Here is a 118,092-nt window from a genome sequence, read left to right on the forward strand (position 1 = left end):
CAAAGACATGCTGTTCAGGTTCCCCCCAGTGTGTGTGACACAGTGTGTGTTCCACTGATGTATGGATGAGTGACCCAGTGTAAGTAGTGTATCTAGCAGTGTAAGTCACCATGGTGAATAAGGTGTGTGGGCTGGTAACACTACATGGAGTTTATTGGAAGTTGCTTTGGAGAAAAGCATATGCTAAATAAATAAATGTATATTTGTAGAATGTTAGCAAAGTCCAACCCCAAAATGTGTAGAATGTCCTTTATAAAGTGCATTAGGATGCAGTGTTGTAGCAGGAACATTTTGGGTGATACACTTACAAAATATATGTCCTCTGTAGTGGACAAAATGAATGTATAGTTCTCAGAAGGGTGTGTGTGTGTCTAAATGCATCATTAACAGAAATCATGAGTATTCAAAACTTTATTTTTAATTTATTTTTATTTTTTTAGTCTGTATGTCAAGCAAAAGTTATTTACCAGGATGACCCATATAGAGAAAATGCCACAGGAAGATTAAGCAGCTTAAAGATGTATTAAAAATAGTAAATCTGGATTGATAGGAGTGCACTTTCGGAAGGTCACGTCGAAGAGCCCCATCTATATTGCCTTGTGCACACTTTTATAATGTCACACATCCATGATATAAAAATCTAGTTATGCAATAAAACTAACCCTGTGCTATAACATTTGTAAATGATTTTTGGAAGCTTCTTTACCTTCCAAATATGCATGTTAATATGTGCACCTAAATATATTACACCCATGTCATCATAACAATATTCATAAATTTCAGCACATGTTCTCAGAGATATATATTTACATTTTCAATTATTTTCTTAGCAGAGAGAGGGGTCTGGTGGCACAGCAGGTTGGACCAGGGCCTCTTCTCCAGTGACTCTGGGGTTCAAGTCCCACTGGGGGTGCCTTATGATAGTCTGGCTTTCCCTTGCACCCTGCGTGGCCAGGTTATACTCCTGCCCACTGTGACCCTGCTTGGGATAAGTAGCTTCAGACAGCATGTGTGTGTGAGTGTGTATATTTAGCAGATGCTTTTCTCCAAAGCAACTTCCAATGAACTCGATGTAGTTTCATCAGCTACCAGCCTCTACTCTATGCGGTGTTATCAGCCCACACTGTATGTGTATTAGAGACAGCTGGTAGTGTAGTGGTTAGAGCTACTGCCTTTGGACCCACAGGTTTGATCCCTGCCTCCAACTGTAGTACCTTTGAGTAATGTACTTACCCTAAATTGCTCCAGTAAAACTACTCAGTTGTATACATGGGTAAATGGGTTGTAAGCATGTAAAAATTGTGACCTTAACATTGTAAGTTGCTTTGGAGAAAAGTGTCAGCTAAATGAATAAATGTAAATATATATAAACTGGTCCCTACAATCATAACTTTACATTTTCATGAATATTCTTATAAGATAACTTCAGTATCCGGTCTCCATTTCCATTGGGGATTGTAACCTTAGAGACGCCATTTTTCTGTAAAAGAAAGACAAATTAAGCTATTAAAACCTTTCAACTTTCATTTAACAAAGTACATTTTCATCTTCATTCAGTGGGCCGTCCTTGATAAGGTACACATTGGAAAAATGAGAAAAATCTGTTCTTCCGAAAGAGCCGTGCAAGACCGATCTCCTCGAACGCACAACGAATCATCGCATTGTTTCCCACGTTACTTATGAACCGGTGCCGTGACTCTGTTAAACTGGCACAGCTCGGCAAACTGGACGAGACGTAGCATCATGGAAGATGCTCGGCAACAAGAGATGCGGGAGGGTGGGATGGTACCTCTGGCGATGCCGAAGCACCTCTCGCAGTGCACGTTGCCCCGATACACCCACATGGTGTCTCCGGCCTTCAGGTGTCCCAGAGGCCCGTTGCACACATCACACTGGGGAGAGCAGAGTCCAGTGAATGCAATGTGCCTCACACATTACATACACTCCTCTGCAGAACACACTACTGCTCTACACTCAGTAGGAGGAGTGAATGTATACACAAATTTATATGCATATAAAGATATACAGCGCTGCTTAACAGTGTGTGAAAGCGTATCATTATTCTTGTATCAAGTATTCAAATAAACTGATCAAATCTAAATCTGAAATGAGTAAATGACTGTGATTTACACCCTGATTCTACATACTTTCTTGGTGTAACCAATGCAACTCGGGCTTCACTTTTTTTTACTCCTGCAAATACTTGTGTGTTTCTACTACACACATGATTTTCTCTAAAGCAGCATATGGAACTGGTCTTTACACACCTGTTATGTGACACGAGAAACACTGCACCTCATTAAACAACAATTTCCTGGTGAAACTAAGGGACACAAGGAGTTCACATACTTTCAAGCACCTCTGTCTGACATAAATGATTCATTCATTCATTCACTCACTATTGTTAAAATAAATCGCATATCACTACATTTATTTTCTGTGTATGATTTTTCACATGGGAAAAGAAAGGACCTTACCTTGAAGCAGGAGGCATGGCAGTTTATCTGTATGTCATCCAGGATCACTTTGGGCTCGATGTTCATGGGTTTGCGGCAGTAGCTGCACATGTCCTTCTCCGTTACGCTCCTATAGGGGAGGGTACGTCAGTGCGGGGGTTTCATCACGGTTCTGCAGGGACAATTAAACCGAAACGTCCCTACAACATTCTTTTTAGTCCATATTAGTGTCATCTCACCTGTCCAGGGTTGAGTACAGAGTCTTAGTGGATGTAGAGACAATGCTGTCGGACAGATAGTCCTCTGGTCTGTTAATAGAGAGGAGAAGAGAGGAAAGTTCATAAATTCTGCCAGATTTGTGGCTGGAGATGAACACAGAGCATCACCCTGTAAGACAGGATGATACCATTTCCCTCACTTTACCTAGAGGAGTACTTTTGTGTGTTTTATGTACACATACACAACTATTGACACTGATCAGTGTTAATCCTGCAGTGGACAGAGAACATATTTCACTGAGAGGTGGCGTGGTGGTTAAAGTCGTCACCTCGGAACCGGAAGGCCCAGCGATTGAATCCGCACTCCCGCTGCCATACCCTCAGTCAAGGTACTTACCCTGAACTGACATGGTATTACCCAACTATGTAAATAAGTAAATCATGGTATACACCCAACATCGCAAATCACTCCGGAGAAAGGCGTGAGCAAGTAAAATAAACGGTTCTGTCAGAGATACCGCAAATACAAACTGCCCACCACGTGCATCAATTTATATATTGCACATTTTTATACATTTCGGATGTGACATTAAGACTTGACTCCAGCATCTTGCAAAAATCACGTCAGCCTTCCCAGCCAGTAAAGCAATGCCAGTAAATTCAACCTGGAACTCATTTTCATGAGTTCAAAGAGAACCCCGGTAAAAACTTCAGTTTCATTTGATCTTTAACTGGCCGCTGGAATAAATATTGATTAAATGTTCATTTTTGATGAACATTTCAGAGAGTGGTGTGTGACTGATGACTTATTTGTGTTCATTTCTGACTCAGCACCGACAGACCTGAACCCATGAAGTTGGGTACCTGTTTGACGTGTAGGACGTTTTGCTGTACACAGATGGGCTGGACAAAGTCCTGCTGCGATCGTAACTGCAAAAGATGTAAAAACAGTGTCATTGACCTCATTTGCTGAATGCATATGGTTTAACAAAGTAAATATAAAAACAATATTTAAAAGAATACAATTTGAAAGCACTTATTAATTTAGCCAATGCTTTTCTCCAAAGCTACTTTACAGTGTTAAGGTACTTACAATTATTTATCCGTTTATACAGCTGGGTAATTTTACTGGGTAAGTACCTTGCTCAAAGGTACTTCAGCTGGAGGTGGGATTTAAACTTGCAACCTTTCGGTTCAAAGGCAGCAGCTCTAACCACTACGCTACCAGTTGCATAAATACATATATGAAATACATTATAGAAAAAAAATACATTTTATATAAAAATAACCAATAAAAAAGTGATGACAAAGGTCCCATGTGGTTGAGTGCCAGAAGGATTCATCTCACGTTTCCAATTTCCAAATTTCCCCTCATGCTATAATTCTCCCCAACCTCTTGGGCTGTGTGAAATTTGTTCCTCCCCTGGGCATCACCTTGACGATCAAAATAAACATACGGACCAGCATCCAGTGCTCCTGAATATTTCGTCTCCAGAGAGGTTTACCTCGATTCTCCTGAGTAGCTGCTGAGATTTGTGTACGGCTGTCAACGATTGCTGATGTAGGAGCCAAATCGTTTACATAGCAACGGGAATAACGAGCATCCTTCTGACATTGTTTAGACTCAAACCAAAGCAAGAGTTTGTGCTCGACAACAGTATCTTTGCTGGCTGACCGACCTGGGGTCAGTGCTTGTGGTGCTGTAGGTCGTTGAAGTCATCCTGGTGGAGGGAGTATAGTCGCCGCTGCTGTACGTGCTGTAGCTTCTGAATTCGAAACAGGAGCACAGTTCCACATTTATGACATCACCGCTCGCTTTCGCGCATGACACCTTAGTGTGAAGTGAATCATCTTTACCTGGTCGTCACACTAGACCTGGGACTGTACTCTGTGGAAATAGTCCTGCTGTATTCCCTAAGCATAAAAAAAAGCACACTTAAAACATTGCTTTTTTGTTTATTTCCTTAAAAAACAAGCAACATTCTCAGTTATTTTAAATTGGTTTTAATTTTACAACATTCGAGAATTTTTATGAAATATTTACCATGTTTTTTGGTAATATTTATGTAATAGTGTTCAAAAGTTTTGCATAATATTTTTTATTGAGGTTGTTACTGGGGAATTATTCAGAACTTAACCCATGAGCAAAGGGAGGGATTTCTGTCCTTTTAAGTTCTTATTGACCGTGTAAATGTGACCATGGATTTACAAACAAGTCGAATTACAAACACATTTCCCACACACACCTGTATTCCGTAGGTGAGGAGCGAGTGTATAATCCCACACTGCTGTCACACACTGCTGTCATTCAGATTAAGTGACGGGAATTGTATGAATTATAGGCCCACAATCTTCCGCTAAACTTACCTATCCATGAACTCTTTAGTGGGAGACATGGGGGTCATATCAGTTTTGCTTGTTTTAAAGCTGTACTCAAAAGCGGTCCTTAATTCAAAAGAAAAAAATGATATGTATGGCAGAAAAAAAAAAAAAAAAAAACTTAGTTTGATTGGAAATAAAAGCATAAAACAACATACAGGTAAAAAAAATAATAAATGTCTATGAAAATAAAAAAAATTACAAAATAATTAAAACAATTGCACAGTATAATTAAGCAAGCTGAAATGTTATCATTATTATTACAATTACAAATATAAAACTCACCTGTCAGAAGGTGCCACTGGAGATTTTTCAGTTTTGATTGTTTTAGTGGTGGATACAATGGTTGTTCTGAAATAAAATAAAAAGGAAATTTTATATATATATATATATATATATATATATATATATATATATATATATGAAGGAGTTGCAGTGGTGCAGTGGGTTGGACCAGGGTCCTGCTCTCCAGTGGGTCTGGGGTTTGAGTCCCACTTGGGGTGCCTTGCAATGGACTGGTGTCCCGTCCTGGGTGTGTCCCCTCCCCCTCCGGCTTTACGCCCTGAGTTGCCGGGTAGGCTCCGGTTCCCCGTGACCCCGTATGGGACAAGCGGTTCCGAAAGTGTGTGTGTGTGTATATATATGAATAGATATACATGAATTCAATTGATTAACAGTTCAACAAACAATTATTGGCCCATCAGTATGGTTCTGGCTCCTAACTGGTATCAGACCGACCTGTCAGAAGGTGTCCCTGGGAACTCTTCATTTTTGGTCGTTTTAGTGCTGTACTCAAAAGCGGTCCTTAATTCAAAAGGAAAAAATGATATGTAAGGCAGAAAAAAAAAACTTAGTTTGATTGGAAATAAAAGCATAAAACAACATACAGGTTAAAAAAATAATTAATAAATGTGTATGAAAATAAAAAAACAATTCTTACAAAATAAAACAATTACACAGTGTATAATTAAGCAAACTGAAATGTTATCATTATTATTACAATTACTAATACAAAACTCACCTGTCAGAAGGTGCCACTGGAGATTTTTCAGTTTTGATTGTTTTAGTGGTGGATACAATGGTTGTTCTGAAATAAAATAAAATGGAAATATATATATGAATAGATATACACGAATTCAATGGAGTAACAGTTCAACAAACAATTATTTAAACAATTATTGGCCCATCAGTATGGTTCTGGCTCCTAACTGGTCTCAGACCGACCTGTCAGAAGGTGTCCCTGGGAACTCTTCATTTTTGGTCGTTTTAGTGCTGTACACAACAGTGGTGCTTAACGAAATCGAAAAAAAAGACAATATATGATTACAAACATATCGACTACTGCAATTAATTCCAATATCCTATTAAAAATAGTACAAATGAAATGCTGCAATAGTTCTGGCTCTTAACTCATATCAGGCTCACCTGTCAGAAGGTGTCACTGGGGACACTGCGGTTTTGGCTGTTTTACTGCTCACCACTTTAGTCCTGTTAAAAAATATTGATTCTCATTGGTTGATTAGCTAGATCAATATATGGGACACCAAGGATGTGAAAGGTAAATTAATTTCGCGTTAAATGGAAAGTGTTTGGCAGGTGAACTGGGAGACTGATCGTGTTTAGTCAAGAGCTAGAGCTCCAAGCCCACTCACCAGTCAGCTGAGTCCTTCGAGGGGGTCGATGGGCTCACTTCAGTTTTTGTTTTAGTGGTGGTCACAAGAGTGGTCCTTCATTAAAATGTAAAAGACAAACAACATGGTTGAACCGTTCAACCAAAACGTTAACTTTTCAGAAGCTCGGAGTGTTTAAATTACCCATGTGCAGAGAACCCATGCGGAATTTACACATAAGGAAAGGAAACTGACAGCAGTTCAGTCCCTAATTAAGGTAACATCACCGAATCCCATCTGTCTCACCTGTCTTCAGGACTCTTCTTAGTGGGACTCAGTGGGGTTCCTTCAGTTCTCACTGTTCTGGTGCTCGATACAACAGTGGTTCTTAAAACAAATAAACCCAAATCAGATGTCATATCACCATGTGAGGTCCTTCAAAGTTATATTACAATTTTTCATATTTTTTCTGACATTTACTTGTTTAGCAGACACTTCTCACCAAAGTAACTCCCAATGAACTCTATGTAGTGTTATGAGACCACACACCTTATTCACGGTGGTGACTTACACTGCTAGATACACTACTTACACTGGGTCACTCATCCATGCATCAGTGGAACACACTCTCTCTCTCTCTGTCACACTATGGGGGAACCTGACCAGCATATCTTTGGAGTGTGGGAGGAAACCAGAGCACCCAGAGGAAACCCACGCAGACACGGGGAGAACATGAAAACTCCACACAGACTGAGCAGGGACTGAACCCATCACCCAGAAGCTGTGAGACAGCTGCACTACTCGCTGTGCCATTGTGCCACCCCGTAGTACCGAAATGCACTATAAAGCCTCCGTACGCGTGGTTTTCGCCATCAGCTCCCTGGAAACCCACCTGTCACCTGTATCCTTAGGTGGTGTCACCGAGGCAACTTCTGTTTTTATCGTCTTAGTGCTAGACACAATGGTGGTCCTATATTAAAACGGGAAAAAATAACAAATGTTGTTAAAAATTCACCCTTTGGTTAAATGACTTCACAAAAACATTTACATATCCTAAAAGTTAAAAATTACTTCTTTTCTTAAATCTAAATTCTTATTAATTAATGTTCCACCACTATGGTTTAGAACTTTTATTTCAATCAAACTCACTGGTCAGTGGTTTCCTTTGTGGGGGTCACAGAGGTTACTTCAGTCTTAGTTGTTTTAGAGCTGAACGCTGTGGAACTATTGAAAGATGGAGAGAAAGATTTTGAAATTTAGAGCATTTTTATGAAAGTCTATACGCGGGACTAAACAACACTTTGTACTGCCGTTTTATTCTTAATCGTACCCTTTTGCTGGTGTGGTGACGCCTGAGCTCCAGTCAGTCACAGTCTCAGACTTGAGGGGGCTTTTTAATCCAGAAGTTCTTTATTGCAGAAAAAAAATATATTAATTTGCCATAATCTGCATCGCTAATAACACTAATAAATCATAATAAATATACATCAATTGCTTGTTCAGTATAATTTATATAGAATAAACTGGTGTCTCCAATTAAATACAGTTTTACCTAATGGTCAATATATAATAATATTCAAATAAGCAAAATCTAAAGAAGTGAATTGGACAAATTAATAGGTAACTGAAAGGTGTTTTGTAATTGACATCAGTGTGTTGCGGTGTGTGTCACACACTATCCAGTGCTGTATCAGCCTCAGTGAATCAGTGCAGTGCTCTGTTTCACCTCATTCCCTCACATCACTGTATGTGACCCATGAAGTCACAGTAAAGCATGGTACTAAACTGACTGCGCTGAAATGTAAGCCAGTACCGTACCTGGTTGTAATGACAGTTGTTTCTGTGGTGTTGCCACTGGATGTTGTTTTAGTGCTGATACTGAAATGAAAGACAACAAGCTCAATACTGCACCCATAGCTACTCAAGTTGGTATGATAATTCAAAGTTATTCAGTGTTCCTACGTTGTTTTGGGTACATCTGTTTCCGTCATGAAAGCTGGCCTGCAATTACACAGCAATGTTGCATCAGTGTTAAAAAAGCAACCGTTTGCTGTTCTTGGGAGGGAGGATGGATGGATGGATGGATGGATGGATGGATGGATGGATGGATGGATGGATGGGTGGGTGGATGGGTGGATGGGTGGATGGGTGGATGGATGGATGGGTGGGTGGATGGATGGATGGGTGAGTGCATGGATGGATGGATGGATGGATGGACGGCTGGATGGGTGGGTTGACGGGTCGGTGGACGGGTGGACAGATAGGTGGGTGGACAGGGAGGTGGATGGATGAATAGTCACAAACAATTAATTTTCACTTTTGGATATGAATGCTGAACTTAAAACAAATGTCATCCTTTAAGGATTTATTATAGTAAATTAAAAGTTCACCTTCTGGTAGAGACGGTTGTCTTGTCGGCGCTTGGGGAACCACCGCTGTAGCAAATTAACAGCAATAATAAAGGTGAGGTTACTCGGGTTATTTGTTTTACCAACCTCATTCTAACCAAACCGCTGCTTAAAGGAACAAAAAAAAGGATGTGAAAGTGTCCAATGAACGCTGGAATTACAAGTCCTCACCTGCTCTTGGCAGGTTCATCCTGATTTGTACTAAACCTGGAAATAAAATTGGGAAAATTTTTAATTTTTTAGCAAGGACACCTGCGTCAATTGGGAATCGCCAAAGTAATGTAATATGCATGAAATAAGAGAAAGAATTAAAAACTGTTTTCTCTGTATAGGAGTTTCAACATCCAACCAGATGTGTAACACAGCGCAGCCAGGCTGTCAAATGCCGCACTACCTGCACGCTGCTATTGTAATGAAAACACCAGACCCACATTCAGATGTACCAGAGCATAGTACTGTACCCTATTTCCTATAGCAGTGACGGTGATGGAAAGAAAAGTCCCTCCGTGCTGTAAGGGTTTACCTTCTGGTCAGGGACTGAACGTAGGATCCTTGGCCATCCGTACCGGCTTTCGTCGTTTCTGGAGGCCTGTTTCAACAGAGAACTGCCATGTTATTACACACACTTTTAAATGAAAACCAGTATGGAAAAATGAATTTTATACTCAGTGCAGTGTCATGACACTCAGGGTTTACTTTCGCTGAGCTCAGACACACTTAATAGGCCTCGGAGTTCAATGAGAGTTGAACCTTTAAGTACAACGTTATTACTGCTTTGATGTAGCCCAGGCAGGATGAGAGAAGGAAGGCCGGCTAAGGAAGACGAGATTTTTATAATCGCCTCGTGCCGAGACTTGTCCCACCTGACAGTTAAATCTCATGAGATTCTAGGCAGTGGGGGTCATAGTGGTAAGAACTGTTACCTTGTATTTCACTGTCCTGGGTTCAAATCCCAAATCCTTATGCAGTACTCTTGAATAAGGTACTTAACCTGAACTGCTTCAGTAAAAATTACCCAGGACTATAAATGAGTGAATCAGTGTAAGTCCCTTAGCACACAAAGCTGAAATTGTAAGTTGCCTTGGGTAAATAATAATTAATGATATGCAGAGATGCAAATGCTTCTTTACCTGTCAAGATTTTCCTGGGATTTGAATCGACCCAGAACAACCTTGCCGAAGTTGGTTTCCCGGCTAGGGCAGAAGAGCACGCAGATATCGGTAAGAATACGTAAAGTAGCTTATGTCTAACAGAATCAGTACACTGCATGCCTGTGAACAAAAGGTATGGATATTTTTGAAAATGTGCAGCAGAATGAGTCACACTGAGCACTTTTTGCAGATAACAAACCCAAGACTGGATCAAGTCTACATGTGTTAAAAAGCAAATTTAAAGACTGTCACTGAATGTATTACGCAATAATTATAATCCTCTCGACTTCATATCACGCTGTGCGCAAGGCACTGCAGAGCACATGAATTCGAGAGCGCTTGACTGCTGCACGAGGGACTCACTTGTCGGAGTCTTCTTCCGTCGGGGCCTTTCTGATCCAGCTGTTGTCCTTCAGCAGAGCCGTCTTCCTCCGGCTTTCGTCGAAGACCTGACTCGAGCTGCCGCTCTTTGTTTCTGCAGGACCAGCGCACACCAGATTATGTCAATTCAAGGGTTTATGGTCATTATTTTACCACTAGGGGGCGTGGTGGCGCAGTGGCACAGTGGGTTTGGCCAGGGCCTGTTCTGTGGTGGGTCTGGGGTTCGAGTCCCGCTTGGGGTGCCTTGTGATGGACTGGCGTCCCGTCCTGGGGGTGTCCCCTCAGCCCTGTGAGGCCTGAGCTCGCTGCAACTCTGCTTGGGACAAGCGGTTTCAGACTGTGTGTGTGTGTGTGTGTGTGTGTGTGTGTGTGAGAACGATCTTACTGCTACATTCAGTGAAGAGATATGCCTTAGTCCATTGCAATGTACAAGAAGCAAATGCAGCTCCAAAGAATTTTTATGTGGGAATACAGATCTTATATAGAAAGTGCATTTACATTCTAACACTTACTATCTCATTTATCTTCTTTACTATAAAGTGCTTTGAGAAGCTGCTTTAAAAGGGACTATATCAAATAAAGTTCTTCTTCTTCTTCTTCTTCTTATTATTATTATTATTTGTAGCAGTAGTAAGTGAACCACATATAAATAAGCTATTTGAAAATGTTTTTAATCTGCATTGTTCTACAGCATGCAGTGGCACAGTGGGTTGGACCACAGTCCTGCTGTCCGGTGGGGCTGGGGTTCAAGTCCCGCTTGGGGTGCCTTGCGACGGACTGGCGTCCCGTCCTGGGTGTGTCCCCTCCCCCTCCGGCCTTGCGCCCTGTGTTGCCGGGTAGGCTCCGGTTCCCCGTGACCCCGTATGGGACAAGCAGTTCAGAAAGTGTGTGTGTGTGTTCTACAGCAATATTTTGTTAAAGTACAATAGGAAATGTGGATTAAAAGGTTTTCGAAATCATACACGTTAAAAAATACATATTTACCTGTCTTAGCAGAGTACGGTCTCACGTAAGCATTTGACATTTTTGAACTGCAGGTGGGTCCAGTCTGTGGAAAAAAAAAAGAAAGCAGTGCAGATCCATAAATGTAATTAATTCCGTTCCATGAAAAGAAGGTGGCAGCGCAGTTCCGAAGGGTGTTTAGAAAAGCTGAGAAAGGCTCCCACGGAAGAAAATATGGAAAATATTGGTTTTTAATAGTTTTTCTGGGCTGTCGCTGTTGTTATGCAGTCTTAGGGTCCCTGGTTCAAATTCCCCATCCCACTCCACTACCTTTGATCAAGGGCCTTACTTATAAAACGGTAAATCATCGTAAATCTGTGAAGTTTTAACCACTGTAAATCGTTGTAAACGTAATATTACGTGTCGCCTTAGACAAAGGTGTCAGTGAAAAAGGGAAATAATAACAGCGATTATCCTTCAGTTTCATACACACTACAATGTACGTATTTGACAGATTTGTGTCGGTGTTTTTACACAGCCCAGCTGCTGCTACTGCAGCCTAGTGGTGTTTATGCTTCAAGACACTTTCAGCAGTGTACAAACCGAAGTAAACAGTGTATCTGCCACTTATCGTTCGGCAGGCAGTCCTCTAACCTAGAAGATGGAATCTGTCATACATCAATGGAAGAGACACCATTCAACTTAAATTTTTGCGGAGAAAAATGACAATCAAGGCAAATTTGACACTCAACACTGAACCGCCTGGCTAAATTCTAGAAGGATCCAGAGCAGGAGTACGTGGAGAAGATGGTAATACGGCGCAACACTAAATGTATGATAGGAACGATAAGTCAGGACAAGAAGGGATTTAGGAACCACACATCCTATTTAAAGAGAGCACTTTCGACCGCTCGCTTTCACCGATGGACTGCGCTCGCTCTTTTCCCACTGACTCACTGACTACGCCCTAAAGCTGTCTGTCCTCATTTCATCGGCATCACACCTTCGCCAGCCTGCCGGGAGCATTCTTGAGCACAACCGCGACGGGAATTCCCGTCTGACGCTGGCGCCGAGAGCGCACGCCTGCCAAATCGTCGCCCGGACCCCCGTCGGCCCCCAGAACAGAGCGGACCGCATGTCAAGGGTGAGGTGTGACATCGGAGCTCGCTGGCAGGAGAAGCTTTCGGACTCAACGCTACGATGAGTCCGCTGCTCGCGCTCCTGCACGGCATCCGAATCATTCGTGCTGGACATAGGTGTCAGCTTAATGAAGAATATTAATAGGAATAATACAATAATGCATAGCCCACCACTTCTGGTCCCAGAATAATTTTTCCAACTCTCTTTAAAATTTGGAAAAGAGTAGAGAGGCACACTGGACAAATTGTTTCCGAAACTGATTGATTCATGTGCTTATGTCCTTCGGTGGAATGAAGACCTGGAGACGAGGTGACCTTCCAGGACCGCTGATGTAGACCTCAGGTCAAGAGTGTTTGCTGCAGCTCAGTACCAGCGGTACATGAGCCCATGTAGTCACCTCATATCCCCATTCGATGATTCAGTATTGCATGAATTTAAAGCTGAGATTCTGCAAAAACCAGCACAACCTGTAGACCTGGGGCGATAGCTGCTATTTACGTTAAACTGTAAATAACTCCCCTCCAAAAAGCCACATTTCAATTTTTAAATTAGAAACAATATAATAAGCGTCATATATTAATCTGCTTCATTTTTCCCTGTGCCTATTATGTCTCAGTTCAGAGGTTATACAGCATAAATACAAATCAAATATAAATGATGATTTAATAATAATTTAAACAGCCCAAAGTACACAGATATGACGAATGAGAAATGCAGTTACGTTAACTTGATTACACATCATCTATTATCGTGGCATTTTCATAAAGTGCAAGCTTACACATACAGGCTGAGATGATAATGGGTTTTATCTGCTGATACGGTCGACACACTTGTCCTAATACTTTATGAATAAAGTTCACATCGGACAGCTACAGGTCCTTGGCAAGTGGCCGGATTCCACCATAAGAACATGAGTAGATCTAGAGTCTGGCTGCCCTGTAGACTCAGTCCGGTACGACACATTCCAGTCATGAAGTCACCTTTATGGAATACTTATTACCACATATTGAATATTATAAGAACAAATTCATTGCGCGCAGTGCAGCGGGTTGTGCTGCTTCCTCACAGTGCATGGATTGTTCAGGAATAGGTTTGACCCTGGTTCAATAATTGAGTGTGAATGCCCTCCCCTCGTCTGCTCAGGTTTCCTCTGGGTGCTCTGGTTTCCTCCCCCAGTCCAAAGACAGGTTCAAGTGAACCGGTGATGCGAAATTTCCCGTAGCGTGTAAATAGGTGAGCGAGTGTATGTTTGTGTAGGTACCCTGCGATGGACCGGTGTCCTCCAGCCTTGCAGCCAGTAAAAGTTACAGAGCTGTACGAATGACTAATCATCGTAAGCAACCAAGTGTAACGACCTCAACCTGTGAGTCGCCTCGGAGAAAAGCTCCAGATAAAAATAATTAATAATAAAGGAGTAACTCTATAACTCTACGTTATGTTCTTCAGCGACACTTGCTGTCCCTTGGCAAATGGTCTGGAGGCTCAGAACCCCTGGAATCACAGTTCCTCGCTGAGGTACGAACCCCGAGAAGAAGCTCCACGGTCCACAGGCCAACTTACCGTGAGGCGACTCGAAACGTCCTGGAAGCGCGTGCTACGAAGTGCTGTAACGGGTTCGAAAGGTGCAGGAGATGACGCTCCCACTGTTTTATTTTTCTTATCTACCTGGGAGGAGACAGCAGATCCCACCCAGGGTGTGTCCTGAAACAGAACTCTCGCAAACAGACAGAACCAGAAAAGTCAGTTTCTGACGACCAGCAGAAACCTGGGTGGTTTATAATACAAGCCCATTAAAGCGGCCTGAAACGATGAGGTGGGAGAAATGCAGGTTCTCTTCAGAAAGAAGGCGGCACGGCGTCGTGGTCAGCAGGGGATCGGTCCTCGCCGTCCTCGCTGTCCTCGCCGTCCTCGCAATCACACGCTTACCCGCCACAATCGGTGGATTTCTGCCCCTCGTCCTTATCTTTGATGTTGCAACACTGTGAATTCCGGCACTCCTTAAGGTGACAATCCATGTTCCCGTTCAATTATGAAAAAAAAATTGCATTTATCAACGGATATTACAGCGGCGATTACGGTGTTACAATATTCCGACTGGTAACCCTTGATAGAAATGTGACATTTGGGAAGAATACAGTAGAACAAAAGAAGGTTTGTGCACACTGAGTGAAACGTATAACCCCACTCCACCTCACACAGAAAGCAACCTTTGTCCTTTATACTATCTGTTGAAATCCAGGGTCCAGCGTTCCTTCACACGCCTGACAAGGTACCTTGAAACTAGAGCAATTATTTATTAAAATATGAATGTGATATATCCTTTACGCCCTGTGTTGCCGGGTAGGCTCCGGTTCCCCGCGACCCCGTATGGGACAAGCGGTTCAGAAAATGTGTGTGTGTGTGTGTGTGTGTGTGATATATCCTAGATTGTACAGTATCTTTTAAAAATGTTGGGTTGTTGAAGGTACGTGAATAACTTTCGGCTGAGTGACGAGCCGCTCTGGTGCTTCCATTCCGCAGACATATCTTCACATGTCACCTATACAAACGCGCACACACACACACAGACACACACACACGCACTGTCTGAAGCCGCTTGTCCCAAGCAGGGTCGTGGCAAGCCGGAGCCTAACCCAGGAACACAGGGCACCAGGCTGGAGGGGGAGGGGACACCCCCAGGATGGGATGCCACTCCATCACAAGGCACCCCAAGCGGGACTCGAACCCCAGACCCACGGGAGGGCAGGCCCTGGCCGAACCCGCTGTGCCACCGCATCCCCCTTGTCACCTATATTTTCCATTTAAAAAAAAAAAAAAAATCCATAAAGTGACAGTATTATTAAATTTTGTGTGTACAAGTCATTATTTTTTATTGAATTCCTTGGAGGACAGGGATGTTTCTGTCTATGCAAAGGTGTGAAATAACTGACGGGAAACCAATACACTTCAACTTCAAATTGATTTATTTAGTACAATGCACACAATACAACACACTCAGTCACACACACTTGAACATGCACTAAAGACAGCACGGAGCTACCAGTTCACTTGTGATACATACCAATGGGGTGTGGGAGGAAACCAGAGCACCTGAGGGAAACCCACACAAGCATGGGGTGAACTTGAAAATAAGAAGTATAATGAAACTAAAAATTTGCTGAAAACCGTTTAAGACTGAATCCCATGTTGCCTTTTGTTACTGATTTAAATAATTTCCTTTGAGTCCCGGAGGTCTGCATCATGTTGTATGCAGAACTTCACTATGAAGCTCAGGTGACAGATAAAATGAAGGCCTCCACCGCCACACCCAGGATCGCTACGCACGAGGTGTGCTCTGGCTGTCCCTGAAGACGCTCCTAGTTACCACACCTAGTCGTAGATGTTGCCTAACAAGTTACCTCCCTTGGTTACCAAATACAACCTGATCAATTCCCTTCAAGGTGGGTAACTGGGTGCTATGGTGGCACCGCGAGTAGCGCTGCTGTCTCCCAGCACCTAGGTAGTGCGAGAGGGTCTGGGTTCCATCCTTGCTCAGTCTGTGTGGAGTTTGCATGTTCTCCCTGTGTCTGTGTGGGTTTCTGGTCTGTCTGGGTGCTCTGGTTTCCTCCCACACTCCAAAGACATGCTGTTTGAGTTCCCTCATAGTGTGTGAGTGACAGAGAGAGAGAGTGTGTGTGTTCCACTGACGTATGGATGAGTGACACAGTGTAAGTCACCGCGGTGAATAAGGTGTGCGGGCTGAGAACACTACAAAGTACATTGGAAGTCTCTTTGGAGAAAAGTGTCTGCTAAATAAATTAATGTAAAACATAAATTAAACTAAAAATATTACACTAATTAAATGATGGTGATAATTTAAATATTCCTCTCACCTCATGGATGATACAGATTCAAAATTTTCCAACATTTAAAATGCTTAACAGACTCAGCACGAAGGACCATCTGATGCTCCTGAAGTCCAGTTTCTACAAATGACCCGTTTCAGGACTTTTTTATAAGATCCCAGCATCTTTTTAAAATTCATTGCAACAACGGCAACAGTATGTCGCCGGGACCCAGTGTTTGTCACGCCCCCCCGGGAACGAGTGGAGCGGCAACACCTGCAGCTAACTGAAAACCCCCGTGATACAAGGAGCTCCGAGTCCACACCGCAACGTAGATTCTTGCAAATACCTTCGTGGTTTTGCAGTCTCGGGGCCTTTCCTGGCTTGTTCCTGGTTTTTGACTCTCACCTGTTCTTCCTGACCGCTGACTTCTGATTGCCTCTACTGTGACGTTCGTGCCTTGCAAGATCTTCGCCTGTCCCTGACTTTGTCTGTGTCTTGTCCTCTGAACCTCGTTGAAAAATTACAACCAACCTGCAACTGGGTCCACCACCTTACCTGTCTCCAGCCTGCCTGTTCCAAGCGTGACGAAGTTGCTGTTGCAATAAATAAAAAAAAATATTTTAACAACACAGAGTGACGCCGAAAATGTAACTGCAAATCCAAATCAAGGAAAGCAAATAAAAATGTTCCATAGAAGCAAATTGCATTATTAACATGTGTATTTTCTATGAGCTGTATGTCACTTTGGAGAAAAGCGTCCGCTAAGTGAATTAATGTAAATGTAATTTCAAGAGATCGACAGCCATTATCGAACTGTTATCCGAGGACCTACGAACCCGTGAGCTGCCGTTCGGATTGAGTTATGTCAGGCATGAGAAAATTCATTGCCGAGATCCTCCGCGTATAAAGAGAACCATCAGTATTTCGCATTAAGTATTTTCAACAATTAATTGAATTTACAACCCTAACCTGGGATTGATAGCTGTAGACACGATTCCTTTTGCACCTGCAGTTTCAAACAAGGTAATCTGACAGCGCGGCCCGACAATGCGGGGTGATGTGTGACATCTCAGGGTTAATTCAGACTACAAAGACAAGAGGAGGTGGGGTTACTCTTTGGGGCAAGAGAACATTCCGAGGTAAAATATTAGACCTGATCTGTCACTTTGGAAGAGCACGTATGAAGAAGGTGTGTTTTGGACACGAATGAGATGTGCACAGTGCATAGTGATGGAGGGTGTGGTGCTGGAGCAGATTGTTTGTCTCTTTACAGCCCGGAGCCAAACCACAGGGAATGTCAAATGCTTAGACATGAAAAAGAAGTTATTTGCGTTTAAAACCAAAGGTGTGGAGTGTCTCATATTCTTCATTCTGAGAAGGTAACTCTGTCAGGGAGAAGCTTTGACATGGGGACAGCTGGTGGAGAGGTGGTTGGAGCTGCTGCCTTTGAACCCAAAGGTCAAAGGTTTGAGCCTCACCTCCAGCTGTAGTACCCTTGATCAAGGTACTTACTTTACAATTATTTGGCAGACACTTTTCTCCAAAGCGACTTCCAATGAACTCTATGTAGTGTTACCAGCCCACACCCCTTACTCACCAAGGTGACTTACACTGCTAGATAGACTACTTACACTAGGTCACTCATCCATACATCAGTGGAACACACCCTCTGTGACACTCACCCACTATGGGGAACTTGAACAGTATGTCTTTGGAGTGTGGGAGGAAACCAGAGCACCTGAAGACTTACACTACTTACAATGGGTCACTCATCCATACATCGGTGGAACACACACACTCTCTGTCAGTCACACACTATGGGGGAACCTGAATAGCATGTCTTTGGAGTATGGGAGGAAACCAGAGCACCCAGAGGAAACCCATGCAGACACAGGGAGAACGTGCAAGCTCCACACAGACTGAGCGGGGATCGAACCCATGTCCACTAGCACCACCCACTACCATTAAATCGCTCCAGTAAAATTACCCAGCTGTATAAATGGGTAAATAATAGTAGGTAAATTACAACTGTAAGTTGCTTTGGAGAAAAACATCAGCTAAATGAATTAATGTAAGAAATAGTTTAAGGGATGAAAAGATCATTTTTAGGGAAATTTAAAAATAAATGTGACAAGTTTTACACTAGGTGGTGCAAAAGCAACATTTCTGACAGGTGGTTCCTACAAATCAGAAATGTGCCATTAAAACTGAGAAAAATGTGGCTTCTGACCATTTCGCACCTCATAACACCCCCAAGACTAAATATATCTTTGCCTGGTATAGGTTATGATGGCAGGGTGTTGGGATGTAATCCCTATTGTAGGTTATGATGGGTAACCTCAACTACATGGGAACGATACCCCCGCACCCACACGCAGGGGTTTCATTTCCCCCAACCACCTGAGTCGACACACATGAAGAAGTGATTAATGGCACTCGTCAGTGGACCATCTTGCTTCTCTGAAGACACTGCTTAAGCAGCCTTGGACTTGATCTGTCCAGTCCTCAGGTTCTACCCCAGGATGGATGCATACAAACCACAGAGCTCCTTCCCCAGGAGGGGCACGGTCATGTGACAAGTGGCACTGGTGCCTGTCAGCCTCTGCCCTGTGTGCTTATACAGGAATTTCAATCCAGTTCAGTCTGCATGTAGCCTGAATGCTCTCCCTGTGTTTGCTCTGGTTTCCTCCCACAGTCTAAAGACATGTGTTTCAGGTGGACCACACACACACACACACACACACATTTTCAGAACCGCTTGTCCCATACGGGGTCACGGGGAACCGGAGCCTACCCGGTAACACAGGGCGTAAGGCCAGAGGGGGAGGGGACACACCCAGGACGGGACGCCAGTCCGTCGCAAGGCACCCCAAGCGGGACTCGAACCGCAGACCCACTGAAGAGCAGGACCCGGTCCAACCCACTGCGCCACCACGCCCCCCTCTAGGTTTCATTCAGTTCCAGTAAATGTATTTTTCTCTCCTTCTCTTCCTATCGCTCTTCAGTTTTGTAAAACATCTTGAGCCATTTTCTTCTCCACCCCCCTGTACCCCATGGGCAGATACCAGTACCTGCACAGGCCAGTGCCTCTAAATTGCTCTTAGTGTGTGTATATGACTGACCTGTAAAGGACTGCAATCCACTCCAAGGTGTACCCTGCCTCACTTTCTATGCTTCATCTTCATCTGAGGTTATCAGGAGAGCTGGTAGCACAGTGGTTAGCGCTACTGCTTTTAGACCCAAAAGGTTATAGGTTCAAAATCCCACACTCAGCTGTAGAACCCTTAACCAAGCTACTTCCATTCATTTACTTACCAGATGCTTTTCTCCAAAGCAACTCCCAATGAACTCTATGTAGTGTTATGAGACCACACACTTTATTCACCGCAGTGACTTACACTGCTAAATACATTACTTACACTGGGTCACTCATCCATACATCAGTAAAACACACACTCTCTCTCTGTCACTCACACACTATGGGGGAACCAGAAGAGCATATCTTTGGATTGTGGGAGGAAACCAGAGCACCCAGAGGAAACCCACAGAGGCACAGGGAGAACACACAAACTTCATACAGACTGAGTGGGGATCAAACCCACATCCTCTCGCACCACCCAGGCGCTGTGAGACAGCAGCACTACTGGCCGTGCCACTGTGCTACCCCTCCTTATCCTGTATTGCGCCAGTAAAATGACCCACCTGTACAAATGGGTAAATAATTATAACCTTAACATTGTAATCCGCTTTGCAGAAAAGCATCAGCTAAATGAATAAATGTAAGTCACCTTGTGTCATATTTACCTCCAGCTGCCACATGTGTTGTACTGAGTTCATGACCAGGTGTCACATGAGATGACGATGTGTAATGAACATTATGAGAAGCATTTTGCATGGTTAGGGGGGCGTGATGGTGCGGTGGGTTCAGCCACTGCCTGCTGTGTGGCAGGGCTGGGGGTTGGAGCCTTGCTTGGGGTGCCTTTTGATGGACTGGCATCCCGTCCTGGGTGCCTCCACTCCCCCCTCGGCCTTGCACCCTGTGTTGTCGGGTTAGGCCCCAGTTCGCCGTGACCCCACTCGAGACAAGCAGTTGTTGATAACGGGTGGATTTTGTATGGTTAATGAAAGATGAGTCGATGTGTCAGCTTTTAAAAGGAGCCATATCTAAGGCTCACTTTGGATGATGTCATTATTGTTTTCCAGTTTGATCTGTCTGAACTCAGTTCCACTGTCCTCCAGATGCTACCGGTAGTCCATATCATCTGCAAGCATGGATATAAATGTACAACCATGCAGTAATAAATAAAATCTCCAACACGCAAATATAATAAACTCACCTTTATGTAATGAATACGTCTAAACATACAAACAAAACAAAGAATATCGTGTGTAGCTAACCTGCAACGGACTGCCATCCCATATTGGGTGTACCCCCCCGCCTTGTGGATAGGCTCCAGACCCCTACAATCCTGATCAGGACAAGCAGTTACTGAAAATAGAGGGAATGTCATGTGTGTGCAATGGCGCTCACTCACATAGTGACGTTTACCTATCGATCCATCTCAGAAGAGTTACGATGTGGGTTATGCATGAAATAAATAATACCGTGCATGAAATATGATGGACTGAGCTTGACACACAGAAGACAGATCACACTTGTCTCTCTGCAGACTCCAGGCCACATGTCACCCAGCCCCCTCACGACTCAATGTCATTCTGCACTCTTCCTAAGACAGAAGTTTTTATATCATCGTTAAGGAGCAAATTAAATGGAGATCAGACTTTTTTTTTTCTTTTTTAATTATTGTGCTGCTTGCAGCAGATTTAATGTGCGTTTGCTTTTTGAGCTGTCAAACACACTTGTCATATTGGTGAGTACAAAGTAACATTAAATCACAGTACAGACTGAGAATGGAAGGTAGGAAGGCAGGTTTGGGACTGAAAATGACCTGTTTTACCAATAGATGTGAAAGATTCATATCTGCAGTCACTTCGACTTTCCTTGGGACCTGGAGCATGAGTGATGCTTTCTTTAAATTTTGTGGAAGGTCTTGTACTTTACAATATTTGAGTCAAAACTGAACGCCGATCGACATCAAAGAGCAGCCTTTTTCCGGTATGGACTTCAAACACCTGTCAGATGTAGCCAATGAACCACCTTGATACAAAACAAGTATCGATCATGTGACGTCATTGATAATATGAACGCGCTCATTCCTGTGCAACAATAAAGAATATGATATAAGATTCTTAAAAAAAAAAATCTTTTTTTTCCCCCTTTCACTTATCCTAGAAAGAAAGGTTCGTTAAATACACGTTTTTTGTTCGTGTGTTTGGTTCTTTGGGCCGGAATCCTGTTTACTGACCAGCTGCAGAAACAGGTCACTTTTGAATGATTGATTGCCGCTATAGCAACGTGCGTGTGTGTGTGTTGGGCTTCCCAGCACGCGTGGATGGGCGGGGCTGCGCGAGGTAAGATGGCAGCGCCGTGGGGGCTGCGCTCTGTGGTCCGCTGTCACCGGGAGTCGAGCGGACTGCAGGGATCGCATCTCACTGTCTGATCGGAGCGGGTCAGCGTGTCCCGGCGTCCGTCCGTTCGGGACCTGCACCGATCTGCTCCTGCTTCTCCTGCAGGTTCTCCATAACCTCCCCCCCCCGCCCCCGGACATCGGCCATGTGGGAGACACTGTCACTGTGTGCTCCCCTGCAGTGTCCGGACGGGCGGGTTCGGCGCTCAGACGGCTGCAGCCGCGTGTTCCGACACGCCGCTCCATTGTGACCGTACCGCATAGTGGCTCGTTCACTGACAGTGACACGATCGCGATGGCGACTCCACCCGCGAGCTCGGCTACGGCTGTGGGTTCGAGTCCCGGCGCCGCTCCGGACCCCCAGTGGGAATACGACGGGAGCCCGTATCACCTCCCGTTGTCCGGCAGAACCCTGGCAGAGAGATACCGCCGGATCTACACCGCAGCCTTGAGCGGAAAAGAGCAGGAGATCCCTGCAGGGAGGTGAGCTTTTCGCGTGCAGAAGCGGCATCCTTTTTCACCAGTAAAATATGCGCGTATCCCTTCAAAAACACCTCGATTGAACACATTCGCAATCCCAATAAAATGCGGTCGTCTATGGGGTTGCACGTAATTTTCCCCGCGTTAAGCGGCCGCCGTCGCATCGGAAGTTTGTTTATTATGATAATGAGCTCAATTACCATATCTGGGCTATTTGCATACTCTCGGATAACGTGTCGGTTTGTCCGTGACGGGAAGCGCACGAGCGCCATTTATTGCCAACAGTCTGCAGCGTTTATCGAACCTGTGTTCAAGACTCAAGATTTGCGTGCTGGTCAGAGTCTCTTCGGATAAATTCACGCTCGCGATTGCGGCGGCGACGATCGATATGGGCGTGGCCAGTGACAGACACGCCCCGGCTGCGACGCGCGCTGATTGACATGCGCACGGCGGGTTTGCGACGCGTCTTGATTGATACGCATCGACACGCGTTTGCGCTCCATTTTGCCGTTTTTTCTATGGATATGGACACGCCCAGACTCTGCCTTTGTTCGACTGCTGTGGTTAATTAAGCTACTGTTGGTCGTTTCTGATTAAGTCCAGAGAAGAATATGTTTGAATATTTTTATTGTCCTGCCAGGGCTTTGGAGTGCAGGGTTTAATTGTGTCCAGGTGTTTACATAATTACAGGTATTGTGGGGGGGGGGAAAACAGATTTTCAAGTTAAAATCTGTAACAGGAGTGTGCTGTTTGTACCAGAATTGGGCTGATGATTCTTAACAGAAATACCCAAGTGCTGTCTGGTAAATAACATGTATTGAGTTAGTCCCCCTTTGCATTTTCCAAATAGTCAATTAGACAGCTAATGGGGGTGGGGGTGGGTGTTTTTGGGTTGGCTGGAACTGAGTGGTGTGTGGAAACCCAAGCTGGTCTTCCACTTCCAAAGATGATGTCCACCAGCAAAGGCAAGGGACTCATTCCAGAAGGTGCTTCTGATGAAGGTCAAAGCGAATGAGGTGTTTCATCATCCCTAGGGAGGGACCTGTTTTACCCCACCCAACCGAGAGAACCTCCTTGGTTTTCTCAATAGTGCAAATACAGCCCTGGTTATTGTTATTGCTGTTATTATTACAGTTTTTCCTCATCTCCCAAAGACAGTTGGGACTAGAAGTCTGTTTGTTACTGGGGATTATTCAGCAGCTATAGCACGGTCAATAAAAGCTCAGAAATTCTGCTTATTATCCCATGAATAAATCAAGGGATTTGGTTCTGTCCAAAATACCTGAAAGTTATAATAAATTTACCATTTTCTGTAGTACTATGTTGCTATCAGCTCATACAGTGCAAGGTGTCAGTGTTCCTCTGTACTGGAAACACTGGGAGTGATGATACAACACAGCATACAATGGATGTATGCTCTTTTTTTTTTCCTTGTGCAGAGCAATGACAATCTGAAAGACAATTAAAATAAATGAATATGTATTTTTAATTTAACTCAATCTTCATGACCTCCTGTTCAGTGCATTCTGCTTTATATATGTAATGTAGTGCTGCCTTCCTTCTGCGCATCAAGGGGTACAGGAGAATGAAACAGATGAATTCCAGTATAATTCCATGTGGGGAGAACATGTTAAAAAGCATTTCACCTAAAACTGGGATAGCTGATAGCATAGTGGTTACAGCTCTTGTGATCAGAAGGTTGCTGGTTTGAATCTCACTCACTGCTGTAGTGGCCGGTTTTATTTCAGCTTTCAACAAAAGATGAATTATACTTAATTAAACAGTTATGGGGAAAAAAATCACATCATGTGAAATCTGTAGCAGTTTTGCTATGCTTATAAGTGGCCATTGTCCACTTCTTCTTTCCAAAAATTGGTGGAAATTGCTGGTTGTTTCTAAAGAAGCAGAAGCTGGGAGAAATGCCTGCGTAACCTGAAGATGCAAAGGGCACGAGATGAAGATCGCTGCTGCGAAACCTTGTTTACGGAGATCTTATTTTTGAAACACAAACCACAATTGTTTCTGGAATGTGCCAGTGAGAGCCCTGAGCCGCACTTTCGGTGAAACATGTACCAAATGCTTCAGTATGGACTTGAGTCCATGGTTTCCACTTGCACAGGAGAAAACCACACACACAGACAGAGAACCGCTTGTCCCATAGGGGGTCGCGGGGAGCCAGAGCCTAACCTGACAACACAGGGCGTAAGGCTGGAGGGGGAGGGGACACACCCAGGACAGGATGCCAGTGCACCGCAAGGCACCCCAAGCGGGACTCAAACCCCAGACCCACTGGAGAGCAGGACCTGCTACCCCCCCACCCTGCTACCCCAAGGAGAAAACCCTCGCTGTTAATATGTTCTTGCTGTGTGTTGTTTCGACGTGCTCCTCCCTTGGGCCTTGTGTACTTTTCTCTAAACTTCCCGTGATTAAAATTCTTCCCCTCATTTTATTGTGTTTGTCCTGTGAAACAGCCGCCTTGGTGATATAACTGAGATGTGGCTCAGCCATGTCCCTACCATGGGTCTCATGCATTTCTTCACACTGACATGGTAAGGTTATTTACTGCATGCGTAACACCATCATGTTTGATTTCTGGGACATATAGAATTTTTTTTTTACTTTTTAAGGCCCTGGCTGTTCTCTCAATATTACAAACCTTTGCCTGTTTCTTCCCTCTGTGGCAGACACACTGTCTCAAACCGTATCCGGAAAGACAGAGGTAAATCTGATTTTCCTGCAGGAGGGATGATACGAGGGTGATCTGCGTAGAGAGCATCATACTTCGCATCCGTTACACTTCTGTAGCGTAAAGACGCATTGGTTGCTGTTGCTATATCAACTTGTGGCCTTGTATAGTTCTGAAGAATGGGAGGAGGTGAAGTGCTGTCAGCAGCATGTGCATGACAAACATACATTTTGATTAAATTGCAGGAATTCTTGGTTAAAATGACCACACCAAATTACTGGTAACCGATTGTGTTCAGAAAGTGCAGTGGTGTATTATGATTATGGCACGTCATGATAGCTGGGGACAGAGGTTGATGGCAAACTCCTTTTAGGTGAAACATGAATTGTCAAAGTGCTGCTTTTTTTTCTTTTTTGCACAGACTATAAAGTCACAGCCTGAAAACTGTAAATGTTTTGAAATGGGGTAGCGGATGGCGTAGTGCTTAGTGCTGCAACCTTTATGCCTGGAGTTCACAGGTTTGAATCCCAGCTCCTGCTGTAGTAACTCTGATCAAGGTTCTTACCCTGAATTACTTACCCACCGTAATAATTCCCTTAGAGTAATGCAGAGCAGGCTAATTTGTTAGTAATCATTACATTATTATTTATAGTATTTGACTGGGGGGCTGCGGTGGCGCAGTGGGTTGGACCACATTCCTGCTCTCCGGTGGGTCTGGGGTTCGAGTCCCGCTTGGGGTGCCTTGCGACGGACTGGCGTCCCGTCCTGGGTGTGTTCCCTCCCCCTCCGGCCTTACGCCCTGTGTTACCGGGTTGGCTCCGGTTCCCCCCGACCCCCTATGGGACAGGTGGTTCCGAAAGTGTGTGTGTGTGAGTGAGAGTGAGAATATTTGACTGTTCATGTTGTTCTGGCTGTAATATTATATGAACTGTTTCCCAAAACTGCTTTTTCAGAAAAGAGATTTTAAAATTAGAGCCCTCCTGCACAGATTTAGTAAACTTCTCGCCCCCCCCCCCCTTCTTAAAATGCTCTAATCTTTAAACATGAAGCTTGATTTCTTGTGAAGAGAGCTATATTTATCACGGTATAAATAGAAACCCTGCCAGATTTCAAATATCTACATTATTTATTTATTTTTTTAAATAGCATGGTTGTCCTGACCAGCACAGATCAACTTCAACATGTATCTGAGATCTCGGCATAATTTAAATGTTGCACTAAAGATTCTGAATTGTAAATTGATCTTTGTTTTACATATATATTTTAAAACATTTTATAAAAGCACAATTTTTCATCTCTTTCAGGGGAAGGAAAGCTTTCAGCAAGAGAAAGCTGAAAAGGCAGCAGAAGGTCAAACAAAAAGTCAAAACACGAGCGAAGGTAAACGCAACGTGAGTTATGCGGAAACAGTCGCGTTTCCGTCTGTCTTTCTCCATCTTTAATGTAAATCCTTATGGACACCATCGATCCAGTGGTGGTCCATAGCCACTGGTTGACTTTTGCTCATGTTTGGTCATTGGGAACCCCCCCCACTTGTTTTCTCTCACGGGGGGATGTGTGATCGAGCTGTGCCATCCTCAACAACTTGATCATCCCAAAACGAGAGATGATGACAAATCCTAATGGATTGGATTCCCTCTAATCTGAGTATCAATTTCCAGGAACATGATTAAATAAGATGGGACAGGGCAGTGACCCATTGTCTCCGGTAGATTTCTCTGTTGCCAGGCAACATGTGTTATCTGTCACCCTTGGCAACGCTTAATGTAAAGGATGCCTTAATGCTCGCTGTGTATTTTTTGCAATGGGAAATTGTTCTGTAATAAAAATCTTAAAAGGCTTGAAATTGATTTCTTTGTGTGAAGCACACGGTCTGGTAATACACACCCCTGCTGGGACAGCTTCTCCTGATCTTTGTGGCTATCGCTCTATGACGGGAGTCCAGAAAGACTTGAAAAACTGTACCAGGGAGCGGCAACCACCCCTCGTCCTCCATCGTACTGGCTGTTGATAACCAAGCAAAGCAAGACCAACGTTTTTCAGTTCTTCTGTGCTTCGTGTTACCTTTTCAATAATTTTTCCTTTCCATTGCTTGTTCTTCTGGAAGCAATGTGAGCAGGAGAAGGCCAGTGCTGCATCTCCATCTCTGCAGAAACTGCTGCAATACTGGTGTTGGCACTATTTTCTCTCTGGTATTCAGTTGTGAAGGCATGAGTATTTCTTGCAAGAGTTTGGCAGAAAACCTCAATACCCCATTTACATCTATATACATTTTGTACATGCTTTTGTGCAGTACAGTTATACAAATGGTATAAATTGGGATATGAGAGAAAATTAACCATTTCCATAAATTAAAATCATTCAAATCAAAATTTTAATTAAACATTGATAAGGGCATATTGTTTAAAAAAAAAAAAAAAAAAAACTAACAAAAACCCATCAGAAACTTTGGCATGGAGTTGCTGGAGCGCTTGTACTTGTTATCGAGTGAGCTTGTTGACCCCCCTGCATATTCTTACACCTTTGGCCAAAGAGAGGTGTTGGTGGGGTTGGGGTGAGTTGCCACAAAACTGCATGCAGGAGCACGAAGATTATTGGGTATTTATGCACCTTATCTATACTAGGCAGGGGGGTGTAGGCCTGCGTCGATCCGAATGCTTCTCTCATGAATTGTAATTGTTCGTAAACTTTACAAAACCTTCCTGTGCTGTGGCAGATCAAACCATCACTTACCTGAGCAACAGACTGCTTTACTGCCACACATTTTCAGCCTTAGCAAAGGGAACCACTTAATTAGATGTGTTCAGATTTCGGGTACTTTACTGTCTGAAAGTTACATTAAATGGGAAATTGTCCAAAGATAAAAGAATGCATATCATAGCAAATAGAAAGATTGTATATAGCATATTATTACATTTTATATGTTCCATCCTTCCAAAGAACCCTGCGATGGACTGGAGTCCCATCCAGGGTGTACCTCCCTCAGCTTTGCACCAAGTGTATCTGGGATAGGCTCTGGTTCACCATGACCCTGTCAGGACAATCGGTTGCTGATACTGGATGCATGGATCCTTCCAAAGATGTCCCTTTCCTCACTGCTCTCATGTCACTGTTTTCCTCTAGGCAGACGTTGGGGACGGGGTCCTCGCCGTGCCACACCTCAAGCTTCACAGTAACCCGTCGGCCTTCAGCGTTTACTGCAGCGTTCGGCTCTGCGTGTTGGAATGGGAGCAGCGGGCAGCCTCGCTGGCTCTGGACTCCATGCACAGCGGCGAGTCGGACAGCGAGGACGAGGAGGAGGGCTGGGACCCCCCTGCCAAACTGCCCAAGGTGAGCTGGAGTCGCCCTTAGGAGGAAAGAAGGAAGGCAGGCCTCAGGTTACAGGTCAACTGGACCATCTCCTCCCCTTTCACTGAAGGATGACACTGAACGATGAGGTTTTCCCGCAGGGGAGAAGAGGTCCTTTTTATTATCCATCAACCTACAGGAATTTAAAAGGGCCCAAGAATGGCGGATGCAATGTGTGCATATTGCAAGAGTATATTAATAAATAACGCTTTACAGGTTTTTGTAGAATGAGGCTAAATGGATTCCAGACTGAATAGCTGACATGTGGACTGGTGAGTAAATAAGTGATGAAACTGAGGGAGAAGGAGCTCAACAGATCCGTCCTGCCAGGATGCTACAGGGATGTGGACTCCTTTCCATATCATTGAAATTTTTGTCTTTTCTTTCCTGCGGTTCACCATGTGCAGCGTATCGGTAGTGCAGGACAGTATCTGCAGCTTGTTTCTGTAGATGTTGATTATGGATATAATTTTGCCCTGATTGCTTGGCCTTTCAGATTAAAATATGAGTAACCGCTGAGTAAATGCTCAGTTGCCGTCTGTATTGAGCAGCTCTGTCTGCTCACAGAAGCAGTGATCGGACGGTGGGATTCTTGAAACACACAGCAATGCCCCACTGAGCCTGTCCTCTCGTTGACTCTGGAAGTCGGAGCGCAGCCTTTCGACCGCCAGGTTAATTAAATCTGCAGTAAATATCACAGTATTGGACACCTGCCACAGAGAATCTGGAGAGCATGAAGATTGCCGATGCCCACAATGACAGCTGGTGCCATGAGGCGGCATGGGGATGTGATTAAAAAAAACAAAAGATATCCAGCCATGTATTATATTGATCGTTAATTAGAAACCGGTCACCGTCAGTATTGTGGCTGATGATGTGGTGTTTTTTGTGACGCATTGTGTGGATTGGGTGACACAAGGTGAGAGTGAGCCAATGGCATGGTGCCTTTGGTGGTACAGTGATTGGATTGGGTGACACAAGGTGAGAGTGAGCCAATGGCATGGTGCCTTTGGTGGTACAGTGATTGGATTGGGTGACACAAGGTGAGAGTGAGCCAATGGCATGGTGCCTTTGGTGGTACAGTGATTGGATTGGGTGACACAAGGTGAGAGTGAGCCAATGGCATGGTGCCTTTGGTGGTACAGTGATTGGATTGGGTGACACAAGGTGAGAGTGAGCCAATGACATCCTGTCTGTGGTGGAAGAGTGTGTGGATTGGACAGTACGAGATGACAGAGAACCAATGACGTTGAGCTTGGAGGCAAACTGTTGCAAAGCCAATGTTTATAGGAGACTTGTTTTTTCCCTCCCCTTATAGATCATTGGGATTGGGCTGCGTGGCGTGTTTGAACTCCTCAAAGAGACCCGTTTCTCGCACCCGTCATTGTGTCTGCGTAGCCTGCACGCCCTTCTGGACATTCTACAGGGGCAGCAACCTGAGGCCTTCCAGGCCGAGCCTCCCGATGCACTGGGTTGGTACCACGGTGCTCCAGAAAATCCCCTCATCGTGCCTAGTGCTTCGTGAAGAGCAGCTCTGGACAGATGCTGGATGTTTCCTCAAACACTTATAGCTTATTGTTGTTTAATAAGGTTTCACAATCCAGGTTTCCCACACAGAAATCCACACACACACACACACACACACACACACATACATTTTCGACCTTGCTCTCACTGAAAGAAAGGACTTCTCAAGCACGAAATACCTCCTGCCCGGGTCCTGAGAAGACCCTCATCTGTGGTCTCTTTTTGCCCCAGAGTCTCTGTTCCACCTGCTGCTGGAGATGACGGCACAGAGCACGGGTGCGAGTGACCCTGCCGGCCAGGCGCTGGTGGCGCTTTCCTGCTCATGCCTCTTCAGCCTGGTGGTCTGCTGGGGGGACACAGGGAAGACCCTCAAGGCCGTAGCAGCCATCCTCACCGGCAGCGGCCGCCACGCCTCTCATAGTATCCAGGTGAGGTGGGATGCCAAGTTGAGTGCTGTCATTTCAGGCCGGGGTCTCCCTCAGCAATGAAGTTTTACACACATGTTGACATTTTCCTGCTTGCTGTAACATCCCAGAGGTCTGATCACATGCGCAGTCAGCCATGGTAGAAGGCAGTAACCCGGGAGTGTAAACTAACAGCTCCGTCGAGGTATTTTGCATTAATAATAGGCCGTCTTGTGCTCCCTCCAGGTGCCGACCATCCTGGGGGTGCTGCAGCGGAGCGTGCAAGCTGTTCTGGCCGGCAGGGTTCAGGTCCCGGACTGGTTCAGCAGCGGCGTCAAGCGGACAGCGCTGTTGAGCAAGTGGGTCGTCACGGGTGTGTCTGTGGAAGACGATGAGCGCTGCCTCATTCAGACGGACGGATCCTTCCTCTATCTGCTCTGCAAGGACGGCCTTTACAAAGTGGGCTCGGGATACAGCGGCACCGTTCAGGTACCGACCTCTCCGTCTCCCTCTTCGCCCTTCTGGCTCTATGAAATAAGTCTGTTGCTTTTTTACTTGAGAACAAGTCAATAATGTCACCATGTGCTCCTGGGTCCAGGGCCACGTGTACAATGCCACATCCCGCATCAGGAACCGGGACGGGAAAACATCCTGGCTGGGGTTCGCTCAGGTAACTCGAAGGGATGCTCGCGCTGAGGAGAGATGAGCATCATCAGGCCAGTGACCGGAGAGACACTATGAAGACATCTGCATGGTCAAATGTTTTGCACAAACCGTTAAGCTGCCATCACTAGACCTAGGAAAGGGTGTAAGACCTGACCTATAATCCACTTGATCTGGGGCAGAGTGTAGCGTTCTGGTAAGCACCATCCCCTTCTGCTTGAAGGACTCGGGTTTGAATCCCACCTCTTGCTGTAGTACCCTTGGGTTGGAGTGGCACGGTGGCACAGTGAGTAGCGCTGCTGTCTCACAGGGCCTGGGTAGCGCGAGAGGAGATGGGTTCGATCCCCGCTTAGTCTGTGTGGAGTTTGCATGTTCTCCCTGTGTCTGCTCTGGTTTCCTCCCGCAGTCCAAAGACATGCTGTTCAGGTTCACCCATAGTGTGTGAGTGACAGAGAGAGTGTGTTCACTGTGCAAGGCTGGAGGGGGAAGGGACACACTCAGGATGGGATGCCAGTCCATCGCAAGGCACCCCAAGCAGGACTCGAACCCTAGACCCACCACAGAGCAGGACCCTGCCAAACCTGCTGCGCCACCGCCCCCCCCACTTAAAGTATTAATCTACCTACAATTATTTACACGTTTACCCAGCTGGTAATTTTAGTGGAGCAGTTTGGGGTAAGTACCTTACTCAAGGTTACTACAGCAGTAGGTGATGTCCAAACCAGCAACCTTCCGATTCAAAGGCAGCAGCTCAATCCACTACTCTACTTTTGCCCTTATAAATGAGTACATTAGAACAACTTTATGTGAAGCGCAATAATATATTTATAAAACATCTGAGTATCGCTAGTGTGCTGGGAGTTAGAACGTAACATATAAGTGTAAATTCTTCTATGTACTGGAAGCAGTCAACATAATTTCTTCTTTAAATATCATCTTGTTTTGCATTTATAAACACGTATTGGCTGGTATGTTTTTTTTTTTTTTGGGGGGATTATAATTATGATCTGCGAAATAACCATTTAATGAGTGATAAATCAGAAATGATTGTACTCTGAAAGTAGTTGGAGCATTAGTGCTGTCACAGCTCATGCTGTGGTGGTGGTGGTTGTGGTTGTGGTTGAGATGGCTCTGCTGGTCAAGGGGCGGGGGGGCTATTGGTGTAACACCAACACACCCAGCTGTGTTTGTCTCCAGGGCAGCCTGTTCTATAGAGAACTGAAGAGCCAAAGTGTGCCCGCCGTGAGGATCAACCCAGAGACGCTGGATGTGGAGGGAAATGTCGTGTTGCCTGGTACAAACCCTTCTCACCTTGAGCCAGAACAGCTCAGAGCCTTTTATATTAATGGTGACCAAGTTGGAAGAAATAATTTACAGTTATTATTATCACCTTAACCTGCTTTTACCCTTTTCAAGGTGCTCAAGATGACAGTATTTTATTCACCGATGGCAAATGCATCAATCAAATCGCAGCATGCCGAGATGTGAGTCAGAATGCATCCCCTTTTTATTATCATCCGCTTCTGCATTTCTGTTATATGTGCTGTAAATGTGTACTTTTTTACATCTACATTTACATTTATTCATTTAGCAGATGCTTTTGTCTAAAGCGACAAACATCTCACCGAAAATACTAATTTGTGCAACACATTAAGAGAAAGAGACGGGCGCAAACATGTGATTCTTAAGTAAACCTAGTTTGTTACTTTCCACTTGAGCCGATGTTCATCGCTCGAGTAGGTGCATAAAACACAGGATAGACAAATCCTGATACTCTCCTACCAATTTTTTTTTTTTAACTATTTTATAAGACACACAATCAATCACATACAATGCCGGAGTAGCGACTGTATAAAGGCTTATCTGGGCGTGCTCATGAAGTTATGGCGCATGAACATTTACACCATACATGAGCTGGAGAGATCTTGGGCAAAAAGAGTCTGGAAGAGGTGAGTTTTCAGGCCTTTCTTGAATGTAGACAGAGTTTCAGCAGTTCTGAGTGAGAGGGGGAGGTCATTCCGCCGCAACGGAGGCAGAACCGAGAACCTCCGTGCTTTACTTTTCATGTGCGGAACCACCAAGCGAGCAGAAGTAAATGAGCGAAGGGGTCTGGTTGGGGCGTAGCGGTTGATCAAGTCCTATAAATCGCTGGGAGCAGTTCTATTGGTGCATTTGTAGGCAATAACCAGGGTCTTTTTGGCTGTTCCAGGTATGGAAGCTTAGTGTATTAATATTTCAGATTTCTAACAATCAGGTGTAGCTGTTGTGTCATTGGCTCTCGTTTTTGGAGGGCTTTTCCGCTGGTTAACTGTCTCTGGGTGATAAATTGCAAGAAAGGGGGGAAATTCTAATCTGAAATTTGTTCACGTGTCAATTTGCATAATTTCCCCTGCATGATCGTGCTGCATTGCAGGGGAGGTGTGTGAGGCTGAACATAGCTGCTCAGCTTTGAGGTGGGGGGTGTAGAACACAAATGGGTATTGAATCAAAGCCCCTGTTGAACGATCGTGATCTTTACGTCCCTGTTCAGAGCGTTTCTGGATGTTTTGGAGGCAACGCGGCAGGGATCTGATCTTCTCACCGGAGCAGCTCATTACACACAGATTTGCTTCTTCGCTCCTCTTTCTGCTTATGCTCGTCATTCCACGTGTGGCGTCCCAGGGGGGCAGTGATGTCACTGTCGGTCTGTGAAGATGTGGGTTTGCCACTGTTGCCGCGGAAAAAGTACCTGCTTATGTACCTGAAGATACAAAGTACTTCGTAGGCGTAAATTCTTTTTACACCAAAGCACCTTGCGGGAGGAGATGTTGAAGGACGTCCTCCCTGTCTTTCGTGTCCCAGGAAGGTTTTGTGGTGCGGATCTATGGCTCGTGCTCAGACCTGACACCCCAGCAGGAGCTCCAGCTGAAGCTGGCCAGGAAGTGTCTCCACGCATGTGGGATATCGCTTTTCGACCTGGAGAAGGACCTACACGTCATCAGTGAGTTATTAGTGAAATATTATCCATTATTTTTTATTAGCACTGTTTATTCATTTATCTGACATTTTCCTCCATAGGGACTTGGGCTTTGAGGTTTATACACTAAGCTGCTTGCAATGCTTTACATTTACATTTATTTATTTAGCAGACACTTCGTCCAAAGCGACTTCCAATGAACTCTATATAGTGTTATGAGCCCACACAGTGACTTACACTGCTAGATACACTACTTACACTGGGTCACTCATCCATACATCATTGGAACACACCCTCTGTGGCACTCACACACTATGAGGGAACCTGAACAGCATGTCTTTGGAGTGTGGGAGGAAACCAGAGCACCCGGAGGAAACCCACACAGACTCTGCGAGAACATGCAAACTCCACACAGACTGAGCGGGGATCGAACCCGCGTCCTCTCGCACCGCCCAGGTGCTGTGAGACAGCAGGGCTACTTGCTGTGCCGCTGTGCCACCATGCCACCGATTTACCCATTTATACAGCTGGGTTATTTTTACTCTGTAAATGCTGGGTAGCTACCCTTGATCAAGGGTCCTCCAGCAGGAGCAGGTAATCAAACCTGGGTCCTTTGTTTGCGAGGTGGTAGCTCCAAACGCTACGCCACCCGGTGACCCCTTTTGCAAGGTACTTTATGGTTCTTTGTACATGCTGGTGATGTGACACTATGTTAAATAAGGCTTGGTGACAAGTGCTTAGGAGAGACGGAAGGATTGCGGATCGCTAAATTCTGTTTGGAAATAAGAAATTAATTTCATCGAGTGCCAATGACCTGTTCCCCATATGAATTCCATCTCTCCTCTCAGATGTGTTCAGCTCTTTGGTTTTTCTCTAAGCCTGTCTGCGGTTGCATGTGCTCTCTCATTCGGTTCAAGTCCTGATGTAACTTGTCTCTTTGACCCTACGTCTATCCCTCCATCTGCTCAGGCACCGGGTTTGAGGAGGAGGCCACCTTAATCGGAGCAGGCCGGGAGTTTGCCCTAATGAGGACGGCGTCGGGAAAGGTAGGCGTCGGGAAGACCGTGTGTGAGCAGCCGTGTGCCTGCGGGGATCCTGGGTTCAGGCCGGGCCAGAGCAGAAGGAGAACTGTAGAGATCTGGTTACGGGCCAGACGCAGCACAGAGAGCTGCTGGAACTAATCCAGAGTGAATCCCAAACTCACAGCTTTTAGAATATGTTCCGCTTCTCATGGCTCATGTTAAATTATTATTATTTAACTGGGAAGCTGTGCTACAGCGAATTGAATTCTAGCTGGAGCAAAAAAAATGAACCTTTGTGTTTTGCTTGAGGGAAACGCATCATATCAGACCTTGATCCCAGTCGGGGTGGCCTGGAAACCGGCTGTTGCCTTGCCAGGTCCGGAGCTGCAGCGAGCCGCTCCCGGTGAATTACTTGCTTAAATAGCCGGTAGTAACGTGATTATCGTGTCCCCTCTCCGTGGCTTCGCACAATGCCAGAGGAGTTCTGTTTCTGAAAGAAATACGGTGAAAAATCCCATTTGGTCATAAGCAGGAAATAAAACCTTCCCTCCTCATAGCTGGGTTTCCTCTGCTGAATAAGTGATGATCTACCCAGAATTGTGGTCAGTGATACAGAAGGGGTTCGGATGAAGTGGTATATCGATGACTGAACAAAGGTCAGACGCTTGTGATCATTCACCATATTTCTACCACTATATGATCAGATGACAATATATCCTTTCTGTGGGACAAACTGTCGTAATTGATAAAGAGTATTTAGATACTTACACAGTTGACCCTTGAACAACATGGGTTTGAACTGCGCGGGTCCACTTGCACGCTGATTTTTTTTCATTAAATATATTGGGAAAATTTTTTGGGAGATTTGCGACAAATTGAAAAAACTCACAGACGAGCCACAGAGTCTAGAAATATCTAAAAAAAAATTAAAAAGTTAGGTATGTCACAAATGCATAAAATGTAGATATGTAGACACTAGTCTATTATCATTTACTACCATAAAATATACACATAATATGTATAATATCTATAGTGTTTTGTATCATATAACATTTACATACATATACATTTATCAGACACTTTTCTTCAAAGTGACTTCCAATGAACTCTATGTAGTGTTATGAACCCCCACACCTTATTCACCAAGGTGACTTACACTGCTAGATACACTACTTACAGTGGGTTACTCATCCATACGCACACGCACACACGCACAAACATTTTCTGAACCGCTTGTCCTAGACAGGGTCGCAGGGAACCGGAGCCTAACCCGGCAACTCGGGGCGTAAGGCCGGAGGGGGAGGGGACACACCCTGGACGGGACGCCAGTCCGTCACAAGGCACCCCAAGCGGGACTCGAACCCCAGACCCGCTGGAGAGCAGGACTGTGGCCCAACCCGCTGCGCCACCGCGCCCCCCTCTCATCCATACATTATAAGACAATATTGATGTAGGTACTGATAGATAGATGATTCATCTTGTAAACAGATGACATAAACTTACAGTATCAATAAATACAGTACAGTACTGTAAATGTGTTTTCTCTTTTTCAGAGTTTCTTAACATTTTCTTCTCTCTAACTTAGAATACAGTATATAATACATATAACATACAAAATCTGTGTTAGTCAACTATTTATGTTATCGGTAAGGCTTCTGGTCAACGGTAGGCTATTAGCGGTTAAGTTTTTGGGGAGTCAGAAGTTTTTATGGGGATTTTCGGCTGCGCGGGAGGTCTTCACCCCTAACCCCCGCGTTGTTCAAGGGTCAACTCTATATTCAATACACTGAGACCTTTGACATTTGTTTGACATGTATTTTCAATTTAATTAACTTGTTGGGGCTAGAAAACTTCATCGTTACTTCGATGTGTTGATAAGAGTGTTACAAATTTAAACGGCAGCCAGTGATGTTTGTCCCACAGTATTTTATTGTAGCAGTTCAAGGTAAACACTTTGATGAGCAGTAGTGGGGAATGGGACTCGAGCCAACAACCATAAAACGAATCCCTGGTCTTTTCCGCTGCACTACCTGGTGAACTGCTGGCTGTAGGGTCATTGCTGTCAGCGAGAGTTGTAAACGGTAACCTTAACGCCACCGTCTTTCCGCGTCTACTTTCCCAGGTGTACTACACAGGGAAGCATCAAACACTGGGGATCAAGCAGGGTGGCCCGCCGGCAGGAAAGTGGGCGGAGCTTCCTATTCCCAAGTCGCCCAAGATCGTGCAGTTCTCTGTGGGTCACGACGGATCGCACGCCCTGCTGGTGGCCGAGGACGGCGGCATCTTCTTTACGGGCTTGGCCAGCAAGGGCGAAGACGGGGAGTCAAGTAGGCCTCTTCACTTTGTTGCTGAGATGTGGCTGGACTTCGTTATCTGTGGTCACAATTACTGATACAGCAGAACTAAAACCAAAGGCCTCTCAACCCAATCTTTTTTTAAGTTGCAAAGAAAAAATGTTACGTGTACATGTATGTGTGTGCACATTTTTAAACCTCTTTGCTGAGTCTCGCACCCTGTCTTCACAGCAAAGAGCAGGAGGCAGGCAAAGCCATACAAGCCCAAGAAGATGGCCAAGTTGGAGTCGAAGACGGCCGTGCAGAGCGCCTGCAACAACGGCAGCAGCGGCGTGGTCACGGGGGATGGAGAGCTCTACGTGTTCGGGAAAGACGCCGTTTACTGCGACGGAAACTGTACGCGGTGCTCTCCCATCGCAAGCTCACGTGATGAATCGGTCAACATTTGGGACTGAATTTTAATTTAGTTTTAAAGTTAATGTAGCTTGAACTTAGTAAAAACATTAAAAGTCTTACAAAGAATATGTTTGTTGTAGCTACATCCAAGACTTTTACAGGAACTAACCCCAAAAAAATCAAGGGATTTCTGTGTCGTTAATATTTTATTGACTAGCTTAATGATCAAAGTGATTTTGGATTTATGAACGAAACAAAGTAGGAACAGATTTTTGGTCCCAGGTGTCTCTGTAATGTGAGGAGTCAGGGTAGTGTTTCCTGATAATGGAGTTTTTGGTTGCGCAGATTCTGCACTCGGGTGAGAGTGCGAAAAACTCGGTCCGGAAGAAGGGTGGCAAATCAAGGGACGGAAGCACGTGGCTCACGTGACCGGACACAAATGTGGATTGAAACGCACGTTGCGTGCAGTTTAAGAAAGCTGTAACCCTTTTAGGGACAGTGGAGGAAGTTGCACAGGGGGCAATAACAGAACCGTAGGGCAACGTGTAGCATAGTACTGGGAACCACTGCCTTTGGACCTGGAGATGGCAGATTTGAATCCAACCTCCTGGTATAATACCCGTGAAGGTATTTACCCTGATTTGGTCCACTAAATATGACCCTGATGTATAAATAGGTAAATTGCCATAAGTTGCTTTGGAGAAAAACATCAGTTCAGTTAAAACTGTACATACATTCCTTGTTAATTCTCATAGATTCCTCATTCTTTTTGGGTTGCTTTTCTACTGTGGATGTGGCATTGGACTGTATTTATGCTGATGTCTCTCCTGTTTCTCCCCCATTCCCTGTAGGCCAGGTTACAGACCTGAAGGGTCAGTTTGTGACACAGGTAGCCATGGGCAAGGCCCACACCTGTGTGCTGACCAAGAGTGGGGAGGTGTGGACATTTGGGGTGAACAACAAGGGCCAGTGCGGGAGAGATACAGGGGGGCTCACCCAGTCTGGGAAAGGTGAGGACACCCGCTTGAGGAAACCTCAGCACTCTGTGCACCATTAGTACCCCCACAGTGTCCCAGCTGGTATCTGGACATTTGTTTCTAGTCTTCAAATAATGATGTACAATCTCAGGGATAATTCACAGTATAATTCTTGCTGTCCTGGAAGCAGCATCCTAGAGCTTGTCTTGACTTACAACAGGGTTTGGTTCCAGCGACTTTGTCATAAGTTGCAAACCCCCTTATACTATACTATACTATACTATATACACTGCAAGGGTATATAAATAAAACAGAATCACTGATAGACACACTGACTGAGACAGTAAGACATATGGTGCCTTTTGAGAGCAGTTATTAGATGTTATACCCAAACACACACACATTTTCTGAACTGCATGTCCCATACGGGGTCGCGGGGAACCGGAGCCTAACCCGGCAACTCAGGGTGTAAGGCCGGAGGGGGAGGGGACACACCCAGGACGGGACGCCAGTCCATCGCAAGGCACCCCAAGTGGGACTGGAACCCCAGACCCACCAGAGAGCAGGACCCAGTCCAACCCACCGCGCCCCCCTATACCCAAACATCAGGGCTTAATTTGATTAGGTTGATGGGACAGCTTTGTAGGTCCAGGCCGTTGTGAGTGGCGTATGTCCTACGTCAAGGATCACCTGTAGTGATGCGTGTATGTGGATCTGTGATTGTGTCTATGTGTGTGCTATTCCTCCTCCAGCCCAGGCCGTGGACAGTGTGGGCACTGCCATGGAGCAGGACTTGGAGGAGGAGCTGCAGGAGCTGGAGGAGCAGGAGGGGAAGCCCCTCATGTGCCCACTGGGGGCACACGCATGGAGGCTGGAGCAGTGCATGGTGTGCACCGTGTGTGGGGACTGCACAGGGTACGGGGCCGGCTGCGTGAGCAGCGGCCGACCAGGCAGGGTCCCTGGAGGGTGAGAAGCCAACAACCGTGATGCTCCGTCTCACTGCGCCCTTAAAACATAAGTGCTTATGTTACACATGCGACCTGAAAATCAGTTTTCCATATCAATACACACAGGTTTACATATCTCTATATGATGTGTATCAATTTCTGCTGGTGACAACAAGTACATGATCCCTTCGTCCTACTGCTGTGCGCTTGAGCAAGGTACCTGCCCTGAATGGATACAGTAAAAATTACTCCACTGTATAAATGTATAAATCAATGTCAGCAGTTTAATGTACAAAACTCACACTGTTTCGTCATGGTGAACGAAAGTGTTAAATGGCGAACATATAGAGCTCTCTGTCTCAGATGACCAGTTAAATTAATAAATAATACCACCTTTACTGATTCACATTAAATCCAACTTCACCGGTCCTCTTTCACCCCATGATTGAAGACCATCTCCTCATGTTATCCTGTAGTGAGCATTGCTTGTGTGTGTGTGTGTGTGTGTGTGTGTGTAACGGTATGTGCCTCACTGATGTCTGGACCCATGTGACCCATGCAGGATCTGTGGCTGTGGTTCGGGGGAGTCCGGCTGCGCAGCCTGTGGCTGCTGCAAGGCATGTGCGCAGGAGCTGAACGGCCAAGATGCTCAACAGCGTGGAAACTCGGTGAAGGAGATAGTTCCCCTGGACCTGCTCCTGGGTACCGAACCCATTTAGCCTGGATGAAGGCAAAAGCTGTAGCTTCTCATCAGTAGGGCTGCGGGTGGAGTAGCAGTTAGAACCTTTACCATCCATTCAAAGCACCCAGGTTCAATTTCAACCTCCTGCTGCAGTACCCTCAGTCGAGATAATTACCCTGAACTAATACAGTAAAAATGACCCTGCTGTAGAAATGGGTAAATCAATGTAAGTAGCTTAACTTTCTAAGCTGCTTTGGAGGAAAGCTTCAGCGAAATACTTAAATGTAGGAAATGAGCTCACAAAATGTACACTTCGCCCATGCGTGCAGCAGAAGAGTTTTACTTTAGTAGTTCAGGGGTTGAAAAGTCCAACAGCAGGATTTTTTTTTTTGAGATCTTAACCTGCAGCCTTCTGGTTACAAGCCCCCTACCTGTACCTGTGTCCCGCTGTGTGGTCTCTGTGAATGTATTAATGAGCACGGTTTCCAATGACTTACATTGTACCATAACTTGCTGCTCCTCTGCTTCGCGTCCCTCGTCCATCAACCTCTCACCGTAACCGGTGCAGATGGCGATTTATGTTCCGTCGTTCTCCATCAGTCCCTCGTTCCATCATCCATCAGGTCTTTCTTCTTCCCCTCCCCAAAATCCTCCTGCTGGGAATTTACATTTATTCATTTAGCATGCAATTCGTTGCGAGCCTTTGTGTTTCCTCCTCGTGCAGGCGTGAACATCGAAGACCACATCCAGGTCCGGCAGCAGGGGAAGAGGCAGCAGGGAAACCGGCGGCAGCGGCTGGAAGAGGTTCGAGGTACAACCTGAGGGGAGGGGTCTACGAGGAAGGATGGGCCTGCATTTTGGCAGGGGTGTGAGGGGATCAGCGCTCTGTTGGTAGGTACATGTGGCTCATGAACCTGGCTTTCCTTGGCATCAGGGTCCCTTTGCTGAGGTCGGTGAAGATGCGGACATGAAGACCTTGATGCTTCATTAATTTTATTATTAATAACTAGAGATGGCCAGTAGCATAGTGGTTAGAGCCTCTTCTTTTGGACTTGTAAACCCCAGGTTCGAATCCACCCCCTACTATAAATGTCCTTGATCAAGGTACTCGCACCAAAGTACCCAATAGGTAAATCACTCTAAGTTCGTTAATGTAGTAAATTGCTTTGTTGACAAGTTATTAATTGTTTCCATGGATTCAATGTCACCAGGAAGCCTTGGAATCTCACAAACCTCTGTGATGGCATTCTTCATTCCTTTGTAGACGGCAACAGCGACCGAAGCGACAGAGATTCCGGCAAGATCACCACCTACCCTCCCGGCGCTGTGCACTTCAGCTGTGAGCTGCGCGCCGTCCAGGTCAGCTGTGGCTCCCACCACTCAGGTGAGACCTTATGTCTGCATGTCCCTTTTTCCGCCCACTTTACCTGTCCCCCCCCCCCCCCCCGTCACGGTGAATTGTTTGCAAGTTTTTCCTCATGGGTCCCATGTACCTTCCTCACCCAGTTTGTGTCCTCATTTTCCATCAACTATTTTCTCTGATGAAGCTGATCCTTTTCCTCCAAAGCGACTTAGTCTTAAACTACTTACAGTCATTTACCCATTTCACAACTGGGTAATTTTACTGATGCAATTTAGGGTCAGTACCTTGTGCTAGGGTATGACAGCTGGAGGTGAGATTTGAGCCTCAAAAGGCGGTAGCTCTAACCACTCTGCTACCAGCTGCCCACATGAGCTTTGATCTTCTCACTGGAAGCCAACCAGACCAGCCCACATTTAATGGTAACGCTCGGGTATTCAACCCTATCCCACCCACCTCCTCTTCTGCTGCAGTGGTGCTGTTGGAGAACGGCAGTGTCTTCACCTTTGGCTACGGGCAGCATGGTCAGCTGGGCCACGGAGACATTGGCTCCAGGTAACCGACACAGTGACCCGACACGTTCCCCCCAAGTTGAGTCTTTCCATAGTGCATCAGGTTCTCCCATCACTATTCTGTCCCTCGCAGGGGGTCTCCTACTTTGGTGCAGGCCTTACCGGGATGCAGCATTCAGGTGACGGCCGGGAGCAACCACACGGTCGTGCTCCTGATGGATGGCCAGGTCTGCACCTTCGGGAGCTTCTCGGTAAGCTGACACCCGCTGTTTTGGCGTGGTTCCTTCCAGCTTTCCTTATTCTGGTTGCTGTGTTGGCTTTGAACTTCTGAGGACCGTCCTTGGTGGCCTTGCAGAGCGTGGAGTTTACAGATAAGATTCCTATGGCTCAGATTTATTTACTCAGACAACTTTCGTAGGTAGGAAAAAAATCTTAGGTGCTACTGTTTGAATCCCATTGCAGAAAGGACAGCTTGGCAGGCCCATTTTAGACGTACCCTATTGGAATGCCAAGCCCTCCCTTATGCCCAATATCGGTGCCAAGTGCGGGCGCAAAGCCACTTGGGTCGGGGCCAGCGGGGACCAGACCTTCCTCAGGATCGACGAGGCCCTGATCAACTCCCACATCCTTGCCACCTCTGAAATTTTCGCCAACAAGCACATCATCGGTGAGGTCCGACCTACAGCTAACGGCACTTCTATACATACATACACAACAGTGGCAGGTGGGTCTGAGTTCTGTGTGCCCCCCCCATCCCAAGGACTGGTACCCACAGCGGCCTCTGAGCCCCCACCCTTTAAATGCCTGCTCATCAGCAAGATGGACGGCAGCTGTAGGACCTTCGGGGACTCGAAGCAGGAGGACCTGCAGGGGTTCGGGATTTGCCTCGATCCGGAGTATAATGTCATCTGGAGGTAAACCTCCAAATAAAATGTTATGCTAAATGTATGGCACTTCCTTGACTCCCTCCTCCCCCTTGCCCAGGATGATACATGGATTTTGGTTTTTTTATGCCCAAATGAAGAGTTGTGAGAATGCAGGTCTGGAATGTAGACCCTCTCTGTCCGGTCAGTGAGCCCCTTCTCACTGTCACTACACGGTTTAAATAGGCCATTGGGAGTCATGGCAACTAAATGCAGGGGTTGGAATACAGTAACTACACACAAATTTAGGGATTAAGAAGGTGTGTTGCCCCTGTTGGTGCTACAATGTGTGATTCCTGATTGTCTTCATAGGTCTCTTCTGAAATCATAGAAAAAAATCCTCTTTTACATGGATTACAGACAGCATCCTCGGTTACACTCCCAGTGTTATATGAACGATCTTCCTTTTTGGAGTTAGGAATCAGCACAACACTCAAATAAAAACACGTCAAAATGTACAGTTCAGCTTTTTTTTCAGTTAGAATGGCTGTGACTCCGTCGCTTCACCCCGCTCTTTCTCCGCACCGCCTTCCGGAAGGTTCTTGCCGGCATCCAGGGAGGTCTGCTGCTACCATGCTGTGATGGCAGAGATGAGGGCCCCTCCAGCCTTGAGCTTCCGGATGCACTGTAGCATCCTGAGCCCAGAACTGGCTCTACCCTCTGGCTCCCACGCCATCTCCACGTGTTCCCATGGTGCCCTGCACATCCTGGGTAGGATGCCACTATGGTCATACAAAGAACGGGCGACCGCGAGCGCGTTCACTGTGACATCATCATGATGCCATGGACACACATTGTCAGACAGGTTCTGATCACATGTCTCTCCAGGAATGGAGGTGGTCAGACATGTGTTGCATAAAAGCTCGACTCAAAGGTGTGTGTGTGTGTGTGTGTGTGTGTGTGTGTGTGTGTGTGTGTGTCCGTGTCCGTCCACAGGGTGTCTAGACACGCTGGCTGCTACGCAGGAGCTGAAGGCGGGCATCAGCCGCCCCGAGGAGGAGACGCAGGCCTTGGTGAAGGTCTACTCCAAAGAAGACTACAGCATGGTCAACCGCTTTGAGAGTGAGTGTCCCTCCCAGGTGTCGTGGAGTAATGGATGGGTTAAGGGTGTGATGGGCGGAGCCTCACGGTTCTTCGCATTTCCTTGCAGGTCACGGGGGCGGTTGGGGTTACTCTGCCCATTCTGTGGAGGCCATCCGCTTCTGTGCCGACGCCGACATCCTGCTGGGGGGGCTCGGCCTGTTCGGGGGTCGGGGGGAGTACACGGCCAAAATCAAGGTCAGTCGCTCGCATGCGGAGATGCTGCAGGCGCGAATTACCATCAGATGTCAGCGCAGCAGCAGGTTGGTGGGAAAACAATGCAAAGCAGCTTTAGTGAGCAGCTTTTGTTCAGCGTTACAAGTGTGACGTGTGGTGAATTTACCCTAAACGACTCGTTGGTGTTATTATTAACGATTATTTCATGTGTGATATACACCTTTGCCCAGGGCAACCTACACCAGGGACAGGTGGTAGCATAGTAGTTGGAGCTACTGCCTTTGGACCCAAAGGTGGCGGGTTCGACTCTCACCTCTAGCTTAAGTACCCTTCAGCCCGGTACTTACCATCAATTTCTCAAGTAAAACTAACCAGCTGTACGAATGGCTAAATAATTGTAAGTACCCTGATAGTGTAAGTTGCTTTGGAAAAAAGTGTCAGATAAATGTAATGTAAACTGTTAGATTTGTGCACTAAGCTATTTACACAGCTGGGAAAATTTTACATTGTCAGTTCAGGGCAAGTACCTCGATCAAGTGTGCTACAGCAGGATGAGGGGTACGAAGCCAGGTCCTTGGGGTGAGGAGTGATGTCGCTAAACGCTACACCACCCACTGGGGGCCCGTAGTGCACTAACATCCCTGTCTTTTGTAACTGTACATAGTTTATTACAAACAGCTGTCGGCTCTGTCCATGTTTGGATGTCCATCAGGCTGTTAGAGAGCTGGACGGACTTGTTAGTATGAAGGGGACACTGAGAGATATACAGTCGTTTTCGGGTCTTATGCATGGTGGGATCATTACCTGGACTCTATCAGATGTTTTGTGGTGTCTGGCCTCCCGGCGCTGTGCAGCTGTTCGAATTGGGCCCAGATGGGGGCGACCATGAGGCGGACGGGGACCTGCTGGCGGAAACGGATGTTCTGGCCTACGACTGCGCTGCCAGGTACCGGATGTCCTCGTGGAAGTGCGTCTGTGCCCCGCTTCCCAAAGCTCTCCTGTGGGCGCGCCGGAGTGCCGGGACTGGGCGCGGCATCATGTGACCCCGCCCCCTCTGCGCTGCCTCCATAGGGAGAAGTATGCGATGATGTTCGAGGAGCCGGTGCCTCTGCAGCCAGGCTGGTGGTACGTGGCGTGGGCTCGGGTCTCTGGTCCGAGCAGCGACTGCGGCTCCCACGGCCAGTCCACCATCGCCACGGATGACGGGTACCTATTCTTGCCATCATTTGACAAACGCTGCTGGCGACACACCCAAAACGGCCGTTTCGCCGGAGCTCTTTGTATCGTATTTTTCGTCGGTGTGAACGAATGAAAGCCCTTTTACTCCGTTTTCAGGGTAATCTTTCAATTTAAGAGCTCCAAAAAGTCCAACAATGGCACGGATGTAAACGCCGGTCAGATTCCGCAGCTGCTCTACAGGCAAGTCTGGTTGGACCACCTGCGGAGGGGACTGCAGGCATATCAGCTGCTTTAACCTTGGATTACCTCATTTACCTTGCTTACCTGGCTGTGGTTTGTACTTCTCAGGCTACCGACCGAGGATGGCGACGCGGCGAAAGGACAACAGCCACCCGGCGAGCCCGTCCGCTTCCCGAGGCCCTCCTTCGCGCGGGCCGTCTCAGCGGTGCGTATGGGGAAATCCCCCGCCGTCCCGCTTCCCATCATGCACTGCTGCAGGTCTGCCAGCTCAACGGACAGCTGACCCAAGACGCTGCGGCCCTTTTCTTTCACGTGTCCGGAAATTAAAGCACTCCTGCCGTCTGCAAGGTTGCGGTGTCGCCCTCTCCCTCCAGGAGTGCTTCGAGTCGCTGCTAGGGGTGCTGCACTGGAGCTGGAACGCCTTGGTCCAGGGTGCCGAGGAACTGCGCAGCCTCAGGGGTTTCCAGCACAGGGCCGCTCTGCTGGACCTGGAGCGCTTGCACTGCGCCAGCGCCTGCTGTCTGCGGCTGCTGCGCATCTACATTTGTGACATCTTCCCCGTCTCGGGTGCGCCACGGTACCATAGTAAAGCTGGGGGGGCACCTTTACTGTGGAGATGGGGACATAGCACTTTTCAGTAATGTAAATATGTACTCTTTCAGGATTGCAGTGCACAGGCTGGTTTGATGATCATAAAGCAGTCAGATCAAAACAGCTGCAGTAATATGCAGGATTGCTGCAGGTTTTTGCAAAGCGATGTATAAAATATAAGGTTACTAGTTTATTTAATTAGAATGGAATAGATAATCTCAGACTTGCATTACTACCACCCCCTAGTGGAAACTCTGTGTAATTGTATTTTCCACTAGCCAGCACCAAGGTGGTTGTTGAGGAGTCCGGCAAGCTCGCGGAGTGTGTGGGTCAGACGCGCCGCTTGCTAAGGAAGATCCTGTCGGAGGGAGTGGAGAGCCGGCTGACCCGACTGGACAATGACCCTCAGGGTTCGCGGAGCCGCCCGCTGGCTCTGCTGGAGGCTATACTGCAGGAGTGCCACTGCACCTTCACTGCCTGTTTCCATGCTTTCTACCCCACACCGGCCCTGCAGTGGACTTGTCTCTGTGACCTGCTCACCTGTCTGGACCAGGTGAGCTCACCTGGCGGCCTCAGGTTGCGGCACACACCACAGCTGCGTTAGAACCAGGTCCAGGGTTATTCCATGTGGAGTTTGCGTGTCCACTTGAGCCACTCCATTGGATCAAATTTACCGTCTCTTAAAGCTGACTAACCAGCTCTTCCAGCCATGGCTCAGGCCTATCATTGTTCCAAAATGACCAGCAGGTGTCATAGTAGTTAGAGCTGCTGTCATCAGATAATTGAACGACCTTGGTTCAAAATCCCCGCTTCTGCTGTAGTTCCCTCAATCGAGGTACTTATCCAGAAATGCCACAGTAAAAATTACCCAGCTATATAAATGGGTAAATCGCCATAAGAAGATTAAAATTGTAAGCAGCTCTGCAGAAAATCTTCAGGAAAATTAATAAATACTATAATGATAAAGTGATATCCTTTCCTTCACTGGGATGCAGGACATCCAGGATGCCAGCTTTCGTACCTCCGGCACTCGGCTGCTGGCTGCTGTCATGTCAGCGCTGTGTGACACATCGGTGAAGCTCACCTCCATCCTGCCCATTGCCCGTGACAGTGAGGTGACGCCGCGCTCGCTGGACAAGCGGCTGGGGGCAGAGAAGGACTCCATCCTCGCTCAGTGCTTTCCCCTGCTGGTGGCGCACATGGAGAAGCTCAGCCATGTGAGCAGCTGTCAAAGTGTTTTATTATCTGACATACATGTCTGAGTGTGGTTTTCATGTGCCCTTTGACAATGATTTTGCATTTAATGGTTGGAAAAATATTATGCCGCAGTATGTGGATCAGCATCAAAATCATTATATATGTTAAAGACATCTAAGTTTGATCCAGTGACTGGATCTGGGACTGGGTCGCTCACATCTACCTGCTTTTAAGTCACAATACCCGATTTGTGCGATTTTGTTCAATCGAGGGGTGTCTGACATTTAAACGGGATTTTGTAGGGTTCTATCAGGTGACCTTGTGTTCCATTTCCGGCAGAGTGAGGAGAACCTGATGGGTCTTTCGAGCTTCGGCGAAGTCCTTGAGAAGATGCTGCTGATTGTGGCGCTCCCAGTGAGGCGGAGCCTGAGGAAGGAGGCGGAGCTGTTCTCCCCGCACGTGGTGTCCAGCACCTGCAGTCTGCTGGCCAGGATTGTGAGCGAGCTGACCGCCTCTGCATTGAGCTCCGAGGTAGGAGAGACCCCACAGCAGGACCATCACGCGTCCTGCCATCTCCCACATCCATGTGAGTTGTTCAGTATAACTGTAAAAATGTCCATACGGCTAGCCACTCATTCCGTTGGACAGCACTGGTGAATATCACAGCAATTATCCAATAGGGTTCTTCGAGCACCAATTTCCCTCCCCCAGGTCGCCACCCACTCATCCTATTGGATATCGCCATCTAATGTCAGGGTAACTGTCCAATGGGGCTCTTGGAATATTCCCATGGTGGCTTCTGGGAGTAGTGATATGAACAATTTCACACCGCTTTGAACAGCTTGCTTCAAATAATTTATTTATCCTTAAATTAAATGAAAAATACACATTACATGTTCATTCATAACATTTGTTAATGGCACCCACTAACCGGGTGGGCGGGCAACTGTGGCAGCATCCATTTCAGTCATTTATATTCTTGTAAATTTTCTTTCTGCTCCTGTTGAGTGACCTTCTGCCCTGGTGTCCATGTCCCAGGGAGATGCTCCGAGTTTGCTGCACTCGGTCAAAACCACCCCGAATCGCTTCGCGAGGAGCAGCCAGGGTCGCAGCTGGAACACGGGCAACGGCTCCCCTGATGCAATCTGTTTCTCGGTGGACGGGCCAGGGGTGGTCCTGATAGGCCTCCGAGCGTACGGTGGCGGGGGTGTCCATGAGTATGAGGTGGAGGTGCTCTCTGACGACGTAGGTGTCCCTCCCTCATTCAGTCTTCTTGGCTGCTACTTGGTTTACATAGTCCCAGTTGTACCTTGGATGGTCACCATGTGAGTGGCTGACATTAGTTGTACATCTCACCTTAAATAGTTAAGAGAAATAGAAACCTTTATATAAGGGTATAAAGTATAAGGGTCTTAAAACGCATCTCACTTGTCCATGATTTCTTAAGTTCGTGTAAGGTGTAAATGTTCACAATGATGCTCGGATCCTTTGCAGACACTCCTGCAATGTAACATAAATGTTTACATGTATCTCAAAACAAAAAAAAACTACTAGGAAGGTGATCAGGAACCGGCGATATTCTGGTTAAATTTAATGCAGCTGCTTGTGTGATGAACGTCGGTTCATATGGTGAAGGAAACAAACTAGCTGTACTTAAGAATCACACATCTGCAGCCATGTCTCTTTCTCCTAATGTAATGCACACACTGTATTTTCTATGAGATGTACGTCGCTTTGCTTTGGAGAAAAGCGTCTGCTAAATGAATCCATGTAAATGTAAAGTGCTCTTTTGCAAGAGATGGATGGTGAGTTCATCAAACTTCCTCATGGACGAAAGTAAGTTGTGTTGAGCAACAGAGATTCTGTATTTGTTTACACGCTGTGATGTAAGCATGGTGGTACCCATGATATCATTTCTATGAAGGGTTTTAAACGGTTTTTCTGCTCTTTTCAGGCCCAGGTGGAGCACCCTGGGGACGTTTCCCACTCGCAAAGGTGGATGTCCCTGGAGATGGCGAAGGGCACCTACAGCACGGACGACTCGCCCGGCGACATTGCCGAGATCCGCTTCGAGAAAGCCGTGGCTTTGAAGGTTCTGGCCTAATCCAGTCTTTCTCCCTCCTGCCCTCGTACCCCATCCCCCCCCCACCCCATCTAAATGAGAACCTTCTTCCTGACAGGAGAACGTCAAGTACGCCATTCGCCTACGAAACTACGGCAGCCACACGGCCAGCGGGGACGGGGGGGTGAACGCGGTGCGGTGCGCCGATGGGGTCACCTTCACCTTCAGCACCTGCAGCCTCAGCAGCAATGGGACCAACCAGAGTCGTGGGCAGATCCCTCAGCTGCTCTATTACAGGTGAGCTTTAAGAAGGTCAGGTGACCTCAAGAGTCTCTATCATCACAGTTGAGGGATTAAGTGAGGCATTTTTGAGCAGTCTGGTAAAGTCCATAGATCTGGTAAAGTCTGTAGGCCTGAAGAGTTGGAAGAGTTTTGCAGCAATAAGGAAACCTTCTTATTATGTGAATCAGATGCATGATGCTGAGATGTGTCTGTCCTTCAGGGCTGGGTCTGACAGGGACCTGCAGTCCCAGCAGTTGAGCAAGGTCACCGAGGAGGACAACAACTGCCGCCGGGCCCTGTCTGTGGTCAGCGCCGTGGTCCGGGCCTCCAAAGACCTTCTGCACAGGGCATTGGCTGTGGATGGTGAGCCTTGTAGACTTCGCTGCCCTCCACGGTGGTTCTAGAGCCTGGAGCTCTGAGGATCCGAGTGAAAGGCCATGCTTTTGTCTCCAGGTGACGACATCCCAGAGCTGCTCAGTTCATCCAGCCTCTTCTCCATGCTGCTCCCCCACTTACTGGCCTACATTGGCCCTGTGGCGGCATCTGCACCCAAGGTCAGGACATCAACTCGATCCTCAGGCGAGGTTTTTTCCTAGTCCCCCCTGCCCTCTGTGGTACATTTGCTCTGTAATTACGTGTTATAAATTATCCAATATATTTATTCCGCACTACCTGCTTTCATGTGCTTCACTGTATTGACTGGGCGTTGAGGACAGTGGTGATTTTTCTCACCTACCAGGTTGCTGTGGAAGTCTTTGGTTTGGTCCAGGAGCTCCTTCCCACCATCTCAGCCCTAAACCAGAAATACATGCCACCTGCCTTCAACCCCAACCAGTCAACGGACAGCACCATGGGCGTCCCAGCAGAACAGGGACTGTCCACTGGCACCACATCCAGCCACTATGCTGTCGTGGAAAGCGAGCATCCCTACAAGCCATCTGCAGTCACCCACTACAAGGTGCAGGTCCTTCTAAGCTCCGAACACCACTGCTTCTGGGTTCCACACACACACACACACACACACACACACACACACACACACACACACACACACACTGTCTGAAACTGCTTGTCCCATACGGAGTCGCGGGGACCCGGAGCCTAACCCGGCAACACAGGGCGTAAGGCCGGAGGGGGGAGGGGACACACCCAGGACGGGACGCCAGTTCATCGCAAGGCTCCCCAAGCAGGACTCGAACCCCAGACCCACTGGAGAGCAGGACCCGGTCCAACCCACTGCGCCACCGCACCCCCTTAGTCCATACATACAGTACATCAAAATTTCTTTTTCACCCTTTGGTTTAATAACACAATGTAACAAAATTTTTCAAAGTTCTTAGCTATGTCGAGTTTTGCGTTGCTTATGATTAGTTGAAGTTCACGGATTGCAAAAATATGCTAAAGTTAGGAAATTTCAAGAATGTGGAATATTTTTTTCGAAAAACTGTCTTAAAGTACAAACTAGCGCCAAAAGTGTGTTTAACAAAACTGAATGAAAAATGCAAAAAATTAACATAATAAAGTTTTTGTTACATTGTGTGACTGGTAGTGGGGGATGCAGTGGTGCGGCGAGTTTGGCCAGGTCTCCCTCTCTGGCAGGTCTGGGGTTTGAGTCCTGCTTGGGGTGCCTTGTGATGGACTGGTGACCCGTCCTGGGTGTATCCCATCCGGCTTTGCGGCCTGTGTTGCCGGGTCAGGTTCCGGCTTGCCGCGACCCCGCTCAGGACGTGTGTGTGTGTGTGTGTGTGTGTGTGTGTGTGTGTGTGTGTGTGTGTGTGTGTGTGTGTGAGAATATCAGGTGCATTGATCATCATGGTTACCAGTGTTGTTCAGACATTTGCCTCTCTGTCTTAAATTTTTATTTTTTATTATATTTATTCACGTAGTTGACTCTTTTCTCCAAAGCAGCTTACAATGATAAGGTTACGATTATTACAGTTAGAAGCTTACAGTTATTTATCAATTTTATATAGCCGGGTAGTTTTACTGAAGCAATTTTTAGGGTAAATACCTTGCTGAAGGGTATAACAGCTAGAGGTGGAAATTGAACCCGTGACCTTTGAGTCTAAAGGCAGCAGCTCTGGCCACTGCACTACCAGCTGACCTGTAATCCTTCTATACAGGTGACGTTCTCAAATGCTGTGCGCTGGATGACGTTGGAGTTTGACCCGCAGTGTGGCACTGCCCAGCCTGAGGATGTTCTGCACCTGCTCATCCCCAGTCGGTCATTGGTCATCTCCGGTTTGGGGCCTCGTCCTTCAGGCTTCGAAGCCGTTAACGCCTGGACCGAGCTGCGTAAATTCTCTGGGTCGAGCAGCTGGCCCAGCGGTGTGTTGGTGTTTCCAGGTAACTGTGTGGTCCGCCTTGTATGAAGCCGAAATGTCTGTTGGAATGATGGCCGAATTAAAACAGGGCCCTCGCAGCGGTCATCGTGAGCGCCGTCATTGTCCACGGTTCTCCTCATCACATTTTAGCGTTCAGTTCCGGGCAGCACAGTGGTACAGCGAGTAGCGTTGCTGTCTCGCAGTGCCTGGGGGGTACGAGAGGACGTGGGTCCCATCCCCCCCTCAGTCTCTGTGGAGTTTGCATGTTCTCCTCGTGTCTGTGTGGGTTTCCTCCGAGTGCTCTGGTTTCCTCCCACAGTCCAAAGACTTGCTGGTCAGGTTCACCCATAGTGTGTGAGTGACAGAGAGAGAGTGTGTGTGTTCCACTGATGTATGGATGAGTGACCCAGTGTACGTAGTGTATCTAGTAGTGTAAGTCACCACGGTGAATAAGGTGTGTGGGCTCATAACACTACATCGAGTTCAGTGGAAGTCGCTTTGGAGAAAAGCATCTGCTAAATAAATAAATGTAAATGTAATTCCAGGCAACGAGGCGCTTTTCTCCCTGGAGACGACCTCAGATTATATCAAGGATGAAAATTCTTGCTTTTTTGGGTTCAAGTGCATCGTCGTGGGCTATGAATTCAGCCCAGGACCAGACGAGGTAAAAGGGATATGTCTAAAGTACACAACTGCATTTTGACAAACGCTATATGATCGATGATATTTAAAAGCCTGAATTTTTCCCTTGTAACTCATATGTTTATGGTTTATAAAACTTTCATGATACTTTTTTTTATTTTTTAAAAATTGTACAATGACCCATCTTGGTGCGGCCAGTTGAGTAATTTCCATCAGATTCCAAGAAAAGTGACAGTAAATTTGCTTTGGATGTTAAAATATTTTCTTGTATCACGCTCTGTGATTTAACTAAACTAACTAACTAATTAACTATTTGACCAGGGTGTCGTCCACCTCGAGAAGGAGCTGGCCTACCTGGGCAGTGTGTGTGCTGCTGCCCTCATGAAGAAGGACCTGGCCCTGCCCACAGGCAAGAGATCCCCTCACCTCTCCTCATCCCTTTACCTCTTCACTCTCGGGTGTGTGCCCTCAGTGTAGTGTACACGTTTAGGAAATAGGACTTGTTTTTAAAAAAAAAAAAAAAAAAAAAAATTAAAACTTGCATATTATTACATATAATTGCCTACATTGGTTAAACGGGTGGCGTCGTGGTATGAACCGTTATCTTTAAATCGAAGGAACCAGGTTTGAATTCCTCCTCCTGCTAAATTACCTTTAATACCCACGGTACCTTCAGTAATTCCAGTAACAGTTATGGTTTGTAGCATAATATAAAAACCTAATATTGTAGATCACTTTGAAGAAATACATCAGCTAATAATAATCATCATCATCAGTGATAATTATGATTTGTATAACATCTTTGACACAACTGAGATCTGACTGCAGGAAATGAGTTGGAAGAAGACCTTGAGATTCTTGAAGAGGCATCTCTCCAGGTAAAGAAGCTCAATAAAGATCAATTACTCTATAGGATGATTCTGTGTGCACGTTCATGTATTTTATCATCAAAAGCATGATACAGCTACATTATTTATGCTGAATTTGCAGGTTGTGAGTCAGGATGTTACTGCTCTTTCAGGAAAACGTTTCTGTGTGTGTGTGTGTGTGTGTGTGTGTGTGTACCTGTGACAGGTATGCAAGGCCCATGCTGGGCTCCTGGGTAAAGGGCTGTCCCTCTCCCACTCTCCCTCCATCCTGGAGGCCTTGGATGGAAACCTTCCACTGCAGCTGCAGAGCAATGAGCTCTCCTTCCTGGAGGACTTCATCAGCTGTGTCCCCAACTCCAGCGGGGGTCGGCTGGCCAGGTGAACTGCCCTTCCGTGTGTGTGTCGGGAGAAACCCCCCCAAGGACTGCCACTGACTGAGCCCTCCTGCACCGCTCTCTCAGATGGCTGCAGCCAGACTCTTATGCAGACCCCGAGAAGACCTCACTCATCCTGAACAAGGATGATATCTGCTGTGGTTGGCCCACCACCGTGGAGGTGAAGACCAAGGACCAGTATGGAGATGTGGTGCATGTACCCAACATGAAGGTCAGGGCTACTTTTCTAACATCTACTTGCCTAAAACTGTTGATGGTGTATGTGAGGCCCCCTCCTTGTGCTTGCAGGTAGAAGTGAAGGCGGTGCCTCTCTCAAGGATGAAGTCTGTTCAGGAGGATTGTGGGAGGACACTGACAGCCTCACCCTTCTCTGTCTCTAATTTCACCTTTGGGGGTCTGCCTACACCCAAACTGGAGGCAAACTATGAACCTGTGATCATCAAGGAGGCTCGCTATGTCTCCATCACCATGATGAAGGTGATGACTGGCACCGACACCGACAGGTTCTGTAGGCGAACCCTGTAGTCTGTCTGGCTGCTAGTGGTCCTTTTCAACCTCAGTTTTGAAATCTTATGGTTTATATATTAAATAACGTAGGTTTGGAAGACATTTTCACAATGCAGTTGTTCGCCCTTTGCGAAGATCGCGTGCTTATCCGGAAGTTTCAATCTGATTGGTGATTGGTGCATTCTAGATGTGCAGAAATGTTGAAGTAACTCAATATACTTTTTTAAGGCCTATGAAAACTATTCCTTTGAGGAGCTCCGATTTGCATCCCCAACACCAAAGAGGTGAGGAAGACTCTGTCTCTTCAGCCCCCGTGAAAGCTCAATATGTTTGTGCCGAAGCCCCGTGCCTTGTTCTCTGCAGGCCAAGCGAGAGCATGCTGATCCGGGCCAACGTTGACGGCACCTACATCGCCAACTGGACCCCTGGCACCGTGGGCCTCTACGCAATCCGCATTGCCATCGACTGCATTGAAATCGGTACGTTTCTGTCCCTTTAGTGCCCTCTGACCAAACGGGTTTACACATAACTGGCTCGTGTTTTCTACTGAGCTTCCGGGTGATTCTGTTTTTGTTTGTACAGGTTGTGCTCGGCTTATGACACATCTGGCTTATGACAACCTGAATTTACAAAATCCGTTCCATCAACGTAATTATATTATTTTTTGAGTCCCGACATTTGGTGGAAACATCAAATGATGACCACGCCATCTGCTGTGTGATAACATCGACTGGCTGTGCTCCCCAGGGCACTATATTTCTTACTGTCTCAGCATGTGTCTGGAAACAAAGGTGAAAATAACACTAGAAGAGCTTGAAAATATAATGTTGTACAGTACTTTGGGCAGCCCGGTAGCACAGCGAGTAGTGCTGCTGTCTCACAGCGCCTGGGTGGTGCGAGAGAATGTGGGTTCGATCCCTGCTCAGTCTGTGTGGAGTTTGCATGTTCTCCCCGTGTCTGTGTGGGTTTCCTCCGGGTGCTCTGGTTTCCTCCCACAGTCCAAAGACATGCTGTTCAGGTTCACCCATAGTGTGTGAGTGACAGAGAGAGAGAGAGCGTGTGTTCCACTGATGTATGGATGAGTGACTCAGTGTAAGTAGTGTATCTAGCAGTGTAAGTCACCGCGGTGAATAAGGTGTGTGGGCTGATAACACTACATAGAGTTCATTGGAAGTCGCTTTGGAGAAACGCGTCTACTTAATAAATAAATGTAAATGTATTTTATTATTTTTCCTTATTAATATTTTCTAAAAACAAAAAATGTGTGAAATTTGAACACACAAAAAAATAACAAAGCCCTGTTATATAAAGTAGCATTCATGCATATTAATTGTTTATATAGCCGCCTGGGGGGGATGTGGTGGCGGAGTGGGTTTGGCCGGGGCCCGCTGTGTGGCGGGTCCGGGGTTTGAGTCCTGCTTGGGGTGCCTTGTGGGGGACTGGTGTCCTGTCCGGGGTATGTCCCCCTCCTACCTCAGCCTTGCGTCGTATGTTGCAGGATTAGGCTCGGGTTCGCCATGACCCCACTTGGGATGAGCGATTGTAGACATGTGTGTCCATCCGTATTTGCGATTTATGCCTTGTGTTTTTCTTTCCTTGTGTTTTATTTTCCTCATGTCCTTATAATTTATGTCATAGGATTCACAGAGTAAGAATTTCATTGTATGGTGCAACGAACTGTTTACTGTACACATGACAATAAACTCTTAAAAATGGTTTGTATAATGCAGTTTAAGGGGGTTTGTAACCTAATGACAAAGTCAACTGACTGAGGTTGTCGTAACAGGATTCAGTTGTAAGTCGTGGATCACCTGTACAACCATAAAATAAGCTGACAACCTAATGAGTGTTAGTGATTGCAGATCCTCCACACTTGTGTTAGTTTTGTTTTTGGTGTCTAGATGGTCCATATTGCTGTGCAAGGCATCTCAGTGGCTTCCAGTTGTTCATCATGGCTGGAATGTGTTGGGAGGCACGTTATAGCTGCATTCCTTCAGCGCTTGTGGTCTTGTTCTTCAGACACAGGCCTTCAGGTAGAGGTGAAGGAACCCCCTAAAGGTTCAGGTGTGCTGAGCATGCGGTCAGTCAAATCGAAGGCGGAGCCTCAGCTGAGCAAGGTGAGTGTTCATCTCCCAGATCTGGTTCTTTTCTCCCGTTTTGCGCTGACCCCTCTGTCCCAGCTCCCCTCCTGCCTTCCTTTCTTCACTGTGCTCCTCCCAGGTGTGCAGTTTTGTATCCAAGGACAGTGCAGGTCTGCGTGTGCGCAGTCACCCCTCCCTGCAGAGCGAGCAGATAGGAGTAGTGCACGTCCACGGTACAATCGAGTTCACCGATGAGGTAAAGGGGTCTCGACCAGCCATGTGACTGTTAGTGTGTGATTGTTCAAGTCGTGTAGGAAGGGTTTTCAGCTTTTTTTAAGTGTATGCTTTCAGTTTTTTGTTCAAAAAATATTTATATTCCTTTGCTTCATTACTTCTTACATATCCAAAAACTCTCGAGGCTACGGAAGATCAGAGGGATCAAAGGCTATTCCCTGGGAGTGCCCTGAAGTCATGTAGCAACTGCATGCTAAATCCCTCCCTAACCACAAATGTTTACACCTCCTCACTGTCTGTTCATCATCGCAGTTTGAATTTGTGTCCTTGAGCTCACGGACAGTTATTATCACATCTCCTATCACCCTAAACTGCTGTGAAATTGGGGGCAAATGCTTTTTTAGTGAAGGGTGTTTTTTGATTTCATAGTGCCAGTTCTAGTCCTTGCCTGTACTGTTGAGTCACATGACCTCTTGTTACATTTATTCATTTATCTGACAGTTTTCTCGAAAGCAACTTACAATGTCAAGTTATTTACAGGTATTTACCCATTTATACAGCTGGGTAACTTGTTTTTACTGGAGTAATGTAGGCTAAATACTTTGCTCGGAGGTACTACAGCTGGAGATGGGATTTGAACCCACCATTTTTAGGTGTAAAGGCAGCAACTCTAACTACTGTGCTACCAGCTGCCCATGTAGCAGCTACGCTTCAGATGGGTGCACAAACAAAATGGAAATGGGCCATTGGTACCCCTTCTCCCTCAGCCTGTGCATTTCCGAACAGGCCATTTAGTAGTCACAGCAGGTCGTGACTCCACTCTGCTTGTGCTTGTGTCCCGTTCCCATCCCCTGTCCTCTCCAAAGATCCACAACGATGATGGTGTGTGGCTCAGGCTGAGTGAAGAGACCCTGAAGATGTACGTACCCAACGTGAGTGGCTGCACTGAAGCTTGGTGCCTCTCTTATAACCAACGCCTCGGCAGGAGTCTTCTGGTCTTGGATGATGTAAGTAAAGTCGATTCCGATCATGTTGCTGGAATGTGGCAGGACAGCTATGTACCCAGACAAGACTTTGCGGAGACTGAGATGGTTTCAAACTTACATCTGAACCCACTGCCCAGGAACCACCTGCTGGGCCACTGTGTTACCCATTTTGTATGTTATAATACTGTAGTAATTTCATAATTTGAAGAGTCTATAAAAAGAGAGGGACCAGGTGGTCATATTCTTTGCTTCCTTGACTTCATTGCTTTCGCTGCTGTACGCTAACAGTAGAAGCTTCGTGCACCTCAATGCACCACACCATACTCCCCCCCCCCCCCCCCCCCCTCCAGACAGAACTTGTTTCATGGCATCAAAATCTATAACCACTGCCACTAGTTTAAAAAATGTAATGGATTTGTTTGGATGTGAATGCACATACAGTCATGCTGTTGTGGGATGTGTTCTGACTTGGTTTTTTTTATGGTGCCAATATAAAACATGGATTGGTTTAAGCATTTTGTGCACAAACTCCTGTGGTTATTAGTGTTATATTTTCAAAATTGTCAAGGATATGTGGACAATGCATTGATGTAAACTTACACAGAGGTGGGTTCTTCAATAATAATTTGTTGTAATTTTTTATTAATAAGCAGGTACAGTAGTTTCTACAAATTGCCTCTTTTTGCCCTCCTAAAGTAGACCTTGCAAATGGTCCCTGGGTCCATTTGATTGACTGCTTGAAGGTGGACATCCATACCCCACAGATGCGCAGTGAAAAACCTTGTTTGTGCCACAGATTGCCAGTGCAGAAAGGATCCAGGTGCAGGTGGATAACAGTAATTTGATGAAGTTCTGCAAGAAGGACGATGGGGAAGCCTGGTCTTTTGCCCAGAAAGGGAACCAGCATCAGTGGCATGAAGGAGGTATGCCCCATCTCCTTTTGATTTTCAGCATTTGAACAATTCAACCTGTTATTGTTACTTGTCAGTGATACTGGTTTTAGAAAGACTTGACTTGTCTGGTCATTATCCATGTGAGTGTGGACTCATAATATCTCAGGCGCTATTATTTTGCTAACATGGAGAGGTAGTGTTTACCTGGGACAGCTGATAGTGTAGTGGTTGAAGCTGCTGCCTTTGGGTCCAGAGGTTGCTGGTTCAACTTTCACCTACTGCTGTAGTACCCTTGAGCAAGACACATGTCCTGAATTGCTCCAGTAAAAAAAAAAAATCCATCCATCTTTCATCCCACTTGTCCTAATAGGGTTGCGGTAGCAGCAGGGAGAGCAGAGAGGCCCAGCCGCCCCTGTTCATGACCGTAGGTGAGGATAAGGATGTAGATCGACCGGTAAATGGAGAGCTTCGCCTTATGGCTCAGCTCCCCCTTCTCCACTACAGTCCGGTACAGCGACCGCATTACTGCTGCCGCTGCTCCCAGTCTGCGGCCGATCTCACGTTCCCTTCTCCCCTCACTCGTGAACAAGACCCCAAGATACTTGAACTCCTCCACCTGGGGCAAATTCTCTCCCCTTACCTGGAGGGAGCATATCATCCTTTTCCGTGAGAGGACCATGGATTCAGACTTTGAGGTGCTGATCCTCATCCCAACCGCTTCACACTCAGCTGCAAACCGTTCCAGTGCGTGTTGGAGGCAGCTATGTGACGGTGCCAAAAGGACAACATCATCTGCAAAAAGCAGAGACGTCACCTTCCGACTCCCACACAGAATTCCCTCCTGGCCTTGACTGCGCCTTGATATCCTGTCCATAAAAACCACAATCAGGAATGGAGACAAGGCACAACCTTGGCGGAGTCCAACACCCACACTGAACAGGCCTGACTTAATACCGAATATGCGGACACAGCTTTCGCTCCGTACGTACAGAGACCGAATGGCCCGCAGTAGTGGCCCCGGTACCCCATACTCCCTAAGCACCTCCCACAGAATTTCCCGGGGAACACGGTCAAAGGCCTTCTCCAAGTCCACAAAACACATGTAGACTGGATTAGCGAACTCCCATGCCCCTTCAATGATCTGTGAGAGGGTAAAAAACTGGTCCGCTGTTCCACGGCCAGGGCGGAATCCGCATTGTTCCTCTTCAATCTGAGGTTCAACTATTGGCTGGAGGCTGAGAAGTGCGATACCCTGATAGTTGGTACACACTCTCTGGTCCCCTTTCTTAAAAATAGGGACCACAAGCTCAGTTGGCCAGTCTAAAGGCACTGTCCCCGAGGTCCATGCAACATTGCAGAGGCATGTCAATCATGACAGCCCTGCAACATCCAGGGCCTTAAGCAGTTCCGGGCTGATCTCATCCCCCCGGTGCTTTGCCACTGTGGAGCTTACCAACTACCTCAGTGACTTTCACCAGGGAAATGGACTCTGACAGCCTGAAAGCTTCAGGCCCTAACTCCTTTAATGGAGGCATATCACTTGGGTTTAAAAAACCCCCATGAAAAATGGAAACAGAAAAACATTTACCCTGCCCGGAATAGGGTCACTGATACCTACCCCTGGAGCCAGGTCTGGGGGTAGTGTTCCTAGGCGAGTGCCTGGTGGCCGGGCAGCCCACGTAACCCGGCCGGGCTCAGCCCGAAAAGGCATCGTGGGGGGGCCATGTGGGCCCACCACCTGCAAGGTCTATCATGGGGGTCGGGTGCAATGTGTACCAGGTAGTGGGAGGGGGCGGGGTGGTGCAGAAAATTACTGTATTAATGGGTAAATAATTGTAAGTAGATTAACAGTGTAAATTGCTTTGGAAAAAAGCATCAGCTAAATGAAATGTACATCATTAGATGAGGAAATGTTTCAGATCTCATTTTAATTTTCTTTCTTCTTCGCCTGCTTCATTTGGCATTAGATTATTCTTGCATTTATGTATGGTGTTATCCAAACAAGTGTCTCAGAAAGGCATTAGTAGCCTTATCCTTTGGTAATGTGTTTCTTAATTTTATGTTACCATGTGATGTGTAGGTGACAGTGGAACATCTTCAGCAGCTCGTGTCATGTCCGTTACTGGCAACCACCGCCTTGTGAACCAGTCAGCAAAAATGGAGGCTTGCGGTAGCTGGATGTATGATCAAGACAAGACTAAGAGCAACGAGAACATGATGGCCAGAGAAGCAGTGATCTTAAAGTCCGAAACAGCCAAGCTGAGGTCTGATTCCCCAAGCCGCTCCCACTCTCCTAATCACAACACCTTCCAGGCCTTCAAAATGGATGGCCGAACATCAGACCTGAAAGAGGAGTCGCCAACTCCTGGTTTCTGGTCTTCCTCACCCAACCATAAGGGTTTCTCTGGCAAGTCTAGCCTGACCAGTGCAAGTTTCCCGTGCTACTCCTCCCCTAATGACAAAAATTTTCTCCAGGATCTCAGTCCATCTTCAAAGGTCTGCCTTGACCCACTCCGTGAAAGCTCAAAGTCCAACTTGTACAACCTGGATCCTAAGACACTGCAGAAGAAGAAGGTCTCTCCAACAGATCCCTTGCGAGGACAGTCCAGCTCACTCAAGCTAAAAATCCTGTCCAAAGATTGCAAAGAGGGAAAAAACTCAGAAAATCATGTGCCTTCATCCCACATGGTGCAAGAAAACCTTCACAGCAAGGTGGTTGAAGTCTGCACCTCAAATTCCTTGTTGAGTAACAATCAAGGGACTATTGATGAGAACACTAAGGTACTTGGTACTGAACAAGGCTTCTCTAAAGCGCACTTTAGCACTGGAAAGGCTCCAGCCAAGCAGGACCTGGAAACACGCACTTCACCGAAAGTCAATCGCAAAACCTCCAGGCACATCAAGCCCAAAAATGACAAGTCAGGTACACTTTTCAAAGGGGACAATACGCACTTACCAGAGCCTGCAAAGCAAGCGATGTCACCATCTGTTGCAGAGTGTGCTCGGGCTGTATTTGCTGCCTTCCTCTGGCATGAGGGAATTGTCCATGATGCCATGGCTTGCTCATCCTACCTGAAATTCTATCCAGAACTGACTAAGAAGCACAGTCCCACCCATAGCTCCCTCAGCAGCCAGCAGGCCACAGACAAAAAGGAGGGCAAGGCAAAGAACCGGCATTCCCTTGAGATCTCCTCGTCTCTCAACATGTTCAACATCTTGCCCCACGGACCCAATATCTCCAAGATGGGTAGCTTAAACAAGAACAAAGTACTCTCCATGCTGAAGGAGCTGCCCTTGCCAGAGAAATGCGAGGATGGTAAGATGGAATCTGCAGCCAATGAGGTGACTGGCAATTCTACAGTGAGGGGTAATTCCATTTTGCCGCTAACGCTGCAGTACCTGGTGGCCTTCTGGGAGGACATTTCCATGGCCGCCATCAAGGCGGCCACACAGAACATGATCTTCCCCAGCCCTGGATCCAGTGTTATCCTCAAGAAGAAGGAGAATGAAAAGGATGACAGGATGGCCAAGAAGGAAAAGATGAAAAAGGAGAGGGCGGAGCTGCGGCCCAGGGGGAACCTTATCGGGGAGATGGCCCAGCAAGCTGTGGGTGGCCCTGAGAAGGACACCATCTGTGAGCTGTGTGGAGAATCCCATCCATATCCAGTCACCTACCATATGAGACAGGCCCATGCTGGTGAGATATCCTCTGATATCAAGAATGTGTTCCCGTCTCGCCTTTAAAGGCCTGTTATTATAGCATTAACTTAATAGTGACAAAGACTACAATTGTTTTTTGTTGACGGTGACAGTCAACCGGTTCTAGACAGGTTCAGAATGTCCCTCTGTTGTACTCAGGTTGTGGGCGCTATGCTGGAGGTCAGGGCTACAACAGCATCGGGCACTTCTGTGGCGGCTGGGCGGGTAACTGTGGTGACGGAGGGATTGGCGGAAGCACCTGGTACCTGATCTGTGACCAATGCAGAGAGAAATATCTGAAGGAGAAGCAGACTGCTGCCAGGGAGAAGGTATGGTCCTGGCTCATATAAGTTCCCAGAAGGCTTTGTATTTTAAATATGTGACAAAATGGTTGATTTATATTCTGCGTACAACTGATTGTCTCTTTACCTCTTTCTATACCTCTTTTCTTTCAAAAGTCTTTGGTATTCTTTTATTTCAACTCCATGGAAGTACAACTGCAATGTTCATGGAGGTGCATTCCCTGTTTACAAGGGAACTATAGAATGTGGGAAATAAATGTCATGAAGACGGCGGTACAGTATATATATTGCCAGTCAAAAGTTTGAGTACACTGCAGTACTCGTTAGAACATTAATTTGAGTTCTCCTTCATTTACTTCTTTGCCAGATAGTTCTTACCAAACTTTGAACTGCATTTTGGGTTTGTCTTTCGCTGAAGAATGAAAGGCTACCCAACTAGCCGTCATCCTTAAGGAAAGGGGTACCTGTGATGTGTGCAATGACAGCCCTGTCATCAGCTAAGCAGCCCTGGACCATAAAACTGCTCCCTCCATACTGGACAGTGGAAACCACCCAGGCACAACTCATGCGCTCACCTTTTCTGTGCCTTGACAGTTAGACTCAAACATTTGACATTTTTATTCTTCGACTTCCGTTCCTCAAACATCCATTTCGAGTTTTTTTTTTTTTTAAAAAAAACGTGTGGTTTAGTGTACTTAAACTGGTACTATATATTTACATATAGTATTTGTGTACTCGCCTTCCTGCAGGTGAAACAGTCTAAGAAGAAACCCCTGGCGGTGAAGCCCCCACGGGCACTACCCACCATGGAGGCACACCAAGTGATCCGGGCCAATGCTTTGTTCCTGCTCTCGCTAAACAGTGCTGCGAAATGGAACTGTCCATACCCCCACCCCGAGCGGCCCCTCCATGCCCAGCTGGCCGGTCTTAGGGAGGACATGGCTGAGGAACGGACTGGAAAGATAGGTTGCCTCTACCTGCAGGTGTTGGCACGGTATGTTTAATTCTTACGTAGGGCATTGCATTGTACTTCAGAATTACTTTACTTCCTCAGAGGTAAACAATGTCTTTTTAGCCTCGGTGCTTGACTGTTGGTGGACGTCACATTGCGTCACTGCTCTGTGTACTCACGCCAGTCATCTGCTAGTCAGGCAGCACATGGAGACCAATGGAGCATACCAGGATGATGGCCTGTTCCCAGATGATACGCGATACCTGCGGTCCGTGCCGGTCCCATTGTCAAACCTCTCTGTCACCCCTGATGCCTGCCCTGTGTTCGATGAGCCGGAGAGCAACACAAAGTCCACGCTGCCCAGGTGGTTATTATTATTAATATTTTTAATATTCGTTAGTTTAGCTGACACTTATTTGATATCCAGCGGATGTTTCGATGTACACCTGCTGCACTGCCCCTACTCTGCAATCTGGAGTCCAGCCCCAGGATAGACACTGACACCACCAAGCGGACCGGGTTCCACAGATCCTACTCGGTGGTTGCATCAGAGTATGAGAAGCAGCACTCGGCCTCGCCAGCCGACTTTAAAGTCCTGCCCAGGCGCAGGGTCCACAGTGGAGATGCAGGTAAGCCCCCCCATGAAGACCACCTCGCATTGCCAACATGACATCATGACGCACTCGAGACTGCGTAAGTATGTCCCTACATGTAACGACACCCTCCTGCTCCAGATGTGGGTTCCTCGCTGCTCCGCCACCCCTCCCCTGAACTATCCCGCCTCATCTCCACGCGTGGCTCCATGAGCGAGGGCGGGTGCAGCTTCCAGTGGCCTGTGCTCGCCTTTGTCATCCAACACCATGACCTGGAGGGGCTGGAGGTAGCCATGAAGCACGCGCTGCGCAAGTCTGCCTGCCGGGTGTTTGCCATGGAGGTCAGGAGCCACTGGTGGCTGGGAAACTTCCATATGTCTTTAACTAGTTGTTATTCAAATTCCATACAGAAGTTCACTTGTTATTGCTTGGTAATAATGTTTCAATCCATGAAGAAACAATCTCTCTACTTGTTAGGCTTTTAACTGGCTCTTGTGCAATGTGATCCAAATGACCTCACTACATGACGTCATGTGGCACTTTGTGGCGTCCCTGACGCCCTTGCCTTGTGAGCCAGAGGAGGACGAGGAAGAGGATATGCAGGCTGCCAGGGAGAAAGCTGAACAGGTGACGTTAGGACGCTGTGACCTGACCCAAGGTTGCGGGGCAGGGATTGTATCTGTGGTAAGTGCAGTGCCTCATCCGGTTTCTATTCTTTTCCTGTAGGAGCGGGATCTCGGAGTGTGTGTTCATCCGCTCTCTGACATCGCAGTCGCCGGGGAGGCTGCCCAGCCCCTACTTCATACCTTCCACCGCCTACTTCAAACCATCTCGGACCTCATGATGTTCCTGCCCAGTGGCAGCTCCTTACAGCAAATGGCTCTGAGGTATGGTGAAGGGCAGTGGCAGTTCTCTTCTGGGGATCTGAACCTGAAACCTTCTGTATAACAGAGTTTCTGATGCAGAATTATTCCCTACTCTATAAAAACAGAATGATGTATCCAAAGCGCCAGTTGTGCGGGAGGGCCAGGAGCACACACGTGTGATCCTAAATGACCTGTGTATCTTACAGATGGATGTTTTGCTGTACTTGTTAAATTAAGTGCCAGAGCAGAAGGTAGCTGCTTAGACTCGTTGCTTCATAACCACAGGACTCAGGCTCAGAAACCTTTTCCTCCTGTAATACATTTGATCAAGGTACTTCTGAATGGATACTGTAAAAACTACCCAGCTGTATAAATGGGTAAATTACTATAAGCAGCTTAGTTACTTGGTGCCACCTCGTTGGTTCAGGTGCTGGAGTCTGAAGTTCAAGCAGTCGGACCATCAGTTCCTTCACCAGAGCAATGTCTTCCATCACATTAACAACATACTGTCCAAGTCGGACGATGGGGACAGCGAGGAGAGCTTCAGCATCAGCATGCAGTCCACCTATGAAGTCACCAATCAGGTAGAGCAGAAGGTGTCTGGTGGTAGTGTCCTAATATTATTGTCTTCAGTTCTAACTAATTCATGATTTGACACAACACTGCATCCAGATGATTCCCTGCAAGAAAACTACCTTTTAACCTCCTGAGACCCAGAGAAAAATGTTTTTCAATATACTTCTAGGATTTCTAGAAAGTTGTCCAAGCCCAATTCCTGAAACGTGGTGTAATTTAAAATCACATCACCTCCTTTGTCAGGTGCGTTAAGACACAACATTTTCACAAGTAGAGTTTTGGAGACACCCTTAAAACATGTGTCCACTGGAGTGGACAAGTATAATTGGCTGAGTCTCAAGAGACTGAGATGTATTTACAATTGAGTGCACATCTACACATCCAAGCTACAGTCAGTTTCAGACCACAGTGATGCTCTGTGCCATAATCCACTTAGGAAGTCAATTAATTAATATCCAGGATATCAGCCTCTTGCCTCGTATGTCAGGTGAGGACAAATTGAGCCGAGGGAAGGAATGGGCATCGCATTTCACTGCTGCAATCCTCCCAGGAACTGTGTATGGTCACCAGCCTGAAGGATCTGACCAGCGTGGTAGACATCAAGACCTCTAGCCGGCCGGCCATGATCGGCAGCCTGATTGACGGCTCCACCGAGACTTTCTGGGAATCCGGGGATGAGGACAAGAACAAAATTAAGAGCATCTGCATCAACTGCGTGAAGACCATCAATGCATCCATTGTGTCCATCCATGTGGACAACACCCGTGATACTGGAGTAGGTTTGACCAGCATACTTCTCATCTGTTTCCTTCCTTGTGCTCTTTAGGTTGTGAAATTTAGGGTTTATACAAGCATTATATATATGAGGGCACTATAATTAATTCAGTTACTCAAAAATATTCCTTGCTGAGCTCCCTCTGAGCTGTCCTCAGTACATTATCTAATTTTGTGTTGTATATGAAGTCATAAATAATAATCATACCCAACAATACTAACAGCACCTCCTCTAGGTATTATAATGCATAATAACCATTAGTCTTTTCTCTTCCATGTGCAGAATAAAGTCATGTCTGTCACTTTCTTACGTGGGAGGACTGTGGACGATCTGTGCAGAATAAAACAGGTACGAGGTCTTTAAAATGTCAAGATTTTATGTGTGAATAGTTATGTAAAAAGCAAGTTTACATCTCTTATGTTTACCTTGAAAGTTTCGGTTAAGTTTGTTGGTCAAGTTGCAAGGTATTTAATATGCATTGGATAAAAGGGCTAAACAAGGATGGGTTGGGTACGAATGCAGGTGGATCTGGACTCGCGACACACAGGCTGGGTTACCGGTGAGCTGCCCGTTGGGGGCGCCCGCCTCGTCAGGATCGAGCTCAAGGGTCCAGAGAACACGCTGCGGGTGCGTCAGATCAGAGTTCTGGGCTGGAAGGAGGGCGAGAGCATCAAGATCCCCGGGCAGATCTCAGCCAGCGTGGCCCAGCAGAGGAGCTGCGAGGTTGAGACCCTGCGTGTGTTCCGCCTTATTACATCACAGGTGGGTTCACGTGTCCATCAGGACTGCTGATCCTGTGATGCTCTTTTGTAGACCTTCTCATAGTATTGCTTAGCAATGAAAAGTTATGCATTTAAGAATTTATGTATGTTTATGTATAGCATATGAAGGCATGATACACAGTTTATGAAGGTGTTTTTATGCACCTTGCTGGGCTCTGCATTTGAGGTGTATTTTGCTGTTGGGTGGGTCTGGGCAGCATGATGGCACAGTGGGCAGCACTGGTGCCTCACAGCTCCTGGGCTTTGGTTTCGAACCTGGCTCAGTCCGTGTGGAGTTTGCATTCTCTCTCCATGTTTGCACTGGTCTCCTCTGGGTGCTCTGGTTTCCATGCACAGCTTTGGACGAGTAGTCCAATGAATGAAGTCAAGTAGTAAAAAAATAATGAATGAATGAATGAATGAATGGATCTGATCTGTTGAGAGGGTGCAATAAGGTCTCTTTCAAACCCTAGGTGTTTGGGAAGCTTATCTCTGGTGATGCAGAGCCCAACCTGGAACAAGGGGGGAAGAACCTGCTGTCGTCTCCAGAAGGAATGGACAAAGTCAGGCTGAGTGCCGACCCGGGAGTTTAAATTCAGTCACGTTATATTTCAGCCACTTTGACGTACAGTATGTTCGGAGTGCCGAATGTCTTTTGATTCCTGCAAGCAGTGGTCACACTGACAAAAACATATGTCAAATAGTTTGGTAACTACTGAAACCATGTTTAACCCCAGGCATTAAATGTCTGATTGTTAAATAGACGGAAATCGCCTGCTGTCTCTCGCTCACCCCCCTTTCCTGTATTTAATCGCTTCCATCAGGTGCAATCAGATGCAGACTTGAAGGAGCACATGGTGGGGATCATTTTCAGCAGGAGCAAGCTGACCAACCTGCAGAAACAGGTCTGTGCACTCTCTCCTACACACCCGAAGCAAAGGGAAAGTATGCAAACAGGTTCGTGTCACACGCGACTTCAGGTGGACATGCCCACAAGCCACGCTGTCCATACCATGGATTTCTGTGTATTTAAAAGCTTTGCGTCAATTTCAGACAACTCTGACACTCCTGTCTGCTTCCCTGTTGCACTTAGTTGTGTGAGGTGCCCTTCCCATTACTGTGTGTGTGTGTGTGTGTGTGTGTGTGTGTGTGTGTGTGTGTGTGTGTGTGTGTGTTCAGGTGTGCTCCCACATCGTCCAGGCCATCCGCACAGAGGCGGCACGTGTGCGCGAAGAGTGGGAGCATGCCATCTCCTGCAGGGAGAATGCCAACTCTCAGCCCAGCGAGGAGGACACTTCATCAGATATCTACTGCTTCGAGCTGCTTTCCATGGTCCTGGCGCTGAGCGGGTCCAACGTGGGTCGCCGCTACCTGGCGCACCAGCCCACCCTGCTGCAGGACCTCTTCTCCTTGCTGCACACCGCCTCTCCCCGGGTGCAGAGACAGGTCAGCCATGGACGTTCCCCTTGAAGGATATTGATGTAATAGCCACCTGGGGCTGTCGCCCCACTGATCTCTGCACCGACACCTTGCAGGTGACTGCCCTGCTCAGACGAGTGCTCCCCGAGGTGACACCTGCCCGCCTGGCTAACATCATCGGTGTGAAGGTCCTGCCGCCCGCTGACATCAGTGACATCATCCACTCCATGGAGAAGGGAGATTGGACCAGGACAGGCATTGCAGACCTGTTCTTGGGCTGCATTGCTAAAGCACTCACTGTGCAGATCAAGGCCAAGGGTGCTGGCATTGTGGGCGCCGCTGGCACCTCTGCCGGGAAGGGGATCACCACCGTCACCCTTCCCATGGTCTTTGGTTCCAAGTATGTTCACTGGAGAGATGGGGAAGAAGTGTTTGTAAAGCAAAAGTGTATTTTCTTTCACCTTACCAAGTCTTGGAACCATGAATAAAAGAAGATAATATCTATGTGCTTATTTTTCATTCCCATTTTCTCTCTCTCTCTCTCTCTCTCTCTCTCTCTCTCTCTCTCTCTCTCTCTCTCTCTCTCTCTCTCTCTCTCTCTCTCTCTCTCTCTTTCTTCCATTGGCCAGCTACACCCGGCAAGGGGAGAGCGACTGGTGGATGAAGGGCTCCATGCCCCCTCAGATTGCAGAGATCATCATCAAGCTGGTGAAAGACATGGCTGCTGTAAGTACTAAGCTGGACAACACAGCAGCAGGGAGTTCTGGGTAATCAGTGGTTTCCCCCATTTGGCTGAAGACAGCATGGTTAATGAAGATCGTCCACCACAGCGAGGAACAAGTTCACTTGTTGGGGACAAATGTGTGCGAGATGGATGATGGGTACTTTTGCTCAGGGTCACCTGTCAGACGGCTGGTCCCGTGTGACCAAGAACGCCATCGCCGAGACCATAATTGCCCTCACCAAGGTGGAAGAAGAGCACCGCGCCCCAGCACATTGCATTGCCACAACCAGGGTAATGCCACCCACCTGCACATATGATCGTTTCATATGTGATGCAGCATCATTGGTCTTATTTCATTTAATCTAGTACGGTGACCCCTGAACCTCTTTTGGATCCACAGCTGTGGCTGGCACTGGCATCGCTGTGCGTACTGGACCAGGACCATGTGGACCGCCTGTCCTCAGGCCACTGGAATGGCAAGGACGGGCAGCAGAAACAGATGGTACTTTAGCTTGGGCACTGACATGTCCTGCTATCAGAGAGGGTGGAATGCAGGAAAACATCATCCAGGCACATCCTTAACAAACCTAGCTGTGGCAATCGTGGGATTTCAGGTTCCGTTACATCTACAGGTGGTCCTCGATTTATGATCGTTTGACTTATGTTTTTTTCCACTTTACGATGGCGAGCTGGCGATAGACATTCAGTAGAAACTGTACTTCAGATTTTGAATTTAGATTTTTTTCTCAGGCAAGTCATATGCAGAGTTAATACTCTCTTGCGATGCTGGGCAGCGGCAGCGATCTGCATCTCCCAGTCTGTCACGCAGAGGTGTGTATTAAATGCATTTTCGACTTATGATGGATTTCGTGGAACATAACCCCATCATAAATCGGGGACCACCTGTATAAGCATTTGGAATCTCGGCAAGATGGAAGAACTGCTGAAAACTGCTCCTGTATAATGATAAAACGCCATGGATGCTGCTGAGGGCACTGCTGGAACACAGCGCTGTTACCACCATCATTCTTACCATGGTCTTTAAATTTGTTTTCTGGATTGATGGCAAAGGTGGGGATCACCGTGTATTAATAGACACTGTGTCCACAGGTTTTAATTAAAATTTGAACACCACATCAAGTTAGCTCCTATTGGATGCTTATGTTTACTAGGACAATGTTGAGCTAACGTGATGCAAAAAAGCATTTAAGGTAGATAATAAATACTGAAGGCAGGCATTGGGATGCCTTAGACCCCTTTGCCATCCATTCTACAAACAGAACGTTCACCCATGACTGTGGCCTCCCATTTAGCCCCTGTGCGATAACCATGATGATGGGGAGACCAGTGCCATCATTTTATGCAGCGTGTGTGGGAACCTGTGTACAGACTGCGATCGCTTCCTGCACCTGCACCGGCGCACCCGTTCACATCAGAGACAGGTATGACACCCCCGGGGAAATTTTGTGTTCCGTTGGTCCCTGAAGCACCTCTGAGACATACTGTGTTCTGCTGAGTGAAAAAGGAGAACCAGGTGAAGCAGTATCCCTCATGTTGTTGCTGAGTCCACACTTGGGGGCTGGGGGGGGGGGTGGTCTTAAAGGTGTTCAAGGAGGAAGAGGAGGCCATTAAGGTGGACCTTCATGAAGGCTGTGGGAGAATCAAGCTCTTCTGGCTGATGGCTCTGGCTGACTCCAAAACCATGAAGGTCATGGTCGAGTTCCGGGAACACACAGGTAATGTCCCCAGCGTTTTAAAACAATTAATTTACGTATTTTACTGACCTTTTGATTTAATCTCAATATTTCATACTACCCTAATTTGTGCAGCCAACTCCATGTGGAACCATTTATTTGTCTGCATAAGATGACTTGATTGCAGAAACCAATATTAAACCATGTGTCCTTCACCTACTTGGGGGGGGTGCAGTGGCGGGTGGGTTGGACCAGGTCCTGCTCTCCAGTGGGTCTGGGGTTCGAGTCCCGCTTGGGGTGCCTTGCGGCGGACTGGCGTCCCGTCCTGGGTGTGTCCCCTCCCTCTCCGACCTTGCGCCCTGTGTTACCGGGTAGGCTCCGGTTCCCCGCGACCCCGTATGGGACAAGCGGTTCTGAAAGTGTGTGTGTGTGTGTGTGTGTGTGTGTGTCCTTCACCTCTTACACTGTTCTCCAAAGCAATGTTAAGGTACTTGCAGTGATTCTACTCATTTATACAGCTGGGTAGTTTTTACTGTATCCATTAGGGTAAATGCATTCAATACTTTGGCAGGAGGAGAGATTCAAATCAAGCTCCTTTGAGTGGAAGGTGATGTCTAACTACTTTGCAATCTACTGCCTCTTACTTTGTAGGTAAGGTGGCGTCCAGCAGCTCAGAGGCCTGTCGATTCTGCGGCACAAGGAGCAGTGTGGAGCTGTCAGCGGTGGGGAGCGTGTGCTCTGACGCTGACTGTCAGGTACAGATCAGCATTTCTGGGCAAGCATCTTCTGAGAATGTGGCCTGTGAGGTCCTGCTGGATCTACCTATATGTTTAATGTGTTTCCAATCAATGATCAGGCTGCTCAATCAGGGATTGTTCGAACTCCTAGCGGTTCACGTATGTTTTCCACCAAAGATCTTGATTGTTTAAACCATTTGTTCAGTAAAGATATGGCAGTATAAGATGTCATATGCGTTGTTAAAAAAGGCTTACTTTTATGACTTAGATGAAGATCGCGTGACATTTTAGGAACCATTCATGCTGAAATCCAGATAATTCCAAGAGATTCGCAAACTTTTTCTCACAACTATGTATAGAGTTCTTCTGGATTGTTCTGTCCTCCATTTGTGTCCTTAGGCTGTAATGTGTTGTGATCATTGCCGCTGTGATTCAGTCCATCCATCTGGCTGCTGCTCGTCTTTTTGTTTTTTACATTCAGCTTTTCCAAGTGTCACTATATTTTTTGAAACAATAACCATCATCCTCCCATGATAATTAATAAGGTTGTTTCTTTCGGGAGACGGTGGACTCGGGTCCTTATGGATTTTGTTATATAGGTGAATGACAGTAACAGGTAAACATTCTGCATGCCTTACTCCCACAGGAATACGCCAAGCTGGCGTGCAGACGAACTCACCCGTGTGGCCACCCATGCGGCGGAGTGAAGGACGAGTTGAGCTGCCTACCCTGTTTGCATGGCTGTGACAAAAGCACCACCTGTCTGAAGCAGGACGCTGACGACATGTGCATGGTCTGCTTCACAGAGGCGCTATCAGCCGCACCTGCCATCCAGGTCGGGATTCCGTAGTAGAGAACATGTCTCCCTCATGCTTTACTGCAGATGAACGGCAATGCTGATGCTGCTGATGTTAGATCTGCCTTCTGGGATTAGGTTTACATGTCTGCTACAGAGCTCACTACTCTTTATTTACCATAGGCCCTATGGCACAGGGTCAGAATTCCTTGTTTACATGTTTTACAGTTTAAGATTTTCTTGGGCTCTATGCTTTTTGTGTCTTTTTAATGATGGTGCTGTACATAAGGTAACACCCACCCCCAACCTACAGTGAAAGGAGATACCATGAGTCTGAAATAGGCCACTTGGATGCAGCAGTAGCCAGTGAGGGCTCTTTAGACGGGTCAGGCCACAAGTACTAAGGGCCTCATGTTGATAAGCTTCTCTGTTGCCTGTCCTCAGCTGGACTGCACTCACGTGTTCCACCTGCAGTGCACACGGCGGGTTCTGGAGAACCGCTGGCCGGGGCCCAGGATAAGTTTCGGGTTCATGTCCTGTCCCATTTGCAAGGTACCCAATCCCAACCCTCGCGAATTTCCTGCTTTACACAGTCTGGACCAAATGGCTTAAAATCAAAGTAACCCTGTGCATTTATTTCTATAAATGTAACTGTTATAATAATAATGGTAATTATGATAATAGAGAGTGTGTTCCACTGATGTATGGATGATTGACCCATTGAAAGTAGCGTATCTAGCAGTGTAAGTCACCTTGGTGAATAAGGTGTGTGGGCTGATAACACTACATAGAGTTCATTGGAAGTTGCTTTGGACAAAAGCATCTGCTAAATAAATAAATGTAAATGTATCATCATCATCATCATCACCACCACCACCATTAAAAAAATAAGCTTCTAAGCATGCATTCTTTATTTCAGAATAATATGAACCATTCTGTGATACAAGATCTGCTGGAGCCCATAAAAGAGCTGTATGATGACGTGCAGAGAAAAGCTCTGATGAGACTCGAATACGAGGGTCTGCACAAAAGCGAGGCCATCACAGCTCCGGGAACACGCTTCCACAACGACCCTGCCGGCTTCGCCATGACCAGATACGCTTACTACGTCTGCTACAAGTGCAAGAAGGCACGGCAGTGTCAATGCATATATTTTTGAGGATCTGAAAAAAATGCATGTTTTTTTTGTATTCATTGACACTGTAGGATATGTAGAGCTTTGCCCCTTTTCTAAAGGTTTTTAAAGTAATAATGAATATTGAGTGGTATTTTTAAGTAGTAAATAATGAGAATGAATGCACTGAGCTGAGCGTGCAAAGGAAAAGACAAATGGTGATGGTGAAAACGCAGTGAGGGAAGCTTTTAACTATAATTCCAGTCACGACTTAATTTTAAAGGAATAGGGATGAAGGAATCATTGATACAGTTAAAGGTGGTTTAACTCCAAGAGTACCTGATAAGTTAGGCCTGCTTATAGGTAGTTCTGGTGATCTCCTGCTATTCATTGGCCCACGTGTTTGTTTTTGCAGGCTTACTTTGGCGGCGAGGCTCGCTGTGATGTTGATGCAGGACACAAGGACAACTACGATCCTCAGGAGCTGATCTGTGGAGGATGCTCGGACGTCTCGAGGGCGCAGGTCAGCGGTGGGAGCTGGGGGAAATCAGTCGATCCCATCCGACATTAGGCGGCACGAACCAATATAGAAAGCGTGCTGAGACTGCGGTGTATTCTCATGTCAAATGTGACACATTTTCTTCAGGAAGTACATTCCAGCTGTAAGATCAATTGAAAATATATTTAGCGATTTAAATGGAAAATATTTTTTGGCTCCCTTGGTGATCTGCTTGTGGCGTCTTCCCTGTCGTGTAGATGTGCACGAAACACGGCATGGACTTCCTGGAGTACAAGTGCCGCTACTGCTGCTCCGTTGCTGTGTTCTTCTGCTTTGGGACAACACATTTCTGCAACGCCTGCCACGAGGACTTCCAGAGGATAACCAGCATCCCCAAGGAGGAGCTGCCTCACTGCCCGGCAGGTAGATGCCACACGTCCCCCAGCAGTGTTCTTGTGTAGCGTCGTTCATTTCAGCATTCAGCTGTGGAGATCTGCACATCATCGCCGTGATGTGATGAGCATTATTGCTCATGCACCGATCGTGGTTTGAGTGCCATTGTTTTCCCTCTATTTTAAGGCCCCAAAGGAAAGCAACTGGAGGGGAACGAGTGCCCCCTGCACATGGTGCACCCTGCCACTGGGGAGGAGTTTGCCCTGGGCTGTGGGGTGTGTCGGAATACCCACACGTTCTGAACCCAGAGAGGTGATTCATCACTCCTGCAAACCACGGGAAGCAGGTGTTGGCACAGGTGAAGAACACCTGGGTTCTCTGCTCTCGAGAGATGCTGAAAAACAGAGCTCAGTCTGTACGGGCAGGATCCCGAAGAAATGCCAAGGTGCCGTCACGGGAGAGAAGTGAAAACCTGCAATGCGTCTACAACATCCGCAATGCGTTTGCATGGAGATGGTGTCCGTTGGACTTTCTCAGCACGCACTTCCTAATCAGAGAACTACAACTCTGCCTTAAAAGAAACCTGTTCTCAGCAACTGTGGCTCAACATGGGAGAAAAATATGAACAGGTTGTGCTGCAAAAATATAAAGACGCTGCTGATTTGTATGCAGGCTTGGTCATCAGTTACAGCTCGGCTCTCGGCTACATCACGTGTTAAAGATTTGATTCGGCGACTGAGACTAAGCATATTTGTGAGGCATTTAATGTAATTTATTCATTATTGTACTCAACAATGGTGTGCTGATATAAGTGTATAGCCCAGTTTCTTATCTGCCCTTCAGTTTTGTTTGAAGTTAAACTGGATGTACCTCCTATGTTATGGCTGTATATGACACTAAAGCCACTGTTAAATTATTGGCTAGTGAAAAAGTGCGCTCTACTATAATGTACACCAAGAATGTAGAGGAGCCCAAACATCTGCATTGTGTGAAAGTTGTGTATGACAGTGTTTTGTCATCACATTATGTGGTACAAATGGATATTGCTTAAAAATAAATAAGAATGAATTGTGAAAGCAGGGGTCATTATTGACACCTGAAATTAATCATTTGATTTTTAGGTATGATGTTTTGACAGCAAGTATTATTCAGAATCAGTGTGAAATTAAATGATTATTGAGGCTTGGTGTAACACATGGAACAGTATTGTTGAAAGTAAATGTACCGTAACATTTTCCTCAAATGGAGGTGAATTATAATAAAGCAGGCTCTGTTTCAGAAGGTGAATTTCAGTGGGTTCCCATGACTTTCTGCATAATGTTACTCACTAAAACTATTTTGCATTGCATGAATGATTTACAAGATCCACAATTGCTCTGTTTATCAAAACTTTTTTTGTCAGAAAACCATATCATTTTTTTCCTCTGCTTTCCTGTGAAGTGCATTTCAATACCCATAATGCCCTGCTCTTTTGTGAGTAACGCGATAAACTCTGATACCCACAATGCCCTGTTAAAAGCTTTCCAGTGAAGCTCATCTCAATACCCACAATTCCATATTTATTTTGCGTCTAATGACTTTGAGGGACCGAGTACTCCAATACCCACAATGCCTTGTTTCTTGAAACGCGCACACACACACATTTTCAGAACCGCTTGTCCCATACGGGGTCACGGGGAACCCGAGCCTACCCGGCAACACAGGGCGTAAGCCCGGAGGGGGAGGGGACACACCCAGGACGGGACGCCAGTCCGCCGCAAGGCACCCCAAGCGGGACTCGAACCCCAGACCCACCGGAGAGCAGGACTGTGGTCCAACCCACTGCGCTCCCCGTTTCTTGAAACGCTTTGTCAATATTCCGCAGCATTAGTACTCCAACACCCACAACGCACTGCTTTGCTGTGTGAGACGGTTTCAAAGAGAAGTTTACTCTAATACCCACAATCCCTGGTCCTCTGCGCGGCAACAATACGCCGCCATTTTCCTAGAACGGAGTCATCCAGCGAAAACAGCGCGAAAAGCTGAAGGAATTGGGTCACAGAAACCGGCCACAACAAGGAGCTCGGCGTCTGTGGAGAACCGTCAGCCTTGTAGCGACGATTTACCTCAACCGGGAGCCTAATGAATGTCGTCGGTGGGCCTGTTAGAGCTATCTTCTGCAGCGTCGGGCCGGGTTGAGAGCGGTCGCCTTTCGTTCTGCGGGTGGTTGTTACAACCGTTGTAAACACGACTAAAAACAGGTAGGAACCAGAAGCAGAACTGCTCGTAACCAGTCTGCGCGCCCCTGGGCCCTGGTTAGCATCCACGACCCCGTCAATTGTCAGAGACTCGCGGATTTTCACGCAAACGTCCGGCATTATTTCACATGGCGTCAGTGAAGTTTGTTCAGAACGAGCCGAGGGATCTGCGACACTTACTAGACTAGTGACTAGAAGAATCATGGCGTTGTTGCTAACGCTAACTTACTAGCCACAATGCTAACCACAGACTTAAGTGTTTTTTCTTTGTTTCTAATGTCAATCTCTAAAGGTTTATGTACTAATATGATCTAGGTGGGGATATAGTTAGCCAAGTCAAAACGGTCTCGATGTGGAGTGTTTACTGCAGTGCCAGTGGGCGTCAACTTGACTCCTGAGTGTGTGTGATGCGTTACTGGTGAATTTGCCAGTACTGCTGGGATGCTTGTGGATCAGTAAGGTTACTGGTGGATTGTGGGTAATTTACCAGTGTGTTACTGGTGGATTACTAGTGGTTTATTGGTGGATTACTGTGGTGGATTATGGGTTACTAGTGCATTACCAGTGGGTTACTGGTGGGTTAGTGATCCTGACAACTAGTGGTAGGTTAATGCATATTCGCACATTTTAGTCCTCACTGTGTGCCTGCTTTTTGGAAGGAGTCAAATGGCAGCAAGGCTTGTTATTTTAAAGCATATTGTTTAATTTTGTTTTTGCTGTCTTTCTCTAAGGTGACTTATAGCATTATGTTTAATTTGCCCATTTATACAGATGCATAATTTTTTACTCTATCAGTTCAGGACAAGTGCCTTCATCAGAAATACTGCTGCTGGAGATGAGATTCAAACCCAGGTTCTTTGATGGCAAGGTGGTGGCTCCCACCACTGCAGCACCGGCTGCCCTGTATTGTACTTGAGTGTACTATTACTATGCTTTACCTTTTTATTTATCTGACACTTTAAGGTGACAGACAACATTAGGTAATCAGTTTTACAGTGGTTTACCCATTTATAGAAGAATGTAGGGGCAGCTGGTAGCGCAGTGGTTAGAGCTGATGCCTTTGGACCCAAAAGTTGCATGTACAGTCCCACCTCCTGTAGTACCCTTGAGCAAGTACTTACTCTAAATAGCCCCAGTAATATTATCCAGCTGGTATAAATGGGTAAACGCATTGTAAGTTTGTTTGGAGAAAAGCGTTAGCTAAACGAATAAATGTAAATTTATTCCCAGTGTCAGTTCAGAGTAAGTACCTTGATCAAGGGGGCTGCAGTAGGAATGGGATTCGTTCCAGGAACCTTCACATTGTAAGGTAACAGCCCTAAGCACTGTGTTTGAAAATGTCCTGGCAGGATGAAGAGAGTTTTACAAGGAGATGAGGATGACAGCAGTACATCCAGCGAAGGTCCCACCGAGCCCAGGAAGAAAGTGCGGCAGCTGGATGACGAGGCACCGTCCACCTGGGGCCACCTGCCCCAGGAAATCCTGCTCCATGTGTTCCAGCACCTGCCCCTGCTGGACCGGGCGTACGCCTCGCAGGTGTGCCGCAGCTGGAATGAGGCGTTCCACATGCCCGAGCTGTGGCGCTGCTTTGAGTTTGAGCTGAACCAGCCTGCCACCTCCTACCTGAAGGCCACCCACCCAGACCTCATCAAGCAAATCATCAAGAGGCACTCCAACCACTTGCAGTATGTCAGCTTTAAGGTAAAGGGTCCCTTTCTGTTGCCATATTTCCTGTGTCTGCCCTACAGGATTGTTCTCTGAGAACTAGTGGTTTTCATGTGCGCACCCCTGTCATTTGTGCTTCAAAACATTAATTAGTTCATTTTTAATAGCTTCTTGTCTAGTGCAGGGATGTGATGGTTCAGAGGCTAGTCTGGAAACACTGGTGCAGTGTTCACCCTGGACAGGATGTCAGTCTGTCACACAGCAATTGCTTAATCACTCACACATACCCACACTAAGAGCAGTTTAGAGTTGTCAGTTTACCCGAAACATGTTCTTTTGGACTGTGGGTGGAAACTGGAGCACCCCGGTGAAACCTACGCAGACTCCACACAGACTAACTCAAATTCGAACCCATATCCTGAACCACAGCCCAGCAGCTCTGAGCCACTAGTCCTACCTGCTGTGCCACCATGCCGCCCCCCTTTAGAACACACACATCTGAATGCTTCTTTTGAAACCCCAGGGCATATTATTATTATTTGGCGTAATAACGATAGTTGTGTTTTGAAAATGCCTGTGTTTCAGTCCACTGTTACCATTAATCCTGCTGTAATTAATAGATTAGGTGAATTTTATGGTTTTTTTTTTCCCTCTTGTTATGCATGTGAATTCTGGAAGAGCATTCTGAAAACTTAAATTTTTCCATTTGAGCAAACATATTAAAGTCTTGATGATAGCAGCTTATTTTCTGCTCACATTCCTTTGGAGTTAATACAGTGTATTTAAAGGAAATCCCTTGGGTGTTTGTATTTTCCCACTTTTGTTTCTTGTGCTAACATGGGTGTGAGGTAATAACTCAGCCCTCCTTGTCTGTTTTCAGGCAGTCTTACTGCTGTCCCACATTCCTGTTAAAGCCGTGTGTGTGTGTGTCTGTCTCCACTGAAGAAATGCTGTGTTTATGTGTGTGTGTCTGCGCTCAGGTGGACAGCAGCACAGAGTCGGCTGAGGCAGCCTGCGGCATCCTCTCACAGCTGGTGAACTGCTCCCTCAAGACGTTAGGGCTCATTTCTACAGCCAGGCCGAGCTTCATGGAACTGCCAAAGGTTTGCTGACGTCACTCAGGGCGACACTCTTGAGATGTTTTCCCCATTGCATTAAGTGACCCTCAGGTGATTGTTCTTGTCTTCCCTCAGTCTCATTTCATTTCTGCCCTGACGGTGGTGTTTGTCAACTCCAAGTCGCTGTCATCGCTGAAGATTGATGACACGCCTGTGGATGACCCATCCCTCAAGGTGTTGGTGGCCAACAACAGCGACACACTTAAACTGCTCAAGATGAGTAGCTGCCCCCATGTCTCACCTGCAGGTACTGCCCTATGTCTTAGGGAGGACCCCAGATGTCTTTTAATTCCATCACACAGCTGAACATCACAGGTCTTGGTTCAGGAAGTACAGCGCAACAGTTCTGGTGGTTTGAGGTTATTATGAATGCAAGTGATCACTCCTGATTTGAAGATGTGTGAAAATGATTTCTGCATTATCCTGTGAACTAAGCAAACTCTTTTGCTTTAATATATTAAGAGAACATATTACAGGTAGTCCTCAGTTTACAACAGTTTCCTTTCGGTAACCCGGTCATATGTCAAATTGTCTTAAATGAACCATAAGGTTATATAAACAATTAGCATACATGGTAATTCTATGTTCTATAAAAGGGCTTTGCTGTGTTTTTCACTTATTTTACACATTGTTCAAGTGAAAATAGCAATATAATAATATAAATACAGTATTGTCTTTTCATGCTGCACATTTATTTTTGCTTTCCTAAATCAGCCTGGGGTAGCAGGCAGTGTAGTGGTTGAAGCAGGTTTTAATTCCACCTCCTGCTGTAGTATTAACTCTAAGTTGCTCTGTAAAGAATTACTTAACTCTATAAATGCAGCTACTTTGGTTCATATGGTGGAAAGAGCTAACTGTCCTATAGAATCACGCTTCTGCATCTAAGTCTCTCTTTCTGCTGATGTAAAGCACACATTTTATTTTCTGTGAGGTTTAAGTTGCTTTGGGGAAAAGAATCTGCTAAATGAATAAATGTAAATGAGTAAAAAAAAAAAAAAATTGCATATGACTTAACACTGTAAATTGCTTTAGAGAAAAGCTTCTGCTAAATCATTAAATGTAAATGTGTTGTTTTGCCTTTTATTTTCAGCCCCACCAGAATACTCTTGTTGCTTACAGGACATTTTAAATAAAAAGTAATTTGAAGGGAATCACAAACAAAAAATGTGATCACAGTGCAGTTGATGTTGACAGTTGGTTTGTGTAGTGTAGCGGTAAAGGGTGGCAGATTTATAACGTGAAGGTTGGTCTACTTCTACCATGGTTAGGTGTAAGTCAAAAGCCTGTTGTATGACCCACAATATTTGAAGGATTTGTTCTGAGGGGCACTGTGCTTGCATAGCTTCTCCAGCTTCCCCATGTTTTGTGCTCCAGGTATCCTGTGTGTGGCGGACCAGTGCCACGGCCTGCGTGAGCTAGCCCTAAACTACCACCTGCTGAGTGACGAGCTACTGCTAGCCCTGTCCTCGGAGAAGCACGTGCATCTGGAGCACCTGCGCATTGATGTAGTGAGCGAGAACCCGGGCCAGACACAGTTCCACACCATCAAGAAAAGCAGCTGGGATGCCATGGTGCGTCACTCGCCCAAGTTCAACCTGGTCATGTACTTCTTCCTGTACGAGGATGAGTTTGGACCTTTCTTCCGTGACGAGATCCCCGTCACACACCTCTACTTCGGCCGCTCGGTCAGCAAGGACGTGCTGGGCCGGGTGGGTCTCACGTGCCCGCGGCTGGTGGAGCTGGTGGTTTGCGCCAATGGGCTGCGGCCACTCGACGAGGAGTTGATTCGCATCGCCGAGCGCTGCCAACAGCTGTCTGCTATTGGCCTAGGAGAGTGCGAGGTGTCCTGCAGCGCGTTTGTGGAGTTTGTCAAGATGTGCGGCCGTCGGCTTTCACAGCTCTCTATTATGGAGGAAGTTCTGATACCTGACCACAAGTACAGCCTGGACGAGATCCACTGGGAGGTGTCCAAGCACTTGGGCCGTGTTTGGTTCCCTGACATGATGCCTACCTGGTAAAGCCACCATCAGTCCTGTGATGTCCCGTGATCTCTCAGTGACTCCCACGCATCATCAAAGCCCACCGCCCCACTATTGTGGCTGCCTGATCAACATTCACAGAAGATGAGTGTGCATTGATTAATCAAGAATGGAATTGAAGCCCATGTGTTTTTATACTCGTGTAAATGCAGTTGAGGCCTAATTGGTCAGGTGATATTCTTCCCCTTGAGGCATACTCTGATGATCTGTGTATATACTTCATTTTCATCACCTGATGTTTTCCTTTTCTGGAACATAGTCATACACAAAATAAACGTGTTTGTGCGGGACAGGGTTGATACTTGTACGACTTCAGTACAGCCCCATGTGGGATAAAGAGAAGAGGCATTTAGGAATGATTATGCACTTAACTCAGAAATGAAGTCAGCAGTAAGCTTTTACATCGAAATAATTTTTTGAAAAAGTCACTGTTTCAATGCAAAGCACAAATAGTGTAGTTTTTTCTCCCAACTCCTGAAGTAATGCACCAAGCTTCTTGTGTTCCCCATTACGGTGTTGTCGTGCAAATGTGGTATCTTTTTTTCCGCCTGTGCCGATGTGATGAAAGTGTTTGTGTCTCTTTGTGTATAAATGAGGGACAGACACATCGAGGTGAGTTACTGATCTGTGTCACTTACAATGAAACCCTTAAGTAAGGCTCCTCCTGGGTGAAACACGTTTACTCTCTCTGCGTTCTTCACAAAGGTTGGTTTTCCCTCGAGACTCCGTGCGAATGTGACCATGTGGTTTTCAGAAGCTGGGGTGTACAGCGGGGCTCTGGTGTATGTGTGTGTAGTCAGGCTCTGAAATTGGGTGGGATGGACGGACAGGTGAATGTGTGTGTTTTGAAACTATCATTTCAGCTTCATGCTCTGTTTTAGATTAAATTTATAAACTTTTTTTTGATGGCGATGACTTTGAAAATGTGTATTTGGAATTTAGGTAATTAGGGTTTTTTGCATAAGATAAAGCACCTTATACCTATACCAAATTATTTATAGTATTAACAAAGGGATAACTGAAACAACAGCCATTGAAAATGTGATGAGATGGCAATGGGATGTTCAGATGCTCGGCGTGAAACACAGCTGAGGTTTTCTGGTCTTGAGCTGTGCTGCTTTGTGGTTGTGCTCAGGTCTGGATACAACTACAAACCCAAAGCTATTGCATATCACTAACTCCTAGACATAAATGTAAAGCAATAAAACGATTCAGCCTCTGAGGTAAACGCAAGAGCATTCTGAGGGCAATTTTAATATGCTTTAAAATAAGAATGAGAAAAAAATCAACTGTGTATTGTTAAATTCAGTCAAGCAAGCAGTGATTAGATGTACGTTTCACTTGTTTCTGCTCTGTGTCCCCTGTACCCCAGGTCTGTCTCTCGTGGAAAGTTAGACCCCCCCCCCCCCATGCCAATGTCTTGCCCCACTACTTCGTAGGGCTAGGAGAGGGAACATAGGCCAGAGCTCATCTCTTCATTGTCAAACCCAGCTGAGGAGATTTAGCGAATCATCAGTGAAACGCTTAATAAATTTTCCTTTAAGAAGGAAGTCCCATCTCTTTTGTATATAAAATGCTGTGTATTTGAGACTATCGATCCAAATGTAGTTATCTCTCTACTCTGCCCTCTGTCAGGGTTTGAAGTGTGTAACTAATGGCTTGTGTCTTTTATATGAGAAGGTGAGAGTAATCCGTCAATGGATTTTTTTTCCTTTCCCTTGATACCATACTACTTTGTAATTTATTGAGATAATAATACTGCTTTTGTATTAGTTGGTGGTTTATACTCCTATGATTCATTTTGTGTGTAATTGTCAGTTACAGTGTATGAGCAATAGGCCTTGGTGTAAATATAACCGCATCTAATCAAAATGTTACAACAGTTGGTTAAATGGTGTTTGTAGGGTTTTCAGTTGAAGACTTTGTGGCTCTTTCAGTTATCTTTGTATATAGAACTCTTTGACATTTGCATCGCAGTTCTATGTAGTTGGCAATGCTTTTCACACAGTCTCAAGATGACAGCAAAGTTCCCCACTTCTCAGTAGAGCTTAGTCTTCAGAGTGTCTGGAGGATTAGGATCACTGTGTTTTACCGTATTTTGGCAACTCAGCTTTTAAACTGAAACAGTTTTGGACAGCATTTGCAAAGATGCTTGCTTTAATAACAAGAAGGTTCCAAACACACTTTTTCTTGAAGATTAAGGTTTTGAGTGTGTATTGCTGTTGAAAACATATCCTTAGTTATCTTTACACACAATGTTCATTTTTACACAACCGTTATATGTTCTCAGTTCTGTTTGTTAGCCCAAATGTAAAATCGGAAGTAGGAAAACAAACTTGCATTCTTTGCACTTCTAGAAATGAGTTCCATAACCTTGTAGTACTTGTAATAGTTATTTTCAGATAAGAATTGCTGTTTGATTTGCCTCCTCTGAGTTAAAAATGAACCGATAACTGTTTTTCAGGCTTGATTTGCTGTCCTCTTTGTTTTAGTATGACAACTGTTTTATGTATTTTAAAGAGTTGTGATCAGTCCAGAAACAGAATCTAGTGTTTGTGGAAATGCTTTTTTTGGGGAATAAATTTTTGTGAATGTATATATTCATGGATTTCAGTTTCTTTCTTTATTCTTTATTACTCAAAATGTAATTCAGTTATAAGTTGAACAGCTTAATGTTAATCTAGTCAGCTCTGTAGACTGCAAACAAGACAAATTTAAGAGAAAAATATTTTAAAAAGACAAGGGAATATAATTGTTAAAGAAGAAAATATACAGGGAACCGAATTAAAGTTAAAATGTAAAAAAAACTAAAATTAAGATTTAGAGGACAAAAAATGTGTAAGGCATTGAATATACAATATGCAATAATAAAGTACAATGTGCAGCACTGACGAATAACATTATGCTACCGGAGTCCTTAAAGTGTGGGCTGTGTCCATGTTGAGGAGTCTGATGGTCTGAGGGAAGAAGCTCCTCTTGAGCCTCTCACTTCTGGCCATCAGACTACAGTAGCGTCTACCAGATTGCAGCAGGCAGAAAAGTGAATTAGCAGGATGGCTGGGGTCATTAAGAATCTTATCAGCCCTCGCCCTGCATCTCCTGGTGTAGATGTCATGCAGCGGGGGAAGAGCAGTCCTGGAGATGCACTCAACTAAGCGCACTACTCTCTGCAGGGCTTTGCGGTCTTTGGTTGAGCAGTTCCCATACCACACCGAGATGCACTGAGTCAATATACTCTCTATAGCCCCGATATAGTAAGCTTTCAGGATCACTGGGGAGATCCTGAATTTCCTCAGCTGTCTCAGGTGGTACAGCCATTGCCTGGTTTTTTTCACCTGTGCTTGAGTGCGATGAGTCCAGGTCAGATCCTCGGATATGTGCGCTGCAAGGTATTTGAAACTGCTTACTCTCTCTACTGGTGTCCCACTGATCTTGAGTGGGGTGTAGGTCCTCTGCCGCCTGTTGTATGATGGTGGGAATTTCTGTATGAATGGGTAAGTAACTGCACGTAGCTTAACATTGTAAAGTGTATTGCAGAAAAGTGTCACCTAAATGAATAAATAATGACGGCGAACTTAAGACTATTACATCCCTTTTAAAACCTTGTACATATTTACTCCTAGCTGTTCATGTTTGCTATTACAAGTGCACTGCACTTTTTGTGCCGTTGAAAACAGCTAATTCTCCCACACCAGCAAAAAAAAAAAAAAAATTTTTTAGGAGACAAATGAAATTGTATCACTCGGCAGTATGGAACGCTGACCGACTATGGCATCTGGCTGCTCATTTGGAGGTAAGAGCTGAGCGCGGTGCAGTCTGGGATTTTCTCCAAATTATCTACAATGTTGACAATAGCCTCCACAGCTTCTAGGGGCAACACAGCGGCAGCGTTGGCCTTGAACTTCCCCACCAAGTCCTCTTGGCTGAGGGGGTTCCTCCAGTGTCCATAGAAGGTGTTGCACCTGGCAATGTGGTTCTGCCCATCTGCAGTCTCCACCTTGATCTCGCAATACATTTTGTCGAAGCTGGCGACATTGTCCTCTGGGTTCTCCATGTGGGTTCGGAGCAGAAGCTCCTTCAACACCTTCCGCTCCATTTGGTGGCTGTCGAAGGAGTCCACGGACACGTGGCCGTCGAGCAGCGCGGAGCAGCTGATGAACTGGAACGAGTGCCGGGCTTCGTGCTCGGTGGTGGGCACCGGGCAGTTTATGTACCTAGAGCTTGGCACCTTCAGCGTGACCCTTGTGATCTCACGAGCGTTGAGGTTGGGGTTTCCAAGGAGCAGCTTGGCCCTGACCTCAGCTGCTGCATCAGCTGCCCAGTGCATTCCCAGGTGGGCAGGGAAACTCTTGATAGCCACATCCTGATCCTCCAGGACCCACCTGAAGGGAGGGCCGTGAAGTTCTGGTTCCAGCTCCATCGGTGTGTAATCGGTATAGAACACCCCAAAGCCAGACTGGATATCAAGAATGGCCTTGTTGCCTTCCAAGCCGAGCTGCGCGAGCTGGCAGGCCTCCATGCCCCGGCGGGTGGCGTTGCCGATGTGTAGCGGTTTGGTCTGCGTGGCGGCATTTGCCAAGGGGGCACCTGCGTACGATGCCGCGACAGCCAGCGCCTCCGCACACTGCGCCGGGCTGAGGTTCAGGAGCTTAGCGCCAGCTGCTGCACTCCCCATCACACCCACCACCGCTGGGGGGTGGAACCTGGTGGAGGAGCAGAGACAGCCAGGGGCATGATGGGAGACTCGGGACAACAGCACCGCGTGGCTCTCTGTGTCTTACTCGGTGTGTGCGTACGGGGTTGTCGGGGACAACACACCTTTTGGGAATGTGATGCGCCTCTCTGGAGAATCTCATTAGCTGCCCCTGGACTTCGATGCCCACGTTGAAGGCCAGCAGGAGCTCCAGGCCGGAGGGTCTCCGGGGCAGCGTCTCGGCCAGGGCAAGGAGGCCGGGAAGAACGGCCCCAGAAGGGTGAGTGGGTGGATGCCAGGTGTCATCGAAGTCCATGGAATGCACCTGGGGAGGGGAGGGGTAGATCACTTCCATCTGAGTTCACTGCTCTCCACCATTGCCCTCTAGGAACTTTAACACCAGGACCTCATGTCTCACGTTCACAGTTTGGAATTAAACCTCTATCTAAAGCACGTAGGGAAATTTCACATTTGTAAAAAATGACAGAATTACGATAAATAGCTGCTGAATAAAAACATGCAATAAATGCGATTAATTTTCCGAAATATCTGCTCTACGATTTATTAATATGTCACAGTGGAACTGCTCGAGTTGGTATTATTTTTGCCAGCGGGACACTTACTGCAATTCCGTTGACGAAGGCGGCATACTGAGGTGGCAGAGACAGTCCAGGTTGTCCCCAGATGCAGCTCCTTTCCAAGGATCCGTATCTCTATAACGAGACGTCATCACTCTTCACACATTCGTCGTGTTCCAGAATTTAGGTCACGTATTCAAAGATACGGTACACAGGCCAAAATGCAGCGGTTCGACTTCCTATAAAAAGACTAATCGTCCTGAATCGGGCATTTGCATGCCAAACCAAGTTTACAGGCTTAATTTGTGAAATTACCAGTTAACTTTAAAAATTCTTTTTATTTTTACAGTTCACCCCAAAAAAGGCGACAGCATTGACAGGCATTATTTTGGGGTGGCGGGGTGGCGCTGCTGTCTCACAGCACCTGGGTGGTACGAGAGGACATAGGTTCGATCCTTGCTCAGTCTGTGTGGAGTCTGCATGTCCTCCCTGTGTCTGTGTGTGTTTCCTCTGGGTGCTCTGGTTTCCTCCCACATTCCAAAGACATGCTGGTCAGGTCCCCCCATAGTGTGTGAGTGACACAGAGGGTGTGTTCTACTGATGTATGGATGAGTGACCCATTTTAAGTAGTGTATCTAGCAGTGTAAGTCACCGCGGTGAATAAGGTGTGTGGGCTCATAACACTACATAGAGTTCATTGGAAGTTGCTTTGGAGAAAAACATCTGCTAAATAAATAAATATAATATATGTAATTTCCTGCATTTAGTGAGAAGGGTTCCGCATGCGCCAGGAGAACATGTCGGCCGTGTCTGGTGGTGGAGATACGAGGCCGAGAGAGACTCACCCTGCTGTACTGAAGAGCTGTCCTGAACACCGGGGTAGTGGTTCCCAGTAATCCCACCCCCAGGGTGTCCAGGATCATCCGCTTGCTCCTGTGGATGATGCTGTCATTCAGGTGGGCGGGGTTCCAGTTGGAGATTGCTGCTCCAAAGCTTTGTGTGACTGTCTGTGAGATCGATACTCAAATAATTACACCTTTACATCCTCTACCAAAGTGACCTATGAATTTATGTCCTTACAGAGCTGGACATTTTACTGACACAACTGAAGTGAAATTCCTGCCTCAAGGATGTTGTAAAACCTTGTGGGACTTGATCACACAACCAACACGTTATGTCTGTCTGTTAACTACTGTGATAGCTTGTACCTCTGGTTCCTACGATAAGAGGACATGCTCTGGCACTGCATAAATGATAATATGTAGACATTTCACAGTGATTCACTGAACAACACTTCTAAGAGGACAATATTAACTTATGTAGTCATAAATTCCTTTTTTTAATATGAAAATTGATTAATGTATAGTATCATCATAATCACCAGTATTTGGCACATCTAGACTCTACATGTACATTCATTTAACTTGCATCTCATAACTTTCATGAGTGTATATTTTTCTGTAATTTTAAGTCTTTCAAATATTTAGAAAAATGTGCATACTCTAAGGTACTCTTAGTACCTTACTGCGGTATTACAATGAGGAGGGTAAAGGTAGGAAAAAGTAGATGAGATACCTTGCGGAGCATGACGGTCCTTCTCTAGGTTGAGACTAGAGAACTGGGACGTTTGCCTTTCTTATATATACACACCGCCATGGTTTGTTTCAACACTGGGTTTTCCACACACACACACACAAGGATGACTAAATCAGAAACTGCGGCAAACCAGTCTGATTTAAAAACGGACACTTAAGCACTTTCCATAAGCAAAGGATGGTCCTCAAGCGGAGAGTCTGCATTCGTCTACTTGTCTGGTTTTCGCTGTTTTGCACCTGGAACCCCTCGTGCAGCTTGGTTGCGGTCCTACGGCAGGTGTTGCGACCCAAACTGTTCCGGGAGGGGCGTCGCGTAATCGGCCGCTCTTGTTCCAGCCGAGCGTTGTACACGCTGACTCTCATTCCCGACCGAATTTTGCAACGAAGAGGAGTTTCCTCTGTTGAGTCGTTTCCATGCTATTTCTCAATATCGAGAATGCCCGATGTTCGGAGACGCCCGGTTCACCCTGTCCCTCTGCGGCACCGACACCCCATGTGATTCCCAGAAGAATAAAATAAGATCTGAATTAAGTAATCCTCAATCAAGAGGTCTGCCGGTAGTTTTTTAATTGTGCAATTGCACCTTTTTTTCCGGGAAACAACAAAAATGACTCACTGTCAGTTTTTAAACATTTTTTCTGGCCTTTAAATATCGGCGTCTAGTTCAGGGCAAAGAAGGAAATGAAACAAGCTGATATCTTTTAAACTTTCTGCAACGGTTAATCCAAATGGCTAATCTGGGTTACCAGCTGTAGGAAAACTACAGTTGAAGTTTATTGAGCAGGCAAGTTATGATTTCAACAACAAGTACATGGCTGAGAGAGACTTTTGGGTCGCTGGGATATACCAACCAACGTCTACAACCGCTTGTTCCGAGCGGGGTCGCGGCAAGTCGGAGCCTCGCCTGGAAGCGCAGGGCGAGGAGGCACACCCAGGGCGGGACGCCAGTCTGTCACGGGGTACCCCAGGCGGGACTCGAACCCCAGACCCACCACACGGCAGGAACCGGCCAAGCCGGCCACGCCATCACCAGGATATACTGTGTTACAATAAAGACAGTTTCTCTCAACAGTTGTATCTATGACTGTGTCATCTGTGTCACACATCAGAGTTTTGTTGACAAAAATCCGATTTCGGTGGCAATCCCTCTATTAGGGGCACATAATCAGGATATTATGGTGCAGAGGAAGAACTCAGGAGACCGGCAGGGCTTTTCGACACTTTTCGACGGGCGAATCGTTCCGTCTAAGGGCTGGAGGGTACCTTCGGTCTTCCCGCCAAGTGGAGCCGTGGCTTTTTCTGTTTCTGCTTTTCTCAGATGAGCCGAGTCTCTGAGAACGTGCAAAATGCCACTAAAGGAGGAAATGCGAAAGACGCGGCGAACTGTGTGCCGAACGCTCGGTTCCTCTGGTTAGTCGGCTTGTCTGACAACTGCTTGATAAGCGAACTGTTGTGTTGCTTTCCTTTCAAATGGCGCAAGAGGAGATTAGGAAGCAGCACTGTGCCCTCGACTGAGGAAAATAGTATGCGATAATAAAGATCAGCATCCCATGTGATATGTCTGTATACATTCTTGCTGCTTGGAAGCATTATATTTGAGGTCCCTTTTCGAGCGCGGGGCCTCCTATTGTTGGCAATATTACCGATTTGGCTCATTTGCTTTCCTGCTTTAATAATAAAATAGTTTCTTTACTGCAGTCTAGGGAGGTGCGGTGGCGCAGTGGGTTGGACCAGGTCCTGCTCTCTGGTGGGTCTGGGGTTCAGGTCCTGTTTGGGGTGTCTTGCGATGGACTAGCGTCCCGTCCTGGGTGTGTCCCCTCCCCCTTCACCCTCACGCCCTGTGTTGCCGGCTCCAGCTCCCCGCGACCCTCTATGGGACAAGCAGTTCAGACAATGTACTGCAGTCTACAGATTATTCTTCCACAATGCCAGCAATTAAACTTTAAGCGTGTAAAAATTTCTGACCCCGAACATCTATACATACAGTGTCTGAAAAATGTATACACTCTTCAGTGTACAATGTACAAAATGTACAGTGTTCCTCCATTCTGCACATATGTTACTGGAGGTAGATGTTTGGTGGGCAAACAAGGGGTGTGACATGTTGAAGTGTGTGAAATGTTCACTGTGAACATCTGCACAATCTCACAACGAAGTGAATGCATTGTGAGACACTGTGTATATAGTGTGGAGTTGTGGTTCCCAACCTTTTCCCCAAGGGACCCCTTTTGACACGTGACACATTTCACAGACCCCTTGCCCCTATGGCAAGGGAACAACCAATACAAAGACATGTATTTATATATTTCAGATTTTACATAGCAGTTAATAGAATCACAGTTTATGTAAAACAGGTGGAATTTGGTTGAGATCTTTTCACATTGCATACACCATACAAATTAAACCAGAACTGAAATATAAATTATTATATTTCAAATTTAGCTGACACTTTTCACTAAAGCGACTTACAGCGTTCAGCTACTTCGAATTATTGGCCCGTTTATACAGTTGCCCAATTTTAGGGTTAGTACCTTGCTCAGGGGTACTACAACTGGAGGTGGGATTCAACCCTGCAACCTTTGGGTCAAAAGGCAGCAGCCCGCCATTGCAGTATTATAATATGCAAGTAATTATTATGTACTGACATTGTATTTAGTTATTTTTGACCCCTTCTGTAATTGTTTTAGTGATGTATTATGTAACCTTTGTAATCACACAGGGATATACACCTATGTGACATCTCATCTTTAACAGCAGTTGTGGGCCTGCATTTCCCCAGCCGGAGTGCAGTCTTAGTGATTTCTGTGGCTGCCAGACAAGTGTCTTATTGTGCACCTCTAATCTGTTGTGTGCCTTTGTTTTGAGAATCACCGCTGCGCTAAATACTGTCTCGAACACGTGGCTAAGGATACGATTATTTTGGACCATTTTGGTTGTGTCAGCCTGGGAACGTTGGCGGAAGCATTTTACATTACATTTACATTTATTTATTTAGCAGACACTTTTATCCAAAGCCACTTCCAATGGACTCTATGTAGTGTTGTCAGCCTACACACCTTATTCACCGCGGTGACTTACACTGCTAGATACACTACTTACACTGGGTCACTCATCCATACATTAGTGGAAGACACTCTTTCTGTCACTCACACACTATGGGGGAGCCTGAGCAGTATGTCTTTGGACTGTGAGAGGAAACCAGAGCACCCAGAGGAAACCCATGTGGACACAGGGAGAACATACAAACTGCACACAAACTGAGTGGGGATTGAACCCATGCCCTCTCGCACCACCCAGGCACTGTGAGACAGCAGCGCTACTGCTTTGTATCAACGTTCAAAGAAGAATCGCATTTGACAATTTCATTGGATATCCAGGAGCTCATCCTTGGAGCGAAAGTCGCCAGCATCCTCCTCTTTTGCGAGAAATGGGTTCATCATCCGTGCATCCTTTGTAACATAGAGACTGCAGAACTAGGGGGTGGTGGCGCAGCAGGTTTGGCCTGTCCCTGCTCTCTGGTGGGTCTGGAGTCCCACTTGGGGGGTGCCTTACGAAGTGCGTCCCCTCCCCCTTCAGTCTTATGCTCTGTGTTACCAGGTTAGGCTCTGGCTTGCTGCAACCCTGCTTGGGACAGGTGTTTCAGTCAATGTGTGCGTGTGTGTGATGATGTCACCACTGCATGTGCTACTTCCTCTCTCCTAATCCCATAGAGAAGCACTGAGTAACTGCTCCCACACTGTTTCCATGATATTATAAATTGCTGTCCCTCCTCCAGTGTTGTTTTTTTTTTGTTTGGCTTTTCCATGTTAAAGCGTTTGTACAAATGCCTCTGCTCCTTGCAGGCTATTGACTGTGTACTGATTCATCAGCGAGGGGAAAACATCGCAGCCAATAGGAGTATTTCAGTTGCCTTTTGTTGTCTTGAAATGGGGCTGACAGCCAATCAGAGTGCTGCTGATTACTGGCTGTTGTGTTTTCATTGAGGGGAGCGCAGAGGGAATACAGCTACTTCTACTCACGTGTTATTTTGGCTGCGTGTCCACGGAATGACCTCAGGTGCTCGTGTGTGTGTGTTCAGTATACTATTAAGGAAGGCTGCCTCGATCGCGAGAGTCAGGCTGCACTCTGGAGGAAGCAGTACAGAGAAGAACCAAGAGAAGGGTTTGCGAGCGCTCGCTTCCCGTTACTTCCACTAGGGGGCGCTGCTGGGTGACTTTCCGCATTTACTTGTTCACGAGACACTTCGAAAATTGTGGAGTCCGGAATGATCCGGATTCTTCCGCTGCGGAAAGTGAAATAACGAGTTCAGTCTGTGTTCTTCTGTAAGGTCCAGAACAGTGCTGTGTCGCCTTATAATTACTATCATATTAGGGAACGCTAATCACGTCCAACAGCAGCATACGTTTTACCCACTTGTACAGCACAGTGTTTTAATGTGGTACTTCAGGGAGCTTTACTCTAGTACTACAGCAGCGGCAGGGATGCGACCCAAATTTGCAATCTTTAGGTTATAAGAGTGGAATTTTAAATTGCTGGTGATGGACAGACACGTTCGCTAAAGGAATAGAGTCACAACCCGAGATACGCCCACTCGAGTTACGAACTACACCGCGACCTTACTGGGAGTTCCATTGGACACCCCGCTCTTCGTCTTACGAGGATCGAATTCGGGTTCCCCGCGCCCGCCAAGCGGAGCGGCACGAGACATGTGCATGTATTCGTTTAACAGAGACTTTTCTCCAAAGCGAAGTACAATTATTAGCTGATGGATTTATCCAAAGTGACTCAGTGTCACCACCCTGCTTACAGCGCGCGCGCGCGCGCGCACACACACTGCGGGGAATTCAGTCATTTCACGTGAAAAACAAAAGACGCTTTTGGACTGCGTGAGGCATAATCAGGCGAACATGGGGAACACATGCAAAGTCCACAAGTGGGCGCGTGTCGAGCCCACGTCTCGGTGCGCAGCCCAGGCGGGGCGACACGAGCGCGACACGAGCGCGACACGAGACGAGCGCTACCCGCTGCGCCACCGTGCGCTCTTGTCCCGTTCCGCCCCCCCGTGCGCTATTTTCACCTGTTCTTACCTCGGTGTAACAATCCCGTCTGGACTGTCCAAACATGTCATTTTCGCAGTTTCCATAAATCTTCTGTCCTTTGCTCTTCAGTTTGTTCTGTTAACGGCTGAATTGCTGCATTAACACAGAGTATCACATGACACGTATGACTGTTTCGTCTGGGGTTTCTTCAGAGTTCGGTACAAGCAGCTACGAAAGAGCTGAACGGGTAGGCAGAAATGCAGTATAATAATAGAAAAAGGACATTTTACAGGGTCATTAATGAAGAGAAAGCGTTGAGCTGTGTTAACGCCGGTAACTGTTAACTTTTTTAAGTTACTGTGTCCATCTTAACTTAATGGCATTCGCTGATGTTTCAGAATAAACAGCTGTCAGCTTGTTCGGTCGTCAGGAACACACTTTTTCAGTGTTTCTACCACTGAAACTAGAAGGAATGAGGTGTTTGGGGTGATGAGAATTCAACTTACGACGAAGGGTTCTCGGGAACGCGCAACCTTCGTAAGGCGGGCATATTCTAATTCTCAAAACCGAAAAGGTAATTGCTGTGAACGCATTGCAGACTTTCCTTTAACGTTTTTAAGGACGTCAGCAGCGCCTCGCAGCTCACGGACGCAGGACGGCTCGTCCGGCGCGGGAAAAGCGCCGATGTCTCTGGTTGTCAGGCTGCGAGGAAAGAGTTAAAGCGCGCGGCCGTCATTCACATTATCTGTCAGTTAGTTTCCTCCTCCTCCTCCTCCTCCTCCTCGTCCTCCTCCTCCTCCCGCGAGCTGCGCGGGTACATAAGGAGTCCCGCGAGTGGACAGCCCCTACTTCGGACGCTCGCAGCCGCCGTGTCGCGGTGGGGCTGTGATCGAGCGCACGCATGGCACTGCCCGACCCTGCGCGCGGGACGCCCGGCGTCGCGGGCGCGCGGGGCCCCCCGTCCCCGTTCCCCGAGATCGTGGAGCTGAACGTGGGCGGCCAGGTGTACGTGACGCGGCACGCGACCCTCGTGGCCGTGCCGCACTCGCTCCTGTGGACCATGTTCAGCCAGAGCGCGCCGCACGAGCTGGCGCGCGACAGCAAGGGCCGCTTCTTCGTGGACCGGGACGGATTCCTCTTCCGCTACGTGCTGGACTACCTGCGCGACCTGAACCTCGTTCTGCCGGACTACTTCCCGGAGAGGAGCCGCCTGCGGCGCGAGGCGCAGTACTTCCAGCTGCACGACCTGTGCGCGCGCCTCGCGCCGCGCGTGAGCAAGGAGAACTCGATCGGCGAGGACGCGTGCCCGGGGGAGGGGGACGACGGCGCGCTCCAGAGCGCGGCCGCCGGCTCGAGCGCGCGCTCGCCCTCGCTCGAGTCCCGCAAGTCGGGCTACATCACGATCGGATACCGGGGCTCCTACACCATCGGCAGAGACATCCAGACGGACGCCAAGTTCCGCCGCGTGGCGCGCATCACCGTGTGCGGCAAGACGTCGCTCGCCAAGGAGGTGTTCGGGGACACGATCAACGAGAGCCGCGACCCGGACCGGCCGCCCGAGCGCTACACGTCGCGCTACTACCTCAAGTTCAACTTCCTGGAGCAGGCGTTCGACAGACTGAACGAGGTGGGCTTCCGCATGGTGGCGTGCAGCTCCACGGGCACGTGCGCCTACGCCAGCAACGACCCCACGGAGGACAAGGTGTGGACGAGCTACACGGAGTACGTCTTCTGCCGGGACTGACTGAGCGGAGCGGAGCGGAGCGGGGCACCGGTGTACATGCGTAGCCTAGGTCATCACCTATGTGCTGTGCGTGGGGAATGAATGAATGAATAGGGGTTTAAAAAAAAAAAAAAGAAGAAAAAAGTCAAAAGAAAAGAAACATAAATGTTCATATTAAACGTCGTAGTGTCTCGATACTCTTTATATGATTTTATTTTACTGTTTATCGTGTCTTTTTTTTTCTTTTCAATAAAATTATCTCTCTAGATTCCAAGTACAGCCTGAAATCCACACCAACACGTGGCAGCTGCGCAGCACTTCCAAATACTACAGTTCTGAGTCTAGACCCCATCAGGGGTGGAGGCCAAAAATCACATATACCAATAGGCAAGGACACACGCATCTATTACCACACTCCTGTCTCCAGTGGGGTAAATCAGTCATAATTCATTCTTAGGCATTGCACCGGAGACGGCGGTTACATCTTCTGCGTCTGGCAGGCTCTGATCTGCCTCACTCACCTGCTTGATATTTCACCTGATGGGGACCCATGAGCTCCTGGTGCAGGACCAGGACCAGGGTTGCTTAGAAAGCCCCCCCCCCCCATGTAGCATCCTCCCTTCGACAGTCATAACAAGACTAACGCAGTGAAACGGTGCACTTCTTACAATGTTTTTATTATAATATCCAATGTATCTTTCTAATATAGACATATTTTATGACTGACCAAATTAGACACTTTTATACTTTGTATAGACCTTTATATTTTACTTTTCTCTTAACGAGTAACGTGCTCTTGTTTAGCAATGTATCCCTTACTAGATGTTTGGAACAGGTAAATAAAGTCATATGCCTCTGTCTTATTGCATTGTGTAACATTTATGCCATTTCTATTTAACTGTATCAAGGGGTATTGTGGGAAAACAGGTAAGTTAATATTTAGGGCTGTTATTCTTGCAGTCTCAAGGTTGCTGGTTCGAATCCCATACCTAGTGTAGCCCTTGATCAAGGTGCTTACCCTGGATTAATACAGTAAGAGTTCCCAGTGGTATAAATGGGTAAATTATTGTAAAACGGATAAGATTGTAAGTCACCTTGTACAAAGGCATCAGCTGAGTAAAGGATAATAATAATAATAATAATAATAATAATAATAATAACTACTGGGACCATTTAGCTGGAGTGCAGTAATAAAGAAAGAAACTGCAAGAAGGGGTGTCTATTGTGACTCAGAGGACAGTCTTCTCTCTAGTGTCACATACTGATTTCCGCTACATTTCCCAGTAAGACAGGTAAACTATCAGTGTTTCTTATTTGCATATCTGTACCTCGGCTGGCAAAACGACATATTTACTGCGAGTTCTCTCTCTCTGCGTTACAGCTGTAATGAGAAACAGATGCGGGGCTTTCTGTTTCGAACGGGAAGCGTTCCTTTTCATTACGCACCCTAAGGTCACACTAATGGCAGCCCTCGTTCTGCTGAAGCAAACACACGCGCACTATGGTGTGGTCATAACTGGATACGGTCAAGAATAGGGCACGAAATATCTTCCGTCGAGAAAGTAGAAAAGAAAGGGAAATGAGATCTTTTCGCCCGAGTCTGGTGAACCACAAGGTACGTATTGCCAAGAAGGACTAAAGGAACAATACGCTGCAAATGTCAAAGTGGCCCAGCAGACCACGGAATCCTATACAGCATCATAAAGTGATATTCATATTTGGTTCATCATCTCTATGTTTATTTCTGGAATTCCTCCGAACTTCTGAGTAATCTGACTAGCAGCAGCAAACATAAAAAATCTAAAAAGCCAAGGCCCTCACCACCCCCCCCCCCCAAAAAAAAAAGGTTTGTGGAAGCGACGCTCAATGAACCTCGATGAAAAAGCGAACCGTCCTCCAACTGCAGCTCATGTCTAGCGGGACGTTTTTGGCCGTCTGTCAACGGAAATGCAGCCCTTGGCGCGAAGCCGTCGCGGACGTGTTTTAAGGCTCTCGATTCTTTTGCGACGCAAGTGCGGCGTGTGACGTGCGGGTGCGAGGAGGACAGCTGTGCGCGTATTAAAACGTCATCATCATATCGAGAGCCAACGATCATCGCCGCCACCGCCGCCTTCTACACGTAGCCCTGGAGCCACGGCCAGAAGGGAGACGGGCACGTTAGTGAACAGCTGACGCTCCCCAGTCGAGCTTCCTGCCCCTTAAACGAACATGGAAGGAATTAGTGAGAACGAAAAGGCGGCGAGAGTCACACACATATCGAGTGTTACGAGCTGCAGGCCCCAGCGATGGCAGTTTACGGCACATCTGCTTCAGCTTGAGAGGATTAGACGCAAAAAAGGAACCGCGTTCGAAAGCTTCAGCACTTCTGCATTTTTTTATTTTTTTATTTTATTTTTGTCCGGCTCAGATTGCGCTACAACCAGTTCTACCCCCCTGATACCCATTATTCACTTTTCTGGAAATTCGAAGTTGAATCTTCTGCAGGAAATGCGGAGTTCTTCCTCTTTCCTCGCGGTCTGCTCTGCTACGCAGCTCATTATTTATAAAAAGCGCTGAATAAAGGGCGAATGTTGCTGCGGCGTCCCTGAAATCAGAGCTCAAAGCGAACCATCGGCGTGCCCTTGACGGCGACGGGAGGCCGAGTTCAAGGTGGACGCCGAGGGCCGTATTTGGGGCCTAAACAGCGGGACGCGGAGGCGTCTCTGGTTACCCCAGCGGCACGTCTCGCTCCGCACGCGCTTCTCCTGTTGTCACTGGAAACTTTGCGCTTTGTTTCGTTATTCCTTATTTTCAGCCAAACACTCGCCCCCTTGCAATCCCCTCCGGGGGTGTCTGTTAAATGATCAAAAGGCTGCTTACATTTATTTAGCAGATTCTTTTCTTCAAAGCGACTTCCAATGAACTCTCTGTAGTGTTATGAGCCCACACACATTATTCACCGTGGTGACTTACACTGCTAGATACACTACTTACACTGGGTCACTCATCCATACATCAGTGGAACACACGCTCTCTCTCTGTCACTCACACACTATGGGTGAACCTCAGCAGCATGTCTTTGGAGTGTGGGAGGAAACCAGAGCACCCAGAGGAAACCCACGCAGCCATGGGGAGAACACGCAAACGCCACACACACTGAGCAAGGATCGAACCCACATCCTCTTGCACAACCCAGGCACTGTGAGACAGCAGCGCTACCCGCTGTCGCCCTGGCAGAGCATGCTGTGCTCCGTGCTTCAATCCCACACGCTGCTCAAACCACGATAACTGCATCCTTTGGCTCGAAAGCTCACGCTTAGAAGGATATTTCTATGATTTGTATGATTTCTGCAAAATGCACTTCTGGGGGCCTGGCATACGGAGTAAACAACAAGTCCTCTCTGACCCGGGACTCCATGGGAACAGATATGAGCGAGCGCCTGGGAGGGGGGTTGGGGGCGTGGGGGGGATTGAAAGAAGCCTGGCCCGGGCCTACAGGAGCAGGACACTCGCTCCCCACTTTCCTGCTCCTACTCCTACCACAAACAGCTCTTTTCCTCTCCGCCAAACAGCTTGCTTTGACATATTTCGTGAATGATTTTCCGCCACATTTAACCCTGACCTCATCTAACCAGCTATCTTTCCTCTTTGGGACGCATCCAAAGTCACGCTCTTGCTTATTATGCGTCGACATCTCGTTCCGACCCTTTCGGCTCTGCGCGTCAGGACAGCGGCCTCACTCGAAATTGTCAGACAAACCCGATTATGTTCATTTAAGAGTCAAAGTTATAAATCCCCCGTCAGCCGACTCACCGTTTATATAAATGGTGTTCATTTTTCATAAGCCTATTCCCCGCCATCTCCAATACAACCCTATGCTGATGTTCCGTTTTATGAAGGGTGACGCCACTAAAGATGCGGCGATGGTGTCGGCCGAGGGTGTTAAGTGGACGCAGACACTCTGGAGGTCGCGGGAGAGCGAAACGCAGCTGGTCTGAATTCCTCCCCCAGGCGCTCTCCTTTAAAGGGAAACGAGGAACCCGAAACCAAAGCCGACTCCCGCATTAAAAACCCTCCCTTATGCATTAATAAAATTTTTTTTGTGAAAACCCCAGAACGCTATGTCTCGCGCATGGTGTCGTCGGTGGTAGTTTGCAAAGCTGAGCGGAAATTCGTAGCTCACCATGCAGGACTGTGGTACTGTAATTAAGTAAATTACCTATCAGTCACTGGGAAATGAATTATTGGGATGAAACTGTATTCCTGTTGAGAGACGAAAAGCCTTTGAAAAATCAGAAGAATTATATAAAAAGTCTGTGACCTATTTAGATCTTTGCAGAGTCACAACCGCGTAGAGAAGGAAAGAAAACAAGCTCTTTAGAATATGGAAATGAAGCAGCATTTATGTAATTATTACACTATCAGTAGCGTTTGAAGCTGGTGAACTGCCCACTGTGTCTGGATGGAGTTTATTCTTAACTTTTATCCAAGGAGGCTTACAATATCAGGCAAATTTTACACTGATTTACCCAGTTATACAATAGGGTGTTTTTACTCTAACAGTTAGGGGAGGATGGGTGGCCTGGTGGCACAACGAGTAGCTCTGCAGTCTCACAGCACTTGGATGGTGCAAGAGGACGTGGGTTCAACTGCCACTCAGTCCATGTGGTGTTTGCATGTTCTCCCTGTGTCTGTGTGGGTCTCCTCTGGGTGCTCTGGTTTCCTCCCACACCCCAAAGACATGCTGTTGAGGTTTCCCCATAGTGTGTGAGTGACAGAGAGAGTGTGTTCCGCTGATGTATGGATGAGTGACCCAGTGTAAGTAGTGTATCTAGCAGTGTAAGTCACCGCGGTGAATAAGGTATGTGGGCTCATAACACTACATCGAGTTCAGTGGAAGTTGCTTTGGAAAAAAGTGTCTAATCAATAAATGTAGCACCTGGACATTCAGATTGTAAGTCAAGAGTGGAACCTCTACAGTGTTTGCTTCAATGGCAGATTTACCCAATCTGCTTTTAACAATTTATCTTGTAAATATATTTCTATACAGCATACTCTGTGCTATTTCCAGAATACCATATTTTTAGTTAACTAAAGCAGACATATTCAGCTGGAGATAAATGGCATGCTGTGTTTATTTTTTACACCTTAGTGTGACGCCTGTTACCCCTTTCTTAAGTTAAAAAAATACCAGTCACGAAAAAGCACCGTATATTGACTTTTGACAAATTATCAAATGCATTGCGCTGCAGTGCCAATGGCTGTAATAACACGAGTGAATAATGCGAGTCTATTCTGAGACGGGAACAAGGTCTTTCTTTATTCCCAGTGCACAAAAAAAAAAGAAATGCAGGATAGCACAGTGTGTTACACACGCTTGACTCACACATCTCTCAACCTGGGACTGCATAACTGCCACACTGATTTCAATTTGCAACCACTTTATTTCAGTCCGATGGCTCGGCCTGTTTGCGTTCTTCCTCATCTGCTGTCGATCCTGACGTTTTTTTCGTTCCTTGACGTTTATCGTCGGCCCGCATGTATTTTCTTCTGACACGTGGCGGTTTATTTAAAATATGAATTTAACATATGAATTCATCTATGCCTTTTGGCAGGCTGACCTAATTTGCGGGTGCATGACTTCTCCTCCACAAGGTGTAAAAAATCCCATTTGTCACACTCCTGTGTCCCGGCAGTGGAGCTCTTTGGCTCTTCTCGTATTTTAACATATTAGTAGCTGACTGATGCTCTCCCTTGCGAGCACAGAAAGTCGGTGGTTGGCCAGTCCTGTAAAAATTAATGAAAATGTTAAAAAAAGAACTTAAATTTTCTCTTCAAAGAACAGAAACAGCAGGCATATTCCGGTCACCGAGCATAAAACAAGGAAATTTTTCAGTCGCCGACTTTGCTATTAATCTATACGTTAAAGGTGTTCACATCCAGTTGGCTGTTTGAACACACAGAAGTTGACATTATATCTGAGTCCTATGTCCTATTTTCAGGATCATTTCACTTCTCGTTCAGTGTCACGAAAGCAGAAGCCCGCAGTTTCCTTTCCTGATGAGGACCCCGGGGCCAGAGTTTCTTTGTTAGACGGTCGGTCATTTTTCCTCACTCATCCTAAAAGTGCGACAACAGTGTACGACTCGGGCATTTAATCGATGCGAGTCGTTGCGGTCAATGTGGGGTTCTTCTCGGACCTGCGCCGGAGGTCCAGCCTGCAAAGGGAACGGCAAAGGTGCTTCTGAAGGGCTACCCCACATGAGGCCACTACCCCGACTGTAAGCCAAGCCCACATTTCTTCGGGTTCAGTCCTTTTCTTACTACCGAGGAGGCGTTACCGGAGCGGGGCCGATTTACGCTTCCCGCAGGGAGCGTTCGGCAAGTGTTTCCGTGTGAGACAGAGGTGCCAAGACTCAGTGGCACTTCCAGACACGACTTCATGTCACCAACTAATGTCACTGGTATATAAGGATTCTAAGATGCAGCATGTGCAAACAACTGAGATGTTCACAGCAGACCCTTCTCTGGGCTTCCCTAGCAGTGTACAAGTGTAAGATGCTACTCTTCATGAGCTGAACTTGTTGTTATGAATAACGGATTTTAGCTCTTGGTTACACACTGAAATCCATCCATCCATCCATCCATCCATCTGTCCATCCGTGGGTGTAGAGGTTCAGAGCCGATTCAGTAAACGCAAGACATGAGGTCAGGGTACCACCTTGATGGGACACCAGCCCATCACAGGGCAGTCACACATCTTCACTCACACACACTCACACACTCTAGGGCTATATTTGCATATTATATTTTTAGAAGTGGTGCACAACTTCGTTGGGTTTCTTAACCTTCTTTTTTGTTATTGGCTAAGACAAGGAGTGAGAACACATGAAAATGGAAGTAGGATAGAGGGAGTTACGATGGAACGATGACTATTTAAATAAACTGCTCCCCTGATACCCACAAGACATGACCGCTGGCCCACTTGGGGGTTCCAGCATAAGAGGTCCAAAATCAAAATCACAAAGGTTTCTGGTTCTGACCCCAATGCAGTGCAATGACTTCCCTCTCTCAGTGAATAAATGTAAAGGTTAATGTAAACTGCTTAAAAACATCTGCATCTCCATGCGGAGTCTGTCTTCGAGAGAGTTGTCCAACCACCATTATGGAGACCATACTTGTACACAAACATGAACTCAAATAGCTCTTCCATCGAAAGGACTTTCATTAGAGTTCACCCTCAGCATTCTGAGGTTAGATCCTAATCGGCTGCTTGGGAAAGGAGTTTATTTTCACACCAGTTCTCACTAGGGTGTACTTCTCGGCATACCTTTACCGCTTCAACGGTCCAACTCTTTGCACTGGGTCAGCCAGGCTTCCTCCAAATAATTAACTGAAATTAAACAATATTTGGATAAATGGTGAGAAAATTAAATAACAATATTAGAAGTAAAACGAATCATTTTAAATGATCTAAAGGTGCTTTACTAGAATAAGATTAGTAAAAAACATGAAATGATGTCTCTCCTCACCATCATATTTACATTTCTTACATTTATTCCACGTAACGAATTTAATACAAAGTTCATTTACTTTATGAAGTTGTTCTTTTGTTTTAATTTGAAGCTCATTTAGTCCATGAATTCGTTTTTGGACTCTTCTGCTCTAAAACCTGCAGGACTTTGACCCTTGAGCTTGCGAAGCCTGGTTTAATACATCATTGATAAACTCTCACACACCCAAAACCGCTTGTCCCAAGCAGGGTCGCGGCGAGCTGGAGCCTAACTCGGCAACACAGGGCGCAAGGCTGGAGAGGGAAGGGACACACCCAGGACGGGACGCCAGTCCATTGCAAGGCACGCCTAGCAGGACTCAAACCCCAGACCAACCAGAGAGCTTGCCTCGGCTACAACCGCTGTACCGCCGCGTTCTCATCATTGATGAACTGAATATGCAAAAGCTTTTGTGATGATACATTTTGTTTTTTTTTTTTTTTAACCACAGCTGAAAAAATATAATTGACAGCCATTTACATTTAATGACAAATGTCATGATATGGAGAAGAAACTTTGTACTTTTGCAGGAAACTCTGAAACAGTACATGGACTTATAATAGTAATGTTCTGGTAAAAGTATTTAGACGGTCCCCGAGTTACGGTGGTTCGACTCACGATTTTTTGACTTTACGATGGTGTGACAGCGATACGCATTCAGTAGAAACCGTACTTCGAATTTTGAATTTAGATTTTTCCCCGGGAAGCGATATATGGTGCGATACTCTCTTGTGATGCTGGCCAGCGGCAGCGATCCGCATCTCCCAGTCTGTCACGTGGTCACTATACAGATACCCCCCTGTATCTACGTTGTGTTTTGTGCATGTCACAGAGATGCCCATCTGTGTCTCCTGGTATTGGTAGGAAGAAGAAGAGGAGGGTAATTACTCTTGAGGAGAAACTGAACACAATGGCCCAGCATGAAGGCGGCAAGCCCCTAATGGCCATCGCACGTATGCTGGGCTATGATGTTCGGTAGGTTGGGTGTATTAAATGGATTTTCGACTTACGATATTTTCAACTTACGATGGGTTTCATGGAATGTAACCGCATCATAAGTCAGGGACCACCTGTAATTCAGTAGCTCAGTAATAATTAACAGTGGCTACCTAGGTATTTCTGTACTATTTATTTTTTATTTTTGACTTTGACTTTGTTGATGTTACATTCTTCGTTTTGCATTTTTTTTTCTACATGTATTCATTCGGCTGACATTTTTTTGCCAAGGCGGCAAGCCCCTAATGGCCATCGCACCTATGCCAGGCTATAATGTTCGGTAGGTTAGGTGTATTAAATGCATTTTCGACTTGCGATGGGTTTATCGGAATGTAACCCCACCGTAAGTCAGGGACCGCCTGTAATCCTTATCCAGCTGGGAATTCCAAAAAGTTCCCCTTCCCTAAGATCTGGTCTCCCCTTTCTCAGCCTTCGCTCTCCTGTGGACAGCATGAAGAATCAGCACTGACACACACCCTCAGGAGATCTGATCAGTTAGCCAGACCGATCACTACGGTGAGTCACTAAACAGGCCTTCTTACAAAGAGCACCGATGGAAGCTCTCTCTGGTACAGAACACACACATTTTCAGAACCGCTTGTCCCATACAGGGTCACGGGGAACCGGAGCCTACCTGGTAACACAGGACATAAGGCCGAAGGGGGAGGAGACACACCCAGGACGGGACACCAGTCCGTCACAAGGCACCCCAAGCAGGACTCGAACCCCAGACCCACCGGACAGCAGGACTATGGTCCAACCCACTGCGCCACTGCGCCACCGCACCCCCTCTGGTACAGAACCTTTCTCCATTCCTCACCCAGCTTTCATTCTGCTCTGTCCTTTGTGACCAGCCGCTCTCAGGTTCTCTTTTACAGCAGGAGGTTTTGTAGCAGTTAAACGGGCCGTGAAGACGCGATCGCGGAGCAGGTGACCGTGCTACGCGCGAGGTTAAGAAAACAGAACCGCAAGTTTCTTCGGTTTCACGTTCTGCTGCGATTTCATGCTCCGCACATCTGGAATTTGTTTCTTCTACGAAACCTCCAGCGCGGCGCAGCATCTGGTGCCGAATGCAGACGGGGAGAGGCTGCTCGCTTCATGTGGTCGGACCCGGGGCAGAAACGCAGCCGAGCCTCTCCTGAACATTTTTCTTTTAAAAAGCACGTTTTCTTTGAAGCCCGGTTCAAATCTGGTTTTCGCAATTTTAGTTTCTGACACTCTTATGTAATATATCCAGTTTCTTTTTTTTAAATTCTTTTTAGATCGACGGTTCTCGGGTCACAGGATATGAACGCGTTTTGTGCAAACTTCGAAAGGCCTGTTTGAAATCCATTTAGCCCGATGGAGACACGGCCGCGGACTAATTGCAATTTTGTGCTTTTATTGGCGCTGCTAATTTTTTACTGAAGTGTGTCAGGGTAATAACCTGTCAAAGATGCGTCTGAAGAGATTCCCATAGTATGTCAGAGGACATAAAGGAGATGCAAAACCATAAGAGCTTTGCAATAAAGACACGAAGCTATATTACACTCCATGACTTGTCCTGTAGTTACACACACACACATATATACACACTGTCTGAAACCGCTTGTCCCAAGTGGGGTCACAGCGAGCCGGAGCCTAACCCAGCGACACAGGGTGCAAGGTTGGAGGGGGAGGGGACACCAGTCCATCGCAAGGCACCCCAAGCGGGACTCGAACCCCAGACCCACCGGAGAGCGGGACCCAGCCAAACCCGCTACGGCACCGCACTCCCCTCCTCTAGTTAATTAATTCTGAAATATATTTTTAGCGATCGCATATTTCTATGGTGATGTGCAAGACGACAGGCTCCTAAACATGGCTTATTGCAGCGGTTCTTGTGAATTCTTGGGCTCAGACGGTTCATTATCACTTTCTGCAGTCGGCACTGAAAAGGGCAAGGAGTGGGATTGGACCGAGACGTAGCTGTGAGATTTTTACCACACTGCGCGCAGACAGCAGGATCCAGCGATTAGATGTCTTTTTCTGTAGAGCAGCGAGTGTTTTGTCTTTTTTTTTTTCTGCCCACAGCATGCAACCAGATGTCTCATCCAGAAAGTACCCCCGACGCTGGGAAGAGAGATAGCAGCACAAACACGCAACCGACAAGCAGAGCGCATGGGGTCACTGTGTAGAATGAGTACCTGTGAACTCAGGGAATTCAAACTCCGGTCTTTGTCAGGTGCGTGTGGCCGGAAGATCTTCGAGAAATTTACACCTGAAACACAAGGCTACAGGTCATATTACTTGGATAAATGCTTCATGACAGCAGATCCAAGTTGCGACTGATCAGAAAGTTTCACGCCATGTGGCCTTTGACAGTTTAACAGCCTTGTCATAGATTGTCCCGGCAGCAAAGGGTCGGACACATTTACATTTATTCATCGAGGAGACACTTTCCTCCAAAACGATGTAGGATTCAGGGTGAAAGTCCACTTGGGAGCAGATGAAGAGCTTTAGATACAGACACAGAGTTACCAAATCACAGCTTGTTTGTCTCACACCAACGTTTTTTGCCAACGCATATTGCACAAGTAACATGGAATTGACTGATATAGGAAATACGGCGATGATCATGACAGACGGTGTGATGCAGGTTTATGTAGGAGCTCAGGAGAGAAGAGGGTTTGAAAAAAATGTGTTTCGAGATCCTTTGTGATTCTCGAAAAGGATTCAGCAGCTCCGAGGGAGAGAGGGAGCCCATTTCCCCACATTGCAGCCAAAACCTTTGAGAATCGAAGACTTTTTATTCTAACCCTAACGCTACCCCCTTGCGCCTGGGGCCACCAACAGCCCCGCTGTTCTCCGCTTCATTGAATCTCAGGTGTGGTGGAGACCTGATTGACTTCGATGAGAGATGTACTCTATACATCTGGAATTTCCAAACTGGTATCCTGTCATGTTGGCAGGTCGAAGCCACATTCATGGCAAGTCACTGCGACTGCTGTCATCATCAGCCTCTTTCTCCACAGGCTTCGGCGTGCTTCCCGCACAAAGACTGCCGTCTGTTTTCCAGCATCTCTTATGAAAACAGAAGAGCCCCAGCCGAGATTTTCCGAACCTCACGCCCTCTCCTTCCAGGATAGAATCTGAACCGCCGCGACCCGGAACAGAGCCGGTAAGATTCATAATGAATGGGCAGATCGATGGAACATTGTACTTTGTTTGATCATTTGCTGTCTGTACACAAAAATAGTTTACAGATGGTCTGGTGGGGGCACTGATCTCATCAATAAAATGTGGAGATTTGCAAAACCATGTTTCCTTGTTCTTGCTGCAGTGAAGGAGATCCCATTCGCAGATAAACATCGATCAGTGGATTTTACGGCATTTATGGCTGGATGGGCCCAGGCGGATGCTCGCCATCGAAAAAGTAAATTTGGTTTTATTACCTTGGCCAAAAATACAGCGGCGATTCCCTTTGATGAGAACCTAGTCACCTGGTTCGCTTCCCCTGCTTTGTCTGAGCAAATGTGTTCATTCCTAATTGAATTTCCTGACCTTTTACTGTGTCTTTTTATTACCGCCACAGAAATACATGCCTTTAATTGCATTTTCCGTCCAGCTGACGGTTACCGCTCTATTTGTGCTTGTTTGCGTGAAATGTGTCTCGGGCAATATTCCCTCCACGGCACGGGAGTAAATACATCTAGAGCGGATGGAGGCATCAGCACAAATTGCAGAGCAGATGGTCCGCTCTAATCGATCTGGAGGGAACTATCCTAGGGGCCCGCTTTTCCTCGGGGGAAATCTGTGTTTGGTTGGTCTGCAGTTGGAAACGGAAGAACGACAAGCTTAACCGAATGCTGCGTCCCGCCGGAGATATTTATTTATTCATTAGCAGTGGGATATAAGAACCTAAAATAATATTATCTCTGGAATGATGAGGGCCTCATATTGCAAACGTGAAACGTACGGAGGGCCGTAAATGCGCCGACCGTCGTTTCCTTCATTTGCACGGGCTGATTCGCGGCAAGCGACGCTGAGATTTCGAGAGCGCAAATTAGTGAGGATGTCCTTCGACGTGGGCCACGTGCAGGTGTCGCATGCACAGGTGTATCTTTCATTAGCAAAGGTATTAGGTGTGGACGGTATTTTCTGAGAAGCAATTCTATGCCTTATCCTTAGTCACACTGAAAAACTGCATTTCTAGGGCAATGCACTGAGACTGAGAGCGTTGGGTTTTTCGACAACGGCATCGTTACAACTCAGGTGCGAGACTGAGACCTGATGACGGCCTCTCTGCAATCACAGCTGTTTTATACTAACCTAAATGGGGGGCCTGTAATTGAAGGTTCGGTTAGCATCTCGCCAGAAAAAAAGTCAATCCAGTTCCATTATTCCACGTAGAGGAAATGGCATAGTGATCACCACAGTGGCTTTTCCCGTCCTACGGCTGACTTGGCCCATTAAATTCACTTTTGCTAAGCTAGATTAATTTATTACTTACAAATGCAATTCGAAACAAATCTTCCCTTTTTATTTATGGAATACAGTAAATGAGGACTAATGGCTTTTTTAAATTGAGTTTTGAGATCTTGTTTCCCTGGACCTTGAGCAGAGACGCCGGGTGCGTCATGGATTTTTCTTTCCGGGGTCAATCGCTTTGAACGTCAGTTCGGCTCCGCAAATCACCCCGCTTGATATAGTAAACCTTTGTTTTTTTGGTGGAGGAAGCCATCTCGCCGAGGGAGATGTCAGCAGATCTCTCCTCGGGGACTCCGAGTCAGGCCGTGCATTTCGTTTACTTGGCCCCCACACCGTCTCGTTAAACTCGTCATCTTCTAATCAAGGTCCTGATTAACTGAGCCGCGTGTCGGCGGGAATGTGGAACGGCCGGGGGGTCCGGAAGGGAACCCTGGGAAGCCGCATTCGAGCGCGGTACCGCAGTACCCCGGGGCCAGTCATGAGACGGCTGTTACTTCATTTTAAAACACTGGCGAGAGCCAGAAGTATCTCTTCCTTTCAAGTTATGAATTAACTTGTGTATCGAGTCATAAGACCGAACCAAATGGATGTGACGCTCTTACTCCTAAAATGTTCCAATCTGTGGTCCTCATGACCCTGATTGAGACAGGAGAGCGTGTGAATTTAGGACAGTGGGAGTGTGGGAGTAGCTGCCCCTTTACAATACCTATCTGTCCTTTAGTTCTAAAATTGTATAACACTGGGGGGAACCTCTTGATCTCTTTATACTCAACACATTATGTTTTAATTTCATTATAAAACAATGACATAAAATCACACGAATTGAGTTTCACAGTGATTTTGATCGTTTTGTTCTCGTGTGTCTCCTCTACTTGTTTCTCTGCACCGGCTTCCTATAGCTGCCCGGATCAAATTTAAGACCCTGGTTATGGCCTCCAAAAGCGTCAACAGAACTGCTCCCAGATGTTTACAGGGCTTGATCGTCTGCTACACCCCAACCAGACGTCTACGCTCTTCCACATCTGCCTGCTTGGTGGTCCCGCGCACGAAAGGTAAAGCACAGAGGTTCTCGGTTCTGGCTCCGTTGTGGTGGAACGATCTCCCCCTCTCACTCAGAACTGCTGAATCTCTGTCCACATTTAAAAAGCGTCTGAAAACTCACCTCTTCCAGACTCACTTCTTCCATCATCTCTTAAGCTCATGTAAGGTGTAAATATTCATGCACCATAACTCTATGATGATCCTTGGATCAACTTTTACACAGCTACTCCTGTAATGTAACGTAAATGTTTGTGTACCTTAAAAAAAAAAAAAATTGTAGGAAGGTGATCAGGAATCGTGTATTTTGACTTTTATGCACCTGCTTGTGTGATGAACATCGGTTCATATGGTGGAAAGAAACTAACTTTACTTAAGAGTCACGTGTCTGCAAGTATATCTCTCTTTCTCCTAATGTAATGGACACGTATTTTCTCTAAGATGTACGTCGCTTTGGAGAAAAACGTCTGAAAAATTAATAAATGTAAATGTAAATTTTGTTTGTTTGCTTGGTTAGTTTGATATACGTATATATACAGTACACACACACACACACACATATATATATATATGTACAGTGCAGCTGTGTGAAGTTCCTGCTGGTCATTTGCTCCTGAAAACTATTTAACACAGTGAACACAGTGATCAGACTTAAAAAAATCATTCCTTCTGTGTTCCAGCTATTTGGTCACTGGACAGAAAACACTAGCAGCACACAATAAGGAACCAGATGGTCCGTCCAATTAGAATCTCAGGACTCTGCATTTACCAGCGTTCCTGCGGGCGGCTTTAGTGCTGCTGTTACAGAACTGAGGGAAATCACACCAGCTTTCCGGAAAACAGCCCGAAATGCCCCGCAGGACAGTCGGCGCATCCACGGAAATGTGGCGGGACACGTGTTTCGCCGTATTTGATTTGGCAATTCCTGGAACACGTGGATACGCGTGGAACCTCTGGCAAGGATGTCAGTCCCTGCTCTCTGACATTCTAATGCACTGTACGTGCAGCCCTTAGTGACGGAAGATGAAAAAGTGCAATTAAAAAAAAAAAAAAAAAAAAAACATTTTCTGCATTTTCAGTTTTTTGGACTTTTTGTAGATTATACGGACAAGGCTTTGAGAATTGTTGATATTTCACGCGGATCAGGTCAAAACGTTTTGCCGGTCGGCAGTTTGAGGTCGTCGGCTCATTTTTGCTTGACAGATGCTGACGTGTGCAGAACATCTGACTGCATCGAGGACGGAGGACACGTCTGGATTGGATTGCGTGGACTCCGCCGACTTCCAAGAGACGACTTGACTCTCCCCAGGAATGATCTGGAGCCACTAAAGAAGGTGGTGGGAGAGTCCAGCTGGAGACTTTGAGTCATTTGTGGTTCCGTCTGGGACTGTGCTCATCACTGTACTCATCACTGTACTCTAGGTTACCGCGGCAAAATGCAAAATAGTGCTTGTCAGTAACAAAGTGTTCATCTAAACCCTTCCCTTTGTAATGAGCTCGAACGAAAAGCTGTAAATGCACTTTTGTCAATGAAAGTGTAAGTTGCATCGTGTCATTGACGATGGCGTTTTGTCTACTGATTATTGTACTTGTGAAAAAAAGAAAAACTGCAATTCGCTCAAAAGCTGCAATTCTATAAATAAATGTTGTTTTTGAGAGAGTGAGACTGGAGTTTGCTTTGGCAGGCTTTCCAGGAAGTGCATTCTAACAAACAGCACTGTTTGGAAAAAGTTTCTCTGGGTCCGTCCAAGAAGGGAAGGGGCGTCACCACGTTACGCGTTCCTATGCCTTTGTTTCCTACAAAGACAAGGTCTCCAGTCTTCTTCCCTGGGGGGCGTCTTCGCTGCCCTCACATGATGCCCGGAATAGCGAGGGCCTGTCGGGGACGGCAGTGTGACTCGCTCGGAGTCGTCTCCAACTTTCACCCCAGGTGTTGCCTGCGGTTGGGGTCAGTCCTGAGGTCTTGAGCGGTCCCCCCCCCCCGACTCCCACGCAAACTCATCCACTTTCCAACAGCAAGCGAGAAGCTTTCGGGGTTCACATCACACTTCTGTGCATCAGTGGAGCCAGATGGGCACTGGGCAGGAATCAATCCAGCATCCCTTAGATTTCTATTTCTAATTTAATAAAAGTACACACACATATAGGAGAAAACAAACTAATGCTTATTTTAGACACATACATACAAATCATGAAGAAGAGAAAATAAATATCGAATTTTATTATTTGTGTCACTATGATACCAACAGCGGGTTTGGCCGCGTCCTGCTCTCTGGTGGGTCTGGGGTTCAAGTCCCGCTTGGGGTGCCTTGCAATGGACTGGCGTCTCACCCTGGGTGTGTCCCCTCCAGCCCTGTGCCCTGTGCCCTGTGTTACCGGGTTAGGCTCCGGCTCGCTGGGACCCCGGTTGGGATAAGCGGCTTTGGCCAGTGGCCAGTGTGTGTGTGTGTTATGATAACACATCTTTGAACATTCTACATGCATAAAAAACAAATTTATACATAAACTGTTGAAAATGGACTGAAAACTGAGCTCTTTTTGAGGACTGAAGTTTGTTAAGGGATCAAATATGTGTATATTTTATGTGCACATACACACAGGTACACACACACATGCTATATATACTAAAGAGTATATATACATACACACACACACACACACACACACACACATATACGTGTGTATATATGTATAGTCCTTACTACATAGACCCACAGTTTGTTTCATAGTAAATATCATCTGAAAAGTTGCAACATTTCAAAGGCACGGAGCGATGATGGATCACATGATCGCACGCCATGTGTTCTGGCTTTTTTTTTAAATATAGAAGGTTGCGTATCTGCAGTTTAATAATACAGTTTATTTATTTTCAAGCAAGGCATTTAATTTTTTTTTTTTTAAGATTACTATTTATTTTGTGATTTTAGCAGCAAAATTTGGTGCCCTCCCCCCCCCCCCCCCCCCCACACACACACACACACACACACACACACACACACATCTCTGTACTCCTAGGTGATTGCTGAGATTTGCCCAAGTACAAAACCGTCCCCGGGCAGAGACTGTAACAAGGACTGTTTATTTTTAAAACTTCCTCAGCGAAGCTCTGCGAGGAGAGCAGTTGGGGATTCTTTTTAGGCACAAGTCGCAGGAGGAGAGCGTCACTCGCGGTGCCGGGTTCGCAAGAGCAACGCTTCGATTGTTCAGCATCGGAGAGCTGCGGCCTTTGGTGCAGAACACGAGAAGAGGGGCGACGCAGACGTGACTCCAGAGCGGATGCAGGGCCCTTTACGGCCAGACGCCCAACGCAATCTGCTCTCAATTCGCTCCTCGCCGCTGCACAGATGTGAAAAAGTGCAGAGCAGTCATCTTTCCCCTCTTCTGGCTTTTTCTGGGCTTTGGCCGACAACACGGCCGCACAGCCTGCGAAGGAATCTTTTCGGGTGGGGGGGGAAAAAAAAAAATTGCGGGGCGAGCGATCCAAATATGCATTTATTTAGAACTTTTACGCAGACGCCTTTCGCGGTTGCGCGCGGAGGAAGCGCGCGACGTTCCGTGTCAGCAAACAGCTGTGGCTTCGCAGGCGCAACAAACATTTCAAAGTCGTTCTCGGCTTTGCGTCGGGGAGCGTGTCGGGTCTCGCTCCGTCACGCTCGGCTGGAAGGAGGGAGATCCAAGCTACGGGTTTCGGGGGCCTTTTCAGCAGCTGCCAACCGCAATACTTTCCGAGGCCGTGATTTGGAGCAATCCGCATGCGGCGACAGTGAGGGACAGCCAGCGGTGTTTCATCAGCTCCGCACCAAAACCGCGGATGTGACAGTCGCTGTACAGTGAACCACTGGGAGCCGCTTTATCTGGGTTATTCTCTCGTACAAAGAGAAGTCAAATGCGCGGCAGACGCTCCGTCGTAGCTCTCGGGACGCAGCCTGAGACGCACCGCGGTGCCGGAACGGGCCGCGGTGATGACATGTGGACTCTTTGCGGTAAGCCTGGCGGTCTCTGCCGCAGGGACCAGAGACGCACAAGTAACGGCGCTTCCGTGTCTCGCGCGACCGCATCGGGGAAGAGCGATGAGCGCTCTCGGCGTCCGGGGCCCCGATTCGACTACGGTGAGAAACATCACGGCTCACGGCGTCCATTTATGTGACTGGTGGCGACGTTGCCGAAAATTTCCACGCGGCCACGGTCGCTAAGCACTGGGAATTCACTCGCTTGACACATGTGTAGATTTCTTATTAATTTTTTTTGGATTCATCTGCTGGCGATGAGTTGCTGACAAACTGTTCGCCGTCCTTCGTAAAAGCTACGTCCTCCTACAACCCACCGAGACATTTTCGAACATATTCGGGATTTCTGGGAAGTTATCCAAGCCTCGCTATAAAAGTTCTGGTAGCGGCTGAAAGCTAAGATACATAAAGACTCAATCTTGTGTAGAGATTGGGAAAAGCCTTACATTTATTGGACCCTTTTCTCCAAATGGGTTCAATTCAACCACAAGCCTCAGGAGAACAGCAGCCAAGGGTCAAGATCAGGAGCACTCTGATGAACCAATCACAGTCATCCACCTCATCATTCCCTCATCCTGCTTCCCCCCTTTTTATATTCATTTATCTGAAGCTTTTCTCCAACACACCTTACAATGTTGAGCTACCTACAATTATTAGCCATTTATACAGCAGGGTAATTTTCACTGGAGCAATTTAAAGTAAGTGCCTTGATCAAGGGTACTACAGCTGGAGGGGGGATTTGAACCTACAATCTTTGGGTCCAAAGTCAGCAGCTCTAACAACTACACAACCCATTGCCCTTACGCTTCAAAGCGTATGTCCTCTAGAGCGGACAAGAATGAAAGGCTGGGCCTCAGGAGGACATGAGTCCATAGACTAAACAAGAGCAGTAAAGGAGTCCTGAGTGGACATTAACACCACAGTAAAACAAGAAAAACAGCTTACAGTTACATCTGTCCTGCACATTTTAACCAGCAATTCACATTAAATATGTATTTGATTTTTTTCCTTCAGATATCTTACGGTGGGGGCTCCAGTAATGAAGAGGACAATTAAATATCATTTGACAGTAATAATCTGGGTCTGGACAGATGCATTAACCTCTGCATGGCTTGTCTTTCAAAAAACGGTTCGACGGAAAAGGAGGTTGAACCCAGTCGGCGACCTTCCGGGAAATGAGCACAGCCGGCGAAGCTCGCACGCGTGTCTTGGGACCGCCGAACAAAGGGCACGTCCTCGACGGGGACGAGGCATCCTGACGCACAGCTGGAGTAAACGCCGACTCCTTTTCGCACTCTCCCCTGCGCATAAAGGACAGGAAACAGCAGGTTCACATAAACACGGGTAATCAAGACACATAATTCCATTCCGCTCCGCATTAATATTGCAGCGGAGGGCGTGCGGCGGTGGCGGCGGGGCGGTTCGCTGGCATTTGTTTGTATAATGCGCTCCTTGTGTCTCTGCACCTGTTTTTGTGCCCTGGCTTGTTTGTGAGCCAAGCATATTGTTTACGGTGGGTGCGTTTCACATGACGCTTCTATTTGATGGTTGCCTGAACTAAAAGTTTCAATTAGATTTCCTTTGGCCTTTGAGGGCCTAGAAAAGGTAATTCTGGAGAAAGAAAAGGCACTGATTTTTTCCACATTGGTCAATAAATACATACATATTCACATACATACTGTACCTACATAGATGTGGAGAAGAAAATTAAATATGTTACTACATTATTATATTAAGCAAGTTTGGTAAGTTATTAAATTTTAAAAAAATTTAGAAAAATATTTCCAGTACATACTTAAGCAAATGGGATTGTTAATATGTAGAGCAGATCAAAGTTAACTTTCCATGCAGGAAATCTATCTTGCGCTGCGATCGTGCCTGACCGATCGGATTTGTTTGGAGGAGGAAGGAATGTGTACTGAATAGAATGGATTTGATTTCTGTTGTCTTCCTGAATATGTTTAACAATTTGGCAAGTGAGATGATATGGCACAGAAGTTTATGGCAGCAGTTTTCAGGTTGTGATTTACATTTATCAGACACTTCTCTTTAAAGCCACTTCCAATGGACTCTATGTAGTGCGGAACCCTTCTCACTAAATGCAGGAAATTAAATATATTACATTTATTTATTTATTTATCAGACATTTTTCTCCAAAGCAACTTCCAATGAACTCTATGTAGTGTTATCAGCCCACAAACCTTATTCACCACAGTGACTTACACTGCTAGACACACTACTTACACTGGGTCACTCCTCCATACATCAGTGGAACACACACTATGGGTGAACCGGAACAGCATCTCTTTGGAGTGTGGGAGGGAACCAGAGCACCTGCAGGCAACTCACACAGACATAGGGAGAACATGCAAACTCCCCACAGACTGAGTGGGGATCAAACCCATGTCCTCATGCACCACGGAGGTGTTGGGAGACAGCAGTGCTACTCGCTGTGCCACCATACCTCTTTATTTGAGATGAAGCCCCTTTTCTCTTCTCTGTGTGTCCATGACCATACAACAGTCTTATTCCTCTGAGTAATAAGACAAAAAACAGCAGGCAAAAACACTGCCGACCGTTAATGACAGTTAATGACTTGGGACTGAACAAGGAATTAATTGTTCCTAATTAATATCGAAATAATTTGTTGATTTATTTGCTGCCTTTTGTGTTTAGACCAGTTAATGTGGAGAGAACACATTCAATTGAATTTGTCACAGATCAGTTTACTGGTCCTCGTTTCCTGCCAATGTGCTCTTGTCTTCTTGCAATAATTGTCTTAGCATCTTCCGTAAAGTCTTTTGTGTTCCATAATAGATCTGGCAAATAATGATTTCCTAAACATTTCTCTTCTCCACAATGGTGGCTCATCAAGGGAGCAACTTTCCAGGGCCCCAAGTACCCTTGCGACCCGAGCCGTGCCGTAGGAGGACGTCTCTTTGCACCGAATGCATGGCGTACTATCGCTGTACACCTGGGCTGACCGCTTCTTCTGTGTCCGCAGGAAAGTTTCAAAGTGGTTACAAAGATGCCTTTGAAATCCGATTGTTAGTCTGAAGGGTCCTGATACGACATAGCTGATCAATAAAGGGAAACTGCCTGCATGTGAGGGTGAAAAAAATCTTTTCCCCTTAGTTTATGTAGTAATGTCAGGAATTTTCTCATGGACTCTTCTGTAATTTCACAAGTGGCACAATGCATTTGGCACTTGACCTAATTAATTCCCTCCCCTAGCAATCATTTCCAGATGCAGAGTACTTTCAGCAAAGCGCGTTCCGTATTACCAATTATATCCTGATTAATTCATCAAGTCAATCACGAAGCAGTCAGCAACCGGGCCTCATTTACATTGTTTCCGCTTTGCATATGCGAAGCCTCAACCAGCGCAAGGCCCGGGGAGCGCGGCTGCTCACGGCGCCGTTCGGGTGCGATGCCGAAGCACGGCGTGGCCCAAGAATGGGGCGGAAGAGCACACCGACCGTTTTACTAGGGTAAAGAAAAGAACCCAACAATGGAAATGTTCTATTTCATCCACCTTTCACAATCTTAATCGGTCACACATAGTACATTCCCATTTTTAAGTCAGTATGTACAATACCATGTGTGTTGTATATATTTTTGCCTTGAATTTCATACCTTAAGTTTTTACCATACTTTAACATAATTTTATACGTAGCTTTTACCATCAGTCCCTTCCAGGGATGTCTGCGGTCCATTTTCAGTAATGTAAGTGATCGGCTCTTATCCATTCTGGCTTTGCGGTAATTATGCTTGTCTTGGATGAAGGAATAATAGCAGAAATAGCCTAAGTGCCCCCATGAGTGCAGCGCATTAGTGTTTTACAGTGACACTTCAAAACCGCGGAGGGAGGAACCCTGAAATCCAAAAGGTGATTAATATTCATCACGGGTTTCTGCTGTCAACACTTTCCGAGTCCCTGATTGCCGAAACCCATCCACGAAAGGCATAAAGCCATCCATTTTTTATTTAAGGTGAACCGTATCATTACTTCGGGTCTCTGACATGTCAATTAATGTACCTCGGCAAATTAAGAATACGCTATTTTTTAACGGTACAGTTATTCTAATTCAAATGTAAGTGCGTGACAGTGTGCGCCGTGATCATGACTAACGATAATTACAGGACCGTCGACAATTTGTGCCTCGAAAACACGTACAGTCACTCCTTTGTGGTATGCTTAAAAATACCGATAAACTGTGAAAGCTGCTCTTTGTGAAGTCAGCTGTCAGAAGTTGGGTGCAAAAAAAAAAAGCCCATAAAGTCGTGATTACAGACCGAGGCTCAGAGCAAAAACACTAATGCCATTTGCGATGCGACTGTTTATTTTCTTCAGTGACAGCACTTTCCGCCCTTACATTTGGGGAAAGAAGCAGCTGCGATCGCTCATTTCCGCTGTTGTGCCCACGGCATGATGGGTGGCTCCCTTTGCAGCATCGTTTCACTCATCCATTGGTGCTGAGTTCAGGTGGGGCTTATTTCATGGAGGAATGGACTCAACCGGTAACT

At 46.5% G+C, this 118,092-nt stretch overlaps 5 protein-coding genes across 5 annotated transcripts; 3 read left to right on the top strand and 2 right to left on the bottom strand.

Moving 5' to 3' along the window:
• Positions 1-1,341: 1,341 nt before the first annotated feature.
• Positions 1,342-14,365, bottom strand: LOC108929007 (sciellin-like). Its single transcript, XM_029256582.1, has 27 exons — positions 14,246-14,365; positions 11,588-11,651; positions 10,586-10,697; positions 10,202-10,264; positions 9,595-9,660; positions 9,243-9,278; positions 9,054-9,098; positions 8,626-8,664; positions 8,482-8,541; positions 7,994-8,071; positions 7,813-7,887; positions 7,556-7,633; positions 6,970-7,050; positions 6,706-6,780; positions 6,479-6,541; positions 6,278-6,343; positions 6,075-6,140; positions 5,792-5,857; positions 5,339-5,404; positions 5,042-5,119; positions 4,532-4,588; positions 4,354-4,440; positions 3,539-3,604; positions 2,696-2,764; positions 2,478-2,586; positions 1,790-1,892; positions 1,342-1,480 (listed from the first exon to the last, which is right to left on the bottom strand). Exons 2-27 carry the CDS (start codon positions 11,625-11,627, stop codon positions 1,464-1,466), a joined length of 1,761 nt encoding a protein of 586 aa, XP_029112415.1. The 5' UTR covers positions 11,628-11,651; positions 14,246-14,365; the 3' UTR covers positions 1,342-1,463.
• A 7,600-nt stretch (positions 14,366-21,965) lies between these two features.
• On the top strand, positions 21,966-76,119 carry LOC108929997 (E3 ubiquitin-protein ligase MYCBP2-like). Its single transcript, XM_018744974.2, is given in 80 exon segments — positions 21,966-22,523; positions 26,511-26,586; positions 28,330-28,536; positions 29,873-30,026; positions 30,313-30,509; positions 30,732-30,974; positions 31,084-31,155; positions 32,346-32,442; positions 32,565-32,632; positions 33,990-34,128; positions 35,074-35,150; positions 37,249-37,453; positions 37,652-37,816; positions 38,668-38,826; positions 39,546-39,759; positions 40,303-40,442; positions 41,147-41,309; positions 41,634-41,806; positions 42,256-42,337; positions 42,428-42,545; positions 42,757-42,961; positions 43,055-43,208; positions 43,756-43,928; positions 44,154-44,279; positions 44,368-44,495; positions 45,329-45,420; positions 45,546-45,680; positions 45,810-45,893; positions 46,002-46,098; positions 46,268-46,460; positions 46,763-47,037; positions 47,480-47,701; positions 48,021-48,212; positions 48,720-48,926; positions 49,636-49,773; positions 49,862-50,040; positions 50,246-50,388; positions 50,479-50,579; positions 50,765-50,983; positions 52,149-52,371; positions 52,895-53,013; positions 53,313-53,400; positions 53,820-53,869; positions 54,066-54,238; positions 54,322-54,466; positions 54,544-54,732; positions 54,991-55,046; positions 55,126-55,241; positions 56,782-56,879; positions 56,983-57,099; positions 57,944-58,084; positions 58,860-58,986; positions 61,037-62,653; positions 62,815-62,984; positions 63,707-63,951; positions 64,109-64,273; positions 64,393-64,538; positions 64,644-64,843; positions 64,980-65,129; positions 65,229-65,389; positions 65,796-65,952; positions 66,495-66,719; positions 67,002-67,067; positions 67,242-67,481; positions 67,954-68,043; positions 68,305-68,385; positions 68,660-68,926; positions 69,016-69,299; positions 69,529-69,625; positions 69,795-69,914; positions 70,024-70,125; positions 70,937-71,065; positions 71,227-71,359; positions 71,969-72,072; positions 72,701-72,889; positions 73,295-73,402; positions 73,770-73,979; positions 74,380-74,487; positions 74,721-74,886; positions 75,043-76,119. Coding segments are annotated over 80 exon segments (13,488 nt in total). The 5' UTR covers positions 21,966-22,335; the 3' UTR covers positions 75,159-76,119.
• A 514-nt stretch (positions 76,120-76,633) lies between these two features.
• LOC108929992 (F-box/LRR-repeat protein 3) lies at positions 76,634-84,485 on the top strand. The gene is made up of 5 exons (XM_018744962.2): positions 76,634-77,096; positions 78,443-78,794; positions 79,739-79,861; positions 79,952-80,123; positions 81,251-84,485. The coding sequence occupies exons 2-5, from the start codon at positions 78,444-78,446 to the stop codon at positions 81,892-81,894; spliced, it is 1,290 nt and encodes a 429-aa protein (XP_018600478.1). The 5' UTR covers positions 76,634-77,096; position 78,443; the 3' UTR covers positions 81,895-84,485.
• A 210-nt stretch (positions 84,486-84,695) lies between these two features.
• On the bottom strand, positions 84,696-88,775 carry acod1 (aconitate decarboxylase 1). The gene is made up of 5 exons (XM_018744948.2): positions 88,762-88,775; positions 88,032-88,193; positions 87,232-87,321; positions 86,734-86,933; positions 84,696-86,618 (listed from the first exon to the last, which is right to left on the bottom strand). The coding sequence occupies exons 1-5, from the start codon at positions 88,771-88,773 to the stop codon at positions 85,682-85,684; spliced, it is 1,401 nt and encodes a 466-aa protein (XP_018600464.1). The 5' UTR covers positions 88,774-88,775; the 3' UTR covers positions 84,696-85,681.
• Positions 88,776-94,601: 5,826 nt separating this feature from the next.
• On the top strand, positions 94,602-96,395 carry kctd12.1 (potassium channel tetramerisation domain containing 12.1). The gene has a single exon (XM_029256853.1). The coding sequence runs from the start codon at positions 94,722-94,724 to the stop codon at positions 95,562-95,564; it is 843 nt and encodes a 280-aa protein (XP_029112686.1). The 5' UTR covers positions 94,602-94,721; the 3' UTR covers positions 95,565-96,395.
• The last annotated feature ends 21,697 nt before the right edge of the window (positions 96,396-118,092 follow it).

The sequence above is a fragment of the Scleropages formosus genome, chromosome 12 (genome assembly GCF_900964775.1).
Source record: "Scleropages formosus chromosome 12, fSclFor1.1, whole genome shotgun sequence".
Classification (NCBI taxonomy): domain Eukaryota; kingdom Metazoa; phylum Chordata; class Actinopteri; order Osteoglossiformes; family Osteoglossidae; genus Scleropages; species Scleropages formosus.

Excerpts from the sequence above, each read along its gene's own strand:
- LOC108929007 (XM_029256582.1), bottom strand. The coding sequence starts at position 11,627 with ATGTCAAATGCTTACGTGAGACCGTACTCTGCTAAGACAG. Across the intron at positions 5,858-6,074 it reads CCAGTGGCACCTTCTGACAG|GACCGCTTTTGAGTACAGCA; the intron begins GTGAGTTTTGTA and ends TTTTGAATTAAG. Across the intron at positions 5,405-5,791 it reads CCAGGGACACCTTCTGACAG|AACAACCATTGTATCCACCA; the intron begins GTCGGTCTGATA and ends ATTTTATTTCAG.
- LOC108929992 (XM_018744962.2), top strand. The coding sequence starts at position 78,444 with ATGAAGAGAGTTTTACAAGGAGATGAGGATGACAGCAGTACATCCAGC. Across the intron at positions 78,795-79,738 it reads TGCAGTATGTCAGCTTTAAG|GTGGACAGCAGCACAGAGTC; the intron begins GTAAAGGGTCCC and ends GTCTGCGCTCAG. Across the intron at positions 79,862-79,951 it reads GCTTCATGGAACTGCCAAAG|TCTCATTTCATTTCTGCCCT; the intron begins GTTTGCTGACGT and ends GTCTTCCCTCAG.
- acod1 (XM_018744948.2), bottom strand. Across the intron at positions 87,322-88,031 it reads CAGCTCTTCAGTACAGCAGG|AGATACGGATCCTTGGAAAG; the intron begins GTGAGTCTCTCT and ends GTCTCGTTATAG. Across the intron at positions 86,934-87,231 it reads CCTTCGTCAACGGAATTGCA|GTGCATTCCATGGACTTCGA; the intron begins GTAAGTGTCCCG and ends TCCCCTCCCCAG.
- kctd12.1 (XM_029256853.1), top strand. The coding sequence starts at position 94,722 with ATGGCACTGCCCGACCCTGCGCGCGGGACGCCCGGCGTCGCGGGCGCG.